The 144179-nt window shown below is 36.5% G+C and overlaps 1 pseudogene; it reads left to right on the top strand.

Moving 5' to 3' along the window:
- The first annotated feature begins 24492 nt into the window (after window positions 1–24492).
- On the top strand, window positions 24493–143452 carry LOC131918375 (large ribosomal subunit protein eL34-like; annotated as a pseudogene).
- Window positions 143453–144179: the final 727 nt, after the last annotated feature.

Genomic DNA, 144179 nt, shown 5'->3' with positions numbered 1-144179 from the left:
TTAAAATTAGTCTAGATTATATTTTGAAGTGATATGTACTATTTGAATTTTCTCTAAAACTTAAAGCAAAATTTTATTACACAAAAGTTGTTACATAATTAGATCCTTCTCTACTTTGAATGCAATTATTCTTACTCTCCAGAAAGCTGCTTCTGAACTTCTCATCTAGTGATTCAAGTGGTATAATTCTGACGATAACAGAATAGTAAGAATGCCTCAGTGATTTAAGTTGAAAGTAGGAAACTGGTATATGGCTCTTGCAATCTATATCAGGAATGTACACATGTCTTTATTCAAAAATATAAAATAAATTATCGTGGGCATGGACAGTGATTGTAGTAAACCATTATATATTGTTAATGGAAACCAGTAACTGATGGTTATAGTGATCCATCTGCCAATCTTCTCTTCAGTCATCTTCTTCAGGTAACTTCTCTGAAGTATAGAAACCTGCCTTGAGCTTCCTGTCACAGTTCATTGATAAGGGCTATGCGCTATTCTAGAAGTTAGAACATGCTTCCTCCTAGACCCCTTCCCCCTCCATCTCTCTAGTTCTTCTCTTGGGACCAGAGATTGCTATTCACTGTGCTTTTAGAATTTAAAATTGTTTACTGAGTTTGAAATTGGTGGCTTCTGCTAATTCCCTACATATGCACTCACATTTATAAGTCACTGTTGATTGATAAGGTATATGTCTTAGGTATAATATAGCTTTTCAAAAAAGTTTTTGCTGCTCTTTGCTGTGGGATGGTCTGTATGTCAAGTGTGTTGCTGATTGGTCAGTAAATAAATCACTGATTGGCCATTGGCTAGGCAGGAAGTATAGGCGGGACAAGGAGAAGAATTCTGGGAAGTGGAAGCCTGAGAGGGAGACACTGCCAGCCGCCACCATGACAAGCCGCATGTGAAGATGCTGGTAAGCCACGAGCCATGTGGCAAGGTATAGATTTATAGAAATGGATTAATTTAAGCTGTAAGAACAGTTAGCAAGAAGCCTGCCACGGCCATACAATTTGTGACCAATTTAAGTCTCTGTGTTTACTTGGTCGGGTCTGAGGCTGTGGGACTGGCAGGTGATAGAGATTTGTCCTGACTGTGGGCCAGGCAGGAAAACTCTAACTACAGCTCTTTGTTGTTGTTGTTTTTCTTTTTTAGGATCTCATGTAATCCTGGCTGCTGACCTCAGGCTTGTTATATACTAAGGATGACCTTAATATTCTGAGCCTCATTTTCCCATCTTCTGAGCTCTAGGCTAACAGTCATGTGCCAGCATGACTTACATGCTCAGGATGAAGCCCACAGATTTTTTTTATGTTAAATAAGCACTCTATCACTCTGAACTACATTCCCCATTCATTAACAGAAATTTGAAAATGAAAATAAGAAAGACAACCATAACACAATATTTTATTTACTCAAAACTCTAGTTCCAATCTTAGGCATCAGTATTAATGAGTTGTTCTGCATTCAAAATTTTAAAGAAGGAAAACAAAAGGAGGGGAAAAATGGAGGGAAAGAAAGGAAAGCAAGCTCCCCATCCTTTATCATTTTGCCCATGTACCTTGAGTCTGTGATTATTTTATTATAAGAAACAGTAAGATTCTGAGAAATGTAATAAAAGAAGAATAACTGCAAAAGCTCACCCCCACTGTGTGTATTGATCTTATTTTTAAAGGACATTAATTTGCAAAATGTAGGAAATGAGAGCATAGCATATGAATTAAGTTGTCAAAAGTTTTGTTATAGATATTCTCTTCTAAATCTAACAGCAACCCACTTCTCAATTCTTATCAAATTAAAAGTCTTAGTTTTAAAACACTTAAAGATGAATATTAATTGTCTCATGGTGCAGAAAAGACATAAGAGTAGTACATATGAGTGCTTGGCGACAGCAAGCCTGATAAAGTAATGCTACCTGAAACTTGTCCCAAATAAACACACTTGCCACCCAAAGCTCAAGGGAGCTGATGTACAGAGGACAAAAACAACAAAAATAAGTTTATGATTTTATTGGGCTAAATCCAAAATTCCATTAAGATCTGAACAACTTATGCTGGCACCCCATTTAATGATCTCGAAATCTATTCTAGGGAGATGGCAAGAGTGCCATGGAATAAGGAACATTTGATCTTCTCTGTTTAACTTGAACTCCTAAACTACCAGCTTTCTCCAATCTGAAACAGAGTATTGAACACCAGCCTTGGACGGGGAGCGTGAGGCAAGGTTGAAGAAAGGCTCAGAGGACAGACTGAAATGTTATATGGCCCTGGGTCTACATTCAAACGTTATCATGGGCCAGGATGTCAGCCTGCAGTCAGCTGCCAAATTAACAAAAAAAAACCGAGTGTCCAAGCATTACCACAGTTCCATAATTTTTTACAAGGAAGATATTCATAAAGAATCTCTCAATTAATAATATAAGTGCCTGATTTAAATCTGGTTTAAGCACCTTTGGCACAGTTTCAACATTTTTGAAAATTAGCCTTGATGTAAATAGAATCAGTTAAGTCCATGAGACTCAATGTCTTCACATCAAAATCATTATTGAATAATACATTTTTGTGGAAAAGAGATAGAAATATCTTTTGACCTAATTATGGGTATCTCAGAGTGTCTGCCCATCCCATATATTTATTGGAACATCTTCATTGACTCACACACTCTTTGCCCATTGAGAGGGAAAACACAGATGTTAATAAAGCCCTGGTCAGAATTTTGGAATTAGTTCCTTGATCCTTGGTCTCCTCACTCTACTGTCTGCTCAGAAAATGTTAAGTATGAACTCAGGATCTCTGGATTATTTTTCTATGGTGTCCCTGGGAACTTCTAAAGTATTCAAATATATAAAAAAGTTAATAAAAAACCATAATTTCCACTTTCAATCAACCTATAATCTATTTCCTTTGATTCTTTAATTTCTGTTCTATTATTTATTCAGGCAAGCTCACAATTTCAGAAACCCTGCCTTTGACATGGAGGAAGGGAGCTAAAAAGATAATATTTAAATGTTCTATTTTCTTAATCATATCAATTTAAAATTAAATTTTAAATTCCCCTTTCACTCTCACTATATTTTTTGAACCACATCAGAGAGGTTTACATGCAAACATGTATGAAGCTCATAGACATGATGTCACTTAAAGACTATACATGCTCAGATCCACTCTAGTTCCCAAATATTTATAGATCATACATTTCCAAGTTTAACTAAAGCATTTATGTAAACATTACAAATTAGCCATTGGTCCACAATGTTAGAAAATTAATGTAAATTCTAAATGCTACCTTTTCAAAGTTAAAAATCTCTACTAGAAGCTTAATCAGGAGAATGGTTCTAAGTACTAATGTTATTGATACTATGCTACATTGCTTAATTTTAGGCTGATGGAGAAACAGTACTGTTTATGAGAAATGGGTAACAAATGACAATGAGAAAACTATAATGCTTGATTTATAAATCCATTGCACAATATGTGTATATATTTTGTTCTGAGATTTTTAAATCTTTAAAAGCTATTGATTTTGTCATTTTTTTATTTATTTATGTCCTAACTCCAGTGACTAATATGTGATCATCTTTGGAAAGAGGGCCACTGTAGATTTAGAAAGTTAAGGTTAAGGTCAGCAAAAGAAACTATGTGCCTAGGTGAATATGATTTATGCTGTATGTAAAGGGTGAATCTGAATATAGACATGGACATAGTGGGACTGCCAAGTGATGGTGGAGGCAGAGATCGCATGATACTTCTCCATGCCAAGGAATGCTAGATTTCAAGAAACTGCCAAGATAAAATGAAGAGCATGAATATTTTCTACATATTCATGAAGATAAAAATCAATCCTAACAATGTAATATCAAAGGTCTAGCCTCTAGAACTGAGTCAGTTTACCACTGTTCTTAAAGACAATCCATTTCTGGCAGTTTGTTTAAAATCCTTAGCAAACTAATATTAACTATTTTCATTTATTTACTTATCTCTGTGTGCTAATCATATAGTGAATGTCAAATTAAAATATCAATTATCAATATTAATAATTGGGGGAAATGAAGCCAGGCAGTGGTGGCGCACACCTTTAATCCCAGCACTCGGGAGGCAGAGCCAGGCGGATCTCTGTGAGTTCGAGGCCAGCCTGGTCTCCAAAGCGAGTTCCAGGAAAGGCGCAAAGCTACACAAAGAAACCCTGTCTCAAAAACCAAAAATAAATAAATAAATAAATAAATAAATAAATAAATAAATAAATAAATAAATAAGAATTGGGGGAAATGACCAAAGAATTCTTGGGATATTTATTTTATTTCCTTAAACTGTGTAAGAATATACAACTAAATTATACCTAAAACTTCATGCTTGTTCTGTCACATATCTCTCTTTAAAATGATTCCATGATACTTTTGTACTTGTTATGACCTCATACAACAATTTATATTAATCATTACAGCCTGTCATACTATAGGCTTTAAAATCTATAACAATAATCTCTACCAAGTAAGGAGTAAACAAGAATAATCTAGGAAGCAAGTATTGCCATGTATGACATGCATGCTATGAACATTTCCTCTACTCTAAATGCATGAGCAATAAGGTAAGGTATTTAAATATTGCCTCCAGGGAAGAGGTCATGTTTTCTCTCCATGCAATGACCTCATTATATCCCACTTCAGGTAGAGTGTTGATGCTTGGCTTAATATTCTTTAGAGTAAAATTCCTGTGCAGGAGATCAGAAATTAGACATTAAGTGGTATTATCTCACTTTCTCACTCCTTTACTATGCAGGGATAGCAACAATACTTAGGATAACAGCAAATAGCTTGGGTATCTCGGTTGTTTGTTTGCTTGCTTGTCTTTTAATGTTATTTTCTTTTTTTTTCTTTTTTTTTTTTTTTTTTTTTTTTTTTTGGTTTTTCGAGACAGGGTTTCTCTGTGTAGCTTTGCGCCTTTCCTGGAACTCGCTTTGGAGACCAGGCTGGCCTCGAACTCACAGAGATCCGCCTGGCTCTGCCTCCCGAGTGCTGGGATTAAAGGCGTGCGCCACCACCGCCCGGCCTTAATGTTATTTTCTATCATGTATGCCATCCACTTTGGGAGACTCCTATCAAGAAAAAGACATTAAACTATTTCTTCTTGTTTTTCCCCTATTTATAATATTTACATACACACACCTACACATACGCACACACACACACACACACACACACACACACACACACACACACACACTGATTTGTAAAGTACAATTTTCTTAGGGGAAAGTCAGCTGAAAACCCCAAATGTCACTAAAAGAGATAATCCACTTGCTAAACCTATGGAGAAAGAGTCCCCTCTTGATTTTCTTGAACAGGTTAAAACCTTTTGCATAGAATTGAGTGATTCAAAGGATGATATTATTTTTTACAATGCCTACGAAGAATTTGGAAAGTATAGCTGGAGTTTTCTCCAGTCCCACCTGGTCCCGCAGCCACTTAGACCCAAATAAACACAGAGGCTTATATTAATTAAAAATGTATTGCCTAATGGCTCAGGCTTCTTGCTAGCTAGATCTTACATCTTAAATTAACCCATTTTTGTAGATCTATACCTTGCCACGTGGCTTGTGGCCTACCGAAACCTTTACATCTTGCTTCTCATGGCAGTGGCTGGCAGTGTCTGTTCTGGCTTTCTCCTTCCTCCTCTCTAGTTAGAATGTTCCACCTAACCCTATTCTGCCTCACCATTGGCCAAACAGCTTTATTTATCAACTAATCAGAGCAACATATTTTCACAGCATACAAAAAGACACTCCCATCAGGAAAGCACTAATACCAAACTGATACGCCAAACCAGTTTGGCCAAGGTGACTGGCTAGGAGACTTCTAAACTGACATCACAGATATGTGCCTCTTAGTTTTCCACTCCTTTTTCTACTATGTGCCAGTCACTTCTTGTATTCTGTCTTCTTTTTGCATGGCTATTGTTGTCAAAAGGCAAGCCAAGAGGTTCTCTGTTGATCACTGATATCAAGAGGCAAGTAGATCTGTTTTTCTGGCCTGGTGGTATATATCTAATCAATATGCCTTTATAAAAGTATATTACCTCCTTCAAACTTTCTTATTATATTTCCTTAGTGAAAACCACTTAGAAGAATGTGCATATTGCATTTCTTAGATTATTCCACCTTGCATTGTTTAATGAAATAAGTCCAACTTAACTCTGCTTCATCTCTGTAAACCTGAGGCTTCAAGGAGCTTTAATTTCCCAAAACCCCATTCAGTCCCATCTTGTTAATTTTATTTGTATGGTTTACTATGTTCTTTAAATAGTAAGTCTCCAAGTTAGAAGAGTGAGTCTATCACTGATAATCCTGCCTTAGGAGCTAATCAACCATCTGGGAATCAAGGACTTTATTTTAAATTCTCTTCTTTGACTAACTTATCAAGATTTGGGGATAACCTCTCATTTTAGGTATGTCAAATATTGTTCACATAAAACAGAGTCAATAATTTAATAAAGTTTGAGTAAAGATGATTGACAAATGTTAATATTATTGTTTTTCAATGGTGAAAAATACTATGTGAGAATATTTTGAGGCAGATCTATCATCGTGTTGGCTCAAAATGTTAGACATTATTTATAATATTTTATGTGTTACTTCTTAGTAGTGTGAGTATAGATAATGATAAAAGTACCATCAATTTTGAATACAAAACAAAATAATTTCAAATGATTTCACCATACAAAAATGATAAGCATCTTAGAAAAAAGATATGTTCAACCCAAGTTAAACTTATTTTTAAAAATATGTACATGGTTCACAACCTCATGTAGTACCCCATCAATACTCTCAGTTTTCTTTCTCTTATTTATTATTATATTAATAATAATAATTATTATGGAAAATAGAATCTTCTCTCTTACAATATACCCTGACCACATTTTACCCTCCTTCTGCCCCTCCCAACTTCCCTACATCTCTTCTCTCCCCCAGATCTACTCCCTCTGTTTCCCTTCAGAAAAGAGCAGGCCTCCAAGAGGCAACAGCCAAACACAACAAAAACTGTATCTTTACAGTAAGACAAGGCAAAAGTCCTCACATAAAGGCTGAGCAAAGCAGCCCAATAGGAGGAAAGAGTCCCAAGAGTAGGAAAAAGAGTCAGAGACACACCCACTCCCACTCTTAGGAGTCCCACAAGAACAACAAGCTAATAGCTAAAACATATGTACAGAGGACCTGGTGTAGACCCTTGCAGGTCCCATGCATCCTGCTTCAGCCTCTGAGCCCATATGATCCCTGCTTAGTTGATTCAGTAGGCCATGTTCTCCTGATATTTCCCCCACCCCCATTTTTATGGTTATATTTATCAGTTAAGAATAGTTGGATTTAGAATTGCAAAAGACACTGTTTGTGAACACCCAATCCTTATAAGTATGTGTATGCTGTTTCTGGATATGGTGATATTTTATTTGTGTTGAAATGTGATTTTATTTGTATGTTAATAAATAAAGTTGCCCGGGGATCAGAGCTAAAAACAAGCCATTTATCAGAAGTCTGGCGGTGGTGGCACATGCTCTTAATCCGATCACATGGCAGGCAGAATCTCTGTGTGGTCAAGGACACAGCCAAATGGTAACCCGAACCTTTAATCTCAGTACCAACCATAGAGACCTGGAGATCTGTATAGATAGGCAGTGACGAGGAAATCATGTGATTGGGTTTAGAGCCAATGAGAAGGTAGAACAGAAAGGCAATAAAAAGACAGGTCACACAGGAGAAGGTCTCTTTCTCTCAAGGGAAGAGAAGGTAGCAAGTGGTAAGCTAAAGGTAGTCTCGGGCTTCGCTAGTGCTCCATATTTGGCTCTGTGTTTCTTACATACTAAGACCGTTTAGAATTTCATCTATATCTGGATCTTGTTGACTTCATTTTTTTTTTTTATTTCTTCATGGATAAGATAAGAAAAAGTAAAACTAAATTGAAATTTCCATTGTTCATACTGAAAATACCTCTGAAGACTAAATAGCAAATGAGGCCTAAAATGAACAGTCAGTTTATACTCAGCAGGAGAGTTCCTCAGAGGGAAACAGATTTGGAAACCAACACTTTTCCATTTGCGTCGTCTCCACAGAGGTGTAAATTTCTAGGAAGTCCCACAAGCTGCTTAAATGGGATGCCCTGCAGAGTGAAGAAAATTCAGCTTTCCTAATGCTGCAAGCTAATCCTTCCAGTGCACCAGGGTCTATCTTATCAGCACACTATATGTGTCAGGATTTACTATCTCATTAGGGTACTCCTTCAAGAGTCCAACTGACCATTGTTCTATCACTTAGTTATACATAGTTTTTGTAAATGTGAAGATTTTACACATGAGTACACTCTATTTCATCCTTTCCTTTCTACTCCCTTTCTCCATTCCTCCAATTCCTGCTGTGTCTCCCAGACACTCCTCTTAAATTCATGATTTCTTATTTTGTATTTATTTCACATACACACACACACACACACACACACACACACGCACGCACACATACACACACACATACACACACATACACACAGAGTCCAATTAGTGTTACCCTTATTTGCATATGTCTAGGGCTGACCTTTGGAACTGAATTCTTATCTCTGAATATACAAAAGACATGAAGAGAAACCCAGTTCTCTCACCTTCAACAGGAATAGCTTTTCATCTAATGGGTGAGAACTAGTGAAATTTTTTCTCCCCACATGTTGAAATGTAGATGATTTGGGTCATTGCAAGTCTTGTTTAGGCAATTATATCTTTTGAGTTCATGGGAGGATTACCCTTGTTCTGTACACAAGACACTCCCAAACAACAGTTATCTAGTCCTCTTCCACAATGTTTCCTAAGCCTTAGGTGCAGTTTTGTGTTATAGATAGCCAGTTTCATGGTAAGCTTATTCTCTGTATATTTTGACAAGTTCTGGATACCTTTATTAACATGCAAGTACTTCAAAAAGATCCTTCTTTGATATAATATAAAAGTGCAAATTCCTGGAATATCAGGCAAATGAAGCTGGAAAGGGTAATGCCACCAACAGGAAACTGATGTACATGCTCTTTCGTTTCTGAAGGCTCTACACTAAAGTTTGTATGACTTCTAAGCATAAGCAAGTATCCTAAGGACGAATTACTGGCACTTTTTCCCTAACATTCATGCATTATCAATTCTGGCAACAATCACAATAACAATAGGCTGAGATGGGACTTGAGAATGTGGGAGAGGAGAGGGCAGTAGGTAGCTTGACCAAAACCAAGGGTATGTGTAAAAGTCCAAGAGAAACCCACTAATTAGTAAACTAGTTTGAAAACACAATTTTGAAAAGTTTGAATGCAATAAACCTGCATGGGTGGATAATTTCCCCTGGAAGACAGGTGCTACTAAATGAAAATTGCAGTGCAAAACATTGGGTTCATGCCTATGACTGATTGGCCAGGGCTTGCCCAGAGATCTCCAGAGCTTCACAAGTTATTGCCATTGCCCTTGATTACCTACCATAACTACATAATAAGAGCTTATAGCCAAAGAAGCCAGAAACTTTAGATGTAGGACATGGAGGCATCAGACTCAAACCAGCCAGAAAACTTCCTGCCTGCTGGTTGGCTTTTGTCATCGCAGAAGGTGACATGTAGGCTGCCAAAGAAGAAAAGGCAGCAATGATCTCACCCATGGTTGCATCCTGCAGGCTGCAATGCAGACAAACAAGACATGATAGAACTATAAGAACAACAGTGCCGTCACTATTGAGGAGTAACTCACTGCTTTATGAGTGGATTGAAAGTTTGTTTCACAAGAGCAAATTTCCTCCTTGCTACTATGATCATGGTCAAAAGACAGTGGTTGGGGCAGTCATAGATGCTATCGTGTATAAGCAAAACAGTGACACTGTCAAACTGCTTACTACCTGTTGCTGGAGAATTTCTCTCCAGCTCCCACCACCAAGTCCCGCCAGTCTCAGAGCCCACTTATAAAATAAACACACAGACTCTTACATTATTTAAACTGCTTGGCCATTAGCTCAGGCCTGTCATTGTCTAGCTCTTACTCTTATATTTAGCCCATTTCTATTAATCTTTACTTTGCCACATGGCTCATGGCTTACTGGTACCTTACATCTTCCTTGTCCTGATGGCGGCTGGCAGTGTCCCTCCCTCAGCCTTCCACTTCCCAGAATTCTTTTCCTTGTCCCGCCTATACTTCCTGCCTAGCCAATGGCCAATCAGTGATTTATTTACTGACCAATCAGCAACACACTTGATATACAGACCATCCCACAGCACTTCCCCTTTTCTTTTCTTAAAAAGGAAGGTTTTAACTTTAACATAGTAAAATTACATATAACAAAACAATTATCAAGCAAGAATTACAGTTACAATATTAAAGAAGAGATCCTATCTGCTGTGGAATGGTCTGTATGTCAAGTGTGTTGCTGATTGGTCAGTAAATAAATCACTGATTGGCCATTGGCTAGGCAGGAAGTATAGGCGGGACAAGGAAAAGAATTCTGGGAAGTGGAAGGCTGAGAGAGAGACACAGCCAGCCGCCATCAGGACAAGGAAGATGTAAGGTACCAGTAAGCCATGAGCCATGTGGCAAAGTAAAGATTAATAGAAATGGGCTAAATATAAGAGTAAGAGCTAGACAATAACAGGCCTGAGCTAATGGCCAAGCAGTTTAAATAATGTAAGAGTCTGTGTGTTTATTTTATAAGTGGGCTCTGAGACTGGCGGGACTTGGTGGCGGGAGCTGGAGAGAAATTCTCCAGCAACAAATGGCGCCCAACGTGGGGCAAGAGTCTCCACCTAAAAACGGAGAAAAAAGATTCTAAAACGGAGCTAAAAACAGCTCCTAGTTGTCTCTTTTAAGCTAGCGGCAGCCTACATGTTTGAGCTACTGGCGGGTTCCTAGCGTGCGCTCTCGACCTGCAGTATGGTGGGAATGAGGCCTCTGCAAGTAGCACATTAAACTGTGTGGTGAATTTAGCCTTTGCTAGTACAAAACAAAAAAAGAGGTTTCTGGGCTACACGCTATTTTGGTAAAAGTGTAGACCCACTATTTCTGAGAGTTATGGCTCCCAGAGCTGGCGGAAAGCGGACCGCCGCCATGTTGGGAAGCTGAAGTGGGCGGAGCCAGCAGCCATAGCGCCAGCACCGTTTCAGGCTTAGAAGGCTGCAGTTTAAAGCAATAGGCTCAAGGTAATATAAAAAAATAAGCCACGTAAAGATGGCTACCACACAGAGAATCTGGATTATGTTCTCTTTGATATTCATAACTGAAGAAAAACATTTGATTACAAAAGCTGTTGAGTTATGCCAAAATGTATATTTTAAAGGTACCTTGACTTCAAAATTTGGATATAAGGATATGTTGCTTTGGAAAAGAGTCTCTGCTCTTGTTTCCACAGAAAGCCAGAGACTATGGATTTGTTCCAGATTAAGATACATCAGGTTTGACCAGCCAAGACCCCCTGAAAGGTCTCCAATGACACCATGGCCCAGATGACTCAACATCCAGAATGGTTCCAAGGCAACTGGCTCAGACGATACAGCCTCATGGACTACTCCATGATCCTAAAATTTTCTTCGTGTCCCCATAAGATACAGCGCCCCCCTCCAGCAGGAAGTAGTAAGAGAAGCTACGCCCAAATTCCCAAATATACCAAGCTGGCTTTAGAGATGGAATTGGCTCACTCCCCCTCTAAACCCAGACATATTGCTCAAAAAAAAATTGTTAAGAGATTCTTGTGTCCCAAATCAGAAGAGCCCTCTGGTGTGGGACAGAGAAAAACCAATATTTTTATTTAAAGCAGGTTGATTATAAATACAATCTCTTTCTAAAGAAAAAAAGGGGATAGTTTAGATATGATAGGATGAAAGGGTAGATTAATGAACCTACTTTTAAAGAGTAACAACTTGTTTAAAATGTTTTACATTGCTACAGATTTTAGTTTATTGACACAAATTTAAACTTAATTTTGTTATACTGTATATATATTTCTATTCTTGTTTGAGGTATTATGTTTATGTAACTCATTTAAAATTGTAATGGATAATTAAAAAATAGATTAATAGTTAGTCATCTATGATAATATTTGTAGCCATGTTAGTTAAGTCTTCTAAGTATACATAGATATATTTCAGATAGATAGGTAGTCTTCAAACACTTCAAAGACCTACAGAATATGGCATTTAAAATGTTTTAAAAATTTAGACTTTTTGGACAGTGAGACATGTCTGCTCCTGACAGCACCGATTTACCTCAGAGAGGAGGATGGGCATCGAAGACACTCCATATGGAGTTTATCTTCACCTTGACAAAAATAGCCATTTGGGCAAGAAACTGTTCTTGCCTGGACTGTCTGATCAACTGGACATGCAGGACCCATACAAAGGTGACCACTGAACTTTGCTTGACAAAATGGTCCTTCAGGTTCCTGCTTTGCAGAGAAAACTGCCAGACATTCTACAGGACACAGAGAAAAGTGAATAAGAGACTCTAGGCCTGTGGGCTGAAGACAGATGCCCCAACTTTACAAGAGAACTTTAAATGACTGTCCAGGCTGCCAGCTGTCTCTGTCTACCCTACAAGACTCCTAAAAGTTGCTTACATCCTTCTCCATTTCTCAGGTAGTAATATATCCTTCTGAGGTCTTTGATGTGGTTAAAGACTGGATACTTACAATTTTCCTTAGTTATAATAAAAGATAAGTTAGATATAAAACCTTAAACTTACAAATATAAGATAGATAGGATCTCTTCTTTAATACTGTAACTGTAATTCTTGCTTGATAATTGTTTTGTTATATGTAATTTTACTATGTTAAAGTTAAAACCTTCCTTTTTAAGAAAAGAAAAGGGGAAGTGCTGTGGAATGGTCTGTATGTCAAGTGTGTTGCTGATTGGTCAGTAAATAAATCACTGATTGGCCATTGGCTAGGCAGGAAGTATAGGCGGGACAAGGAAAAGAATTCTGGGAAGTGGAAGGCTGAGAGAGAGACACAGCCAGCCGCCATCAGGACAAGGAAGATGTAAGGTACCAGTAAGCCATGAGCCATGTGGCAAAGTAAAGATTAATAGAAATGGGCTAAATATAAGAGTAAGAGCTAGACAATAACAGGCCTGAGCTAATGGCCAAGCAGTTTAAATAATGTAAGAGTCTGTGTGTTTATTTTATAAGTGGGCTCTGAGACTGGCGGGACTTGGTGGCGGGAGCTGGAGAGAAATTCTCCAGCAACACCTATCTATCTTATATTTGTAAGTTTAAGGTTTTATATCTAACTTATCTTTTATTATAACTAAGGAAAATTGTAAGTATCTAGTCTTTAACCACATCAAAGACCTCAGAAGGATATGCTACTACCTGAGAAATGGAGAAGGATATAAGCAACTTTTAGGAGTCTTGTAGGGTAGACAGAGACAGCTGAGCCTGGACAGTCATCCAAAGTTTTCTTGTAAAGTTGGGGCATCTGTCTTCAGCCCACAGGCCTAGAGTCTCTTATTTACTTTTCTCTGTGTCTTGTAGAATGTCTGGCAGATTTCTCTGCAAAGCAGGAACCTGAAGGACCATTTTGTCAAGCAAAGTTCAGTGGTCACCTTTCTATGGGTCCTGCATGTCCAGTTGATCAAGCAGTCCAGGCAAGAACAGTTTCTTGCCCAAATGGCTATTTTTGTCAAGGTGAAGATAAACTCCATATGGAGTGTCTTCGATGCCCATCCTCCTCTCTGAAGTAAACCGGTGCCGTCAGGAGCAGACATGTCTCACTGTCCAAAAAGTCTAAACTTTTAAAACATTTTAAATGCCATATTCTGTAGGTCTTTGAAGTGTTTGAAGACTACCTATCTATCTGAAATATATCTATGTATACCTAGAAGACTTAACTAACATGGCTACAAATATTATCATAGATGACTAACTATTAATCTATTTTTTAATTATCCATTACAATTTTAAATGAGTTACATAAACATAATACCTCAAACAAGAATAGAAATATATATACAGTATAACAAAATTAAGTTTAAATTTGTATCAATAAACTAAAATCTATAGCAATGTAAAACATTTTAAACAAGTTGTTATTCTTTAAAAGTAGGTTCATTAATCTACCCCTTTCATCCTATCATATCTAAACTATCCCCCTTTTTGTTTTAGAGAGAGATTGTATTTATAATCAACCTGATTTAAATAAAAATATTGTTTTTTCTCTGTCCCACAGCAGAGGGCTCTTCTGATTTTGGACACAAGAATCTCTTAACCATTTTTTTTTTTTTGAGCAATATGTCTGGGTTTAGAGGGGGAGTGAGCCAATTCCATCTCTAAAGCCAGCTTGGTATATTTGGGAATTTGGGCGTAGCTTCTCTTACTACTTCCTGCTGGAGGGGGGTGCTGTATCTTCTGGAGACAGAAAGAAAATTTTAGGATCATGGAGTAGTCCGTGAGGCTGTATATCTGAGCCAGTTGACTTGAAACCATTCTGGATGTTGAATCATCTGGGCCATGGTGTCATTGGAGACCTTTCAGGGGGTCTTGGCTGGTCAAACCTGATGTGTCTTAATCTGGAACAAATCCATAGTCTCTGGCTTTCTGTGGAAACAAGAGCAGAGACTCTCTTCCAAAGCAACATATCCTTATATCCAAATTTTGAAGTCAAGGTACCTTTAAAATATACATTTTGGCATAACTCAACAGCTTTTACAATCAAATGTTTTTCTGCAGTTACGAATATCAAAGAGAACATAATCCAGATTCTTTGTGTGGTAGCCATCTTTACGTGGCTTATTTTTTTATATTAGCGTGAGCCTATTGCTTTAAACTGTAGCCTTCTAAGCCTGAAACGGCACTGGCGCTGTGGCTGCTGGTTCCGCCCACTTCAGCTTCCCAACATGGCGGCGGTCCGCTTTCCGCCAGCTCTGGGAGCCATAACTCTCAGAAATAGTGGGTCTACACTTTTACCAAAGTAGCGTGTAGCCCAGAAACCTCTTTTTTTGTTTTGTACTAGCAAAGGCTAAATTCACCACACAGTTTAATGTGCTACTTGCAGAGGCCTCATTTCTACCATACTGCAGGTCGAGAGTGCACACTAGGAACCCGCCAGTAGCTCAAACCGGCAGCTGCCGCTTATTTGAGAGAGACAATTAGGAAGCTGTTTTTAGGTCCGTTTTAGAATCTTTTTTCTAAGTTTTTAGGTGGAAACTCTTGCCCCACGTTGGGCGCCATTTGTTGCTGGAGAATTTCTCTCCAGCTCCCACCACCAAGTCCCGCCAGTCTCAGAGCCCACTTATAAAATAAACACACAGACTCTTACATTATTTAAACTGCTTGGCCATTAGCTCAGGCCTGTCATTGTCTAGCTCTTACTCTTATATTTAGCCCATTTCTATTAATCTTTACTTTGCCACATGGCTCATGGCTTACTGGTACCTTACATCTTCCTTGTCCTGATGGCGGCTGGCAGTGTCCCTCCCTCAGCCTTCCACTTCCCAGAATTCTTTTCCTTGTCCCGCCTATACTTCCTGCCTAGCCAATGGCCAATCAGTGATTTATTTACTGACCAATCAGCAACACACTTGATATACAGACCATCCCACAGCAACTACCTATGTTTATGATCATGGGTCCCAGCTGTTCTCATATCTGGTCAAAGAAGCTCCATGGAAAAACTTCCTGGCGCGATACATCACTAATCAAATTGCTCAAATTAAAGACTTGGTGCTTAGCTCTTAAAAGGATGCCTATGTTAACCCTGCCACCAATGAAACTCGGGGAATAAGGTAGAAGAGAAGGCAGAACGAATATAAGATCCAGAGGATGGTGAAGAGTGCCATGAAATGGTGTCTTCAAGCCATGACATGGTCATTTCATTTATGAATTCATAACAACTGTGATCACTTGTACAATTTCTGCAGAATATCAAGCAAATCAAAACTTCAGCATATAGGAGTGGATGATGGACAGGTCATATCCCATGCTCCGATGACGGCCTCAAACTCATGGACATACACGAAGTGCTGACTACATTAATGGCTTATCAAAACCGTAATATACATGATATTTGGAGGAAGCCATGTCAGAGTGGATATGGTGGGAGTCAGGTAAATGGGAATAGTTATAATCCTATACTATTGCATACATGTTTGAAGTTCTCAAAAATAAACCAATTAAAAATTCGAGAGAAGTATTTACAATTCACTTACCAAATACTGCACATCTGACAGTGAAATAGATATTTAACACATAAAACTCATTTTTACTCTCATAAACACAATTTGGAGTTTCTTGAGGCATTTTGTATATGAAAATGATGAATTTTAGACAATGGAATACATTACTTAAAGTATTTCAGGCGATAATTAATTCTCAGACAATTTCTAAGAATCCAAAGTTCCTGGTCCCACTATCTTTTCCTTACTGTCTTGGACTACACTCTGTCGCTGGCATGCATTGGTCGTGCTTATATGTGGCTTTGCATAGATGACAGCCAGAGACAAAAAAATTCCAATTTTCCAGACAGTGGGTCTAACATTTCATAATTGAACTTTACATTAATTATATCATTAGGAAGCTCTTCAAAAAGACAAATGTTAGTTATGCACAGGTGAATGAGAATAAATGTCAGCTCACATTTCTCAAAAATATAAGAGCAAAAGGAGTGAATGTCTGGTCACTGGAAAAGAATACTTTATCAGATGGCCACATATTCTGATTGGGAGAAGGCACTCAGGTGTTCAGGTTTTCCATCCCCAGTGCTACCAATGAAGAATGATCTCCCAGTTCTCTGCTTTTCTTCAAGCTCCCACAGTCCCGCCTTCTTACTCCTTTAGCCTGCTGCTTTCCCACATACATCTTAAACATCGACAATACCCTCGATCCACATGCCATTTGCTTCCTTCCACATCTGTACTCACATACTTGACAGGAGAGTTCAACCTCACCAAACTACTTGATATGCAATAATCTGTTGTTGAATGCAAATTGTTCCAATAGTAATTTGAAATTTTATCCCCTTTGCTTTATTAGAGATAGAATCAGATGGGGCATATAGAATGTGACTGCTGGGCTTGGGGAAATGACTCAGCTAGAAGATAAGAATATTTATTCCCAAAACACAGGGATCTGAGTTCAAAACTCTAGAAACCACATAAAAAGCCAGGCATGACTATTCAGACCTGTAACCTCAGCATTGAATAGGCAGACAGAGGATGACACAGGATCCTGACAGATCACCTGCTACCCACCTACCCCCGCTAAATTGGGACAAGACAAGGTGGAACTTGCTAGACAAAGACACACAATACACTGCTATGGTCTCTGAATGTGCACACACAATCATACTTACCTGTACAAGGATATGTATGCACTGCACACACACACACACACACACACACACACACACACACACACACACTCACACACACACATTTGCATACTAATATACATACACACACCCTCATTAATCAATTAATATATCCATGTAACAAAGATACTAATACCCATTCAAAAACTTTAATAATTGTTATGATCATGACATCAATTCAAATATTAGAAATGGGCTAAGGCACAGAATAAGAAGTGAATATTAAAATAAAAGGAAAAATCTTTTGATTTGTTTAGGAGGAGATTTGCATGGGGTTTTAGTTTTGGTGGTACTAGATTAACCCATGGCTTTGTTCATGCTAGGCAAGCACACAGTCACTAAGCTACATCTCTAGCCCTGAAGCATCTCTGAAATATTTATGAAGTTTATTAAAAAAGAAAACAGAAGAGTAATTCAGTCTGAACACATTCAAAGAGTTTTGTATCATTTAGAGAAAATATTTCCACAATTTATAAATATGTTTTTCTTATTTTTCTATAGCTCTCCTCTATCTCCTAGGAATGACTACCTGGTGTTCTAATGTTTGTTTTGTTTTAAATAGCTACTTTTCAGTCAGATATGGCCTCTCATATCTATAATCCCAGCATACAGGTGGCTGAGCCAAGATGATCCCCATGAAATCAAACTAAAGATGATTTGCATGCACAGTTCTAGTTTAGCCTGGACTACAGCAAGAGACTTGGTCTCAAAAGGAAAATAAATAAATAAAGAGGCTATTAGAAAGTGGGCAGGGGACTTGGGAGGACAGGGAAAGGGGAAGTAACATAATTAATTAAAAATGAATTAAAAAGTAGAAATATAATTTAAACATTTAAAGCCCAATAATAGCACTGAGTAATTCTGAACTCTGTTGGAACCTCTCCTATGGGGCTGTAACCTCAGTGAAGGGGCCATATGGAGGGAAATTACAATGGCTTACAAAATCGGCCGAACAAGACCCTCTAGTCCTGGAAGTCACACTGCTAGGGAATTGTCCCAAGAGATGGCTGACCTGGGAAGGAGATGCTTTGTTGTGCCTAGAATAGTATTTATTTGTGAAGCATCCCCCAAAACTTAGTGGCTCGAGGGAGTCTTCCCCATGTCTCAGAAGTAAAATGTGCACACACTTCACTCCTGACAGTCATGAGCTAATCCCAGCCTGCAGTCCTGTCTCCTAACAAGGATGCAAGGAATCCCTGAGGGAAATCCCAGGAGACACACTTCTGCATTGTAGCTTCTATTGTCATAGAAACAAAGAAAACAGAAATAAAGATAAAGCGTCAGTACTCTATACATCCCATGTCCTAAAACTATCTGAGAAAATGGTGTGTCAGCCTTCAGCCTTTGAAAATACATTGTCTTTGATCTGGTTGATAATGAGAAAGACCGTGTAAAGACTCAAATCTCATGAAGAATAACATGTTTCCAATCTCCAATCGTCATATTTAATGTTGCGGCTAAATCTCTTGGTGTTCATCAGTAAATAGCATGTGATAAACTAGGAGACAGGGCTTAAATAGATTTTTAAATATAAGCAATCTATTAAAAAACGTAAAGTGAAAGGCAACCTATCAGCTGTTATGGGAAATCAGGTCCATATCTATTTGAATTGGTAGAAGTATTTATATAATTTTGCATGACAGAATTTTACTATGGAGTGGATTTTAAAATCCATCCATATATATACATTTAATATGAATCAAAGTAAACATAATAAACATAAACAAACACCCCTGTTATGTTAGTAAACTCTAAGCCTGTAGTCCTGAAACCATTTGTCAGTCATTTCCTGTGAAATTTTCACTGTTTAATTGAAACACAGACATAGGGATTCTACTTTTAAACTATTTTCCATTCAATATTAATTTTGATGATGGCATAACTTCAGGAATTTAGATTTTACATATAATCACAAACAAGAATTGCCAAAAGTAAGTCATGATGAGTCCCTAATTTTAAGATGTTGCTAAGTGTCCAATGTTTGTATTCCTCTCAGAGGTAGCTGTAGTTATATAAAAATAAAATCAAAATTTATGTTCCTTCAATCTATTATGGTTTTTAGAGCAAAATAATGTTTCTTAAGCTGTTTAAATCTACTATATAGTAAGTGCTTTGATATATTTGTGTACATATGTAATCATGTACATATGCATGTTTTATATATATTTATATATTTGTCTTATGACAGCATTTGAATGAGAAGAATTGAGGCACCAAGGGTGCTTTGTACTATGTTTAGAGATCCTCTCTTTGATCTTATAAGGCTATAAATATGTTCTCCAAAGACAAAAAAACACAAAAGTCCTTAGTTGAATACTGAGGCATTACTAAAAATATCAGACCCAAAGCAAATGGTAAGAATGCTGTTATCATTATGGTCATCACTATTGCCTACTTAATACACACACAACTATTGTGAGCAAAATGCTATGATTTTGCTAATTGTATGGCTGTACTTGGAAGCCTCAGAGCAATCTACAATTAGAGATGTGAATGGTGTTGATAAGGTTAAACCAGTAGGTTCAGCCAAACCAAAAGAGTAGGTGGCAGAACTCTTATTTCTACGAATCCAATCACCATTTCAAGTACTTGTTTGCCTATTTATGCTAAGCACACTTGGCAATAGGAATTCAAAAGAAATGCTCAACACATTTTAATTGTTTTTAATTTGGTGACCAAACTTCAAGATGGGAACAAATAAATAGGAAAAATCCTGGAGTTAGAGCAACAGGGACTTGAATACTAAATACATTAAAGAATTACAGGAGAATATAGGGTTGTTTCTTTCTGGGGAAAAACTGGGTTTTGTGGAAGCAAATCAATTTCCTAATATTTGAAAGATGATTGTCATAAAAAAACCTCATATTGACTGCATGTACTAGGGCAAGAAAAAATGACTCCAAGAGGGAAGACAGATAAACAAAGATTTACTGTCATGAGGAAACCTCAAAATAATGAATTTGAGAAGCCTTTAGGAAGTAATGGCATTTCTTTCTTGTAGAACAACAGAAACCTTCAGGTCATTGAAAAAAAAAAAAAAACAGGTCAATTTTGGAGATGATGGTTGAGTTAAGAAGCATTTGAACTAGAATATATCTAAATCATTTCCAAACTTGGTGACAAAAAATAAAATAAAATACCAGTCACTACAATGACTCTGTGACTCGGGTGAATTCAGTGCCTTCCTTCGAAAGCTAGTGATTTAATTTGCTTGAATTAATCCAGCAAGCAAATGTGTTAAGGATCGGAGAGAGTACAATTCAGAGGGAATCAAGTCTGAGAATGTAATGAGGAGAGCAAAGTGAAGAAAGAGAATATCAAAGCAGAGCAAGCCAAGAGCAAGGTGGGGCTTTGGAAGGTTTGACTTCAACTTTAGTGACAATGGTTTTGTCTACTTGAAATTAGATGAGCAAACACTGTTGGCCTAGTTAAAACATCACACACTGTGATTATAATTTTGTTAACAGAATGAGGTTAGTGGCCTTTCTGTTTTAATTGTCCCCCTGGCATCCAAGATTTTTATGTCTGAAAATCATGCAAGATTCTATTTCTGAATGTGGTTTCTTTCTTTTTTAATTGAAATGAGTATCACTTTACTAATCTAGTGACTTGCGTTGGAAACTATAGCAACAATCTTTGGATTGAATGAATCAAAAACAAATGCAAAAAAATAAGCTAGGCACTTGGTTATCTGGTTTAAGTATTTATTTTGGATAAGGAGTAAAATGAAGACCGATTTCTATTGAATAACAGAGTCAAGGATAAGAACTGTGAAATGGTGTGCCTTTCTGCCACACATCCAATGCCAGCTATAAATCTCCTGACAGATTCAGTAAGCTTTGAGCATTTTTCTTCCTCACAATAAAAGAGCCTCCAAATTCCTTTCACTGAGGGCTTCTTGAATAAAACAGCAGGGTATTTCCAACCATCTTGTAATAGACTTTCAGGGACAGAGATGTTTTGTAAAGAGGAATAAGAATAACCAACTGTAATCCATGTTGCTTTAGAACCAAAGTCCTTTTTAAATAATGAAGAGGTGTGAGGAGCAGCTGATGATGAGGAAGAAGCATGGCTTGATGTGAGAGAAGACAATGGGAGGACTCTAGGAAAATCTATCTTGAGCTAATGGCAGTTTGCCTTTTCATAAGTAACTTCTCTCTACAGAGAAGTACTGGAATGCAGAGAGCATGGTGTAAGAAAGGGATCTTCACCAGGCAGTGGTGGCTCACGCCTTTAATCCCAGCACTCAGGAGGCAGAGGCAGGCGGATCTCTGTGAGTTCAAGGCCAGCCTGGTCTACAGAGCAAGATCCAGGACAGGCACCAAAACTACACAGAGAAACCCTGTCTCGAAAAAACAAAAAACAAAAACAAACAAACAAACAAAAAGAACGGAATTTTCAACATTAATAGCACAAAGCAAGAAGAAGCCATCTAACAAGACTCTCGGCTTTATCTATCTGCTCAAAGTCCAATAGCATTATTTAAAAGGCTTTGACAGTGTGAAGAGCCAGCTCTACCAGAGAGGGATGCAGTGGTCACCAGGTCTACCCTGTGGCTAGCCATTAATAATTAACCATGGCATTTTCTAGAAGGGAATGTTGTCATTCATGTGCAGCTTCTCTCTGCTTGACAATCCCTCTAAAGAGCATCTGATTTTTCAAGTCAAGACAGCTGTATACATAAACCTCTTTTGTGTATAATGTGCAAAGTTAGATCACTAACACACCTCCCAGAAAAGGAGGCAGGAAAAAAAAACAAAAAAAAAAAAACAAAACCAAACCTACTCTTGGTAAACTCATTTATTTAAGATTTCCAGTCTCTGAGTACTGTCCTTTGAACACCCCAATTACCTCCTCTTGCCCTTACAAACAAGTGGAAGAAATTTTAATGAACTGGAATATAATCAAGCTCTGAAATAAACAGTGTTAAATCATTTTTTACAGAGAAAAGCAGCTCACATACCTGTACTCTGTGTATCTCTGGTTTTCACAAGGGTGGAATGCCCTTGCAATGGACTGAAACAAACAATGTTTTATTTTTGTTTCAACCTCTGTTGACTTTCCTTTGCATTCCTTTCCCCTAGTATGCCAGAGCCTCAGTTCTGAGAATAATTAGCATTGCCCACTGGTGATAACAGGGCCACAGCAACCTAACAGCGATATCTTCCTGGCGCCAGCTGTGCTTCAGTATTTATTTATTAAGATCACAATATTTACACAGTATGAACTCGTTGAGATGGTGGGGGGATTGAGCAATGCTTCAGCAGCTAAATTTCATCTGTATTTTCTAATAGAGCTTTAAAAAAATAAGAAGAACTTGTAGGCTGTGTTCTGTTTACTTCTCTGGATAGAAAATTCAAGTGTCTCATTCCAGTCTGGTTCTGTTTGCTAGCAGCTTGGAGTATACACCCTGGAGAAAGCTGTGCAGGCATAAACTGCAGCAGATGCCGAAATGAAACCTGCTTGTGTAACACAGAGATGAATCTTTGTGCTGCCACAGATGCATGGATTGACACAGCAAAGAAATGAGGCAGTGAGTTTCCAGCAGCTGATAATCACTCTCAGCCCAGGACTCTGACTAAATAATCTCCATTTCACTTGAATTCTTTCCATTTGCTTTTTTGTAAAAAAAAAAAAAAATGATCATCATGCTGGTAAGTGGCATGTGTTCTGATGTCCATCCGAGAAGTGGGTTACAGTGTACAGAGAGTGTACCAATAGGCCACTTTGGGATCTTTTAGTATTTTCATTGTCATAGTATTTGAAGTATTTCTTGGATGAGAAATAAGTAAAAAGAAGGGATGATGAACAGGGAAAGGTGTGGGTTGAAAGGGGAAAATAAGGAGGGAATAGCATATTTGTCAAAGGGCATAGAGAACTAATGCAGCAAGTTGACTATAATTAATATAGTTATAACAGAGTGTGATCATTTGAATAGGTATGGCCCCCATAGACTCATGTGTCTGAATGCATGGCCCATGGGGAGTGGCACTATTAGGGGGTGTGGCATCATTAGAGTAGGTATGGCCTTGTTGGAGGAAGTGTGTCACTGTGGGAAGTGGGCAGGCTTTTAAGTCTTACACGCTTAAGCTATGCCCAGTGTGGCACACAGTTTCCTCCTGCTGCATGTGGATAAAGATGTAAACTGTAAGCCAGCCCCAACTAAGTGTTTTCTTTATAAGAGTTGCTATGATCATGGTGTCTCTTCACAGCAATAAAAACCCGAAGATATACAACCTGCATCTGTGTGAGTTTTTACTGACAAATTGACACAACCCACAGTTCCCTAGGGTGAGGGGACATCAACTGAAGAATATCCCCCAGTCAAATGTACTGGGGGACAATATTTGTGGGGCATTTTAACAACTGCCAATCGATATGGAAGGGTCCAGAAAGCTGTGGGTTGTACATCTCTAGGCAAGCTAGCTGGACATGCACTGAAGTGGGAGATAGGAAACAGAGTTCTTTCATGGACTCTGCTTCCAGTTCCTACTTCAGGTCCTGCCCTGACTCCATTCCATGATGTACTCTAACCTGGGAATGTCAGTAACATCAAAACTTTGCTCCCCTAAAGGCTGTAGACGGTGGTGCTTTTTCTCAGCAACAGGAAAACAAAAGGAAACAGAAATGATACTGGAATAATATGGGGTTTCTGTGATGGACTTGGCCATTTTCCATTGCTTGGGGAAAAGATTGTGGAAGTATTTGGTACTTTGAGTTGAAAATACAGAGCATAATGAGTTGTTGAGGGAATTTGGAAGATGATGCTGAAGTAAAAACACAGACAATAGAAACCAGTTTTAGCAGCCCATCACTTTAATCACGTGACCACTTAATCTCATAAAGTTCCGGGAAGGAACAAGAACATAGGAAATAGGTTAGGGGTTATTTGTGTGATATTTTGAATTATGAATCTTGTGTGTTGATTATTTGGGGCTGAGGAATTAGCTGTGATTAGTAACAAATCCTCAACCCTATATTGAAAGCTTCTATACATTTCTGGTCCAATAGATGGTGATCATCTAAGTGTAGTGTTAACTGTGATTAAGAGATCAGCATCATTGAGGTAAAATCTGGGAACTAATTTCTCAGGGTCAATACACAAAAGTGGTGGTCCAGACAGTGGAGGACAAATCAAAATTACCCATGTGCAACAATCATCCACCTGGAACTGGTTTGGAAGGCATGAAATTTGCAAAATTGAAGGAGTCACGGAGAGTAGTAGAGCCTTGGCACAATTATAGAGTCCCTGAAGACAAGTACTGCAAGGCCATTGGTGAAGATGAAGATTCTGCTTCATTGGAAGCCCAGGTTTGAATGGGTAATAAAGAGAACTAGAGGATCAGATGATTCTGAAGAGAGGTCAGAAGAGTCCATTGGTAAAGGCACAAGCTCTGTTGCAAAGAAGACCTCAAGATATCAGAAATGCAAGGACCATGGACTTCCACTAAGGACAGTAGTGGGTGGGAACAGGGCCTAAGCCTACCACAGAAACTCCATGTGCTACAGTTGACAGACTTGGAGCTGCTGAAGCTGTTTGGAGCACAGAAGATCATGAGTGACTCTGAAATGTTGGACACTGAACTATAGAATTTGGATTTAATTTGTGGAACTTCGGTTTTGCTTTGATAAAATTGCTACTATTCTAATATTCTTTCATTTGGGAATGAGAAGTATTTAACTTGGTTTTGATTTTATAGAAACCTACACTTAAGAGACTTTGAACTCTTAAAGAAACATTTAACTTTTAAAGTGTTGGAATTTTCTAAAAGACTCTGGGACTTTTAAAAATTATACTTTGATTCATAGTTTGATATAACATAAAATATTTGAGACAGGAAAAAATATGGTTCAACAGTGGTGCGTTTATGTGTCAAAGGGACAAGCAGTGACCTGTGCAATCAACTTGGCACAAACTAGAGGCATGGGGAAAAGGAATATTCAAAGGAAGAACCTCCTATATCTGATTAGTCCATTCATATATCTGTGAAAAACTGTGTTGATTAAATAGCTCCATCCTTAGGCAAACAGCCCTGAGGTATACAAGAAAGTTTGGTGAGTAGAAGCCAGAATAAGTAACATTGCTCAATGATCTCTGGTTCAGTTTCTTCTTCTAAGTTTCTTCTTTGACCTCTGGTCCTCAGTTCCCTCAGTGATGGTCTGTTACTTGTAAGCAAAAAACTAAGTTAAACCTGTTCCTATTACAAGTTGCTTTTGACCTTGATGTTTTTTCACAGTAACAGGAAACCAAACTAGGAATACTATATTGAATAGAAGAAAATTTTGCAACTATAGATCTTTAAAATTAACACCATTTTAAATTTCAATTGAAACAAACTTGTCGAAATTGAATTTGTTTACTAAAACTAGCACCATTTTTTGCTATCACTTCTAAATAACTCACAAACTGTTGTTTTTGTATTTTTGCTTATATATAAACATATAGCAGTAGATATAACTGTTCAAACAAGCCAATGAAGTCATATGAATGAGTAGACCCTCATCCTATCTTAAAATGAAGCAAAGGTATATAACTTTTATTACCAAAGAAGTTATGAAAATGTAGGCCCAACAAAGGAATGGACACAATCACTGTCAAGTATGAAGCAATGACTTTATCTGTGGCTTTAAAAAAAAAATTCATCCGAAAGGCAAAATTGATACTGAAGTCTTCTCTCTGCTAACTTTTATAATTACCTATTAAGGAGTTTTATTTTGCTTTGCTGTTTTGGTTTTGGAAAATGGACCATGGACTTGCATATGTTAAACAAGGTGTTTATCATTGAGCTTCATCCTCAGTGTTTGGTTTTATGAGACATAGTCTTGCAATGTAATCCAGGTGTGCCTTGTAGTCACTCTGTAACCCTGGGTATACTTCAATTTATAATTCTCTCTATTCTACCTTTCAAGAACTATCAGGACAAACTTTTAACATCCTCTTTCAAATTCCTACAACAAAAGTAGGTTTTCATTGTAACACTTTATAAAATATATTCTATTATTCCATATTTCCTCAAAAAAATTAATAAAATAATAAGTAGTCCTCAAATGTCTTCACTATGAACAAAAACTGAATGATTTAGGACTGTATCATCAAAATAGCTTGTTGAATTTTAGAAGAAAATAATCACTTATAACCACTGGATATTGATTGTAACTAAAATGTATTAATGACTGTATGTCAGTGCAATTATGCCAAAGAAGACACACCCCAGGGAAAGCTTGTTCACAACATGTTGGACAATGAAGGAGACAACATCTGGGACCAAGAGTTTTGAGCCAACCAGCAGAGTCATTCTCCTTTATGTCAATTAGCCTCCAAAGGCTCCATAAGTTCCTTAACAAGTAGCATTGGTAAATGCAACAGGCACTCAAAACATGAGCCTAAGGTGGCTATTTACAACTCAAGCCATAACACTCTGCCCAAAGATACATGACTAGCTCACTATGAAAAGTGTATCCATTAAAATTTCAGAAGCCTCCGCACTCTTTGACGTGCCAATGTTGTTCAGAAACCTAAAGTCCAAAATTGTTAATCACAGTAGCATACTAGTGATGTTTGGAAGCTTATAGGCACATTTCATAAGGGAAATGGAAATGGGGATGCACACAATTTTAGAGTAAGGGTCAATTATTTCCAAGGGAGTGAAATCTCTGCAAAACAAACAAGTAAGACAATGTTGGTGTGTGCACCAGGTATGTTGTTAATTTGGTTCTCTGTGATTTTTCATCTTCTGTGTATATTGGGACTATAGGGGTTGCAGGCAAGACAATTGCATTCAGTGTGGAGGAATTTCCACAGCCAAATAGGAGAACTTGAGAGGAAACTGTATTTGTGTTTGAGGGAAAAATTAAGATAAACTTTCCAGAGACAGGGAGAAAGAGGCAAGATCAGAAAGATCATAACACTGAAGTTTTAGTTCACAGTATTAAGCACAGTAAATGTAATAATTTGTTATATTGTTTCTGATACTCAGCAAAACATTTACTTTGAATGATATATGTGTCTACAGAATAGACAAAATTATTCATCAATACACCTTCTTTACAATAGCTACAAATACTTCTACTTTAAGAAAGATTTATCAGATAGCAATGTTGCACAAGGTCATAAATTACAAAGCTATTTTCAAACACTGGTTTTTGTGATGCCAGCCTTGGCCTTTTTAAAAATTTAAATTGGGATAATGTAGCAGTTCAGTTGACATTTAATATTGTATTGTCCCATCATTTTATCTTTCATCGGTCTTATTGCTTTTATATTATTAAAATACCCTAGAATTCACCAACACGAATAGGGACTCTACAGTTTTATTCAAATCAAACTTTTGTTTTGAAATGTTGATGCAAAGGCACATGAAAACTGTTCTATCAACTTATTAGTAAAGTAAAATATACAAATGGCAAAGTGAAGAAGACTCAGAATGACGAATGCTCTTAACCTCATGAAATCTTTGATCCAGACTTTACAGATACCTAGAATAATTCTAGGAAAAGTTAAAAAGAAATTCACTAAATGTGAAAATCATATTTACTTGTGTTTTAAGATTAGTAATGTTCAAAATACTAGTGTGTACAATAAATGACACAGCTCTAAATCAAAAATCTGATTTTAAGAAGATCATATGTTCATCGGAATATAAATTATTGACGAGGAAAATTACTATTTCAGACAAAATATAATCTTGTTCTGACTTTACTTCACTACAGACAAATTATTATTGTAGCTTCAGACACCAATGGTGTGATCTAAATTCCCTTAATTTTATTTATTTCAAAAATTACTATAGAAAAATGTTCTTCTTTTCTAAATAAACAGAGAGAATGCATGAAAATCTAAATATTTACATAGCAAATGATGGGTAAATGCTATGTTTTTTAATTTTAATTGACTCAAGAATATTTTTTCTTTTTTATTTATTTAAATTTTTTCATTTTACATACCAACCACAGTTCCCACTCTCATCCCTCCTCCCATTCTCCTCTTTCTGCCTTCCCCTGACCCACCTGCCCACCCACTTCTCCAAAAGGTTCCTTAGAGCCTCCCATGGGGAGTCAACAAAGCCTGGTACATTCAGTTGAGGACCAAGCCCCTGCCCCCGCATCGAGGCTGAGCAAGGCATTGTACCATAGACAATGGGCTCCAAAAAGCCAGCTCATGCACCAGGGGTAGATCCTGATCTCACTACCAGGGACCCCTCAAATAGACCAAGCTACACAACTGTCTCCCACATGCAGAAGGCCTAGTTCAGTCCCATGTAGGCTCCACAGCTGTCAGCCTAGAGTTTCTGAGGCCCCAGGAGCTTGGATGTTATAGGAGTAACCAACCACTTTATGCCTCTATTTAAGGCTGGGTTCATCAGATGTAGTCCATACCTGACACAGTTACCAGGGTCCAATACCAGTGTCTAGCTTAGGTCATGAGCTACAGGGAAGAACCTAATCCTATTATTCTGTTAAATGGACAGGATAATAAACTACCCCCTAAGTTCTTGTCTTTAAGGCCACAGATAACATATTTCTCAACACTCTTCAGAGAATTTTTACTTTTTTGGGCAGTAGATGGAGATTAATACAAAGAATCACAACTTGTAAACATATATAGAACAAGAGTATGTGGAGTGCTCAGTTCCAAATGAGACCTCTGTATCACACCCCGCTCTACATTGCTCGGGGTTCATCATGGAAGAGGGGTTAGCTGTTGGTTGATGGAGTCATTTTTCTTCAAGGATGACGGCCTTGAGAGATTTACAATGGATTGTCCCATTTTCATGCAATACATGCAATACTAAATGCCCCCCAGTGAATGTTGAGAGAGAAAAGAGGAGAGAGAGAGAGAGAGAGAGAGAGAGAGAGAGAGAGAGAGAGAGAGAGAGAGAGAAGGAAGGGATGGCACAAGTGAATAAGAGAGCACATGAAGTTTAGTTGAGGGCATAGGAGAGGAATTAAAGTTTAGAGAATTTAAGTTGCTTTAATTAAAACATTATATGCATTTTGAATATTAAATAAAAGATTAAAACAAAAAATAAATGAGTAAATGAATTTAGGGAGCAATTTTCTATATGAAAAACTGTTCATATATGAAGATACATAAAATGTAACTTAAAGAGCCACATGATGCCATGTAATTAGGATAGCCACTTGAGTATGCAAGTATATGTTTTCCTGACTCTATCACTAACATTTTTATGCTTAATATCCTTGTACTTCTTCACAAATTAATCAGCATAGTAATAACAATTTCTAGTGAAATTCTAAAACTGTTTACATATATAAAAAGCAATCTATCAGCAGAGTCCAACTCAAAGATGAAGAATGTTGTCTTTTGTTTGTACAGAGAAGTTCTAGAGTAAAATCTTCCAATTGCATTTGTTTTTTTGGCAAGATGTAATTGTGTGATTCTGAAGACAAATGGATACTGACAGCCTTCAGGACAAATCTTAATATCCTGAATATTTTAAATACTTATTATCCCAATGTAGTATTCAACATTTATCTCATTTTTCAATTAGACTGTCACTTCAAATCCAGAAGACTCAGAATTACAGCAGCAAGCAGCAGGATAGATCTGGTTAATCATGACTGATTTTGTTTATTGCTCCTTTTTATTCGTTCAGCTTTAGGCAACTCTTCCTCATTTCCTTCATTATATCAATTGTTTATGTAAAATGAGTGATTATACTAAAACAAGTGATTATGCATACATGGCCACTAACCAAGCTTTACTACATTTGGATAGAATACTGGAAAGTTGAAAATTAATATTTTGAACAGGCAAAATAAAGTTTATGCTTTAGTTGTTGAATGGCATTGCTGTGGAAAAACTTAGCCAATGTAAGTTCATAATTATCTTAACTTGAAAGATTAAATGTTTTTTCAAATAAATTTATACTATAAAACAAATATTTAACATTTTATTATGTTGCCAAATAAGTTAGGTCTACTAATTTTTCACATACTAGCTCACTGAATTCACTTTGTTTACAAAGTGATTTATGTTCTGACACAATCTGATTGTGAGTTTTACATATCAACTTGATAGTCAGACAGCTGGTTAAATTATATTTGTGTTATTTCTGTGCAGGAGATCACAGAGATCATACTTTAAACCTCCAACTCAGTAAAGGTGATAGTTTTTGTCAGTGTATATGGTCATCATCTACTCGATTCATGGACAGCCTTGAAGAAATATGCAGAAGACATGCAAACACGCTCCACATTTTTAACTAGACCACTTCTGCACTTGACATAAGTATTCAAGGATCAGGAGCCTCAAACATAGATTTGTGGTATTGTTCTACTCCAATGACCAGTGATGATACCCAGAGCTGAAGATTTGAACTAACATTTACACTATGGGCTCCAGTTATTCTCATGTTCTTTGAGTAAGACCAAATTATAACACTAACCTTGCTAGATTGGCAATGTGTAGGTCAGCAGTTCTCAACCTGTGAGTTGCAACCCCTTTTGGGATTCAATGACCATTTCACAGGGGTCCCATATTAGATATTCTGCTTATCACATTTATATTATGATTTATAATAGTAGCACAATTATAGTTGTGAAATAGCAACAAAATTATTTTATTGTTGTGAGTCAATACAACATAAAGAACTATATTAAAAGGTCACAGCATTAAGAAAGTTGAGAACAACTGGTGTAGGTGAATGATTATGTGATCCAATTCCTAATAAACCTACACAAATATATGTGTGTGTGCATATATACACTTACATCTTTCCATTAATATATGTATGTGTGTGTTTACAATACATATTCATCTCTTCATTAACACATTAGTGTATGTGAAAATATATAAATATATATTTCCTACTATTTGTTCCTCCAGAGAGCACTGGCTAATACATGTGTATAATAATTGATGTTAATAACTATGAATTATATTTACAATATTGAAAACAAATGGTTAGTGTGTAAATTAGGCAGATGTCACTCTGGTTCCACATTAATTATATTTTATTATGTATTGAAAAGTATTTATGATATAAATTTATAATTAGACTAGAAGTCAATCATGGCAAACCAGTGAGTACCTACCTTAAAATACAAAATATGTTAGGGATGTAGTTTGGTGACAGAGTAATTACCTAACATGTATGATTCCAAAGGTTCTATCCCCAGTGAGAGAAAGATAGTTAGGAAATAAAGGCTCTGTTAATTGGTTTGATTATAAAATAACAGCAAATAAATACCTCTTAAAATAGAAAGACTGGCATCAATACATAGCTTTAGAACAATTGATTCTAGAACCACTAAAACTTCAAAATGCAAATTAAGAATACTTAGAGAATACTGAGAACAATAACTTGAGTCATTCCAAGCCCTTTACTCAGATTTCTTTGGGTCTGATAATCAAATGGCCATTTCAGTGTGCCCATGGCCTTTTAAAGTGTGCTCTTTCTAAATACAATGCCCATGTCCACTCTTATTCACCATCACCCTTCTTAGTCTGAAGCATCTCAGTCTTTGTCATGTTTTCTCAGTAAACTCACCCCCCTGACCCTTTGTGTGAAGAAAGCGAAGCTCTTTAGCAATTTGGGAGTCCTCATGGCAAACAACTTGTAGACAGAGCATCAGATTGTTTGAATTTTCATAAAAACACATGTTTTTTAAAGGAAGGGAAAATCTTTTACAGCTGTCAGTTTTCTCTACAGCTCTCAACCACTTTATCCTTTAGTTAACCTGTTCAGCCATATGTTTAGGAAGATGTGTTGACTGGTAATAGATAGACCATCTGCTCTTGATAACAATTAGGTTCTATTTTTACTCGATGCTGAAGACCATGTTTGTCTTTCTGAGTCTGGGATACCTCACTCAGGATGATTTTTTCTAGATCCATCCATTTGTCTGCAAACCTCATGATGTCATTGTTTTTCTCTGCTGAGTAGTATTCCAAAAAAAAAAAATTCCTTCTTAAATTGGATCACTTTAACAAGTCCAAGAATCAGATATTTTGCCTTTCATTGTAGTCAGGAAGATATAATAAATGTCTAGCTAATCTCTTTTCACTTAGTATTGCCGCATAATAGAGTTTTAATGCTGGGTCTAAGTAACTTAGTGTCTATAATTTCTAATGATGTGAACTCTTCTTTTGAGAACTTCTGGTTTTTATATTATTTGTGAATAATCACTAAATCTAAAAATATGAAGCCATGTACATTTTTTATTGCATAGACATTTTGTATCCTTGAATAAGTTTCTTAATCTCCTTAACTATGTTTAATATTTGACAATACACTATGCACTAGGATTCATTTTGCACAGTAATACTAAACTAGACACTATTTTTCTCCCATTCCATATTTCATTCTTTCATTCCTTGTAATTTTTACTCTATTGTTATAGATGTAGGCATCTCGTTTCTTGAGTAAAATTTAACTGAGACACAAAAGTCAAAAAAACCAATCAGGTTCTCTTTGTAATCTCTCACATGAAAGCACACAAAACCTAGAGAAGGTCTCAGATCTTGCTTCACAAATAGATTGCTGGGAGTTCTTTCTATCCAGGTATAAATCATAGCTAGAAAAGTGGCAGTCTCCTTAATATTGATGGCTCTGAGTCCTTCATGGGCTGAAGCTCCCTAATCCAGAGGCTTTCAGACCTAAGACTCAAGAATCAGAGGCTTAGGGCTCCAAGCTCGTAAAGCCACATACTTGTTGCGTCAGATGCTCAGGGAAGAAGCTGATCACTCATGATCAGAGCGCCAATGACCAGTGGCCAGAGTTAGGATTCCAGAGCGTTGAGTGTTGGCACTGTTAGGCTTATATTTCTAAGAGTCTCAGCTGCTACCTTCTGTTCTTCATTCTCTTGCTGTGTTCCATATTCTCAGCCTCTCTGTTTTCTTCCATCTTATTTACTCTTCCAATATCCTTAGTGGCTTCTTGTAGGTTCCATACTTGTTCATCTGGACTCCTCTGCCATCTCTTTGTAGTAGTACTTCATGTTTTCTGGTATTAGGACTCCTAGCCAATGATAACTTCTTTAACTCTTCTACTGAGTCCCTTTTGTTGCCAGCCTTACTTGCTTTTTGTGAAACTGGCATCAACTGCTGTACCTGTGAGAAAGACTACAAGTAAGAAACTGGCCATTTTATAGAAGCCTTTACTGATACCTGGTGATATAACACAGGTGTGTGTGTGTGTGTGTGTGTGTGTGTGTGTGTGTGTGTGTGTGGCATGTAAAGTCCACTAGTCCTTGTCTTGCCAGCAGTAGAGTCTTCCTAATCTGGTAGAATGTCCTGGAGCCATTTTGAATGAAGTAAGGCTCTCTGAAGCAGAACTCTGTGGTTTCAGCAACACTGTGGTTGTAGGGTTGCTACAACCTGACATGTTCTTTCTGAAAAACATCCCTGAAAGACTCAAAGTAGCAAGGTTGCCCCATTTTCAGTCTGCTGGTTGCCAATAGAAAAATCTTAGGTTTACAGTACCCTGCCAAAGCAATAGGATACAAGGAGGTATCTGGCATCTGTCAATAAAAAAAAGATCCAATTGACCAGATCCCCAACAGCTTTGCTTAATTAAAAGAAAACATAGTTTTAAAGTGAACTTGCCATAAAGACCTATAATTAGCATTAACATTCTCAACACAATTTAAAAGTTCTTAACTCACAGTCAAATATGCTTATGGAGAGTTGGGTCCTCCTTATTTATTTTATTCACAGAATTTTTATTCTATTACTAGATGATCATTTGGAGCTTTTTGATATTTACTACTTCTTTAATTTTAGTATATATCATCTAGGTGTTCTACAGGTTAACATAAATCTGCAACTAATCACTGGAAGTTAGAACAGACCCCACAGCTCAACATCTCTATCTCATCAGATTGCCCAATAACTCCTTCAGGTACCAGTTATTTATTGGGCCTCCAGATGATTCACAGATTATGTCTAATTTAGCTGTGAAGCAAAGGCTCCCTCCATCAAAACCTAGGGAAATGGTTGGTTCCAATTCTGGATACTTACTGTGGAACTTTTAAATATACAGCTGAACAACCACATATGGTCGTATTCTTAGTCACAAGTACGTGGATTTTTCTTCCTGTGCATATGGGTAAGTTACTTCATTCATTGTTCCTGTGTCTCTGGGACAGAATCCTTAACTAAAGCAATACAGCAGGGGTAGGGTGTACTTTGGCTTAAGTTAGAAGGAAAGGCCATGATGGCAGGAACCCATCACAGTAGGAGTATATGGCTTTAGGATGAGTTTTCTGACCTCAGATACTCCAATCAAGATAATCATTAATACCCAGAAGCTAGTCTGATAGGTGATCTGAGGTTCAAGACTAAGTCAATCACTGTACTGTGAGTTCCTACAAAAACAAAAAAAAAAAACAAACAAAAAACAAAAAAGTCACACCTTCCAATATACAATAGCACAGAATAAACTTTCTCATCCAAAAGTAAAAATTGAGACATAAGAAGGAATACTTGTGTCAAAGAAAGAATGAAACTGAGCAGGGAAAACAAAATTCCATAGCATTATGACCAGCCTCTGGGACCCATTTTGGAATTGTCTGGGGTTCAAAGGACCTGGGTAGTTTCACCCTTGCAGCTCAGGGACCAGCAGTATATCTCACTTCTCTTTGGGAAGCTGTATTCCATTCTTTAGCTTTCCTTGGTAGATGGATATCCTATATTTTGGGCATCTCCAAAATCCCAGATATTCCCTTGCAACCTAAATTTCTCCCTCAGAGCTTCATGAAACAACCTCTCAAAGGCCTCTTTTCGGGAACTCTGACCCTGCTTCACATTGCCTGAACTCAGAACCTCTCTGAAACTACCAATGAAGATGCCATGACTTTTAAATATTTTCTTTCTTTCATGTCTGTAAGCCTAATACTGTGTACATGACAATGTGTAGTGATACATTGTGTCCCCCAATATATTGTGTACCCTAGTAAAACTTATCTGGGGTCAGAGAACAGAACATCCACTAGAGTAGACATAGAGGCCAGACAATGGTGGCACACACCTTTAATCCTATCAAATGGGAGGCAGAGATCCATCCGGATCTCTGTGAGTTCAAGGCCACACTGGAAATAGCTAGGCAGGGATGGCACACACCTTTAATCGCAGCACTTGAGATCTCATGTCTTTGCTTGAGAAGGACAGATGCCTTTTATCCCAGGAAGTGATGGCAGGAAGCAGAAAGGTATATAAGGACCAGGAACTAGAGGCTTTTAAGTTGTTTTTTTAGCAGCAGTTCAGCTGAGTTCCATTCGGGTGAGGACTCAGAAGCTTTCAGTCTGAAGATTCGTGGAAACAGGATCAGATGAGGAGATGTCGAGGTGAGGTTGGCTGTTGCTTTTTCTGCTTCTCTGATCTTCCAGCATTCACCTCAATACCTGGCTCCCAGATTTATATTAATAAGACCATTTAGCAATTAATCTTACAACAATGTCAAAGCCTGATGGCAGTTCCAGATACAGCCTTACTCTCTCAGACCAGGTTACATTAGCTTGTTTGAGTCTGTAATGACAGCCATGGAGAAACCCTTTCTGAGGTGGTTGTTTTAAATTAGGATACTTCTTAGTTCATGCTCTCCCCTTTCAAACCAACCTGCATTTTCACAAGTCGGAGCCTTTAAGGGACAGAGTCTTGCCATCAGGACACCTTTCCTACTGTTCCACTGCAGAGTGAGGGGTTTCTCACTAAGAGTTCCAGCCATCCATCAGCACAAACCTTGGGTGCAACTTTAAACTTGCATTTGCTCTTTTCCTCATTAAACTGCATTTTTCAAAATTTGCTGTCTGTCTCAACTTTTGCTCATATTCACTGTATATCTGGATCTGTGCAGAAAGCAATAGCTAGCTGTAGCCTGAATATTCTCCTCTCTTGAAATTTTCTTCATCAAACAAATTCATCCACTACCTGTGAATTTAATTTTACTCCACCTATCAGTACATGGGCAGAATGCAGCCATATTCTGAGCCAGAATATTACATAAATGGGCCCCTAGTCCAGTTCTTGACAGAATCCTTATTCCCCTTTGAAAATTCTTGAACCAAGCCTCTATTATCTTTGTGTCTCTCAGCTTTCTGTATGCCTGTCTTCTACCAAGGTGGCCAGTTAAACAGGCTTACACTATTAAAGGGTGTTTTTATCCCAAACTTGCAAATTCTTTCATATTCCTCCTTCAAATCAGCTCCTAAATCCTAAGAATAGTATTGTCAGATTCATCATTTCTTGATACCATTTTTCAATCTTAGTTATAGGATGCACTGCTAGGACAAACTAATCTGAACGGGGCAATTAAGAGAAGGAAGGATATGTTTGGGCTTACAGTTTGAAAGGAAGTTCATCGTAACAGCAGGAATGAGAGTTTTCTGGTCAACTACTTCTGCAATTATCAAGTAGGAGGACAGAAATGCTAGTATTCATCTCATCTTCTCCTTAATGCAGACTAAGATTCCAACTGAGGGAAAGCTGCCGTTCATTTTGCCACCATCCAATTTTAGGGGCTGTCCTCCCATCTCTATAACCTTTTCTAGATAAACCCTCATGGACATGTACCCAGGCTGATCTAATCTACATAATACTTCATTAATATTTCAAGAAGCTTCCATAATATACTGTGAGATTAGCAACCAATATTACCAATCACAGCTACCTCCCAGCATTCTTACCAACCCACCCAGAAGCTCTCTAAAGCCTACTGTTTTGTATTTCCATGGAAGTTCACTTAATAGGCATTGTTGATTGACCAATTTGTGTTTGTGACTTTCAATTACGTCTCTTCTCTTTTGAGGTTCAGGATATTTGGATCAATATTTTGATCCTGTAATTGGGGCAACCAGCTCTCTTGGCTTTATCAAAGTCACCTTATTAATATTGCCTTTTGTAGTTGAAAAGGTATTGTCAAAACTAAAGACATTCATTCGCCTCAATATTCCTAAGCTCATTCAGGAACTTAGTGAGAAAATAATACCATTAAAAATTACATATTTTACGGCCTGCCCAGTGCCCCACGGTTTGGGTGGGCAGGCACCACTACTATGATCAGGTATGTGGTGTAAAAAATGGGAGATAAGAAGAGGAGTGGCTCCTTTTCTGTGGAGAGAAGTGGATCTGAAGATGCAGTGGTGGGGAGGAACAGGCTGTTATGGGTGGCATACTCTGTCACCTGGGGCCATGTGATGTCCAGGCCTGTGCTGCCACTGAGGGCCATGTGTGGGTCCGTTTTGCAGCTAAGGTCTCCACTAATGTCCATGGCCCATGCTACTGCCTAAGGCCATACAGATGCCAGTGATCTGTGTCACCACTTGGGGCCGCTTTGATGTCTTAAGGCCACACTGTCACTGGAGCCGTACCAATCTGACTGTTCTGTGCTGCCACCCAGGGCCATGGTGATATCTAAGTAAGGCTGAGGCCAAGGGCATTGTCTGGGTCTATGGTCCACTGCAGGCAGGGTCTACATTGATGTCTGTGGCCCACATCACCATCAGGGTCCATGGGAGGGCTGGCACTAGTGGTCTGGGCACCAGAAAGGTGGTCCTACCCCTTGCAGGCAGCCTCAGCAGGAGAACTGACTCCTAGACCAGGCAGGAGAACTGGCCCCAGTGGTGTATGCACAGACGAGCTCCCCCATTCCGTGTTGGCCCAGGGAGAACTGGCCTTTCTCTGCTATGGGCCACTGCAGTGGGAGAGCTGATCCCACCCCTCACCATGTGTGTAAGAGTGCCGGCCCTGACCCTCTCTTGAGGTCCCTGTGGAGGCCCAGACTGACCAACTCAACTACCACCCAGTCCCACATGTAGGGCTTTGAGTTGGCCCACCCCAACATCTACCCTATGTTAAACATGCTGAAGCAGGTAAAGGGACTGGTCCTGGGGAACCATAGCCCCAGGATCTCCATAACTATGAGTCTCAGTGAGGGTCCAATATTGATGTTGTACCAGAAGCCAGAGGCCTTGAACCAGACCAACAACTCATGACAATGAACATTTTCAAGTAAAGCTGTTTGAGCTAAAGGGTATACTGCGTGACATACTGCAGCTACCAAGGCCACTACACCAAACGAATATGTGATGGAGGGATGGGAAAGATGGAGGGGTGAAGTGCTTTAAAAAAATATTTTATTTTTATTCTTGTTTTCTTTTGAGTGGGAGAGGCTACAGGTATGGAATGAAAAGACAGAAGTGAGTGGGATCAGGGAGCATGATGTGAAATTCCCAAAGAATCAATAAAAATTACCTTAATAAAAATCCCATTCTCACTGCCTCTGTCATTTAGGAAGCTGTACAGGTTTTGAAGGGGCTCTATCAAGCACTGGGGAAGATCAAATATAGATTTCTTTTTTAGCCCTGAGGCTGAAAACTTTGTCCACTTCTGGTAGCACTACTGGGAAGTGGTGGAACCTTGAAGAACTGGGATGGAGTTGGAGAAAGTCACTGCAAGAGAGCACTTTTGAAGGGTTATTTTCTGTCTCTCTCTCTCTCTCTCTCTCTCTCTCTCTCTCTCTCTCTCTCTCTCTCTCTCTCTTATTTTAGTAGTTTTTGAGTATTCCTTGGAAGGGATTTTCAGGAGTTTACTTATAAAGCAAGTATTCAACACTCAACTAAGTGTCAGATAATATTTGCATTATAACACATTTCTTAAAAGGTTACCTGATTCAGCCAGAGAATGATTCCAAAATTAATCATAACACCTTAGAGTGTTATATAGGTAATGTGCACTCTTGTTCATAACAATTGAGATAAATTGTAAGCAGTTTAGTTTGCAACAGTTTTACATTGAGGGACTTATAGTTAAAGAAAGCAATATATTCAAACTGAGAAGTCACAAATTCCTTACAATAATGTATTCAATCTACTTTTAGTCCTTTGATTCCATACAACTTACTTGTTTTGCAATAGTCTGGTTGGGAGAAGTCATGCATGGGTTTCATTAACTATGAAGTACTCATAATGATCAAAGACTGATCAGTGGAAAATGTGAAAGACAGAAGACATTGGGTATTTGAGGAAGATGTGACCTTAACCAGATACAAGAGAAACAGCTGTAATCTGAAGGAATTCCTCTGTGGTTCATAGGGACTAATAAGAGACATAGAAACCACTGCCAATTGTTGGTAGAAAATTTCCCAATAATTTGATAATGATTTTCTCACATTCTTGGTAGAAAGATTAAAGGCAGAGAATAAAACCTGAGAGATAGTCCCTGGACAGTGAGATACAAAAAATTGTACTCACTTCCAATATCTTTTTAAATTGTTATTTGACTGTGGGGCTAGAGATGTAGCTGAGTTGCCGTGAAGCTTCCCTCTTGTGAATGAAAGTCTGGGTCGGGTTCATTGGGATTATGAAAAATGGGCAGGATAGCACATGTCTATAATCCTATGGTGATACAAGAAAATCAGAAATAAAAGATCATCCCTAGACAGAGAGAAGAGAAATGGAGAGAAACAGAGACAGACAGGAATACAGAAAGACAGACAGAAAGTGAGAGTGGGGTGATTGGAGGGGAGAATGAGAACAGTAAGATACAGAGTGGAGAGCAAGGAACAACCTGTCCCAAAACCCAGGCTTTGCAGCTTAGGGAAAGGTAAAAGAAACATTTTTGAAATGTTTTACATTTTAAAGATTTTAAAAATTATTTTTATTATCTGTGTGTGGGTTTTGCACAAGAATGCAGGGGTCCCTGGACCCAGGAGGCATTGGGTCACCGGAATCTGCTCTTATAGGCTTTTGAGGTGGATACTGAGAAATGAACTTGGGTTTTCTGCAAGAGCAGTATTCATTCTGAACCACTTAACCATCTTTCCAGACCCAAGAAGTTTTGAAAACGACAGAGGGAAAAGTGAACTGGCTGTGAGCCAAGATGTTATGAAACTAAGATATTGTCTTCTATGGCATTGGTAAACTGGTAATTTGTCTCTTATAGCCATCAAAACTACAAGCATCATGTGTTTGAACAGTTTGAACAGAGTTTCCCTGAGTGAGTGGATAACGATGCTCCCAAAAGCCATGGGTTATTAAATGAAAATCTCAATGCTAAGTGTAGGATACCTCCCTATGAGTTTGTTGCTATGGAAGCATAGGAGTACCCCCCCTCCGCCCCCACATCTCCAATCATAGACATGACTACTATTGCTCTTGGTTGTCCACCAGAACTGCAAGGTAAGGTCTTATTTTTTTAAGTCATCATACACCAGCACCAGGCATAGGTTATGCCTTTTCAAATTGTTAGTCCGTGGGGTCCCCTGGAATCACTTATCCTGGAACAATTCAAGCTATTGTTGTTGCTCATGGTTATCCTCCAGAATTTGATGCTGATAGGGTCCTGCTGCTGAAAACAACAAATTCTTGAAGCAAAAGATATGGAAAACTCAAGCTGGTTCTAACCTGTAGTCTTCATCCTTATGGGATAGCGTTTACAGTGCCAGAAGGTTCTGTGTATACTATTAGGGGAGAATAGTCATCCAAGTTTTACTCAGCTACATGTACTATGAGTTGCAATAATGAGTGCTCTGGAAAGTTATACACAACAATACAATGGTTTTAGGAACTTAAGCAAATTGTTAAATATTTTCTGATTGGATTTAAACCCACTCTATAGTCTAGCATCAGTAACTGGCCCAAAGTCCATAGCTGGCCAAGTAGTAGGGGAGAACCTAGTATGCTGCTAAGTAGACATAGTAATAAACCATTCCCTAATACCTTATCTTTATACACATGGGTTACTATGTCTCCCAATCCTCATGAGAGAAGCTTGTTTTTACAGTTGGAAGTTTATATATAAACTCACAATTGGTTAGTACATAGAGAATTAAACACTAGAGTGTTCAGCTCTAAAGGGGACATCTATATAACACCTTTTCCAATGCTCAGTGGTTATTTCAAAAGAAGAAAAAAATATTGTAAGCACAGGTAGTATAAGTCTGCAGCAAAATATTATTTGCAGAACATAACAGGGCCACTGAACACATGAATTCACAGCAGCTGTGACTGTATAGACAACACCTCCCCTAAGTGAGATAAAATAAGCTAAAATTCCAGCATGAACTGAGGCTAATAATGCCCCACGCATAGCTGATGAGATATTGGCAACTGATTCCTACTCTCAAAGCCAAAGTCTATTTTCAGCAGGGATGTGAATCAGGAGAGGCTACACATGCTCCCGTAGAGGATCCTATAATCATGCACATACAGGCAGTGGACTCAGTGGCTTTAAGAACAAAACACATTACTTTGGTAGGGAAAGGTACTCAGAGGCTAAGGAGGAATCAGAGAGGAGTGGTTGAGTGGGTCAGCTTTGATTAAAATTCGTTCTATCCATGTACAAAATACTAAAACAATAAAAATGTAATAAAACACCTAGTTCAGAATATGAATATCATGTTAACCATTTAAGTTTCTGTATTCCCTGCTGTGGATATCGCTCTGTATAAATAAAATGCTAATTGGCCAGTAGCCAGGCAGGAAGTATAGGCAGGACAAGCAGAGAAGAGAATTCTGGGAACAGGAAGGCTGAGTCAGAGAGAAGCTGCCAGCTGCTGCCATGAGAAGATGTTAAGATACCGGTAAGCCACGAGCCACGTGGCAACTTATAGATGAATAGAAACGAGTTAATTTAAGATATAAGAACAGCTAGCAAGAAGCCTGAGCCATTAGGCCAAACAGTTTAACTAATATAAGTCTCTGTGTGTTTACTTGGTTGGGTCTGAGCAGCTGCGGGACTGGCGGGTGAGAGAGATTTGTCCTGACAGTGGGCCAGGCAGGACTGAAAAACTCTAGCAACAATTCTCTAGACACACCAGATAATTACTGAAACTGGATGATAATGAGTTTAGATAAACTGAGTGAGATATCTTAATAATTAACTCAATGTATTTATCCAATGAAATATGAGTAAAGGGGTTTGCAATAAATAAATAAATAAACAAATAAATAAAAAAACCTAGTCTTTAGTTTGCATAATATATATTTACGCTATTAGTAGGAGGAATAAAATGGAAACAATGTACATGTTCACATTAGTACTTAGTTACTTGAAAATAAGCAATTCTCATATTATTGTGCATGGTAACTTAAATATTCCCTCTTTCAAATTCTAACTCAAGATTTGCATTATGTAAAACACTGAACAAAATTTATCTCAGGGTGCTACATTTTTAGAGAAAGGTAGAAGACTTCATACAGTATAACTATGAAAATGTGAAAATTGGTATAAACAAAATAGCCATTCAGATAGAAAGCCATATTTGAGTTGTAGATGAATTGGACATTTCCATTTCCCACATAATCTCCCATTATATCTCCATAATATCATGGATGTTCTTAACCACAATTACTTAATTGACTCTTCATAATAACAGCTTGTAATGTAGTTCTATTATTAAAAGACTTTTTCTGCTTGAAATATTTAATCCAAAATGTTATGTAAAATCCTGTTTGGTTTCTACTCTAATGGACATTTTGTCTGCATCCAGCATTTCTATATAGTAAGTCCTGACACCTTCTCTCATTTGAATGATGTTCTTAGCTGTTTTAAATGAAGTAAATGTTCTTCAAAGCATTATAAATTACACTTAAGTATCTGGTGATGTGTTTAAATGGGCAACATACCAACAATGTCTTGGGGAATCAATAATGAAGCTTAATTCAATCTACTCCAGCTCTGCTTGCTGGTACAGCTTTAAAAATTTAAGAGTATTGAAACTGTTGAGAAATTCCCTGGCATTTTTAATAGGTGCTTTTACAGCTATCCTTTCCCTTCAGATGTAAGCATTTCAAAGGTCATCATGCTTTTCACTCTTTGTTTTGTTTTTCTCTTTGAGAACACCTACGTTAGCCCATCATTTATTACTGAAGGTCCAGGCAGAAGAGAATTAGGTTCACTCATCAGAGATAACTTCAGGGAACACTTTAGGTAGAATCGAGGCTCAGCCTTTATGATTTGAGAAATCAATCATATAAAAGAAGAGAAAACATTGTGTTCCAGGGTGTAAATAAATGACTGGAAACCACACAGTCAAGTAGTGAGGATATTGGTCTTGACTTCTTTCCTACTGACTGACAGACGGTTTCAGTTGACGTTCTTTTCCCTTTTGCCACTACATCAAATTAGAGCTGAAAACAGCTAATTAGACTCCTAAAGTTCTATCACTTTACATTCATCCCTGCCATCGAGTTAACTACCAATTATACAAATGACAGCGTATAGGTTTTGTGAAAAATTGTAATAAAATAGGGTGCACTGATGTTTTCAAGTGCTCAGACCATTTGAATTTCAGAATTAAATTTAGTAGTGATTTTTGAGGGAAGAGAACATTTCCATATTGAAAAATCTTTTCATACATACATGATATCCATGTTTTTGTCTGCCAGCTTCCATCACCTATCAACTGTCTATTGCTGCCTATCACCTGCTTTTCATCTATCCTTCTTTCTAAAGTCTGTGGAGTTTCTTTTTTTTATTAATAATATATTTTTAATAGATTCTCAACTTCCCCACCTACCCAAATCCATACCCTTTGTCTCTCTGTCTCTCTCTATCTCTGTATCTCTCTCTCTCACATTAGAATACAAACAGATATCTGAAATAATAAGATAAAATAAAAATAAATATTTATGAATTGTTTAAATAAATCTAAATAGTACTATACTTACTGATAATTCCTGGAATGTTATTTTACTATCTTTCTAGTGTAAGTTTTGAGGTTGTCAATTTATCAGAAAATTCTCTGTGTAGAATTTACAGCAGCTACTTTCTTGCTGATTGTCACTAACAGAGGGAGGCCAGATTTCTGTCAGCTCAAGCATGTTTGACAGCATGAAGCTTGTGATTTTTCTTTTTTGTTATTTTTCTTATATATGAAAATCCAGGAAGTGATTTCAAATAAGTTAAAATAAAAAAGTATACCTGTTCATGTTCAATATATTGGGTATTTTACAATAAATTTTAGGAAGACTTGTAATTCAGTGAGAGACAGAGAGTCAGAATGTAGCCTAAAAATACATAATTATTAATTGGTAAATAAAAACTTAAAGCACTATCACTACAACCACCTTCTTCTAAGAGAAGATGTGTCAATCAGAAGAAATTACTACACAACATATAAAAATGTGTAATTTCATGAATAGTACAGATATGGAGTAACAGTGAGATTACTTCTTTATTTTTACTCCTGTTTCAGTTATTATTTTATTACTATGACAAAGTATCTTTTTTTTGTTTGTTTTTTTTTTGTTGTTGTTGTTGTTTGTTTGTTTTGAGACAGGGTTTCTCTGTGTAGCTTTGCGCCTTTCCTGGAACTCACTTGGTAGCCCAGGCTGGCCTCGAACTCACAGAGATCCGCCTGGCTCTGCCTCCCGAGTGCTGGGATTAAAGGCGTGCGCCGCCACCGCTGCCGCCACCGCCGCCGCCGCCGCCACCGCCACCGCCACCGCCACCGCCACCGCCACCGCCACCGCCACCACCACCACCACCACCACCACCACCGCCACCACCACCGCCACCGCCACCACCACCACCACCACCACCACCACCACCACCACCACCACCCGGCGACAAAGTATCTTGATCAAGGCAACACATGGAAGAAGGAAGAAAGAGTTTATTGGGGCCTATAGTTCTAAAGAGGGATTTTATGCCATCAGGACAGGAAGCATGGCAGCAGGCATGATGCTAAAGCAATAGCTGAGAGTTTAAATCTTGATCCACAAGCAGAAGGCAGAGAGGGAACTAAGGGAGAATGGCCTGGGCTTTTGAAACCTCAAAGTCCACCCTCAGTGACACACCTACTCCAACAAGGACACACCTCCTAATCCTTCCCAAACTCTTCCACCAACTGCAGACCAAGCATTCAAACATATGAACCTATGTGGGCCATTCTCATTCAAATCACCACATATTGTGTTTTCACTCCCAATTACTAATATGCTATCAATTATATAATTCCTGGTTTCCTGGGTATTACAAACATACTGAATTCAGTGGACAAAGACACACATACATGGTTATATGCATAGACAAATACATACGTGAAAGCAATAGTAAAATTACAGCATATAATAATTGTTTATTGCTTTGATTTTCCAGCTTAATAATATATTTTGTGGTCTGTTCACATTTTTACATTAGTTTTTTTTAGCCATTTAAAAAGCTGTACAAGATGGTGCTATATGGATTGAGTATAGTTTGTTAAATATTTATTATCCAGCATGTTTATACTTTATATATATATTATTTTATTTAAATTTTTTTCGTTTTACATATCTACCACATTTCCCCTGCCCTCCCCTCCTCCTGCTCCCTCCACCTCCTCCCCCATTCACTCTTACAAAAGGGTAAAGCCTCCCATGGGGAGTCAACAAGGTATGGCACATTAAGATGAAACAGGCCCAAACCCCTCTTCCTCTGCATCAAGGCTGAGCATAGAGAGTGGACTCCAAAAATCCAGTTCATGCACCAGGGATAAATCCAAATCCCACTGCCAGGAGCACCAGCAGACCAAGCCACATCATACAACTCTACATTCTGAGGGCCTGCTTCTGCCCCCTGCAGATTCTCCAGCTGTTCATTCCGTGTCCATGAGCTCCTCCCGCTAGGAGGAGTCAGCTGTCTCTTTTGGTTTCCCCATCAAGATCTTGACCCTGTTGCTCTTATGATTCCTCCTCTCTCTCTTCAACTGGACTCCAGGAGTTCAGCTCAGTGCTTGGCTGCAGGTCTCTGCATCTGCTTCCATCAGTTACTGGATGTAGGTTCTATGATGACAATTAGGGTAGTCAACAATCTGATTAGAGGGGAAGGCCAGTTCAGGCACCCCCCTCTCCACTATTGCTAGGAGTCTTAGCTGGAGTCATCTTTGTGGATTTCTGGGAATTTCCCTAGCACCATGTTTCTCCCTAACCCCATAATGGCTCCTTCTATCAATATATATCTTTTATTGCCCTCCCTCTCTGTCCCTCCCCCAACTCTATCATCCCCATTCCCTTATGTTCTCATCCCCTATCCCCTTCTCACTTCCCCTCCCCCTCCCAGGTGACCCAGGATATCTTATCTATTTCCCCCTCCCAGGGTGCGTTTCATGTTTGTCCTCCTTAGAGTCCTCCTTGTTACCTAGTTGCCCTGGGGTTGTGGAGTGTAGCCTGGTTATCCATTGATTACATCTAGTATCCACTTGTGAGTGAGTACATACCATGTTTGTCTTTCTGGGTCTGGGTTACCTCACTCAGGATGATTTTTTTCTAGGTCCACCCATTTGAAATTACCTATGTTATTCCCAGGTGTAATGGAAGAAAAATCTTGAGCTTGATTGATAGTATTCATTTGTCTTTCAAAAGACAAACTGTAGGAAGAATCATTAGTCACTACACTTCCACATTAGAAACCACTGTCCACTCTTAAAATTTGGCATATAATTTCAATATCTCACCAAATTTTTTACATCATGTATTTATGCCCCCAATACATTTAACTGGAAAACTTCTGTACATGAATAACACCCTTTGTAAAAACAGGAATATAATAATCAGCAATGTATGTCAGATATTTTCCTTCTAATAAAAGAAATGCTTAAACTATGTCCAAAAAATATACTTCTCAAACTTTTAGTAATTATTCCATAACTGCTTACAGTGATTTATAGATTCATGTATCATACACACTTTTCTGATGTAACTTCCTTACCAACACCTTAAATACATTTATTCTTTTGTGAAAACTTCATTAACATTTGTTTGTTGTCAAACCAGAAGCTTAATAGCTCTATACTCCTTCTTATAAAGAGCATCTCCTATAAATGTTCTAAATTTCATTTATTAACTTAGATTTTATTTTTAAAATATTTTTAGTTGAAATAGAATTGTATCACTTGATCCTTGGTGTCTCTCCCTTGTTCTTTCAACTCAACCCTTCTATATCTCCCCAACTCTCAAGTTGACAGCTGTTTTTCTTTGCTTACTATTCATATATATATATATATATATATATATATATATATATATAGTGTGTGTGTGTGTGTGTGTGTGTGTGTGTGTGTGTATGAGTATGCCCAAACATATTACTAAACACTGAACTGCTGAGTCCATTTTTGTTGTTGGTTTATATATGATTTTAGGCATGACCCCTCTAAATTGGATGACCAGTAAGGGGGCTCATCCCTTGGAGAGATTAATTAACCTTCTCCCAGCAATCATTAGTTGCCTGTAGTTCTTTGTCTAGGAGGGGGATCCCATTAAATTTTCACCCATTTCATATCCATTTCCTGCCATTGTTCCAGTCTTGTTTAAATAGCCATTTCTAGGAGAATTAGTATTATTCTAGAATAATTCCTAGTATTCTGTCCCTTAGAATCTATCTCTCTACCTACCTCTTCTGAGATGTTCCCTGAGCCATAGATGCAGTAACAGTAAGGGAGATGTTCCAGTTTTAGCTGAGTGGCCCAAGGTCTCAACATTGTGTCTCCTGTGATTTCTGGGACAGTCTCCATTTGTTGTAAAGAGAAGCTTCCTTCATGAGAGGTAGTAGGTATACTTATCTGGGGTATAAAAATAAATCTTAGGATATAGATAATCAGGATATACAGATAACTCAATAAACAAAGAATCAAGAGAACAACCCAATTAAAAATGGGCTAGGAGACAATTGTTGTGGAGAAAGATGAGCCCTCATTTACTGTTGATGAGAATTCAAATTGATGGATCCATGATGGATATCATTATGGAGAAACCTAAAACCAAAAACTAAAAATAAATATACATATGACTCAGCTATAGAGCTCCTTGGCATAAGCCCAAGGACTTAACATTCTACTTCACAGATACCTGCTCAGCAGTGTTAATAGCTGGCCTATTCACTGTTGCCAGAAAATGAAAACAACCTAAGCATCCTTCAACAGATAAATAATGAGTGTGTTTTACATATTCACAATGGAATACTATTCATATTTTGTTATTCATTTAAATACAAATGAAATCATGAACTTTACAGGTAAGTGGAAGGACCTAGAAAAGAATATATTGAGTGAGGTAACAATTGCCACATTTTTCTATTTTCTGTTTTTATCTGAAAGTGAGTATACAACATGGAGTTACCACAGAAATCAGAAAGTATAAAAGTTCCATAGGCAGGAGGTAGGGGTGGGATTTAAGAAGGTCATAAGAGTATACAGAATATCAAGCAGATATTGGAAAAAGGGAAAAGGTGTGCTGACTAAGGTGAAGGGAGAGACATCAGTACAGACTGATTAGGAGGGTCAAGGGACCCATAACACCAAGATTGTTTGATAAAGTCTCAAGGGATCATGTTATTTTATATTTACCCAAAGTTATACATAATAGATGTGAGTATGTTCATGCATGGGTTGAGTATGTTGGCATGTAACTTAAAGGTAATTAAATCACTTGGACAACCCATATTCCCCACCAAAAACAATCTAGCAAAAAACCCAGAACAATACAAGAGCAACCTCCTTCCAAATGGTTGGTAAGAGTAGTTCAGGTGACTCCCCAAACAAATTATTGATGTAGCCTTTGTTTGTATCTCAGGGGTTGAGACTTGGCTATATTGCTCAAAACTCATTTAGAACATAAATCTCAGATGATTAAACATGGATGTGACCTATAAACCTCTTTCCTGTGGTTTAGCTTTCATAATGAGAGAGAGAAAGATCATTCAAGATGCCAAAAGAAGGAAGAAGGTAGACAGTCCTAACCAGATGCAACACTTACAAACCATGGAAATTATTAACATGGCAAGATATGCATGAAAAAGTGCAATAAGTCGAACTCCCATGTCAGTGGCAGCTGTGTAATTAAACTTAAATCCCACTCAACAGGAGAGAAATCATACCTGGTACTGGAAACCTAGCCAGCTTTCTGGGACTAGTGAGTGCATGGACATTAGAAAAGAGTCTACTACCATTACTTTGCAAGATCAGAACAACTCATATCAATGTTTTAATGCATGGGACTCATATCTTTACTGATTTATAATATTTTTAGTCCTAGAAATTTAATTCCTTATAGTAAGCAAATGGTAAGGTTATGGCCAACTTCCCAGCAGGGTTTATTGAGGAAAAAATAGGCTTTTTTTTTTTTTTTAACAGAATGCGATTGGCAATTTGTGCTAGTCAGATTTCCATAACTGTAACAAATTACTCAAGAGAAATTAGTTGTGGAGAAAAGAATAATTTTGGTTTGTATTTCAGAGGCATTTGACCATAATTGACTGAATCCACTCTATTTAATATCTGTGACAAGGTAGAAATATCATCCTGAAGGATGTGGTAGAGGAGAAATATGCAACTCAGAACAACTAGGTAAGAGAGGGAGTTTAGGAAAAGATAATCCAGGTAAAAATGATATCCTTTATTACATAGCCACATTGACCCACATTCTCCAACTAGGCTCGATATGCCATTCAGCTCAAAACCATCAATGGACTAATCTGCAGATAAAGTGCACTCCTTCATTACCCTGTAGCCTATCACTATTACCACAGATGAAAACCAGGTCTTCAACACCTGCACCTTCTTAGGAGACAGTTCAGATCTAAACTTGCTTCCCATGATCTGGTTTCTTTATGTCTCTCTATCAATACTACCTTCTACCATTTTGATATTTAAAGGAATATGATTAGGCTCTTAGTCTTTTCAAAAATACTAACAGCTCTCTCTCTCTCTCTCTCTCTCTCTCTCTCTCTCTCTCTCTCTCTCTCTCAATCTAAATACATATATGTACATGTACATATATATTGCATTAAAACATAATTATACCATCCCACTTCCTTTTCCTCCCTCCAACCTTTCCCATGTATATCCCCTTCTCTTTTACATTTTTTTTTACATTTTTCTCATTGTAGTTCCCTTTATTACACCTTGTAACAGGAGATATTTTCAACAGTATAACACATGTCATAGTTGTATTGAAGAAATTTGATATTTCATATAATTGGCTTTTTTTTAAACTCATAGAATAGGTACTTTTGCTATATTCATTAAATTTTCTCTTAATTACCATATGCATTGGGTGTTGAGGAATTTTGTTTGTTTGTCTTTGGTATTACCTCCTTTTCTTTTTATGATGTAACTCTAATTGCCTTTATTTTGAGAATTTTGTGTATTGTACTTTGACTATTTATTTAGTACACCATCTAAATTTGCTGGTAATTTCAAACCATTTTCTTGTAAAATGCCTACTTTAAATAAGCATTATACATTAAGTTTAAAATTTCTCTCTGTGTCTAGAATATCTAGACCATTGCTGAAATCATTAACTTAGTAACGTCAAATTCTCCCTTTTTTTGTCGAAATGGAAATTTACTGTGAATTTTATTGTTTCATAAATTAATTACCCTCTAATATATTTTCTTCCTTTATTCTTAGTGTTTTCTCAATATATTTCTAATTCCTTACTGCTTTGAGAGTACCATGTTGCAGAGATACACAACTTAAGATTTGCTGATTTTTTCCAGACTCAGAAATTTTTCTGTTTTTATCCTTCCTTATGAAAATTGTATTTATATTTTTTTAAAAAGTAACAATTTAAACAATGCATATTATTTACTAGAAACACAAGGCTGTTTTTCTAAATTGTTGTTTTAGCCTCTAACTGGAATTTTTTTTTTAATCAGAACAATTAGAAAATATGAATTTAGTTGACAAAACACATTTTTTTAAATATTAGAAAAATTTTAAAGTAAATAAAACTTTGGGCACAGACATTTCCAAATGAAAGTAATCTGTAGCTGGCTCTCTCCAAAAGGCACCCTCTCCCCTGCCTCATATACCCTAAACCCTAATCAAGAGCCAAGAGAAAGTTTCAGTTAACAGGGAAAAAGAATCTATAAAGTTTTTGTTTTTGTTTTTCACAATTTTAAAGGAATATGATTAGGCTCTTAGTCTTTTCAAAAATACTAACAGCTCTCTCTCTCTCTCTCTCTCTCTCTCTCTCTCTCTCTCTCAATCTAAATACATATATGTACATGTACATATATATTTACACATAAGGCTAAACACATACACACACACAGACACACACAGACACACACACACACGAAGGAAAGAAAGAAAAAAAAGAAAGGAAGAAAGGAAGGAGTGAGGGAGGGAGTGAAGGAAGGAGGGAGGGAGGGAGGGAGGGAGGGAGGGAGGGAGGGAAAGATGGAGGGAAGGAAAGGGAAATATAATTATGGTGCCATAGCATGCAGGAATTGGAGGGAGTCAATGTGCTACTGAGAAAAAAAGTACAGAAAATCCACGAAAACAATGTCTGGTTTCCCCTGAGACACAGAATGAATACTCGGATCCCAAAGACAAGGATACTATGAACCTAGGCAGTCAGCTGCTGAAGGGTGGAGCTAGTCTTCCCACAGAGTCAGTGCTAAGGAGAACCCAACACTGGAGTACTAGACTTGACAAGGAGGTACAGTCTTCATTAGCATCTCAGGATTCTAGAGGGGATCTTTGAAGGGTTACACCAAAAGGCAGAATACGAAAAAGTAGACTGAGTCTCATCAAACTCTGATAAAGATTCAGGTCCTTAGCCCAGTACCTGTTGGAAACTATAGGGTTTTCAGGGATGGATGGATTCTTCAGGTAATAACAATATCATCCAAAGGCTTTTAGGTTGATTTTGTTATAATGTCAACTAAAAATAAGTGCATCCCAGAACTGATCTGTGTTTTACAAAAAAAGTTTAGTTATAAACCTTACAGTAACTGAAAAAATCAATAGCACCAATGCAACCATTAGAAAAGCAAGCAAATCCCATCTGAGAGATAAAACGTAAAATATCTGGCAAAGACTACTCAAGTATGCAAGTTCATCAGTAACAAAGATTTATGAGAAGTCATAAGGAAAAACAACTTAAGGAAAGAGACATGACAATCAAATATGATATGAATGGGACACTGGGACAGAAAAAAAAATAATCCTAAGAAAATCTCAAAAAAACCTAAAGGAACCAGGCAGTGGTGGCACACGCCTTTAATCCCAGCACTCGGGAATCAGGCAAGCAGATCTCTGTGAGTTCGAGGCCAGCCCAGTCTCCAAAGCGAGTTCCAGGAAAGGTGCAAAGCTACACAGAAAAACCCTGTCTCAAAAACAAACAAACAAACAAACAAACAAAAAACAAAAATCAAAACAAAACAAACAAACAAACAAAAAACTACATGTTCATCATCAGGAAATACAGTATATTGCAATTTTATATGTATCTCACTAAGAGGTCTTTATTAGAGAGAACATTTCCTATCTAAGTGTTAGAGAATATTTCTACCAATCAATAGTTTAAGTGGTGGAGTTGGGCTGAATCCAACACCAGAGTTCATGTTCTTCAAAGAGCAGATGCTTCTCTGAAAAGTCTGGAAGGTTTTGCAGAAACCAAAGAAAATTGTAGACAGTATTTTAAGCTGTTGGAAGTCAGCCTTGCAAACTGAGTATGAACTTTTACATTATGAAACAGTTTGCTGATAAAGAAAAACCACATATGTTTTATATTAGTGTTCATGAAGTAGAAGAGAGGGATACGACGTAGTGAAAAAGAAGAAAAAAATCAATAAAAGGAATAGTTGGAAGCATTTAATGCAAGAATTAGAGGGGACACAGCAAGTTCCCACAGAGGCCAAAGAAGATCCTCGTATGGTTAAGACATTGTTTGTAACCTGAGTTTTCCTGGTGGTTGGGTCTTCAATATGTCTGTTTGAGATGGTAGAACATTCAGAGGTCTAAGCTAGTGAGAGGAACTTGGGTCATGGAGGATACTTCCCCCATTGGAGAACCTTGATTGTGTTAGACTTCATTAAACCAATATTGTAAACTAGACAACCCTTGACTCCTCCCCAACTTTCTGCCTTATGATAGACCTCTTCCTTTCACACATTTTCCCATAAGTTTGATGCTGTCATGAGACATTGATCAGAGTCAAACTGAGACCAGTGCCATGCTCTTGAACTTTAGAACATTGAGATAAATAATCTATGTTTGATATATTATTTTCATAAATACTTTCAGAATTCCATGCACGGGTATCTTGTATTTTGATAATATCCACCCCTCATTCTTCCCCTAACTCCTTCCAGATATACTCTCACACCCAATCCACTCCTGCTTTTAATATCAATAAATAAAAGATAATTCATCTCTACTTGATAGTTACTAAAATAAATACAAGTGAGTTCTTCAGGAAGAAGGATGTTTTCATTGGCTAAAATCAGAAATGTATAAGGAATGAAAAACTCATAAATGGTGACCTTAGTCTGGAGAGTTGGAGAACATAAGAAAATGCATTCATGTTTAAGGGGTCAGACATCAAGGCAGGACATGACTGAGAATCAATTCAAGGTGAAACGATGTTGTCCATTGGATTTAAGATGAAGAATGCTATCACTGTCAGTTTTCTTTTATTTTCATTTTTCTTTATTAAGAAATTTTCCACTCACTCCACATACCACCCATAGATCCCACCTCCTCCCTCCTCTGACCCCCCAGCCCTCTCTCCTAAGCCACCCTGCATCCCCACATCCCCCAAATCGAGGTCTCCCATGGTGAGTCAGCAGAGCCCAGCACATGGAGCCTAGGCAGGTTCAAGCCCCTTTCCACTTCAACCAAGGCTGTGCAAGGTGTCACACCACAGGCACCAGATTCCCAGAAGCCTGCCCATGCACCAGGGATGAGTCCTGATCCCCTTGCCTGGGTGCTCCCCAAACAGTTCCAGCCAAACAACCATCTTCTGTATCCAGAGGGCCTAGTCCAGTCCCATGGGGGCTCCACAGCCACCAGTCCACAGTTCACGGGCTTCCACTAGTGTGGCCGGTCATCTCTGCACATCCTCCCATCATGATTTTGACGTTCCCCGCCTGCAGAATCCCTCCTCTCTCTCATCAGTTGGATTCCTGGAGCTCAGTCTGGTGCCTGGCCGTGGATCTCTGCATCTGCCTCCATCAGTCACTGGACAAAGGCTCTATGATGACAGCTAGGTTATTTGCTAGACCAGTCACAAGAGTAGACCAGTCCAGGCACCCTCTGGACCACTGCCAGCAGACCAAGGTAATGTTATCCTTGTGGATTCCTAAGAGCCTCCCCAGCACCCAGCCTTTTTCTATTCCAATGATGTCCTCATCTATCATGGTATCTCCCTCCTTGCCTTCCCATTGTCCCTGTTCCAGCTGGACCCTCCCATTTCCCTATGTTCTCATCCCTGACTCCTTGACACCTTGACCATAGCAACTCTTATAAAATAAGGCATTTACTTGAGATTACTTACAGTTTCAGAGTATTAATCCATTTTCATTATGGTGGGAAACATGGCAGCATTAGGCAGACATGGTGCTGGAGAAATGGCTGAGAGACTACAACAAGATCCACAGGCAGCAGGAAGAGACAGAGCCACTGCGCCTGTCTTGGGTTTCTGAAACCCTCAAGCTCACCTTCAGTGACACACTTCCCCCAACAAGTTCACAGCTATTCTAAAAAGGCCTTACCTCCTAATCCCTCTCAAGTAGTGCCACTCCCTGATGAAAAATTATTCAAGAATATGAGCCTGTAAGGGCCATTCTTATTAAACTACCACAAAAGCTTACAAGTTTGTTAACAACATGCGCCTTTCACATATTCCTTACCAAGTCTGGACACATGCAGTAATATGTTACAGTCTTTTGACTTGTTCTATTAGTAACTTGTCTTATTCTAATAAACAAACACCAAACAAAACAAGTTCAGGAAGGAAGGGTTCATTTTGGCTCCCAGTTTGAGGCTGCACTCTGTTGTGGTGATAAGGAAGGTAGTTGAATAGCAAGTAGAGGACAATTAACTTTGTCTTCCTTCTGAAGCCCAGGACCCCATCCCATGAATGGTGTCATCCAGTTACAGTCTTTTCACCTCAGTTAACTTAGTCTAGGTGCTTCCTCACAATTTTGCTCAGAGGCTTATCTTCTGGTGTCTAGAACCCGTCAAGTGGAAAATCAGTGTTAACACCCACACTCTAGGATGTTAAATTTCCTTAGTAACTGCTGTGTGTCTTATTTCCTACTGTCATTTCATTGTTACTCAGTGATGTAGCACAGTTTTGTAATTATACCTTGTGCATGTAACTCTATAGGTTTTTTACATTTGGAGCATTTATAAAATATTAGTAGACTTTGTCAAGACTTTCAGAACCATCTACAACATTTTTTGAGGAATAATTAATGACTGTCCCATGCTTTGAGATAAATAGATCAGATAAACCAGGGACATAATTTAAAAATATATTATAAGTCAGTTATGGACTTTCAAAGAGAGAATGCTTGGTGACATTTAAGAGTAAGAAGTACTAGATTAGCACTTGTTCTTCTGTAATCCCTAGAATAAAGAATTCAACAATATTATCAATGATCAGTGTTAACTAAAAAAAGGAATCCACAGAGATATACCACTCAGATGACTGGAGGTGATACGATTAATATCAGTACAAACCTCTTCATATTCCTGACATTGCTTTCTCTTATATCTTCCTCCTTCAGGTTCCTTAGAGACTGAATGTGATCCATGCTTATCTATGACTCTCATCTCATCATCCTTGTCAAATAGAATTTTCTTTATATAAAGTTCTTTTCTTTTCTTTTCTTTTTGATTTAAAGTATGGTCCAGGTGCCTTGTAATCAGTTGCCTTTTAATATTATAGTGATAACACAATGATATCTGAAACTGAAGACCAAATATTTACTTATTCTGGAGATTCAGAAGATAGGAAGCTAAACAAGGAGGATGCAGGCTTCCAGGGATCACTAAACTTCTACAGTTATATGCTTTCCTAGTGGCATCAGGTACTGTTCCTGGCTTCTTAGTGCCCCTGTACTATTCCTTAGTCACAGGAGAAAAAGGAGAGACATAAATTTTCAGACCAGAGGCTTCACATGAGAATATCAGAACTGTCACCAGTCTGGAAACTGCTGCAAAGACAATGCAAGATTCTAGTTTTCAGATTTTTGGCAAACATGGGGATGGAACTCAGGGCCTCATCCATGCTAGGAAAATGCTACCAACAGAGTTGCATCCCTACCCCTCAAATGTCCAGATGGAAATGATAAGAATAAGTCAGGAGCATTATATATGTAAAGCATGCACTCTATCATCCCTCCCACCCACTGTGAGGTACGGAAAAAATGTAATGAGTAGTTTTGCAAATTTCTACAGTGAAGTTATATTTCTGTAAATTGTAGAGTTAACCATAGAAGTATATGCTATATAAAATGTTCTATTTCTATTCTACTTTTGGCCCATTTTCTGAGTTCCTTATTTTGAAGTTACTATTCTTATTCTTTTTTCTTATTCAAATTTAGTGTTCTAACTTTTTAGTAATGACCTTAATTTAGATAGTTGACAAAAAGCTAAGGGTGCTGTATGAGAGACTAGTAATTCAAAATGCATTCCATCTGGTTAAACGTCAAACAAATGCTAGATACATAACTATGCCATGATGAATTTTCTGGTTTCTGTCTTTCCCATTAGTTCTTTAAGAGCTTTACATATTGTGCAACATGCTTTGACCATATAAACTCCCCAACTCTTACCAGATCCATCCCAACTTCTTTATCCACACTACTCTGTGAAAGCAAACAAATAAATACCCCAAACCTGAAGACCAATTTGTGCTGCCTTAAAGACTCTTGATATGTGGTCTTCCATTGGAGTGTGGTTCATTCCCTAGGGGCTACACTGTTGAGAAAACTGACCCTTCCTTTCTGAGCAACCATTGTCAATTACTTCATGGCTAGAGGTAGGATTCTGTGTCTGGTCTGGCTTGTTCCTGTACAAGTATTGTACATGCTGTCCCGACTACTGTGAATTCATATATGTAGCTGCCCTACTGTGACTAAAGTATGATTTTTTTTTATAGTCATCCTCTGGCTTGCTGAACCCCTTATTCTGCAATGATTATTGAGCTTTTTAGGATGGTAGTTTACATCCCTTAGGGCTAAGAATTCTTCAGTCTTTTATTCTCTGCAACCAGAGATGGATCTCTGTCTTAAGCACTATATACCACAATTAAAAGCATCTCAAATGAGAGTTAAGAGACATTGATCTACGGGTATAATGATTAGTCATTAAGAGTTGATTTAAGATTATGCCTATTTAGCCGCATAATAATCTTACGTTCTCTCTAAGGCCTATAACTTGTCTAGTCATAGGTTCTTGGCCTGATAATGGTGACATTTATGGGTTTAATCTTGAGGAACAATAATCACAAAGTGGTTGGTAACTTGCTTTGGTGTTCTTGCCATTATTGCACTGGTGGGCATCTTCCCTATATCTCATAAGAGTTCATAGCTGTATGAGTGATTACTTTTCTGCTCTGGTAGCATGCATAGCGCCATCCAGCACTATAAAAAGTAGCAAGTATGGAAGAAGTTAGCATTCCATGTTCTATATAACAATACATTTTCTCTTCAGTTATGTTCATAAACATTGTAATTATTGTACATGTAAGTTGTGGTTTATGATTAGTTTTTTGTTTGACACAGGGTGTTCCTATGTAACTTAAAGTAACCACGAACTCAGGATTGTCTTGTCTCAGATGCCAGAGGCTTGAATTACAGGCCATTTCTGTCTAATGCAAACTAACACAGTATTTCTCACACTTTCTCTGTGAACACAGAAAGCAGTGTCTTTCTTTTGCCTTTGATGATCACCTCATAACTCTTAGGCTGTCTGTTCAGTTTCATGTATTACATGTTACTCTTTTATAAGGAATGACACCAGTAGATTAGCTCACAATTACTTAACCATCCCAATGCTCAATTCCTGGTTTTGTTGATATACTGTTGTTTTACAACTATTTCATTTTGCTTTATTTTGCTTTATTTATGGTGCAGTGAACTGAGCTCATGATCTTGCACTTATTAGGCTAACACTCACTACTGAACTCGATTCCCAACCCCCTTTCAAGCTAATTTTGGAAATTATTCTGCCTTTCCACTTTTAATTTAGTTATCATAATATATATTTATTATATCATAAAAATAATTCATCACTTTTATTTAGATAAATTATATTTAATTAGACTTTATGTTAAATATATTCAATAATCATTTTTATATGAGCTGAGCTTTGATATTAAGGATCATCATGGCATAATAACCCTACAGGTGTGGTACTGGCACACATACATTGATGGTTACCAGAAACCTTTTAGTTGGAGAGATTTTTATCAAGTATTTTGTGTACCATATACATACACCATATATTCCATGAACTGCAATTTGATATATTGAAGAATTTTATTTTTCACAAACTGCGGTTTTGGGGATGTCCTATTTTAACAGAGATACTTCAGGCCCATTATCATTTCTCTTCAGTTCCAATGGAATTTCAAGTAGCATTCCAGAAATCTATAATAAAATTTCAGAGATGGGGAATTGTAGTCATACGAAATTTTTAAAAAGCTTTGTATAAGCTTTGCCTATGCCTAATCTAGGACATGAATAGAACCACTGTTTTCTTTTATTTCTTGTGTTCCTGTTCTCTCCCTGTATCTCTAAAGCTGATCCATTCTCTCTATCTCTGCACCCTGCTCTTCTCTGCATTCCAAATGCAGAAATGTACTCAAATAGATAACTGCTTTTATGTGAAAGAAAGAGATTAAAATGATATCTAATCCTCCTTAAATATTGAGCATGTGCCATATATTTCAAATGTAATTTTGAAAAAAAATAAAATTGTTTTATTCATTGCACAAGTATATTGTACAAAAATCAAATATCTAAGAACTAATATTTTGTGCTTATTATTGCATAGAACTTCCAGGAAAACTGTATTATGTGATATCATCCTTGCGAGATAAAATAAGTCACCCAAAGCACACTATTTCAAAATGAAAATAATAATAGAACAATCCAGAATTACTTTAATTTCCGGCTTATATGAATACAAGGATTTTGATAATGATATCTGAGCTGTTTTTCTCTACATTTGGCTCAGTTTTGTCTTTTCTGGGCTGTGATTTGGCTCAATTCTCAGAATACTTTTTATTTATGTGGCAAGATGACTTGCAGCCAACGAATCTCGAATGCCCTGAGGTTAAAGAGTAAAGTTAGAGAGTAACTCAATAATCACAGAAGTAATGCTCATACTTGTTATTTGGGGCTTGATCTCATGTCCATCTATTCACTTCCATGGAGATCAAGTAATAGAGTCTTCTAATAGAGTCTACTGTAGGCTAAGGCTTCACCCCTGAGGCTGGTACAAGCAGTTCTACCTAAATTACATTGAATAAGTATGTGGGACAGGGCTTGTTTCTCTTCAAAAATTGACTTGGCAACTGAAACCAGAAAAAAAAATGATGACTCCATTGAAACAGCAGGACCTGGTGGATAATTCCTGTGATTCCAAGTGCCTAGGTGTCTGAAGCAAGAGGATAACAGATATAGGATCAGTTTATGGAAAATCCTGTCCCAAAATAAAATAAAAAGGACTGGATAAGTAGTTCAATGACAGCATACTGGCCTAGTACACAGAGAATAATGGGTCTAGTACTCTACACTGCAGATAAAAATTCTTTTAGGGGGCATTTGTAAAAATGTGCTACATTTAAAGAATTACATATTTTTCACATAGAGGTTAAACACAAATGTCGTGTGATAATTATAGCTATTATTGTCAGGTCATCAATGTTTTTGCCAAAGCCAAAGAACTTACAGAGATGCTCTTCCATTTTCAGTTCCACTGATATTTCCTTTGAGCTTGAAGATGATGTCTGCATGAACAGTTACCACAGTTGCTCATTTCTACATTCAGAAAACAGTAGGAGCTTATCAGAGTATATTTGTTCAATTAATGAAAGAGCTCAAATATATAATGAACAGTCCATCAATGTATGAACTTTTGCAAATACCTCTCCATTCCTATTAGTGTATTTTCTATGGTCTCTGTTGAACCTAGTCAAACTTAGAAGTGGGTGAATGTAAAGCATGGATGGCCTTTGAAATCCAGTCACACTCCATTAAATATATATATATATATATATATATATATATATATATATATATATATATATATATATATAGTAAGTTATCGGTCCAAAGTAAACAGGTGAATCAAGAGAAAGTAGCAAGTGTTCTTCATACAAATATCTCACTCTCTTTACTATGAAAGATGGCCCAGAATGGTAGAAATGTATTCAGAAAGTCTATGCCTTTAAGGTCTGCTGAAATACCTGTAGAAGTCGGAACTATTGCTTTTGAAGCCTTTATCATGGGGCTTCACAGTATTTGTTAAATAGCAGACTGGATGTTGGCTTTCAACTCAGAATTTGCAGTGTTTTCTGGCATCCTTTGCTTTTTTGCTAGAATTGGCATATGTCCAACATAATAATACATAGCTTCATAAGTCACTGCTAAGTTTGCTGATAGCACAAACAAAGATAAAAATAACATTAAAAAATTGGTCTTCGGCCTTAATGTCAATGAAATGCATGTTTGTGTATAATTTTAAATTTACATCTATGCCATTTAATGTAATTTTAGGATTGGGTAAAACACTTTAGAGAAGGATACAAATTAAAATTCTATAGTGAAATTATAGCTTCTCATTCTTCAAGAGTGTAGATTAAAAACATTTTCCTAAATATCCACTAATGGTATAACTGAAGTAAATTTTAGAAAGATAGATGTCAATTGAAATCTTTAAGGGTTAACTTCAATCTGTTTCAGATTTTCCTTAAAAATTTTGTTCACGTCATTTGCCCAAACCACTGCTAGGAGTTTTGAAAAAGTGCTGAAGACAGAGAGTTAGTTGGGAACAAAAGAGCCATCAAGTATAAATAATGAGAAAAAAAGATCCTCAGGTAGGGAGACACTCGAGTACATACAGTGTGTTATAGGTTTGTTTGTTTGCTCAGGAAGAAGTTGGTTCAAATATTCACATGAGGGGGATAAGCAGGCAAGAAGTAAAACTGAGGGTGTTCACCTTGTCAATCTTTCTCTGGAAGTAAAAGGACTGCATAAAGGATTTCTGAGGGCCACTCTATAGTCACATAGGAACTTCTAGAGTTAGAATGGCAGTGGAGAATTGGCCTGAAACAAGGCAAGTAGTGTGTATATAGAGTATTGTGTTATTATCTCTCCAAAACCATATTTTATTATATAAAGGTCTTATGAGTTTAGTTGAAGTGACTTCCTTTAACTGAGCACCAACCTTCAAATAGGGGACTGAGATATAAAGATCTGCTTGCCAATATCCCCAGCACTTGGAGAAATGATCATTTTTCTCTCAGCAATTGTGTTGGTGGTAAGGGATAGAACCCTATGGCTGTTGTAAAAAAAAAAAAACAGACAAACAAACAAACAAACAACCTCTTCAGTGCTGGATTTAATCAGATTCAAACTTAATTACTATAGCAAACACTGATTATTTTTATAGCAGTGACAATTAAGAAATTAAAAATATTGTCTTGTATTTTTTCTTGTTTGTTTTGCATGTGTATGTGTGTTTGAGTACATATCAGTGCATATGTGTTTGCTTGAGTTCTTGTACATGTATGTGCATGTAAGTGGAGGCCAGAGATTGATGTCAGATTTCTTCCTTGTTCTTCGACAAATCTCTCACCTGACACTAGTTGGTGATTCTACTAGTATATCTGCTAGTTTTCCATGGGACCCCTGTCTCCACTTCCTGAACACTGGGATTAAAGGTGGAGGCCACACTCATTTGCTTTTAATTGTGTGTTTTGTTCAGATCCACTTTTCACACTTGCATGGTAAGCTCTTTACCAAGAAAGCCATCTCTCCATACACTAAATTAATAAGAATAATCAAGCCAAACACATTTCATACCACTGAATTTAACATTTTAAGCCACAGAAAATTCATTTACGATATTTGAGAAAAAATAAAGAAAATCCATTTATTCTCCATTTGAGTTCCAGCAGAGGGAAGATGATGTAGTTTCTGTACCTACTTTTCTGATCAGCACAATGTGGAGTCTTCTACTTCTGCTTCTCCAGCAAAAGCTCCTCAAGGCATACTTCTGTTAGCATGTTCGTTATGTGCTAATGGCCACAACAGGGAAGGGATGACAACCTATGAATATAACACACACACACACACACACACACACACACACACACACACACACACACACATTTAGCTGAAAATAGTCAAGACTTCCAGTAATCTAAAACAAATAACACAAAACTACACAAGGGATCATTTAAAGGTCAAGTTTCAGTAACATGTGCCGTTAAACCCAGAAATGTAAATATAATGTTCTTATACTTATTAAGCTAGAACAGTTTAAACATGAGGCATGAACCAATTAGATTGGCCTGTAGTACATTATCATTAAAAACAGCCATTTTCTTTACTGCTGAGTGAATTAGTAAATTGCTGCTGACCCACTTTCCCATCTAATCGTAAGGCAAACCAGACTGCTATTGTTTTTCTAAGGATTATATCCAGTTTGTTGGCCTGGGTTTAGTAAACCTGAACTCTGACTGAAATTATCCCAATCACTCATGAGACCGTCTTCATGGAGACTTGTCTTTGATGACAGGATGTGTCCATTTTTACAGTGTATAGATAGAATTTACACTGTCTGAGCAAATTTCCATAAAAAGCAATTTTACCTGAAAGCGAAAGACACATGAGGTTATTTTCGATTAAATAACATTTCCTAGATTCTCCTTGCCTGCCAAATTACTATCATGACTTTAAATTATTTGAAATTAACTTAAGTGATGCTTCTTGTTGAGGTGAAATTTCACTGCTGATATTCCCATGGCCGAAGGAGAAGGTCATAGTAAAAACTGGAGTGCACTGGTTTGCAATATTTATTTTCATTTTAATAGCAATGATTGAGAAATGGTCGAGATGCCGATTAAAAAGAATGCACAGCCTGCAAGACAATGGGGGGTAAAGGCTCTGTAAGCAGAAAGCTCCTTTGAGCAGCTGCAGAGGAAAACAGCTCAGTGGGGGTGGAAGGAGGAAGATTTGAGGCTGGAAGATGACATAAGACTTCCTCCACGTGCACATGTGCTCTCTTGTGGGGTGAGGTATGATTTTTAAGTTCACTCATATGACATGATGCAGTAGTAAGATGTTAGTCATGTGTGGAGAATGTTTATATTTTGAACTCTGTTATTATTAACACAATCATAATTTCGTGATCTATTTTAGTCTCATGAACCTGTAATCTTTTCCATTCAAAGAACTAAAATTCCTAAATCACTATTTTAGAAAATTAAACTGTAGTGGGCATTATCTGTCCACAAGATCCAAACTGAGAAGTGTATTTGACAATTACATTAGTTTTATTTCTTCTTTTTCTCTATTTACCCCTCTCCCTCTTCTCTCATTTTAGTAGGGTGAATGTTACTTGATGAATTTCATAATTATTTAGATTTCTTTAAATAAGTGTGCATTTATAATATATTTGTATATTTTATCATTTACTTGCCCATCAGACATTGATTTGTAATGCTTTATGTATTCTATATAAAGTATGTCATCAGACACACATACTGTATGTAATTTCTTCCTATCTTTAGCTTATCATTTCTTAATGATATTTTATTATCTATTATTATTTTCCTCTTTATTTTTCTGATAGTTCTCCTCATACAGCACAGGCAGGCCTTGATCTTGCTTTATAATTAAGGATGTCCTTTAATATCAGAACACATTCCAAGAATGGAGTCATATGAGAATTCTGAGTGCTTGTGAGAAAACTCCAAGACAACAAGACAAGAGTTTTGTGACCTCTCTTTCTTCAAAAACACAAAATTGTTCTTGGAATATGTTTTCATGGTCTTCCCAGGTATAGCAGATAGGAGTGTGTTTGCTTCAGATTATTTGTTACAACTGGCTATTGTTATTTGTTCATATGCCTTTATGGAAAAACCTGTTTTTGTTACGTGCTGCTTGTCTGACAACCATGTCTTACCCTTGTGATTGGACCCTTTACTCATGTGACTTCTCTTAGCCTTCATAGTATAAATTGTCTGATACTCTGAATAAAATTGGCTATTGAATGAGACTTTAATCTGCCTCATTATTGGCTGCACTCTCCCGAGTCCCATGATTTCTTGAGCAGTAATTATTTGAACTCCTCTGCCTCCATGTCGGGAGGAGGGAACATTTGACTCCAGACAGATCTCCCCACATCTTGTTTATGGAACACCAATGATTGAAAATTAGGCTTCTTGTATGAAAGGCAGCATCTATCAACTGATCTGCATCCCTAGCTCTATATTATCTTATTAAGACTTACATTTAATTATCTCAGATTGGAAACACATCATGGTGTTTACTTACAGAATCTGTAGGTAGATTTATAATCTATATATTTTTGTTCTTGTTTTGAGTTAAGAATTGAGACTGATGCTTTTCCATTCATTGTTTCAAAATCATTTGCGTATAAACTTCCTTTCTGATTTCATTTAGGTGGCTACAATGTGGATACTTTCCCACAGACTTCTTTTTCATCACTTATTCCCCTGACACCAATACCATGCTCTGTCACCATGATTGTTTAAGGAATTGGGTCACATGGTCTAATATCCCAAAATTACTCTTTTTTTTCCCCTAGATGTAAATGCTCTAAAGCAGTGATTCTCAACCTGTGGGTCAGGACCGTTTTGTGAGATTGAAGGACATTTTCACAGTGGTCACATATCAGATATCTTGCATATTATATATTCACATTATGTTCATAACAGTAGCAAAATTACATTTATGAAGTAGCAACAAAATAATTTGATGTTTGGGGGTCACCACAACATGAGGAACTGTTTTAAAGGGCCACTATTGGTGAAATTATTAAGACCACTCAATGTAGTTAAAAGGGAGGTTTATTTAGTGGTGTAACTTACAAGTGAAGGGACAGGTAGGTTGGAACTTCCAGATCAAGGTTGGAATGGCTACCCACTACAGGCCACAGTGTTAGGAAGGTGGAGAACTGCTGCTCTAATGCATTAGGCTTTCATATAAACTTTTATCCATATTTAATTTCTATACAAAATCTATAGAAATTGTAATTAATGTGTTTTGCAACTCATGAATGTGTCAGTTGTTCATATCTCATCATTGTTGACTCATCCAGTTCACAGTAGTGCTATTCTATTAAAAACTTTTGGTCTTTATTCTTGTAGCGTTGATTTTAGTTTACAGTATAAGAGTGTTGTGTGCATTTTTCTTACAATTATCCCAAGATATTTAATATTTATAATACCATAATAAATGTAATTATTTCCTTAATTGTAAATTTGTTTTCCTACTGTAAGTCTATAGGAAGATAATTGAATTTTGAAAACTTGATTTTGTATCCTTTGAACTCATTAACTTCCTTTATTAGTTCCAGTAATTTGTTCTGAGGCTTTGTACAAAAACGTTTCATTTGGGAATAGTCTTACTTTGTACATGCCAGTGTCCGGGCCTACCACTTGTTTTTCTTGTCTCACAGCACATGATGTTGGGATTTCAGTACAAATGTCTTTTCCTGACCCTTATTACACCATTTGTACTATTGCTGATGGAGGTAATTAGTATTTTTTCTGTATTAATTTAAAGATTTTTTTTTAGTTTGTGTTGATTTTTTAAAAATCAATGTGGAGATAATGTCAAATATATTTTCTAAATACTATGTGTTAATCACAGGATGTTTTTCTTATACTTAATATGATAAATAAAATCTACAGGGTTTTGAGCTGGGTAATCTTACTTGGCTAGAGTAAAACCCATTTAGTTATAAGGCATTACCTTTTCCATGTTCAAGCACATTTGTTTTGCTAATATCTAACCCATGCATACTGTATCAATATTTATCAGAAAATCCCTTGCATTTTTCTCAAAGAAAGATAAAGTCTTTCTTAAGTTTTACCATCAAATTCATTGTTGATTCATGAGATTGGCTGCAGATTTTAATCTTTCTCGGTTTTCTAGAGACTTTTATTATAGTTTGGTGGTTTCATTGATGTGTAGGTTTTGGCAGTGTTTAATGTGGCACTAGTATTCTCCTTACACAAACACTCCATGGGAATTATTAAGTTAATTTTAGTCAAAGAGATATTTGAATTTTCTATGGTTTGTCTAGTGAGTTTGGCAGAGTTTTTCAAAGTTACTAAATTTGTGGCTGTAAAAAAAATAAGGATTTTATGTTTATTTTGTATGGCTTTGCTATAATGCTCCTCAAATTTTTGATATTTTTATTTCAAGCTTTCTTTTTCTCATTTTCCTCTTAAAGACTCTCCTAAAGCCTTCTCACATTGGTAATTCTTTTAAAAAATCAACTTTTAACTTTGATATCAGGTTGGTGTGAAAGGAATTACAGTGTGGGACTATAAAATTTAAGACATTATAAATCGGCCCAACTCATCATTTTTAATGAAAATAGGAACCAATTTCAAGCAACACTTTTTTTTTCTAAAGAGAGATAAGTTTGTTTATTCTTGTCACATGAAAGTATTGGTTTTGAGTTTTAGTGAACTTTGGGTAGGCATTCTTGGCATCTGCTAGCTGTGGAAGCATTTTTCTTGAAAACAGTTGTTGAGAAGCTTGAGGAATTGGGATCAGTTGGTGAGAGGATGGGTAATAAGGTGAGTGAGGCAAACTTTATAGCCCAATCAGTTCAACTCTTTAAGCCTTAGTTGTGCCAAGAAAGCTCTGGTATTGGCATGGAGAATTGTTTCCTTCCCTTGCATCAGATGTCTCAGTCTCCTGGGTATCTGATGCCTTTGCTACCAATACTTCTCCTATGGTTTTTCATCATTCAGAAACCTATATTATGCCAGACTAGCAGCAGACCTCAAACAGGGACCATGATTTCTTTTAGGTCCAAGTTGGGAATGAGGAAGTGCAATGGAGCTTTTCTATTCAACCACTGAGCTGGGATGATCATTGATGACTACTGCATACAATACACCTATCATCACACTTGATAGTCTAATATAGAAATGATTTGGGTTTTTTTTTTGTTTGTTTGTTCAGCCCATGAGGCACCCTCCACACTGATCAAACTTTTTCTATTTTCTAACTCACCTTTAGTGTAAATGAACATTCAGAGTTCAATGATGAGGGCTTTGGTTTGTTCATTTTATTTTATTTTATTTTATAGTTTTTTTGTGTCTTGAAGAGGATATGCTTCAACCATTGTTTCAGGTTGGTCATTGTCAACTTCTGATGGCCACTGTCTTTGGTTCTCAGCTCCAAGGTCTTTTTCCTTTTGGAAAACATGGATCAATACTATCCTGTATATTGATTATCAGTTACTGGGCCAAATGTGTTGTTGATGCTGTGTATTTTGTCTCTATTACTTTTCAAACTATTTTGAATTGGAATAATAAAATTATTTGACTTTTCTTTTTAATACTATTTCCATAGTATAAAATAAATATATAAAGAGAAGAAACTAGTAAGACATCAGCAAAACAAAAGAACATAAAGGGTAATGTACATTTAAAACTGTTTAGAGCACAGCCTTTGATGATTCAATTAGTATAGACAGTTGGTGATAATGTTGGTATCTTATAATTGAGTTTATTACCAAGACCTACATGATAGTGAAGGGAAGTGACTCCTGTGGGTAGTTCAATGACATACATATATGTGACTTGATAGGAAGGCATGCACACCCATACATGTTGCAGTAAGTTTATAAAAGTAATTAATAAATTAAATAATCTATCATAAGCACATTTATTAAAAATGTATTACACTATCAAACAACAAATTTTAACAATACAAAACAGTGATTACTTTTGCAATGGTCTATTAAGTTAATTCCATACTTGATTTTTTACTTTGACTTTGTCATTTTAATGCTTTCTTCCTTTTATTTACTTTGAATTTAATGTCCTCATTTTTTTTAGAATTTCATAGAAACCTAAATAGTTAACAAATTTTCACTTTTCTTTTTAATAAAATTGTTCAGTCTACTCATTTCTCTATCATTTAGCACTTTATGGCCATCAACAAACCAGGGCATGTTCTATTCTCATTGTCAATCTAATCAAATAACGTACACTTTCCCCAGTCTTACATCTTGGCCCATAAGTTATTTAATAATCTAATAATGATTTTTCAAATGTTGAAATGTTCTATGTAGGTTCTTCTTTGTAAGAGAATTTGCTATTGAAATATTTTAATATTTTGAAATTCAACTTTGATTTATCTTATGATCCAGTATGTGATCCATCTGGGTCATTTTCTACATTGATGAGAAATTTATTTGTGTTGTTATTCTTCAGATCTTCTGAATTCTTCCTGGTTTTCCTAGTTTATTATCTACAAAGAACAGACTGTTAAAATACCCGCCACAGTATGTGCGTTTGCCTGTCTTTCTATTTCTGCTTGCCTTGTGTGTGGATTTGTCTATGTCTATTTCTGCCAGCTTTTTCTTCACATATTTTGACATCCTGTCATTAAGTACAAAAATATTATTATGTCTTGCTGATGAATTGACCCTCTCATCATTATAAAATGTCCTCATTTCTCTCTGGTAATAGTCCCAGTCTCAGAGACTGTTTCCAAGGGAATTGCACAGCTATGCAAGCTTCCCTTTACTTAAAGTTTTGATAATGTGTCATTTTCCACTTCCTGCTCTTGACATCTTTGTGCTTAGCATTTCCATGGCTTGTAGAAAGCACATAGTAATATGGTGCTGTCTTGTGTTTAACCTGTCTTACAATTTCTGCCTTTGGATTGCAGTTTTTAGTTTATTTATGTAAAATGTAACCATTAATATTACTGTGTCTAGTTCTATAATCTTTGTTCTCTAACTTTCCTCCTGGCTTCCCCACCCTTACTTCCACCTGCCTCTGTTTCTCTTTTCCTACTTCTTTCAGATTCTTTAAACTTTTTCTAATACTTGATTTAACCATTTTGTATTTTCATTTTTAACTTTATTTATTTCAATCACAGAAAGTGTTTTAATTTATTTTTTTCTTTATTTATGTGTGTTTGAGTGTCTATGTGTGCCTACATGGAGCTGAAGTTTAAGTTGCTTGTCAACCACCCAGTAGGAGTGCTGGGAACCAAACTCAGGTCCTCTGTAAGAACAGCAAGTGATGCTGAACCATCCCTAGCACTTACATTTGAATATTAACGTATCCCAAGTTATTTATCAGTTACAGAGTGTTGATTCTTGTCAAATGTAAAATATTGAATAGTAAAATAACATTTATTTTCACTTTGTTCTTTGCCATCAATGATGAAAAATAATTTACACATTCATATATATATATATATATATATATATATATATATAACAACTACTATAAAATATTACTTAGTGAACCTACATGTTTTTAGTGTCCTGCTCATATTTATTTCGAGGTACCTACTTGAATATTTTAGTGTTTACTCAGGATGATGGCCTTTAAATTTTAACTTTATTCTAAAATACATTTATTTGCCATTTTCATTATTTAATAGTTTTACATATTTACACAATGTGTATTGATATTATTCATCCATTACCAACTACCTCTAAATTTTCTTAGCACTTCTTACCTCATCTCTATTACAACTTCATGTCCTATTTTTTTTTTAATTTTGTCCTTTGTTTTTAATTACCTCCTAAGGACTTAGTGCTATGTGCATAGGGGTGGAATCAATCTCATGATTCAAGAGAAGTTCTTTGTCAATCACAAATCTTAAGTTTTCTCCTAAGCCAATATTTGCCATACTTTTTCATACATCAAACTTCTGGATAATGGAATAAAACCCCAATACATTTATTCTTTTTCTGTAATAAAAAGTAATAGGCACTGAAAATATAAGGAATGACACAAATGACAATACGGAAAATATACTGAAAAGTGAATATATGCAAATTCTGTTTTCCCCATTCTTTTTCTAGGAGCAATATGTGGATAATTGAGAATATAAATTTGATGTTTAAATATAAATTTGTTTCCTTTCTTGTGTTTTCTTTTCAAATATAAGACCCAAAGTAAACATACATTCAATATGTTGCTAGTTATCTAACATCCTTCATCTCTTTTCTTCAATTATTTACATAATCATATTTAGATATTTTAAATAATTTTATGCATAATTTACAATTAATGATTTTTAACAAGTCATATTTTAAATGCAGAGTTTCCCAAGTGAGTTATAATGTGTTAAATCTTTCAAGGTTTTCTAAAAATAAGAAATTAAACTAGCAGGAAATCTTATTACTGAAAATGAGCAATTCTACAAATAGGCTAATTTTTATTTAAGGTATCTTGCTCATTCATGAAATCTTTAGTGACATTATCAAATCTGTAAGTTCATGTTGAATAAGTACAAGAATATATACAGAGGGTAGCTGGCTAATTAGTTTTTCATGTTTACAACTGTCTTTTTTTCAGTGAAGCTATAGACCAAATCCCTTATCTCCATTCAATACACTAGTTGAGCAAGCAGAGCATTAAGAATGCAAAAGTCTCTCTAGAGATGGTGAAACATTTTAATAATTGACATTTTACAAACTACTAAGGAAGCAAAATCAGATTAATAGCAATGATAAATGATGAAAAGGAGCAAGAGATCTAAATAAAACCATATGCGTGTAGAAGAAAATACAACTGAGGTAAGTCATTCAGTAGATAAAAGAAAAACATATAAATAAGTATATATATTACAGTGGATGAAATATTTGCTTATTATTGCTTCATAGGTAATTAATTTTGAAATGTGTCATTATAGATGTTTACTTTTATGAGACTGCAACTGTACATTAGTGTTCTTTCTTGTCTAGAATCTTTTACTCAGCATACTCAGGCCTTATCTGTATTATTACCTACAGCTCACTCTTTTAAGTATTAGAATAGTCTACATTCTCATGTGGTCTTCATTTACCATGGTCTCCTATTCCTTGTTCTCCTTCTCTGTTGTTGATCCAGCTGGGATCTTCCACTCACCCAAGCTCTCTTTCCCTCGACCCTCGCCCTTCACTACCCCCACTCATGTCCAGGCTGTTCATGTAGATCTCATTCCATTTCTCTGTCGTTGGGCGATCCCTGTGTCTTTCTTGGGGTCCTGTTTTCCAGGTAGCCTGCCTGGTGATGTGAGTAGCAGTCCAGTCATCCTTGTTCCACATCTAGTATCCTGTTATGAGTGAGTACATACCATGTTTGTCTTTCTGAGTCTGGGATACCTCACTCAGGATGATTTTTTCTAGATCCATCCATTTGTCTGCAAACCTCATGATGTCATTGTTTTTCTCTGCTGAGTAGTATTCCATTGTGTATATGTACCACATTTTGTTTATCCATTCTTCAGTTGAAGGGCATCTAGGTTGTTTCCATGTTCTGGCCACATGAGAATAGGAAGAAACAAAGTGCTAGAGAGGCCCACAGAAATCCACAAAGATACCCTCACAACAGACTGCTGGCAATGGTCGAGAGACAGTCCGAACTGACCTACTCTGGTGATGGGATGGCCAAACACCCTAATTGTCGTGCTAGAAACCTCATCCAACTACTGAGGGATCTGGATGCAGAGATCCATGACTAGGCCCCAGGTGGATCTCTGGGAGTCCAATTAGCGAGAATGAGGAGGGTTTATATGAGCGAGAATTGTTGAGACCAAGGTCGGATAAAGCACAGAGACAAATAGCCAAACAAACGGAAACACATGAAATATGAACCAATGGCTGAGGGGTCACCAACTGGATCAGGCCCTCTGAGTGGGTGAGACAGTTGATTGGCCTGATCTGTTTGGGAGGCATCCAGGCAGTGGGACTGGGTCCTGTGCTCATTGCATGAGTTGGCTGTTTGAAACCTGGGGCCTATGCAGGGTCCCTTGGCTCGGCATGGGAGGAGGGGACTGGACCTACCTGGACTGAGTCCACCAGGTTGATCTCAGTCTGTGGGGAAGGCTTTGCCCTGGAGGAGATTGGAATGGGGGGCGGGCTGGGGGGAAGGTGAGGAGGGCGGGAGGGGGGAGAACAAGGGAATCTGTGGCTGATATGTAGAACTGAATTGTATTGCAAAATAAAAATTAAAAAAAAAAAGAATAGTCTACATTATAAACATTAACATTTGTTAATTTCTGTTCTGGTGGCATGCAGCTTATTTCATATTAATGTCATGTGAATCTTATTTAAAAATGTGCATATCTCTTGGTTCACATTGCATACATCTCACCTCTGCTTTGAAGTTAAGAAAGATGAACAAATTTGAAGGTTCCACTGTCCAAATCTGTTGCCTATTTTATTTATTTATTTATTTGTTTGTTTGCTTGTTTGTTATTTATTTATTTTTAATGTATTTTTTATTTTTATTACTTAAAAAATTTAATTTTAAATATATTTTGATCAGATTATTTACCTCCCCCAAGTCCATGCAGATTGTCTTCTCCTCCCTGCCAACCCACCTTTAAGTTCTTTCCCCAAAACCAAATGCAACAACAAAATTTCACCAAACCAAGAAAACAAAAATAAAATCATACTCAAAAATAAATTAAGAAAGGAGGAAGCAAGCTCTAACCAAATAAAAAACACACAGTATATTAAAAAAAAAAAACAAAAAACAAACAAACAAACAAAAAAACCTGTGGAGTCCAATTACATGGTGGTCAAGTACTTGAGTACTCGGCCTGTCCTGATATACCCAGTGTCACTCTACTGGAGAAAACTATTATTCCCTCTCTCAGGAGATAACTGTCATTTCCTTTCCCAATAGATATATGTGACAGTTACATTGTTAACTTTTATGCTAGTTGCTAGGTTTTCATTCATTTTACATTCATTTATTCATTTATTTAAAGCACACCACATTAATATAATAAGACAAAGCAAAAACTATCGTATTGAATTTGCCCAAGACAAACCACCATAAGGAAAAAGCCTAAGAGAAGGTACAAGAGTCAGAGACCCACTGCTTTGCACTCTCAGGAATCCCATTAAAACACTAAACTTGAAACCATAATATATACTCAAAGGACCTGGTGCAGACCTGTTCAGGCCCTTATGTGTGCTACTTCAGTCTCTGTGAGTTCATATGAGCATTGCTCATGTTGATTTAGAGGGACTTATTTTCTTGATGTCCTCCATTCCCTTTGGTTCTTACCCTTTTTCAGCCTCTTCTTCCATGGGGTTTCCTGAGCTCTCAGGGGAGGAATGTGATGGTGATATCCCATTTAGGGTTGACTATTCCCAGGTCTCTCACTCTCTTGCTGTGGGTCTCTATATTTGTTCCCATCTGCTGCAGGAGGAAGCTTCTCTGATTATGGCTAAACAAGGTCCTGATCTATGAGTCAAGCAGAATATTATTAGGAGTCCTTTTATCACTATATTTCTTTTTTTCTTTTCATTCTTTTGTTTCCTGTTTTCTTTTTTCTTTGTTTTTATTTTATATATATATATATATATATATTTTATCAGTAGTATTTGCTTTTGCCCTAGGTCCCTGAGCTATCTTCTTGGTCACCCAAGCAGAGTCAGGCATGGGTTTCATCTTGTAGAGTGAACTTTAAGACAAATCAGTTATTGGTTGGTTTCTCCCAAAAGCTTGGGGCCACCATTGCATAGCATATTTTGAAGGCAATACACCATTATAGATAAAGGGGTTTGTGGCTTTCTTGGTGTTTATGTTTCTCTTTTGAATGCTGCCCATTTTAAATGCTTGACTGTCATAATCTAATTGACTTTAAGAATCTCTACAGACTCTTATGACAGGACTTTTTGGCAGATGAATGTGAATATCTTCTCCAACTTTCCAAACAGTTTTGGTGTCTTTGACAGTCATACATCCCTTAATCACACGGTGATTAAACTGTCTATCATATCACTAATACACTCCTGCAAAATTCAATTTTCAGTATTTTCTACAGTTTTCTTAGTTGTTCCTGTCAGAGTTAGTCTAAAATATCTGTCTGAGTACTACAACTTTATGTATTCTTAAGTATAATTCCATAGTCCATATGTATTCTATGTCATCCTAGTATTTATTTTATTCCGTAGCATTGTATTTCTAGATTTTTCAACATGATTTCTGATTCATATTGGCCGTCAGATGATGGATTGCAACCTTTATGGAGAAAGGAGACATAAAAAGGGAAGCTGCATCAGTGAGATTAAGAGAAAGATTAATTAAATGAACAACAAAACATGAGGTCATTTTAGCTCAGCCATTTAATCATATGTTGAAGCATCATTTATTAACAAAAGGATAATTTTAAAATCTAACACTGAAGCACCTACAGCTCACTGCACCATGAAATACATCATAAATTGTTCTATGTATTTTATGGTTGTGTACACTTGACAAATCCATCTTCTTTCTTATATTGGGACTGCCTTTTTCTTTAAAGACACGTAGTGTTATGTGTTCCAATCTCTTTGCTGATTGTTTCCTTTTTTTTCCAACTCCTTCATAGGTGTGAAGAAGCACTACTTGAAAGTTCTGATAAATTCCTCTACTGTAAAAATCTCATGGCTAATGTTTCAGAAAAACCTCAATATTGGTTAAACAGTTTAAAAGACAACAGTTACAAAGCACAAGATGAAAGCTAACAAGGACTTATTGAAGTGGACTTTACTGCATCATCCTAATTGCTGGGATAGGTCAATAGAAGAGAAGAAGAGGATATTTGAAAGGAAGTCTGAGTGCAATTCAGACAAAACCTGAAATCATTTCATGAGTTAAGCCTCTGCCGCTTGGAGATTAAGATCAACATGGGAAAAAAAAAAAAGATCAACATGGATTTTAGAAAACTAAATCTTATCAAGATTTTGGCACATAGTTTCAAAGGAGTGTTAAATTGTTGAGGACACATAATTTATAAGTGATGGAAGCATCTCACAAGGTCATTCCTCAAGACAGCATGGTCACATCATCATCATCATCATTATCCTCATCATCATCATCACCACCATCATCCAATTATTCTTTAAATTGTTATGAATATTGTTTATCAAAGGAAAGACTGTGAGTACTCATTGATTCCTCCACAAATCAAGACTGACCAGAGGGAGTGAAGTCCTACTGGGTGTTGAGCAGGCCGTTAAGCATTGTTAAATTCACTCTTAGTTTACATGAGTTTTTAATCAGATCTCTCAACACCCCGATGATGTTTCTTATCCTACAAATAAGCAAAGATGTTGAGAGATGAGATGATTTGACTCCCAAACTGGAAATTTTTGAACTAACACTTTGTGGATCTGGAAACCTTCAGCAAGACAACTGTCAGTCAGAAGGCTTGGCAAACTGCAGTTGAAGGAAATAATATGTGCTGTTTTGAACCACTTATTGACATGGGGGAAGCTACATAATGATGATATGTTAGGAGAGCAAAAACTAAAAATACTACATCAAGATTAACACTTGAAACAAAATAGTATTGAGATGAAGACTGGAACCCTTTATTACCCTGGCATCATCTAAGGAGAGGGCATACATGAAATAAAGCCAAAAAACCCATGAAAGGGACTGTGGATAACAATTAAAGATCATATACTAACCCACTTTTATTCGTGAGAGTTTTCTTCTTTAGTAATAATCTGTTTATTTCTATCCCATGCCATAGTAAAAATCCATGACTTATTCTCCTTCTATACTCTTGGTGGCCTCCAGGATTACTCATAATCTGAATGGTATTTTCTCTTAAATACTAATAAAATGGTCATTGAGCTTCCTTTAGAATCAATTTCTAAATTGTTTTATTGAATGTTAGAAGCCACAAAGGAAATCCCATATTTTGAGATAACAATTGCTACTGCTTGCTCTGCCTCCTGAGGATGTTGTCTCAGGTAAGACTGAAGGGTCTTGTGCAGGACTCTTTCTGTAAACTATTTCAATGGGGCCAGAGCAGGGACATTTCCCTGTAAAAGGAATCATTCTGTAATTGGTACAAGACGACAATAAACATAGGAGGGGAGGAACTTACACTCAAGTGGCTGAGGCGGGAAGATAGGGAGTTTATGGCTGGACATTTTGAGTACCAATTATGTCAAGGTTACATAGTTAAGCTTTGTCTCAAAAGGCAGGCAAGAAAACAAACAAAACCCCCAGAAACCTGCTTTTATGAACATAATAAACCTATATTAATGAATTAATGAGTTTGCTGTGCTTATGGACAAACGCCTCTCTGCTGACTAGAAAATAGAATACTAGGATATAAAACAGATACTACACTAAATGTGTGTGTGTGTGTGTGTGTGTGTGTGTGTGTGTGTGTATGTGTGTGTGTGTGTGACAGAGAGAGAGAGAGAGAGAGAGAGAGAGAGAGAGAGAGAGAAAGAGAGAGAGACCCTATTGAGAGACACATATATTTCATTAGTAGACCCAATTACTGGCTTCTCTCTTGTGGGATTTATTTTCAGTAGAACAGGTGACGTTGGGCTCCCAAGCACTGGCAGCTATTACAGTAGCTACAGTATCAAAGGATAACTACATGGTTTACAGGCCTACCAGAATGGAAATAAGCAGTACTTGAAAGTAGAAGATGAGAGAACACCGAAAATTGAGGTTGAAGAAATCCGGAAAGCCTTAAAGAGTTAGAGAAGGTGTTCAGGACCTTCTTTGGGGTCGAGGTTTGAAGACATATTATTCTCAAGAGGAATAATATTAGCTACAGACGAGGACTGAAGGATTACACTTCCTAAACATACAAATGAGCTCTGACATTTACACATCTAAGGTACTAAGGACACTACTACCTGAAGTCTGCAGGAGAGCTGCCACACTACATGGTGGCATCTGTTGTTGCCTCCACTTGTCTGCCTGCTTGGATCTTTGGCATCAAACACCAAAGGAGGCAAAACCCACCAATGACCATCACTTGTAGAGGTTATCCTTGCCTAGCCATGATTTCCATCTGGGCAGAGCCAAAGGAACTCATTCTGCAAACAGATAACAGAATTATTATAGACAATAATTATCATTAAATATTGTAATAAAATTATCGGTCAAATGACTCATTTAATTTAACTTCACTGAAAAGTGTGTTTCATATGACACTTTCTGGACTGACCCTATCAGCCTTCCATCACACACATATACACAAAGACACAAGTTCAGTAACTCAGTTACTTAACATATATCTTGACAAATTCACAGGTTGAATAGCCCCCAAACATAAATAAACAGTTGTTTACAGAATGTCACAGAAAGAACTGCCCAAAGGTTTTGTTTGAGTTCAGGTATGATTTATGTACTCTCAGTGTGGAAATGTAGACCCTGAAAAGTGGTGAGCAGTCTAACTTTGGTTTTCATTACAGAGAAGAATTCCATCTAAATGTTATGACATTTTTATGATGTTATATTTTCAAGTACTTCTATTTTTAGATGTTTTCTTAACATAAAAGTTGATTTTGAAAGTAGAATCTAGCTGGAGACTAAGTGAAGAAAATGTTAAAGATCCAAAGTGCCAACAAGTCTAAAATATTTAGTTGTTTACTAGTTGTTTTGACCTAGCTTTTTGTGCTCTAATAGAATATTAAGGCTAAGAATGAGAAAAACAGTGGATTTAGCCCACATTTCCATGTATCCAGGGTCATGAACCTGACACTGTCTTCTGTCTAGACCCTCATAGTGGACATCATTACACAGCAGAATGCAAGATACCCAACAGGATCCAGGATCATTCTTTAGTAACCCTCTGTTGTTGATAGCATTATTGTGGTTCTCATGAGACCTAACACACTTCTTAGAGAACCATGTATCCGTTAATGAAGGTGGAACCCCATGTTCTAACATTTAGCCCATCTTTTTTTTTCTTCTCCTCTCTCAACACAGCACAAGGACCAGGGCTCTTGAGCCTAGTTCTTCAGAGACAAAATAGAATCCACAATAAAGATGTTAGAAACTAATTTTTCCCTTTAAAAAAATAGATTCTTTTCTCATACCGCATATTTTGATTACAGTTTCCCCTCTTTCTACTTCTCCCAGCTCTTCCTCACTTCCTGACCCATCCAGGTCCTTTCCCTTTCTGTTTCTTCTTAGAAAATAACAGACTTCAAATATATCAAAACAAACCATAACAAAATAAAACATAGTAAGATTAAATAAAAAGCATCACACCAAATTTGGGCAAGGAAAACTAGCAGAAGGAAAAGAGCCTAAGGGGAGACCTAAGAGTCAAGAGGCCCAGCATTCACAAACTTAGGAGTTTCATAATATATACAGAGGACCTGATGCAGGCCAGCGTAGGCTCTGTGCCTGCTGTTCCAGTCTCTGTGAGTTCATATGAGCTTAATCAAGTTGATTTAGAAAACCTTGATTTCCTGTTGTCCTCCATGCCCTCTGGCTCTCACACTGTTCCTGCCCTCCTCTTGTGCAGGGTTCCCTAAGCTCTGATAGAAGAGAGTTGATTGTAGCTGGAGAATTTCTCTCCAGCTCCTGCCACCAAGTCCCGCCAGTCCCAGAGCCCATTTATAAAATAAACATACAAACTCTTACATTATTTAAACTGCTTGGCCATTAGCTCAGGCCTGTCACTGTCTAGCTCTTACTCTTATATTTAGCCCATTTCTATTAATCTTTATTTTGCCACATGGCTCATGGCTTACTGGTACCTTACATCTTCCTTCTCCTGGCGGCGGCTCCAGGCAGTCTCTCTCTTCCCTTCCTGTTCCCTCCATTCTCTTTTCTGTTAGTCCCGCCTATACTTCCTGCCTGGCTATTGGCCAATCAGAGTTTATTTACATATAGCGATATCCATAGCAGTTGATGGAGACACCCCATTTAGAGATGTGTGCCCCAGATTCTCTCTCACTAAGTAATGTCTGACTGTAATTGTTCTCATCTGCTGCAGGAGGAAGCTTCTCTCATGATAAATAAAGCACTGATGTATAAGAATAGCAGAATATCATTAGGAGTCATTTCATGGCTACATATTTTAATGACCAATATTATTTGGTTTTGTCTTAGGTCTCTGGGTTATTTAGTTTCTGGTTCTGCTCACCCAAGCAGTGCTGGGTTTGAGTTCCATCTACTGGAGTGGGCCTTAAGTAAAGTCAGGCATTGATTGGATGCTCCCACAAGCTGTGTAGAAACTGATTTAATTTCAGCAATTTATGATACCATGCATTTCTTTTAGTGAGCATTAATAGTATATTCAAAATCATTATTAAGTAGAATTGTGAAAATTAGGCACTTTTGACAAAAAAAACTTGATTGATTTAAGAAACATTATAAAAACTTCTTTCTAAATCCACATTGAAGGAATAAAAGCAGTCCATTAAAATCCAAATACAATAAAATAAAGCTTGTGTAGAGTAAGTAAAATGTTAAGAAGAAGAGGAAGGGAGAATGCAGAAAACAAGGATGTTGATGGTGATGATTTACAGGAGATGAAGGATAAAAAGAAGGGAGGAGCAGTGGTAGAATTACAGAAGTCAAAAGAGGAGAATAATAACCTTCCAATGTATTATTTTTCATGTTTAAAAGTTTGAATCTGTTGCTTTTTTAAATGTCAGAGCATAGGCAAGTTGGTACTGGAAAATGCATTAATTAATTTAACATGTTTTAAATAAGTCACCAGGATAAAGACCTAGGTGAACCTTTTGTTAGTATTTCAGTAAGAAAACACAGTGCCAAGCTTTTTTGGAAGTGTGGTTTTGGGGCGGGATGTTTAGCTTCATCAGCTTGACACGGCACAAATCACCTGGGAAGAGATTCTCCTTGAAAGTTTGTATAACTATGATTGGCCAGTTGTCATGTCTGTTCTTATTAGATTAATTGATATTAGAAACTCAGCACGTTATGAACAGCATAATTCCCCATGCAGGAGGTCCTGTGAATATGAGTGGAGGAATCACTTGCACAGGCAAAGGAGAAAGTCAACATGTGTGTGTATTCGTTTTTGTCTTCTTCTAACTGTGGACCTAACTCGAGCAGTTGCTTGATGATCCTGATTCCTAGAGTTTCCTCTATGATAGATTATAACCTGGAATTGTGAGCAAAGATAAACTTTTTATTCCCCAAACTAGAATACTAGAATAACAGCACTTAATTATCACTTGCAATTTTCTGAATATTTCTTCTGTTTTGCCATTTATTGAATGAGGATTTGAATATATATATATGATGTTTAAACGGTATTGAAATAGAAGAGTGATTATGACCATCCCTAGAAAACTATGAATGGTGGCATATACTTATAATCTCAGGGGGCAGGAAGATTCCAAGTTGGAGGCCTTTATAAGCTACCCCAGTGAGGTTAAGGCAAGCCTGTGCTGTTAGCAAGACCCTAAATTAAAATAAATATGAGTGGGTGCAGGAGTAAGTCAATCACATAGCGTTCATCCAGCATAGGAAAGGCCATGGGTTTAGTCACAGTGCTGCATGTAAACACACACACACACACACACACACACACACACACACACACACACAGAGAGAGAGAGAGAGAGAGAGAGAGAGAGAGAGAGAGAGAGAGAGAGAATTAGTCACAGTGTTGCATGTAAACACACACACACACACACACACACACACACACGCACACACGCACACACACACACACACACACACACGCACACACGCACACACACACACACACACACACACACAAACATGAGATCATGAGAAAGAGGGAGGGGCAGGGGGAGAGGGAGAGAGAGAAAGAAGAGAAAGAGAAAGAAGAGAAAGAAAAAGGAAATTAACTTGTGTATTTTAAGAAAAAGTCATATGGATGTAGGTCAGAGGTCAATATCAGGCATATACACTAATTCCTTAGCCATATTACTTTTTGAAACATGGTCTCACACTGGACCCTGGAGTTCACTAATTACATAGATCAGATGGCCATTGAGCCCAGACACCTTCCTGTTCCTATCTTGTCATCACCAGTATGACAGAGTTGAGTAGCTACACCCAACTTTTTACCTGGGTATTAGGAGTCTGAATGGAGGTCTTTATGCTTGAGCAGCAAGACTTTTAGAGACTGGACCATCTTCTCAGCCCTGTTTGTTTTGTGAGATGTGGTCTTACTCTGCAGATCAACTGGCCCTGAATTCCCTGTAGGTTAGGATGACCTCCAGCTTGTGAGGATTCCCCTGCTTCAGCCTTCCTGGACACTATGCTAGGCTTAAATATTTCTAAAATCAATTTCATTGACTTCTTCTTTCTTTATTATAGTTCAGGCTGCACTCCAACTTCCATACTCCTCTGCTTCTATCTCTCAAGTGTTGGGATTACAGGCATGCACAACCACACCTTTTTAATTCATTGGTAGGATGGATGAACATTCAGACTTAACCTCTTCTTGGAAAACCCTCAGAAACAAAGTACAACAACAAAATGATCTAGTAAGCCGATGAGAATAAGGAGTATGATGGAATGAACTGGTCCTGAATCCACAAGGGTAGCACAATAGTCACTAATGTGATGAGATATGGGAGGGAAGAAAATGAAAGTGAAGACTGAGGCTATAGACTGTTTAGGGGCTGGGGTGTTGTGAGTAACCTTCACAAGGCCATGGGTTCAAATCCAAGTACCCAAAGAAAATCTTTAAGGCAGATACAGAAATTTGTTGGTTTGTTTGGTATATATTAAGAAGAAAAATTAATGAATGTTTATATAATAAGAGGAAAAAATCATAATTCACCATAGGATGGAATTTGAATAGATAATATGGAAAGTGATAGTTATTTTTTAAAGTGAAAATACAATATATTAGAATTGGCAAGAATATAACAAAAGTTAATGGAATTATCATCAAGTGATGATCTGTAACTAGAAGTGTATTAGTAAAGTACTTGAAAGTATTCATTGTGTATTTTAGGCAGGTGGTAATGGAAGCTTCTTTTTACTTCAGTTTTAAGATGTTTTCAAATCAATTGTGCTACAATGCAATTATTTATGCAGCAGAGGCTAATTAAACCTTACACTTGGCATGAGAAAAATCTGGAGACCCAGCAGGAAGTAAATAGATGAAATTGACAATGATGTTTGTAGCATTTGGATTAATTTTGTTAAATTCCAACAAGCCTAGGAAAATAAAAGGAAGGAAAAGGAGGGATGTTTTTATGAGATAGATTTGCTTTTGTTGGACAGAGATAGATTTGACTAGTAAAACTCCCAACAACTTCATGATAAAAGGTAGTCATTTAAAATTAACTACACTACTTAGATGAGACAAATATACAATATTTTTTACTTTTTTATAAAATTGTCCCTCACAAAAATATGTTACTAATATTATTGTTTTGTTTTCATTTGTTGCTGCTCACTCTGTCAACAGGCTAGATGATAACTTGCTACCTGTCTACTCATAGCACAATCCTAGCAACGACTGGAGTTTCTCAGGATGGCTTTATCAGAAGCACTTCTCTGTTCATACTTGTTGGTATTTGCTATGAGTCATCATGTTTATTTTTATTGGCAATCAATTCACCATTTCAAAGATTTAAAGTGCCGGAACTTAATGTACATTTTGAGGGAACACGATCTCTCTATGGCCTTAAATTTTAAAGTCCCAGTAGTACTAGAAAAGGAAAGGAATATATTTATAATTATTCTTTTGAATTCTACGTCCAGAAGTTCTTCCCGGTTGTTCTCATGGGGGCTATTTAATAGCAATATTAAGTTTTGGAGGAACTGTATTGTCTTGGATTTTTCAGTTCCTAGTACTGTGTGGGGATTTGTATATTTGTTATTAGTTGGTTGAGTGGACGTGTGTTCCGGGGGCTGATGGTCTGGGGATTGCTAACCTGTCAGTGGCAGGAGCTAGGGAATCTATATAAGGATATTCATGGAAGCTGGGTGGATGTGAAGTTTAAATTCATTGATTGGTACCTGGGAAGCTTTTACTTGTCTTTGCTATGTGCTAGGTAAAACAGGGAAATGGCCATCCCTAGATTAATATATAAGAAAAATGTGATAATATAACTCAGTTGTAACAAAAAAAAATGAAATTTGTAGGTAGGTTGAAATTGTGGACAATTGTGATTGTGCTAAGGTGACTCAGGCCCAGAAAGAGAAAAGCCATGTATTCTATCTAAGATTGAGATTGTTTTGGGGATTCAGCTTCAGGCTCAGATGGAAACCAGAGAGGAACGGTGTCTTGTGGGTGAGCAAAGTGAAGGAGACAGGACAGTTGATGGAAAGTAAAATCAAAGTAGTGAAGTAGAATGCTATAGGTTGAAAATCTTAACCAGGGTGTGGGGATATGGAGGAAATCAGGGGGTAAACAGAGATGCCAATGAAAGGGAAGAGTTCAGAAAGCCATATGAAAGTCTACTATCCTAGAACCGAAATGAAGGAAAATTAAGATGATAGATGAATGCATAGGAAAAGAGAGAAGAGGGAGGCTACTATAGGTTAAAAAATTATGCAATGATGGAAGTGGGGGGTGAGGTAGAGGAGAGTACTGGGTAGTGAAAAGATTAACCATAACTCACCATAACTTCATGGTAAGAACTTATTGTTGAAGATGTGGCACACTTTGGCTGCAGGGCATAGAGACGTCTATCTCAAAGGGACTCAGAATTATTATATCCACTCAATTATATATATATATATAGTACCTCTTACTCCATAAATTTTGGGACTGGTGTGTAAAGAGAAGAAAGAGTGTAAAACAAGCAAGGGGTGGAAAATTAGAATGAAACAGTGCCTTCTGGACACAGCAGGCAGCTACAAATATGAACTCAAAGACTTTTGATAGCATGAACAAGTCTCATGTGAGATAAACCATACAAAATCCAAGTATGGAGTGGAGAGTTGAGTACGTAGTTCCACCTCTAGCTGAGGAACTATTGGTAAGTTTCTGTTGTTTGGGAAAAGTGCCAATTTTCTCTAAAAGCTCAACATCTGACAACAAGACCATACTCCTGTGAAAGGCCACACACATCAAGAGTATTTGGGGATCAGAAACTGACCTTGATGTGGACAAGAAGAACACAAATTTGGGTGGGAAAGAGGGTGTCCCTAAGAACAGTGGGGAGAAACAGAGTATATATGATAAAAACTTATTGTACAGAATTCTCAAAGAGCTAAAACATTAAAAAGTGTAAGAATAGAAACAAACTGAAAGACAGAAAATACATAGTCATCTCATTAGTTGCAGAAATGGATTTTGAGAAAATTCCACACCTCTCCAAGATACATGGACATACCTTAGGGATACAAGGTACATACCTCAACATAATAAAGGCAGTTTTAAAGACTCCCATAGCCAATATTATCTTAATAAATGACTCCTCATGAAACTTAGAATCCTCTATACAGCAAAGGACACAGTCACTTAGAGAAAGCAGCAGCCTACAGAACAGGAAAAGAATTTTACTAACTACACATCCAACAGAGGGATGCTATCTAAAATACTTAATAACTCAATAAACTAGATATCAAGAAAACACATAACCCAATTGAAAATAAGGCATAGATCTAAATAGAGAATTCTCAGTAGAAGAAATTCAAATGTCTGAGAAGCACATAAAGAAATGTTCAGTGTCCTTAGTCACCAGGGAAATGCAAATCAAAACTACTTTGAGATTTCAATTTATACCCGTCAGAATGGCTAAGATTCATTATAGAAATTATGGTTCATGCTAGAAAGGATATGGATTAAAGGGAACACTCATTCATTGCTAGTGGGACTGCAAACTTGTACAGCCACTATGAAAATTAGTGTGGTATTTTCTCAAGAAGAAGGAAATTGATCTACTTCAAGATCCTCCTGTATCATTCTTGGGCGTATATCCAAAGGACAATTCATGCAACCACAGAGACACTTGTTCAACCAGGCTTATTGCTGCTGTATTCATAATTGCCAGAAATCAGAATTAACCCAGATGTCCTTTGACAAAAGAATAGGTAAAGAAAATATGATACATTTACACAATGGGATATCATTCAGCCATCAAAAAATGAAATTCACAGGTAAAATGGCAGAAATAAAAAACAACAAACAAACAAAAAACTTCCTTAGTAAGAAACACTCAGAAAGACAAATAGGTTTGTGTTTGCTCATATGTAAATGTCAGTTGTTTAGTACATGATAACCAAGCTACATTCCCTAGACTCAGAGAGGATAGGTATAGAGTCAGAAGCTGGGTGGTGGTGGTAGAGGAATCTACCGAGGAATGGGACGTGGAATAGGTAGCTGTGGGAGTGAGAGACTGGAATGGGAGGATCAAGAGGAGAGGGGGAGGAAAAGGGGGGAGAAAGATGAGAATTTGGGGAGAGACAACTAAAATTAGGGCCATTTGAAGGGTAGTACAGAGATCTAATACAGTAGAAGCTTCTTAAAATATATACATGTATGAAGGTAAAGTAAATTAAGTTGCCAAATAATGAAGGAGACAAAGTCCTGGAAATTCTCTTTGTCCCCAAACAGAGCATCTGGTATTGTGATTGGGTTATATTTAATTAAGTTGTTGTCCAAAGGGGTCCCATAGGAATTCCCAAACAACCCAAGTTGTTGCAAAGACAATAGATTGTTCTCCACAAACTGACAGAAAGAGCCTATTGCTAAGGACAACACGTATACAACTCAGTGAACATGGAAAAGTCTAGCTGGTGCCTACATTGAGCCTTTACCTCTGCATACTACTGTCTTTGCAAAAGGGAGGTACTTTACATGCTACCAAAAGAGAAAAGTGTCACAAACCCAGCACAAACCCTTTGATCTATAATTGTGTCTTGTCTGCAAGGTATGACAATGCAATGGTGGCATAAAGCATGTGTGAATAACCAACCAATATCTGATTTGACTTGAAGCCTTGAGATGGAACCCATAACTGACACTGCTTGGTTGGCCTGTAATCTGAGACTAGACAGTCCAGGGACTTGGAGAAGATCAAATATTACTGTTATGGACCAAAACAAAACAAAACAACATGTAGAAATAAAATGACTCCTAATTGACATTCTGCTATTCTCATGGATCAGGATCTTGTTCAGCCATCATCAGAGAAGCATCCTTCTGCAGAAGATGTGAACAAATACAAAAACTAACAGCCAGACATTATGCAGAGAGTAAGATACCTCAGAAAATTTAGCTCTTAATGGTTTGTTTCTAATAAATCCCTCCTGTAAGGTCTCAGGTAACCCCATTTCAAACATTATAACACTCAGAGGGAATGGAGGACACCAAGGAAACAAAAGCCTTTAAATTAACATGATTAACAAACATATGAACTCACAGAGACAGCAGAAGCATGCACAGGGCCTGAATAAGTCTGTCATATGAGACCCTAGAGTTGAAAGAAATGGACACTTGCCTCCTTCCCTAATCCAGAGGCTATCTCCTCTTGCAAATGAAAATTTTATTTTATTCGAGGGAGTTCCTCTGGGGGAAACAAACTACTCTTAAGGGTAGGCTGCATGCCCAGCAGTACATAGCATATATATGATATATATGATATATATGATATATATATATGATGGCTTCCAGTTTAATGTGATTCTGAGGATACAAACAAATTGATCCTTGAGTGTCTATATGTTTCTTATGCTTTTTCTTGGACTCTTTTCTGTCCGTTTGTGTTCTATTTTGATGTGTTAGCTTTTGATTTATCTTATAATGTATTTTATTGTTATCCCTTAGGAGATTATTTGTTTTCTAACAAAAGACAGAAAGGTCTGGATGAATCTGGATGGAAGAGGAATTGAGGAGGAACTGGTAGGCATAGAGGAAAGGGAAACTGTAATTAGGATATATTATATGAGAAGAACTATTTTTAATAAGAGAAAAAAAAATAAAATAAAATATAGTGATTATTCTATCTCTGACATAGCTTCATTGGTAACATTTCTAATTCCTTAACCAGAAATAAAAGTATTCCAATGTGCATATGTATCATGTAAAATGTTGTCACTCTCCTTGATAAAATTCTATTCATAATGCTTATATTTGGGAGGTTTGTAGTTCAATATCCTAAGCAAAAGCTAAATTAATAGAAATACACTCAGTATTTATTTATTTTAAAGTGATTTAAGTAGATATTTTATAATTCTGAGAACAAAGCAAAACATGTACATATCACTCAAACCATGAACAATCACAAATAGATGGAATTCAACTATATAATACAAATACATGATCCAAAGAAACAATTAAGAGTCCTTCTTCAAAGTGAACATCATGAAAAAAAATAGAAGTTCAAAATAACTCCTGGATGGTTTTCAAAACATGTCCCATGTTTACGTTTCCTTTGAAAGATGGAACTGAGTACTTTCTATCATAATTGTCAACTGAAGTCACTGTTTCACTTCCCAAAAAGGAAGAGAGATAGATGTGGCCCTGAGATGAGCAAATGAACGATTTGTGGATTAGATTTGTTGTTAGTAGTCTGCCATAATTACATGTTATATCATGAAGAACAAAAGCAGCTGAGGGCTTCTGCTCCTTCTGTTCCTAATATCCTTCTTGAAACTGCACCATCCTGTTGGAGGCACACCTTCATATCAAGATTGGCACAGGAAGCAGCTGATGGCAATCTCACATGAAAACCTAAGTCAGAACAAGCCAGCTAAACAATGTCATCCTCCAGACACTGAAAGATAATAATTGGATTATTAGTAGTTCTCTTTTTTTTTTTACTTAATTGGATTTAACAACATTTGTTAGAGTAACTGATATTGATGAAGGCAGCATCAGTATCATTAGAAAGAAGTAGGTATAATACGTGCTACATCTTGTGAGTGTTAACATGGTAAGTACTTAGAAAGAAAAGACAATTCCAACATTTAGAATAGCATAAGGAAAAACACATATGAGGGAATCAATGCACATTGGTAAGGAATTGCACAGTACTATGAATAAGCAAAGTGCATCAGAAAAGAATGCAGAAGAAAATTGGTTTACTGTTTTTTGTTTTTGTTGTTGTTTTTTTTTTTTAACATGAACCCTAAATTAGGTGACAACTATCCCTTCTGGGGTAATTTGGAATCAGTGCTTATTTTTTTCAGTGCCAGTAGGTGAGTTAGAGAAACAAAACATCAGATCAATAGTGCATTTAATAAATTTGAATCAACTGGTAGGAAGATGCTAGGATGTCAGCTGGATGGATATTTCAGTACTCTGCCACCAAGGTGATCAAAAGCAAGAACACTGTGCTCAGAAATGTCATGAATAGGAAAATGATGTTAAACTTGCTCAGATTTTAAAACTAGGCTTGAAATTATACTATTGGCCAATTGATAATAGCTGCCAATGTGAAGGGCAGAGAGATTATGGATCAAAGTATTATCACGATAGAGGCTGTAGAAATGTTCATAAGGAAGATGTGAAAGCAAAGTAGAGAATCTGGAACACCAAATACCTATTAACCAACGTAAAAGATAAACTTAGGAAAGGATAGCTAAGAAAAAATGCTATACATTTATTTTGGGAGTCACAAAGAAGAGGAGACTAATGTAAGCGCTTGTTTAAAAGCATGCCTCCATTCATGCGCATGTTATCCTTAGTAAAGAAAATACTTTTTGAAAGAAAACATAAAAGAAAGAAGTTGTCATTGTATCACTAAGGAAAAGTCTCACGATTCCTTCCCACATTCCTCCTGAAACTTTGCCTCTGTTTCTGTCTGTCCGTCTGTCTGTCTGTCTGTCTGTCTGTCACTTTCTTATCTATATAATAAACTAACTGAAAGTGATATAGTAAAATTGTGGCAAACTTTTTTTCTTTTTGATGACAGTTTACAGTACGATAAGGCATTCATTTGCAGCTTAGATTTCTGCATGTTGTGGCGAATTTTCATTCTACTTGTACAGTCCAGTTGCCAAAGATTAAAGTTTGAATATCCTTATTTTTACATTTAGTTTCATAAAGAAATGTTGTTAGCCATTTAACAGAAACAAAGATGGCACATGTGGAGGTCTGGATTTGAATACCTCCAACTGCTCGAGTATTTGAGTGCTGAGTCCTCAGTTAGCTGTTCTTTGGGAAGAATCAAAAGGTATATTTTGGAGAATGACATTCTTGGAGAAAGCATGTCACTTGGGTCAAGATTGAGGTTTCAAAAGGTCCCACCCACCGATCTTCTGCATCCCAGACAGATCTCTGTGCCTCTTGCTTGAAGTTCTATTTGTGAGCTTTCAGTTATTCCAGTAGTCATTCCTTACTCTGGCATCATACCCCCCAACTCTCTGGAACCATAAATCCAATCTGATTATAGTGTTTCATAATGGAAATAGATAAGGGATTAACACATCACACTGTTCAAAAAAAGGGACTCTTAGGGGGAAAATTGCATAAAATAGACAAACCACATTTAAGTATTTTATAATAATTACTTTTCTGAGAAATGTAAATCTGTATCTTCAATCTTGATTCACATCTGCATTTCATGCAGTTTCTGCCATGTCTGGCAGACAAGTATTTTAAATACATATGCACACATATTTACATATGTATATGCAAAGTTTATATATAATATTTTTGTTCATATCAATTTCATCTTCTGATTCTGATGCCTTAGAGCCTGAGTTCACTCATTTTTCTTGGCTTAGAAAAGCCCTATCTGTGTTTAAGATTTTTCTCTGATTCATTCAGCTAATATTTATTGGCACACGTTCGACCTTAGACAGGATCATAATTATGCACTGTTTTGACACAATCTTGAATTGTTTTCTTTTGTTTTCATTTTCTCCCGCCACATAGGGGATATATTAAAAATATAATTTATTTTTTATATCAGCTGCATAAGGCAAAAAGAGTTATTTTTATGACACTGGAACTGTGTTCAAAATATAGAGAGCTACGGACAAATGCTTACATTTTCAAGGAGTTTTTGTATAGAAGCATGCATAGGATGCAAGCTCATTCTATATATTTCATTTACCTAAAGAAATGAGGAAGGAGAAAAGAGTATCGGAGAAGACTCATTTTGCAAACACAGTTGTAAGATGTGTTTGACAAAGCCAGGAGTTACAGATGGATAGCTCTAATATTTCTGGCTTGGGTGACAAAAGAATTGCAGAGAAACACAAGAAAGGTGGAAATAGATTTCAAGCCGTCATAAAACATTTTCATCAGTGGAATTCTAGGATTTGCTTTGGGTGCAGCTGTAACAAGCAAAGACTTTTGAAGATGCTCCCTAACTGAGGAATCAAAGTGTAAGCCAAGGCTGTGAAAGCCAGCTCTGACTTGAGGCAGGTTTTCTAACACACGGTTATATTATGAGTCAGGAGAAGAATATAAGCCATGGCTTTATTCCTCTGGTATTTCAGGCCTGTAGCCATGGTAGAATTATAAAATTATGCAAAGAACAAAACTCAATAAAGGATGAACAAGTGCACCTCTATTCCAAATAAATCCTCCAACTTAGTTGTCAGGATAAATTAACTCTAGATTCTGGTCATCGCTCTTAATAAGGAATACCAAAGAAGAACACATGCACTCAGGTGCACACACACACACACACACACACACACACACACACACACACACACAGAGTGTTCTTTTTTTATTCAGAAAATCTTAAAGGATTGTTGTCATTTATGGCAAAATAAAATTTTCTTTTAGATGACTTGTATCTTTAAAATTAAATCACATGAGAAGTCAAATGACTAAAGAGCTATAAAAGTTCATTTTGTTTTAGAGGCTTGATGTGTTAGCCATAAAAGAACTATGATTTTATTACTACATAAGGAGGTGAGATAATGAATTTGCTCTTAGAAAACAGTGCATCAAATAAAGATTAATGTAGTATGTTGAATTCATGATTTAAAATATATGTAAGGAACATGGTCATTATTTTTAAAAGAGTGTGTGTATCTATATGAACTTAAACTATTATGAAAGTTGTCGCAATATGAAATTCTAAATATTTTAAGTAATTCCTGCTAGGTTTCTTTTCACTATAAATCATTTTTAAAACTCACTAGTTTACAAGCATGTTCAGTTTGTTTATTGGTATTTCAAGGTGGAAAAGGGCAGTTGGATGACTTCACTTGTAAATCTCTTACAAAATTGTGGGAGTTGGGTTTAGTGGCCAGTATCTCAGTGACTCAGGTAAATAGGACAGGTAGATGGTCTTACTTTTAAACTCCTGTTTTATTTTCTGTCATATTGAAAGTCTTCAAGTGTGTAAGACCCAATTGAGTTCTTTGCTTTGCCAACTTCTTCTGTTAAGATTTTTCAAGTTTTCCTTTTTATGAGAAGTAATAGGCCATGATTCACCTGGATGGTTTTTGATAGTGTATTACTAAAGTCAATATTAAATCTTATTTGAGCCCCATGGATGGTTGGTTCTATTTATCCACAAGTGCCACTTCAGAGTGGTTTGGATGCTAAATGAGTGGGTCATTTCTGCCTGCTAAACTTTCACAAGTCAGGGAACGCTCCATTAACTTCTTGGAACATATTACTCACTTTTCCTAGAACCTAAACTGAAGTAGTACAGAGTTGCTTTTCATTTGATTTATAATATTCATTTTGTTATGATTGTTGTGGTGTTTAATTGTTGAGAAAAATCTATTCATTTTTCTTTATCAAACACTATTATTGTTCATCCAATCTATTTAAGTCACCCATTTGTCCATTCTTTCTACTTTAGCCATAAATAAATTATAGTGTTGACTAATGTGAATTTTGAGATAAGTAAGACACATCAAATTCCATGCAATATACTAAATAGTGTTCTTTGAATTTTTTTATAACTATTATGTTTGACACATATATTTTCTCTATATAGAAAGATTTTAAAATCATTCTGTATAGATAGAAATCTATAAAGTAGATGGATAAATTGCAACTTCCATTTAATGAAAGGAAAGGTTTACAAATTATAATCTCACCATATCAGCTAAGTGAAGATAAGAATTTAGAATTTTCAATTAAGACCAATCTTCTCAAATTTATTTTTATACATCAGTCTTTGAAGAAGCAGCTTGTGCTATGGTCTATGGATATTTTTCTGGAAACTGTTATCTCATTCAATTATATTTGCCACATCTATAAATCATGCCATTGTTTATGGAGAGATTATAGCTTTGGAATTGAAAGTCCTCCAAGACTAAAGATATAACCTGGTTTTCTCATCGTAACAGAGAATGTTTTTTCTCCTCTTATTTTTGGTACAGTATAAACATGAAGTTAGGATAAAGATCATGTTTAAGTTAAGCATAGTGTTTCTAGAAAAAGCAACAACACACTTATATTTTTATCATACAAGGATTTTCAATATATGTTTCCATTGCAATGTTTACAAGTTGTGTGATTCAGCTCATCTTAATCAATAAGGAGTTGTGGTATTTAAAAGGAAACACTGAGGTTATTTATACTGAAACTAATACTGACACTAATGAGGTAATGAAAGATTCAGTTTTCTCTGTTTTCCCTCTGGCATCTTCATGTTTTTTATCTCAATCTTGAAAGATGGGTTCTGCAATACACATGGTTTCTTGAACAACATGAACTTCCATTTTTATTTCTCTATAAAAGAAAAAAAATATTTTCCATAACTGCCTTGCAAAATTTGCCTTAAGACTTGTTTCCTAGAAGATCAAGCGATGTAACCATTGAGAACTTCCCAATGTAAGGAAAAAATACGCTTAAAAGTATACCGGATTTACACATAAGCAGAAGAAAGCAAGAACAGCAAAAATAAAATTAGAGTCCAAATCTAAGAAAAAGGATTAGTGGTTAGCATATGAATAATGTTCTTTTAACCTTTATAGTTTCAAAAAAGTTTTTAGTCATCTATTTTTCTAGTATTCATGTTTAATTGTGAATTGCCTTTTAAACATTGACTAGGTTCTATTACTGCTAGCTTTTTTTTCCTACTTCTTCTTGTTGGTTTTTAGAGACAGGGTTTCTCTGTGTAGCTTTTGGAGCCTATCCTAGCACTTGCTCTGTGGGGCACACCTTTCATCACAGCACTTGGGATGCAGAGGCAAGTAGGTCTCTGTGAGTTGGAGGGTAGCCCTTGTTTCTTTCTTTCTTTTTATTTTTTAAATTAAGACATTTTTCTATTCATTTTACATATTAACCACAGATTCCCCTGTCCTCCCTCCTCCTACCTCCCAGTCTTCTCCCCCCAACCCACCCCCTACTCCCACCTCCTCCAAGGCAAGTTCTCCCATGGGGAGTCAGCAGAGCCCGGTATGTTCAGTTGAGGCAGGTCCAAGCCCCTCCTTCTTGCACCAAGATGACACAAAAGTGTCTCACCATAGGCACTAGTTTCCAAAAAGCCGGCTCATGCACTAGGTACAGGTTCTGGTCCCACTGCCTGGGGGCCCCCTAAACAGTTCAAGCTAAACAACTGTCTACTTATCCATAGGGCCTAATCCAGTACCATTGGGGCTCCTCAGCTATTGGTCCACAGTTCATATGTTTCCACTAGTTTGGCTAGTTGTCTCTTTACTTTTTCCAATCATAGTATTGATATCTCTTGCTCATAGAATCCCTCCTCTCTCATCTATTGGACTCCTGGAGCTCAAACTGGGACCTGGCAGTCACATATACACAATGGAGTACTACTCAGCAGAGAAAAACAATGACATCATGAGGTTTGCAGGCAAATGGATGGGACTAGAAAATATCATCCTGAGTGAGGTAACCTAGACTCAGAAAGACAAACATGATACATACTCACTCGTAAGTGGATATTAGATGTAAAGCAAAGGATAACTAGACTGTAAACCACAGCTCCAGGCTACCTAATAAAGGACCCTAAGAAAGACATAGGGATCGCCCAGCGACAGAGAAATGGATGAGATCTACATGAGCAAACTGGACATGAAGGAGGGTAATGGAGGGCAAGGGATGGGGAAATGTGAGTTCAGAGGAGGGGGAGGTTCTAACTGGATCAGGAACAGAGTGGGAGAACAAGGAAAGAGACACCATGATAAATGAACACACCATGGGGTAGGGAGAAGCAGAGTGCTAGGGAGGTCTCCAGGAATCCACAAAGGTGACTCCACCATAGACTACTGGCAATGGTTGAGAGAGTACTTGAGCTAACCTACTCTGGTGATCAGATGGCTGAATATCCTAACTGTCATCATAGAACCCTCATCCAGTGACTGATGGAAGCAGATGCAGAGATCCACAGGTAGCCCTTGTTTCTATATGATGTATCTCCCTAGAGTGACCTATGTTTAGCCTTCTTTTGAGAAGTCTATGAATTTCCCTCTTCTGGTTTCTGAGTCAGACTGCCAACATACACCAATCACAAGTTGAGAGATGTTGGCAAATGAATTACTTCTTCTTCATTTTTGTTGTTCTAATCGATGAAATTGAAAAAGAAAAAGTAATGAAATAGCTCATGGGATTCCATTTTAGTCTGTTTGTGCTGTTACAATGAAGTACAATAATCCAAGCAACATAAATAAAGCAAGTGGTTATATCGTTGTTCTTGTTTTTTGTGTTGCATTTTTTGAGGTTAGCAATCTGGCACATAGTGTCTAGTGAGAGTCAATTTGTTGGATTTCAGGTATCCATCTTATTTTGTATCTTTACACAAGAGAAAAGCAAAGAGAATCTGGACTATTCCCTTTTATAGTTAGTCACACCTCACCATAGGCCTCTGTTTCTATGATTTCATTACCTTGTAATGGACCAGCATCCTAAAATCTTCCTGGGAGTTAAGATTTCAACATACATATCATGGAGGGAACAAAACTTTGACGTTGTGGTACTCTATTCCTATTCCACTAAAATTCATGTCCATCTTGCCTTTACAATACATTTATTGCATCTCAACATCGTATAAAGATTTGACTTATTGGAATATCATCTAAGCCCAATATGTCTTTTAAATATTTAAACCACACATGGGTAAGAAATCATTTATGATTCATTCTATAGCAAATTTATTTTCAAACACTTTGCTTCTTCCTATTCTTCCTATTCTCATGTAGTCTTCATTTATCATGGTCTCTTATTTCTTGCTCTCCCTCTCTGTTCTTGATCCAGCTGGGATCTCCCACTCCCCTAAGCTCTCTTTCCCTCGAAACTTGCCCTTCATTACCCCCACTCACGTCCAGGTTGTTCATGTAGATCTCATCCATCTCTCTGTCATTGGGTAATCTCTGTGTCCCTCTTAGGGTCCAGTTTTTCAGGTAGCCTCCCTGGAGTTGTGAGTAGCAGTCCAGTCATCCCTGCTTTACATCTAGTATCCTCCTATGAGTGAGTACATACCATGTTTGTCTTTCTGAGTCTGGGTTATCTCACTCAGGATGATTTTTTTTCTACCAAATCTGATAGAAGAAAAAGTAGGAAGTAGTCTTGAACACGTTAACTTCCTAAATATAACACCAGTAGCACAGACACTGAGAGAAACAATCAATCAGTGGGACTTATTGAAAGTGAGAAGGTTTTGTAGAGCAAAGGATACAGTCAACAAGTCAAAGTGACAGCCTACAGAGAGGGAAACCAACCACACATCTGACAGAGGGCTGATATCCAGAATATATAAAGAACTTGAGAAATTAGACATCAAAACGTCCAACAATCCAGTTAAGAAATGGGCTACAGATCTAAACAGAATTCTCAACAGAGGAAGCTCAAATGGCTGAAAGACATTTAAGGAATTGCTCAACATTCCTAATCATCAGGGAAATGCAAATCAAAATGACTCTGAGATACCACCTTACACCTGTCAGAATGGCTAAGATCAAAAACACTAAAGATACCTTATGCTGGAGAGGATGTGGAGCTAGGGGAACCCTCCTCCACTGCTGCTGGGAATGCAAGCTTGTACAGCCACTTTGGAAATCAATATGGTGCTTTCTTAGAAAATTGGGAATCAATCTGCCCAAAGACCCAGCTATACCACTCTTGGGCATATACCCAAGGAGTGTTCAATCATACCACAAGAGCACTTGCTCAGCTATGTTCATATCAGCATTGTTTGTAGCAGCCAGAACCTGGAAACAATCTAGATGCCCTTCAACAGAAGAATGGATAAATAAAATGTGGTACATATACACAATGGAATACTACTCACAGAGAAAAACAATGACATCATGAGGTTTGCAGGCAAATAATAACTCCTATTTGTACATTCAAGTGTCATAAACTATGGCATGGAGTAGCTGGCTGTTTGGAACCTGGGGCTTATGCAGGGACACTTTGCTCAGCCTGGGAGGAGGGGACTGGACCTGCCTGGACTGAATCTACCAGGTTGAACTCAGTCCCTAGGGGAGTCTTTTCCCTGGAGGAGATGGGAATGGGGTGTGGGCTGGGGGGAAGGCGGGGTAGTGGGGGTGAGGTGCGGGAGGCAGGAGGACAAGGGAATCCGTGGCTGATATGTAAAATTAAATTAAATTATAAAATAAAAATATTAAAAATGAGTTATTTAAATCTCTATTATTAATATTTATATTATTAATAAAGACATTCTAAGACCATAATTATGAGATCCAAACTTATTTCTTCTCTGCCATTTTTTTCTGATTTATTTTTAGTCATAATGTATTATTTGCAATTTTGCTAATTAATCTCAAGAGAAGATACTCATAGTTTGTGATATTCAAATGTTTTATTATAAAATTCCAATCTAACTAAAATATTGATGGAAATAAGCAAAGAATAAATGATAGAGTTTATATGTAAACAAAAATGATAGACTTAAAGTATGTAAGAACAGATCATTTGTGTAAATATATCTGTGTGTGCAATTTAGTATTTTTAAATCTTTTCTTCAAATTCATTTTACAGTTTTGTTTGAAACAAACACACATTTAGCAGTAATAAGCAATCAATCATTTGCTAATGATGCAATTAAATAAATGTCTCTCTGGAAATACATAATCATGAAGGCCTTTGGTTTTCTCAAAATGTCCTAATTTTTCTTTAAGAATTTTTCATACAATATATTTTGCCCATATTTTCCTCTTCCCCATCTCCTCAAAGATCCTTCCAATTTTCCTACTCATACAACTTCATGCTCCTTCTTCCCCAATTTTTAAAATGTCTTGGTGCTATGTTGTTGTTCAACTGATAACAAACAGTTGAATATGATATTGTATTTTGTAATGACTTATGTGCATGCTGTACTGATCACTTTAAAAATTTTAAAGAAGCATAATTTTTAAGTATAAGATTAAAAAACATGATATTATAGCAGTGAAAAATATAAGTAAATGAAAACATAAAGATGTTTATAGAATAATGTGTCCCAAATGAGATTGCTTTGGGCACAAAAAGTAGTGTAAAATGAGATGTCATGTATTTCTTCAATTTTGTAGTCTCAGAAATGTGTACAAGTTGAGTTTTATAATCTAGTATTGGAATTAAAATTTTATTAGAAATTCTCAGAAATTTAGATAATCTGAAACATCAAATTTATGACAAATTCATGTAAATTCACAGAAAAATAAATTATTTATTTCATGTTAGTTTATTAATATAAATGGGGAAACTTGATTACCTCTGAAAGTAGAATATCATGTGTTTCTGTGTGTAAGTAAGTTTCCTATGTGAAATATGGCAATAACCTAGTGATGAGGGTACAGATTATAGACTCCACCCTCTGACAAAGTAAAATTTTCCCAAAACACAAGAAGAATAGAATTCATGAGGGTAAATCTGAGGGAAATGATTTAACTTATTGGAACGAATTAAGATAGTGGAAATAATAATTTTAATCCTGACCTTGGGAAGTCAAACATTTGTTGATATAAAAATGAATAACGTATCTCATAACATATCATTAAGCACTGTGTTTTTTAACCTAGATATTTATTAGGTATACATGATCATGAAGTTGAAATAAAATATTCATTCTGCTTGAATAATCCTTTAAAAAGGTAGATTACAATACAATACAATTAGGATCCTGGACATGGCAGGACTGCTATATACATTAATTTACAGCAGCTGTGGTTTCCTGCACAAGGGCAAACCAGTCAAAATTCCAGCATGGATTAGGAAGGGTTTCACGAGCCCTGCTCCTAACTGAAGAGCTACTTCTCATTGATGTCTTCTGGGAGAGAGAGTCCATTTCCGTTAAGGGTGTCAACCCTGAATGGTCAACCATGGTTCAATGAAATCCCTCTTACTTATTAGCATATGGGATGTCAATGGAGAAATGGAAACAGTGAATATCAAATTACATTGTATGAAGTTCTCAAAGAATTAATAAAAATATTATATCAAAAAAGAAATAAATTATATATGCTTGGTGTGATGATTGTATATTCATGCTATAGCATAAAAATGATACTTTATTTGAATCTCTAAAACTCAACAGTAAACTTTGTGCCATTAAATGACACAAAAAATCTTAATATATTTCTTTCATGAAGTGTTTTTGACTTTATACATGGACACTGAAGTGAAATGGGTGCAAATAACATTTAAATAGAATTACTATCATAAATAAGTCTCTGTGGTTCAAAAAATGAATTCAAACAGGCTATTTAAGAAATAATGGCCATAGAATAATTTTGTATCAAAACTAATCAAATAGAATTGAAAGTCTTTCTCAGGCAAGCTTTCAAAGCCCTAATTAATGTCTATTATTCAAAGAGAAAGAAGAGAAGTAAATGAATTAAATATTCATATGAAGACACCAAAAATTCTGTAATTAAATTATTCTAAAGAAGCAAGTGGAAAGAATTAATAAGATAAAGTACTTTGAAATGACTAATACCATGATAAGCTTCACATTATGAAGCAAGAACAAAAATAGATAAAAGAAAATGTATTAGAGATGTATAGAAATATTAAACAAGATCAAACATTAGTAAATATTACATTACCAAGTACATGGATTGGTTAAAGTGCTTTTTATTGGAAATGACAGGATGTAGAAACTTCCTTAAAAGCATTTATTGGCACACAAACTGTAACTACTGAACTGAGTAGTAGTTACTCAGTTTAGGCTGATAGTATCTGTATGGGCTTGGTCCTGTTGCTCCTCATTTTCTCATTTTGGCATCTGTACAATTTCTTCTCACTAGGGTTTTCTACTCACAGAATCAAATAAACTGCAGAAATCCAGCCTAATGCTTTCCCAGGTTTAAATTTTATTGAAAAACTTTTGCCACTCTTCTCTGTGTGCTCCAAGAAAGAATCTCATGATTTCTCACTGGGTGTGATTGAGAGAGGTGCATATCAAAGGGTACATGTTGCCGGGCGGTGGTGGTGCACGCCTTTAATCCCAGCACTTGGGAGGCAGTTGGAGGCCAGCCTGGACTACAAAACGAGTTCCAGGAAAGGTGCAAAGCCACACAGAGAAACCCTGTCTCAAAAAAAAAAAAAAAAAAAAGTTACAAAGGGTACATGTTCTGAATGTTTACATTTCAGTCATATGTGACAGCAGTGCAGCAGGGTTGGAAACAACCCTAAGTTCAGTTGAGCGCAAAGGGCAAGGCACTTCCTTAAAGACCAATCATGGAGAAGGTATTTGCCACTGGTAATAAGGAAAATGAGTTCAGAGTTCCAAAACCAAGTGTGTATTGTAACCATATATTTTATTTATTCAAAATATTGACTAAGTAGTTATTTTATACCAGTTATTGACTAGCTTTCAATAGTAAATAAAGAATAATAATCATGAGACTTACCTTCATAGACTGTCCTTTGCACTATACTTAATGGTATTTTATCTTTTTTCTTAACAGAAATCGTGTGAACTGCAAAAACAAAAAAACAAAAAAACAAAAAAACAAAACAAAACAAAACAAAAAACAAACCATAAATGTCCCATCTTGTGTTGTGGGATATTTGATCACTCTGTGTGAAGATGTGTCTCTGTTTTACCTCAGCTGCTTAAGGCACCGTCTGATTGGCTTAGTAAAGAGCTGAATGGTCAATAGCTAGGCAGAAGGGGATCGATGGGAAGAATCTGAGAGGTGGAGAATCTTCAGTGAGTTGTGGAGGAAGTCAAACATACAGTATGGAGGAGAGGTAATGAGCCAATTATAAATGGGTTAATGTAAGTTTTAGGAGCTTGGTGGGAACAGTCCGAAGTTAAGGCTAAACTTTCATACTTAATAAGAAGTCTCTGCATCATTATTTAGGAGCCAGCAGTTTAAAGAAAGTCTGACCACAATGTTGTCTTATCAGTAGTTTCCAATACTTTGAATATCTAAAAATGAACATACTTTTTGGTTTGACAATTACATATCTCTGAAGATACATTCACTCATCAGTGGTAAACATAACATAGATAATTAGATAGATAGATAAACAGATAGATAGATAGATAGATAGATAGATAGATAGATAGATAGTAATTTATTGCTTCTGTGTTTGAGATAAGAAAAGAAGAAAGTATGAATACTGTTCATCAACAGGGTCCACAAATTATATCTATATGTCACCATAAAAATAAGAGAATACTATCTTAATCATTGTTACAAGAATTTTCTGAGATATATTAAATTAGACATATAGTTTGCTAAAGAGAATAGAAATTGTATGTTACTGTGTTTTGAAAAATATGTGGTGTGATGTCTGGGGACACTATTCAGAGTATAAAGTCTTAATGTGCAAGCTTGAAGATCTGAGTTCCAATCCCCAGAACCTATGAAAAGCCAAGGGCAGTATCACTCCTCTCATTATGTCTACAGAGAGGTAGGAAGCAGGAGAGGGAAAAATCTCTGGAAGCTCAGAGGCCAGTTAGCCTGGCATAAGCAACAAGCAATGATAGAATACCATGAAAAAGCTAATAGAACATAAGAACCTTCACCTAAGGTTGTCTTGTGACCTAGACAGAAATGCCACAGCACACTCACATCTATTCTCATACACACAGGAACATGCACTTGTGTGTGTGTGTGTGTGTGTGTGTGTGTGCACATGTGTGCATGTGTGTGCATGCTCAGGCACACATGTATTTGTGTATGTGTGTACCTGTATGTATATAGAGTAAATATCAGTTGGGAATGCATAATTAACAGGCAATTTTGTCTGCCTTAGAGTCGTGTCCTAGATGCATTAAGACCAGATCTCAGAAAGTTTTCATGCTTTTTGGTCTTTAAAGATAACTTCTTGATTTTTGAATAATGTAAACATAAACATCACTGTAACAGGAATCTTAGAGAGTCTTATTAATAAAATCAAACCTGAGCCAGGTAATGGGGTGAACACTGGAAGATCAGAGAGACAGAACAAGCCACAGCTAACTTCACCTGGCCAACTTCTCAGCTGGTCTTGTTTCCTCAGACTGGGAGCTTCTGTGTCCTCATCCCAATGGCTCTCAGATGAACCGCTGCTCGAAATCCTGAATGCTTAACCAGCCAAATGCTTAACCAGCCAAATGCTTAACCAGCCAAATGCTTTTAGTTTCTGGTCCTCACACCTTATAAACCTTTCTGCTTTCTACCATTACTCCCTGGGATTAAAGGCTGCTTTCTGGGATTAAAGGCGTGAGTCACCATGCCTGGCTGTTTCCAATGCAGCCTTGAATTCACAGAGATCCAGAGGGATTTCTGTCTCTGGAATGCTAGGATTAAAGGCGTATGCTAACATTTTCTAGCCTAAGTATCTTGTGGCTTTTCTGTTCTCTGACCCCAGATAAGTTTATTAAGGTACACAATATTTTGGGGAACACAATACCACCACCACACATCACACCATAGAATGTTGAGAAAACACAAGAAGACTTTACCTCACAAAAACCTCAATAAAGAGCAAAATGGGGCACAATTTCATGGAAAGTCTATTCTCCTAGAATGGAGAAATAAAAACTAAAGAGTGTGACAATCAATCCAGGAAACATGCCAGTACATTTACGAGTTGTGATATCAGCTAAGGAGAAGCTTTGGAAAATGGTACAGAATAATGAATTGAAACGAGTGATCAAGAAAAAAATGTGAATGACAATATGCTCAAATTGAACAAAAAGCAACTCTTCAAATGTCAAATTCACATGAAATATTGAAGAAATAATATGCAAAAAAACTACCGTAACCAAATTCCAGAATTTTCAAGAAAACACCACATTATAAAATTAAAGAAATAAAATAACCCAAATCCTATAAAAAGTACACATCAATACTATATGATCAGAATTATAAACATTAAATATGCTAAGGTGTGGATCTTTAACACTCCAACAAACAAACTTTAAAATAAATGGAGCACAATTATTTTTTTTTCAGTATTAGGAAACAGAATTCTTTGGTGGATTTCAATGGACAAATTAATTATAAAATTTACAGAAAATAGATGTATGTTTCTTATCTATTGTGATGTTCTATACTTCTATTTATATGTCTGCATTAGTTTCCTTTCTCTTCAGTGAGACAAAATTTTTGGTATGTGTTGAATGGAGGAAAGTCTTACCCTGCATATGGTTTTCCAGAGTTTAGTCCACCATTGCATAGTACATGAGGTGGAACAATGTAGTTTGTTTTATGGCAGCCAGGAGGCAGAGCAGGAAGGCATAACTAAGGGCCAGATACTTTTTCCTTTGTTTGTTTGTTTGTTTTTTCAAGACAGGGTTTCTCTGTGTAGTTTTGGTGCCTGTCCTGGCTCTCACTCTGTAGACCAGGCTGGCCTCAAACTCACAGAGATCCATGTGGCTCTGCCATTCTCATGCTGGGATTAAGGGATTGTGCAACCACTGCCCAGCCAGATATAATCTTAAAAGGCATGTCAACTGTTAATACACTTCCTTCATTTAGAGACAACATCCTAATGTTTCATTATCATCATCAGCCAAGAACCAAGTGTTCCATACATGAGTCTATTAGGGTTATCTTATACAAAAAATAAGATGTTGTTGGCCCTTAACCATGACCCTCCAGCGGTCTTTAAACTCTTAAAAAGGTTGGTATTATTTAAAAATTGAAGCCTCAAATTTTTAAGGATTTTTTTTTATTAATTTTACATACCCATCACAGATCCCCCTCTCCTCCCTTCCTGCTTCCCCCTGCACCAATTCACCCCCTCATTCCTTCCTCCAACAAGGCAAGGTCTCCCGTGGTGGATTCAATGTAATGTCTTAGCTGGAAGCTACTATATAATCAAAGAGAAAATTATGTATTTCAATATATAGTTTTAAATGGGAGAAATGCAACAGAGAAAGTAGTAAATAGGACCAAACTATATCTAAAGTCTGGGGGGGGGGGCAGGCTTTAAATATGAAGAGTACTTATGTAAATGAAACCTTATGTTATTCAAACAAGTGTTACCAAGCTATCAATGACCTCATTGCAATCCCAATTACAACTAGAGAATGTTTTCATCACCCACACTGATCACACTGATTCTCACCTTTTGTGGAAGAAAGGAAAGCATCTCATAGCTGACAAAGACAAAAATAATGATGGTAGGAGAGACTGCCAGAGAATAGAAAATTGTATGTTATGGCATGGTAAACTCAAAGAATTAACTTCTATATGCAAATGAGAGCTAATGTAAACTAGAAAGGGGTTTTGTTATTGTTGTTTTGTTTCGTTTTGTCTTTAATCAAATACCTGAGGAAGTATAAGCTATTCAAAAATTGTTTGTTGAAATGATTTATTTGAGTTCAGAATTTCACTGTGTTGTGTAGAATGGCCTTGAAAGCATTGTGTAAGATAGTCTGACCTTGAATTTACAAAGATCTTTTTTTCATCAGTCTCAGAAGTTCTGAGACTTCAGGTGTGTCCCGTTATATGTGGCTAAAAATTACTATTAACCAAATGATGAAATTCTTCTTCATTTTAAAGTTGTGACTGCATGAACATACTTTGAATACAGTAGAAAAATATATATCCAAGCAGCCAAGGACAAATTCAGGGTGAGAGGTTCTATCAAAATCAGAAAGGTTTTCTCTATGAATATATGTATTGTTCATTTCCTTTATAAATTTTATTTAGAATATATATATTCTCAAACAGGATTTTGTTGTGACATTCCCATGTGCGTATATAATTTATTCAATAATATTCACCATCTTCGTTTTCTTGTGTTCCTACCACCTCCCACGGGATTCCCCCCCCCCCCCTTGAATGGTCCTTCTAGCCCATGTCTTTATTGACCCTAGAATTCACATTTGCAGAGACAACTGTGATACTTTTCTTTATGATTCTAGAAGGGTGATCCTAATAAAAGTAAGAGTATTTTCAATTCTACACAAAGTAGCAACAACAAAATACTTGTAAGCAAAAGAGTTGTTGGAAACCCAATTTTGTGGAAAGCATTACAGACACAATTGCATTTAGTCTGAGATTTGTATTTACATCCCATTACCATGGGCAAGTAAGAATCAAAACTTCACTACAAATCCTGTTGACTGGGTAGATGAAAAAGTAGCCATGCTAAGAGCAACATGGCTTAATATTTCAGTGTGTCCCTTTGTAATCTTTAATTGCTGAGTTTACATAATAGTCTATTTTTTAAATTATGAACTCTGTGAGACCACAGAAAATAAAATGCTACTTTTAGATTCAAGAATATATATTTTATACAACTAATGAAGTATATCATTATTTTGTAATAATGACAATCAACCCATAAAACAATTATTCCAGGCTAAACTGACATGTATCTTTGAAAAATAGGAAAAATGGGAAAATTAGTATATGGGTTAGTAATATATTCTATTGGACCAATGTAGCAACATATATAATTATAGTTTTATTCCCTTTCTTGGCTAATATGATTCTACTCCAACATTTATTCATATATAATATACATAACTAAACATAAATATATAAAATTATAACATAAATACTTATGTAATATAAATATAATATTCTATATATTGAAGCAAATTCTGATATTTGGACATGTTCTCAAGGTAATGTACTATATTTAGATAACTCAATGTAAGTACCTAAGGAGTAAATCACTAACAATTAATACTATATTTTACTGATCTGATATAGATTAGTGGATGCAGATTGCCCAGATTTAACCTGCATATATTACACTGATAAACATTTAACTACTAGAATTCAAGTCATTTGTCAATTAAAAGACATTTGAACTATGGCATTACTCTCTTGTTCTCATATTTATTGAAAAATGGAGAAATGGAACATTGAATAAGCCATATAGAAAGAAATAAGTGATTAATACTTTTTATACAAAGACTAATTTTAGTGACTAACAGGCCTCTCAAAATTGCTTTCTTCAGAAAAGACAGATGCTTGCAGGTGACAGGCAGTGATTAAGATGGAAAATGAAGTGTGATTTTTGTATCCTGGAAAACTAAAATGTTATTTGAAACACTAATGAAATACTAAGCTGATTATTTTTATGATGACACTTATTCCTAGTTTTGTTTGTTCAAAATTATGCATTTCATATTTTAATATGTTGCTACTTAAATATATGTCTCAGTTGAACCCCCTATGGTTATGTAGCAAAACATAAGAATCCTATTTTCTTTTAAAGATTCTGTGATGCATTTAAAAAATAAGTATATGCATACATTTTTAACGTGTAGACAATTTGCATTCATTTGCACTTTGAAATCCTCTTATCTATTCACATTCTCTCTACTTTTGTTACTTTCAGTATAATTTACATAAAGCATGAAAGTTACCCAGCTGTTCAGTGGAATATATTATTTTCTGCTTTCAAAGACAGTGCAAGTGACATTTTCTGTCCTCAATTTAATACTTGTTTTATTAAATTTCAAGTTAAAGAAACATAAATACCACACAGACCTATGTATGGTGATAATGAGGAAAGATAAGAAATCAGACTCCACAGAGAGTTTGCAACATGAAGAATTTCTCCCACATAATTGCACGGTAAATGCATTCCTCTAATAGTATCACGCTGTCCCAAATATGTCATAAAAGTCATTAAATGTGATAGGAAAAAGGTTTGCAAACAAATGAAAATGATCAGAGTACAGTAGCTATGCATTTCAACAGATTTTTTTTTCCTTACAAGTAGATATAAAAAGGCTTCTCACTAGCAGATAACATGAAATAGGAGGCAAACAAACTAAATGTGGTTAATCAAATGAGACAAATTACAGTCCCTTTTATTAGCAGCAAGTAACTGTATAGACACCTGTCATGTTGCTCTTGACTAGTGAAACACCTGCATGCTTTCACCCTTATCTTACTGGTATGGTGTCAGCATCAGAAGAAAAAAAAAAACCAAAAACTATTGCCATGTAATTACCCCTATATCCTACTAAGCAGAAATATTTCTAGAGAAGAAGTATACTTTCAGGTCGCTTCCTTCTGAATTGTTTTTGTAAATCAATTTTTGTTCTATAATATTTTGTGGAAAAGTCTCTGGTTCATGGAACCTGAAATTCTTGCCAGCTAAGTAGTATTCATTTTTTTTTTGCCAGAAATTTTGTGTGTTTTTGGTTACTCCCTAAAGCCATAGTGAATGGGAACACTACAACTGTGATTGACAGATGTTCGCATAAAGATTTTCCTATATGAAATAGGAAAAATGGTTTCAGGAGTAGAAATCCATTAGCTACTGTCTTCTGGAAGCAGAGCACAGAAAGAAAATGACTTGAATTCAAGAGCTGGAAAGGATACTTCCTCCATGATGAATAATTTAAGATTTTTTTTTTTTTTTTTTGTTTTTTTTTTTTTTTTTTTTTTTGTTTTTCAAGACAGGGTTTCTCTGTGTAGCTTTGCGCCTTACCTGGAACTCACCCTGTAGCCCAGGCTGGCCTCGAACTCACAGAGATCCACCTGCCTCTGCCTCCCGAGTTTTTAAATGACAGACAAGAATAAAAATCTTAAGGAGAGCCCACCAGTGCTGATTAAAAATGGCATATACTCACTCATAAATGGATACTAGATGTAAAGGAAAGGTAAACCAGACTACAATCCACAGCTCCAGAGAAGCTAGCTAACACAGAGGACCCTAAGAGGGACACATAGATCGCCCAGAGAAGAAATAGAAGAGTTCTACATGAGCAAACTGGGAGGGGGGGGCAATGGAGGGCAAGGAATGAAGGATGAGAACATTAGGAAATGGGAGGTTCAAGCTGGAACAGGGACAGAGTGGGAGAGCAAAGAAAAAGATACCATGATAAATGAAGACATCATGGCAATAGGAAGAAACAGGGTGCTGGGGAAGTTCCCAGGAATCACAAGGATGACCCCATCTTAGACTAGTTGCAATAGTCGAGAGGGTGCCTGAACTGCTCTATACCCTAACTGTCATCATAGAGCCTTCATCTAATTACTGATGGAAGCAGATACAGAGATCCACACCTGGGTGCCAGACCCAGCTCCAGGAATCCAATTGATGAGAGACAGGAGGAACTCTATAAGCAAGGGACATCGAGACCAAGATGGGAAAACTTACAAAGACGACCAGCCACACTAGTGGAAACCCATGAACTGTGGACTAATAGCTGTGGAGCACCCATGAGACTGGACTGGGCCCTGTGGATATGCAAGAGAGTTGTTTAGCTTGAACTGTTTGGGGGGCCTCCAGGCAGGGGGATCAAGATCTGTCTCTGATGAATGAGTGTCTTTTTGGAGCCCAGTGACTATGATGGAATACCTTGAGCAGCCTTGGTGCAGGGGGAGGGGCTTATACTTGACCTCAACTGAATGTACCAGGCTCTGCTGACTCCCCATGGGAGACCTTGCTTGGAGCAGGTGGGAATGGGGGTGAGTTAGGGGGAAAGGCTAGGGGGCGGGCAGAGGGAGAAGGGGCAATCTGTGGTTGATATATAAAATGAATAGAAAATTTCTTAATAAAAAATAAATAAATAAATAAATAAATAAATAAATAAATAAATAAACACAATAAGCCTGGCTGGGCAGAGCAGCAGCAATGGACACAATAAAAACTGTGACTGTTATGAACTCTGTTCACAGGGTATAAAAATAAGCTCTCATATTTAGAAATCCTGTCCCATATACTCACTTCAGAGAGGCATTTCCTTTTTTAATGGAAACTGATGGATTGACTTATTCACTAATAAGCCTATTCAGTAAGAAAAAAAATCAGAAAATGATTAACCCTTAAGGGTCCCCATGGCAGTAGGATCAGGATCCATCCCTGGTGCATGAGCTGGCTTTTTGGAGCCCACTACCTATGGTGGAACAGCTTGCACAGCCTTGATACAGGGGGAGGAGCTTGGACCTGCCTCAACTGAATGTACCAGGCTCTGCTGACTCCCCATGGGAGGCCTTAACTTGTTGGAGGGGGAATGGGGAGTGAGTTGGTGGGGAAAGACTGGAGGGGTGGGAGGAAGGAAGTGAGGGGAGATCTGTGGTTGCTATATAAAATGAATAAAGAATTCCTTAATAAAAAAAAGCAAATAACAAATCAAAACTAGAAACAAAAAAGAGGAAAAATGACAGATTTATGACAGTCTTATACTTCCCTTTTTTCTCCAACAATCTAAATAATCTAGCAAATATTTCTAATATATCTGAAATATTAATATATTAAACTCATTAATATTATTTAAAAGTTATAAAATATGTCCAATATAAAGGTTCAATAGTGCATTACAATAGAGATGGCAATGTGAGAATTCATGCTTTGTTGGTACGTTGCATTATTTTATAATCTTTCCATTGGAGTAATTACAAAATGCCTTGAATAGCTGTTGATATGCCAAGTAAAGTTCTCTAAGAAAATGACATTGTGTATGTTTAAATTTATGAAATATTGTCATAGATATCTAAGTATTAAATATAATAACTACCTAATATTTGAGCTAACATTTCAGAAATCATATAACTATAATAATGATGCAACTATAATAAGCAAGACTTAAAAGAGTTAGACATTGAAGGCTTGATATATATAAACCAAGTATCTACATTCATATCACACATATCATATAATAATCTAAATTTAAAATATAACCCATGTATATAAGTAAATATCAAATATATCTAACTATTCCTTTGTTGATAGACATACAGTGAAAAAGAAATAAAGTTGTTGGTCCATGATAACTTTTAGTTATCAGTTTTTGATAGAAGTGTGACAAGGGTAAAGCTTTCTCTAGTGCCATCATGAAACACATTAAGCCAATGTGTCATAGTACCATTTATTTCAGACTAAATTACTTGGGACACAGATTCATCACTGCAAAATAAAATTAAAATATTCTTATTTTCAATTGAATGCGAATTAATAAACATAGAGCAAAGTTAAAGTGTAAAATCATCAATGGATGGAATAAAATAGTAATTGAAAGTGTTGAAGAATGTAATCTCAAAGCATAGTCACATAAAGTATTAATGACATTGCCCAAAGCAATGAATTCTGTTCAATAGTTAGGAATAAAGACAGATATGATGAAACACACCTTAATCCTAGTACTTGGGAGGCACAGGCAGGCAGGCAGATCTTTGAGTTGGAGGCCAGGGTACACAACATAGTTCCAGGACAGCCATGATTACCCAGAGAGACCCTGTCTAGAAGGAGGAGGAGAAGGAGGACAAGGAAAAGAATCTCTTCTCATCAATTAAAATTATTCAAAAAATTCTAGCCATTGAAATAAGGCAATGAATAAATAGACAGTTCTTGAATTCTTGATTAGTAAGTTTGCCATGTAAGTAGAAGATTGAATTCAGATCCCCAGAAACGATGGGAAGGACAGTCAGTATGTGTTCATAATCTCAATGATTTTATGACAACATAGGAGGTGGAGGCAGGAAGATCCTTGGAAATGGATTTGCAGTATTGAAAAGGAGACCTTGTAAACACAAGGTAGAATGCATAGGACTGACACCCAAGGTTGATCTCCAAGGTTGATCTCCGAACTCTACATTTGCCATAGCATTTGCACATCTATATACAAACACATTAGCGTGTGCGTGCGCGCGCGCGCACACACACACACACACACACACACAAATTTAAATTTGTAATAGTCATAAAAGATAAAAAAAAGTCAATTTCTAACATTAAAAACTATTTGGAGCCAGGCAGTGGTGCTGTACCCCTTTAACCCAAGCACTCAGGAGGCAGGAGGCAGAAGCAAGCAGATCTCTGTGAATCTGAGGTCACCCTGGTCTGCAAAGCCAGTTCCCAGACAGCTAGGGCTGTTACACAGAGAAACCCTGTCTCAGAAAACACACAAACAAACAAACAAAAGTAAATAAAACAAAAGCAAAACAAAAACTGTAGAAACTATTAGGAAAAATCTTTTAAAAAAGTAATAAAATTTATTTAGAACCTGTTCTTTGAAAAGTTTAAAGCAGAAGTTCTCAACTTTGTGAATTATATATTCATCTATTGATTTTATATATCATGTTTTGATCCCTTCCTAAAAGATATTTACTTACAACTCACTCAAGATAAAAAAGAAATAACAATAATTAATTTTTATTTAAAAATTTAAAAATCTATACAGAATAACCACTGAATATAGTAATGCTAACATCTCTGAGGCCTTTGCAAAAAACCTTTATTTGCAGAGAGGAAGCAGAAGCCACACGAAATATGAACATTTGATAACAAAAGGAGGAGAAGGGTTATAAGGACACCACACATAGGTTTCCTTTTAACTGGTTGTAATTAAACAGATACATTATCTAATAGATAGAAGATCATGAGAGCCATTTGCTCATGACAGGAAAGTGTTATACATCCATTTCATAAGAATAGAACATTCTGTCCTACAGATGAGAGAGAAGCTCTTGTAGTTCATCCATGTCAAGGAGCTCAGAAAATGACAAGATTCATGGGGCATTTTACAGTGCCACATAGACACTGACAGTTATTAAAGAGAGGAGATGCTCCCTCCTCCCAAGTCGCCTGAAATCGTATTTTCAGGGAAGCTGCTTTAGAGAGTCACCACACACCATGCTGCAGAGGGGTTTCTGGTGATGCAAGTATATTTGAGTCATTCTTGCTTCTATAAGTAACCTAAACATATTGGTTCATCAAAAAGTAACCTAAATTTATTGATTCACCAAATGAGAATTGGCTGAAATAATTTATTTGATCAGTAGTTAGTTGTCCTGTGAAGGGTGCATAGATATTACTTCATGTTTTCTCAAGGTAAATCACACAGAATGGACTCTAATTAAAAGTCTTTAAAATCTATTAAATTTTATTAAATTTAATATTTTCAGTTTAAAATTTTTTAAAATCTATTAAAAGTTGGAATTAAGATAGAGGTGTTATGAAGGAAATCAAACATATGAGAATCTAGAACACGGATGGAGACAGTTACCTTGCTGAGTAAAATAAGTGTAGAGTGGAAACAAGGCAGAAAAATGTAGATTAAGCCTTCCCTACCCCATCACTTCCATCTCCTGTCGATTCCACAGCTCTTCCTCTTCTAACCTCCTACCCACTTCTTTCTTTTTCCCAGCCCTCAACTCCATCATGTTAGCCCACAGGCGATGCCTGCCATAAAACCAGGTAGGCTGCCATCAGACCTCTTCTCTCTGTTCCCTCAGATCCGGTTCTCCAGTCTCATCCTCGACTCTGTACCAGAGCACCCATTGCAGCCTTCCCTGCCCTCTTGTTCGCATCTCCTGTGGATCCCTTCCTTTTTCAACTCCCCCGCCAACTCTTTGCTTTGTAGCAGACCCCAACCCAAGCAGGCAACCCCTGCTAACCCAAGGGCTTCTCTTTTCAGGCCACATTAGTGTGAAGGTGGACCTATACCTCTTCTGCAGCTCCTGAGATCCAACCCTCACCCCAGCCTTATAGCCAGCTCTAAAGCAGGAAACATGCTGTTGTCTCACGTTCCTCTCGGATGTCATCCCCAATGGATTAAAAAGATCCAAACTCATGGGACACAGTGGACGTGCTTCTAGAGGGCAAATTCACAATACTAAGTGCCTACATACAAATATCAGAAAGCTCTCATACTAGAAACTTAAAACAGCACACCTGAAAGCTCTGGAATGAAAGGAAGGAAGCACACACAAGAAGAGTAAGCAGCAAGAAAGAGTCAAACTCAGGGCTGAAACCAACAAAATAGAAACAATGAGGACAGTACAAAGAATAAATGAAACAAAGAGTTGGTTATTTGAGAAAATCAGGAAGAGAGATAAACCATACCACCACCACCACCGTAAAAAAGCCCAGGGCCACAAGGTTTAATTAATAATTCTTCAAGAATTTCATAGGAGAGCTAGTGCCAAAACTCTTCAAACTATAACACAAAATAGAAACAGAAGGAATGTTGCCCAATTTACTTTATGAGGCCACAGAAAACCTGATACCCAAATACATAAAGACACAACAAAGAAGAAAATTGCAGACCAATTTCCAATATAAATATAGATGTAAAAATATTCAATAAAATATTTACAGATCAGTTCCAAGTACACATCAAAAAAAAATCATAGACCATGGTTGTAGTTGAAACTTTTTCTGTGTTCTGCTCAGACCCTAGTAAGCACACACAGGCTTATATTAATTAAAACAGTATGGTCATTAGCTCAGACTAACTACTGACTACCTCTTACACTTGAACTCAGTCCATTTCTGTTAATCTATATGTTGTCACGTGTTCCATGGCTTTACCTGTGTGCCATTACATGCTGCTCCCTGGACAGCAGTCTGGCATCTCCTGACTCAGCCTTCCTCTTCCCAGAATTCTCCTCTTTTGCTGGCCCTGCCTATACTTCCTGTCTGGCTACTAGCCAATCAGTGTTTTATTAAACCAGTGTACAAGGGCATTTTCTCACAGCACATGGTCAAATAGGCTTCAATCCAGAGATAGAGAGATAGTTCAAAACACGAAAATTAATAAATGTAGCACAAAATATAAAAAAATAAGATAATTATTAAATGAGGAAAGGGCTTTTAACAAAATCCAACATACAATCCAAACTTCAAATAAAATGGAGAGAAACTCAAGACAATTCCACTAAAATCAGGAATAAAACTAGGTTGTTAATTATGTTCATGTCTATTAGATTTAGTACTTGAAGTCTTAGCTAGATTGATGAGACAATTGAAGGTGATAGAGGGGATACAAATTGGAATAGAAGATATCAAATATTGTCATTTGCAGACAATATGCTAATGTATGTAGTTGCCCCTAAAATTCTACCAGGGAACTGTTGCAGCTGATAAACATCATCAGTAAAGTAGCTGGCATCAAAATTAACTCACAAAAAGTGTTAGACTTCATATATACAAATGAAAAAAAGACTGAGAAAAAAAATCAGGAAAACAAGATTTTCACAGTAACCCCAAATGATATAAAATATCTTGTGGTAACTCAAACCAAGCAAGTGAAAGACTTTTATAACAAATCTTTGTCACTGTAGGAAGAAATTGAAGACGATATCAGAAGATGGAAAGATCTCCCATGCTCATGGATCACTTGGATTGCCATAATAGAAATGGCCAAGCTACCAGAAGGAATCTATAGATTCAATGCAATCCACATCAAAAGTCTGGCACTATTCTTTATAGACCTTTAAAGAAAAAAATCTCAGTTTCATATGGAAACACACACACACACACACACACACACACACACACACACACACGATAGCTAAAACAATCCTGAACAATAAAAGAACTCTTGGAGTTATTGTTATTCCCAATTTCAAGTTGTACTACAGAGCTACAGGACTAAAAATTGCATGGCACTGGCAATAAAACAGATATATTGTTCAATGGAATTGAAGACCCACACAAAAATCTACACCAATATGGAAACCTAATTTTTTATAAAGAAGACAGAAATATACACTGGAGAAAAGACGGCATCTATAACAAGTTGTGCTTGTCAAACTGGATGGCTGCACGTAGAAGAATGCAATTAGATCTATACTCATCACCACACAAAACTCAGGTCCAAGTGGATCAAAGACCTCAACGTAACACCAGATACACTGAACCTGATAGAAGAGAAAGTGGGGAACAGCCTTGAATGCATTGGCATGGGGCATGACTTCCTGAACTGAGCGCCAATAGTGTAAGCACTAAGATCAATAACAAATAAATGGGACCTCATGAAACTTCAAAGTTTCTGTAAGACAAAAGACACAATTAAAAGGACAAAACACTAGCCTACAGAATGGGAAAAGATTTTTTACCAATTCCATGTCTCACAAAGGGCTAATACCCAAAACATATAAAGAACACAAGAAACTAGACATCAGAAAACCAAATAATCCAATTAAAAAGTGGAGTACAGATCTAAACAGAGTTCTCAACGGAGGAATCTCAAATGGCCAATAACACTTAAAGAAATGTTCTTCATCTTTAGCCATTGGATAAATGCAAATCAAAACTACTTTGAAATTTCATCTTGTACCTGTCAGAATGGCTAAGATCAATAACACTAGGGACAGCTCATATTGGAGAGGATGTGGAGAAAGGGGGCACTCCTCTGTTTCTGGTGGGCATGAAAACGTGTGCAGACATTATGGAAAACAGTATGGTTGTTCCTCAGAAGACTGGGAATTGATCTACCTCAAGACCCAGCTATATCACTCTTGGACATATACCGAAAGGATTCTTCATCCTACCACAAGGACACTTGTGCAATCATGTTAATTGCAGCTTTTATTAATAATAGAAACAAGAAATTGTTTTGATGTCTCTCAGCAGAAAATGGATAAAGTCTGGTGCATTTAAACAATGGAGTATTACTCAAATGTTAAAAAAATGAAATCATAATATTTGCAGGATGAAACTGGAAAAAAAATCATCCTGAGTGAGGTAACCCAAAGAGTGGATACTAGCTATTAAGTAAATGATAACCAAGCTACAATCCATTGACTCAGAGAGCTTAAGGAAAGAGTAAGAGTCTGGGGAAGATGAATGGATTTCACTGGAAGAGTAAAATAAAATTATTTTCTGTGCGTGGGGTGGGGCATTTGGAGATTGGAGTGGCGTGATTAGATGTTGATGAAGTGGAAGGATTGAGTGCAGAAATAGATGGCTGGAATTAGGGCCCTTTTGGAGTGTGTGTGTAAGCCTAGTATGGAGGAAACTTTCTGGAGTCTATGAAGGTGATCCTGATAAGGACTTTTAGTAATGTGTGATACAGAGTCTTAACAGGCCCTCTATCATAACAAGGCTAAGCTTCTAGTGGCTGGACTGTGTTGCATTCAGTTGAGTTGTTGGCTAAGGGTGGGGAGGAGCTCTCATGAAAATCTCCAAACAACCCAGGCTGTTGAGACAAATGATTGCTCTCTGAAACATGATAGCATGGCCCCATTTCCAAAGACAACTTCCACACCACTCATTGAACATGGAGAAGTCGAGTTGGTGCCTACATGGAACCTTTACCCCTATGTTCTAGTCTTTTCTCTGTGGGATGGTATTCTTCAGGGTACTGAAAAAGAAACATGTACACCAAACCAGCCACAAAACCTTTGACCTACAATCTGTCCTGTCTACAAAATATACTAGGTCAATGGCAGCACAGAACTAGTGGGCATAGCTAACCAATGTATGATTTGACTGAAGATCCAGTTCACAAGTAGGGACTCATACATGATACTGCTTTGGTAACCAAGAACCAGGGATTAGATAGCCCAGAGATCTAGGGTAAAAACAAATACAATTGTTTTTTTTTTTAAATGTTTTTCAATGATATTAGGAAATTATATTCTGCTATACTCATAGATCAGTACCTTATTCAGTAATCATCAGAAAGGTTTACTCTTGCAGCAGATAGAAACAGATGCAGAGACTCACAGCCAGATACTACATGGAGAGAGAGTCTAAACGGGATGTCTCCATCAAATTCCTGCACTCAGAGCTTAGCAAATCCTGTGGAAGAGAAGGCTAAAAATTGTAAGAGCCAGAGAGGATGGAGAACACCATGAGAACAAGGTACTCTGAAACAGCTACGCAAGGTGCATATGAGCTCACAGAGACTGAAGCAGAAAGCACAGGGCCTACATTGATTTGCATCATGTATATATTATATTCTCTGGGTATACAGGAAAGCATTTAGCTTAGTATTTTTATGGGACTCATGACTGTGAGAATGAGTGGGTCTCTGACTCTGCATCTGCTCTTAGGACACTTTTTCTCCTTTTGGATTGCTGTGTCTAACCTAGATATGATAGTTTTTGCTTCATCTTATATTTTATTTTGTCATATTTGGTTGTCTGTTGGAAGCTGTTCTTATCCAATGAGAGACATAAAATGAGTGGATGCAGAGAGGAGAAGAGTTGGGTAGGGAGTTGGAGAAATGGAGTGAGGGAAAACTATAATCAGGATATACTATATGAGAAAAGAATTTACTTTCAATAAGAGAAAAAACTTATGCAGCAAAATAAATACTGAAAATTTAACTTCTTGCTTGCTTTTAAATAATTTATTTTCACATTGCATTTAATAGTGCTAAAATTTGAACTGAAATGGCAAAATAGGTGGTTATTCTTATTCTGTAGCTAGTTTTTTCCACATTGGGATATGTGATTTTAGGTAATATATTATATATATCCTGTATCAGATTGATAATGTTTCAGTCTGTTCTTAGTTCACTGAAAGTGTCAATTTGAATGACAGTTGAATTTGCCATGGATAGTGAACTACAATGAAACTAGAAGAATGTAAGTAGAAAAGTGACATAATGCAGTAGTTAATTAGTTTTGGGAAAATCATTACATTGACGAAACTTTTTGGTTCCTGCTTGAATGAGCCATTGGTTGTAATAAGAGGTTAGAAAACCTGTACAAATGACAAGATAATAATTTAGGATTACATAAAAATTTCACTGCATACTCTTCTTGCCTTTTTAAATCTTTGCTTGCTAGCTTCTATTTGTGCAAATCGTTAAAATATAAAGTATAAAAGAGCTCATATTTCTTAGGACTTCTGGAACCAAACTCAGGCCTGACACCTCGAAGCCTGAGTTTGGTGCACTATGCTCTTGAGATAGACAATTAAAATCCTCTCTGAGGCTATTAATTATCAATGGGATGCATAGTATAGAAGCCAGAGGGTCTCAACAGAAGCATATTCCTGTTAATACTGTGGTGTTACAAATTTCTGGAAAACTTAGCATTCCATGCCAAACACTCTGTTATGCCAGATGCTCTTGGGTGTTCAGTCCAGAAAAGTTATGTCCAGAATGGCTTTGATCTCATCCAAAATATCTGTGCAACTTAAACCACTTGGAGAAATACAGTGCTTAGGTCCAGCTTCACACGCATGTGTCTTCACTAATGTCTCTTACCTGAGAATCGTTGAAATAAAAGTGGCTTATTTTGAAATACTGAGTAGCTGTAAGAGATGGGAACAATTCCTGTTGATTGGGATTCCTCACTATGTTGTGCTCTGACAGTAATCACATTTCTCAAACTGTGTCTTGGGATGCCAAAAGAGGTTTTTTCAGCTTATGCAACAGAAGCTGCAATTTGTTATATAGCCTGAATTCCAAACAACGCATTCAATTTCATCATAATTTACTGGCTGGAGTTAGTACAAGATCATTCAGCTTCAAAGATACATGATAAAGATCCTACCTGTATGAATCTGCAAAGAAGCTGCAAACACATTGTTTCAACTATCAGAATCAAAATCTTGCCTAGCAAATCATTTTTTCCATCCATATGCAGAAAGCACATTGCCTTCAGAAATCTCCAGGGTCATATTTCATTTTGACTTTAAGTTCATCCTGACAGGGTAAGTTATTACCAACGCACTAGTTCTATAAACAGATAAGGCACATTTAATACAGTGTAAAGTTGTGACAAAATCTATCTGAAAATCTGTGCACTGGAGTGACAAGGGTCCCCCAGGTGCACCTGTATGCTATGTTAGAACAGTCCAGCCATGACTGCAACTATGTTACCTACTTGGGCAAAGTAAAGATGAGAGGTCAGAATCACCTCTAGTCCATGGCAACTGTGAAAATAAATAAGGCACTTATTGCTGCTGGTACTTTTTTTTTCTTCAGGAATAAGTTGTTTTCTCTAAAATCAGTTTTGTTTCAGAGCTGTTGGTTTTGCTGTTTGAGATTTTGGTTATTTCATTTTAATAATCCTTTGCATTTTAAGTACAATTCCCCCTTTTTTGGGGGGTTTTTTGAGACAGGGTTTCTCGGTGTAGCTTTGGAACTCACAATTCCTTTGATAATAATGCAAATGCGTATAATTTATGGCATCTGGAAACCTACTTTCTTTTAAAAATAAACTTTATTACAAAAATTACAAATAAACAAAATAAAATCACACATCAAAATTAACCAGACCCAAGTCTATAGCTCTCAATGAACTTCTATAGAGTAAGAATAGACACTCATAATAGGAGCCATGGAGCTTCATATTAAATTTTACACTCAAGTATAAATACATTTTATGTAATTATCTACCACCAAAGCTAAAAAAAATCCATTAAAAATTAGAACTAGGATAAATCATTAGCTTTATACCTCTTTCATAACTCCCGTACTATTTTCTTTTTATTTGAGGCCAGTCTCTTTCAGTCCAATCAGATATTCAGTCATGAGACACACAGTAGCACGTTGGTCATCAGTGGTCTATACACATATATATGAATAATGATGATGCCATGGGAGAATTTTCCCTGGTTTCTGGTGCTGGCAGGGCACTGTGTGGTATTTCTATAGTGTTTAAATCATCTCCTGACACTTTTCTCAGAATGCACCCTCATCATTAAGTAATGCGTGGCTGCAGTGCTTTTGTGAGCTCTTTCTGTTTCCTATAATCAATTTATAATCTACTCCATTAGACAAAAGCCACAAGGACTAACCTCCTCAGGATGAGCTCTTGTCTATTTTTGGCTCCTGTAATGATGCTGAGTGACAACATCCTTAGCACTCTCAAGAGTTCCATTGTAATAGAGTTTTAATAGACATGCCAGTTGGAGCACTGTCAGTATACATTTGTATTTTTCTGTGTCATAAAACATGTCTAAGTCTATTACCTTTTATTTTTCTGAAAATCCTGAAGTCTCATTTTCATTCTTGCTCTCTCTATTTTTTTGTCTAACTGTATTTCTTCATTTGGAAATTTTGTTATTATTGCTGAGTAGAATGTCGGAAATATATGCTCATTTTAAATTTTATTTTCAAACACAATAGAGTTTTGTTTTTAGCCCACATTATTATAACTACTTCTTATCATATGATGCAAAATCAAAACTGTTGTCAATTCTAACATTTTATGTAGAAATACTCTCTTTGATATCCATGGATACCAGTCACACACATGGTTCACAGATGTAAAATATCCAAATGTAAAATAGTTTTTTTTTTTTTTATTGAAAAGCACTTAAAGAAGTATTCCACAATCTTAGTCATCAGGGAAATTCAAATAGAAACTACATTGAGATTTCATCTGACATGAGTCAGAATGGCCAAGATCAATAAAACAAATGACAGCTCATGTTAGTGAGGATGTGAAGTAAGGGGTACTCATCCATGGCTGATGGGAGTGAAAAATTGTATAACCACTATGGAAATCAGAGTGATGGTTCCTCAGAAAACTGGAAATAGATCTACCTCAAGACTCAGCTGTATCAATCTTGGGCATATACCTAAAGGATGCTACAGAGACACTTGCTCAAAGATGTTTTTGCTGCTTTATTCATAATAGCCAGAAATTGCAAACAATTTAGATGTCCATCATTGGATAAGTGGATAAAGAAAATGTACATTTACACAATAGAATATCATTCAGCCATTAAAAAAATGAAATCACTGAATTCACAAATAAATGAATTAAGCTAGACAATACCCTCAGTGAGGTAACCCACACAGAAAGACTGTGGTTGGTTGTTTTTGCATTTTGGGGGGCCTGCCACCCAGCTCCCAAATACATCACACATGGAGGGTTATTTTTAATTATACATGTCTGGCCTTAGCTTGGCTTGTTTCTTGCCATATTTTCTTAAATCGTCCCTTGCACCTTTTGCCTTCGGGTTTTCTCCTTTTTTTACATCTGTATATCTTACTTTCCCTCTTATTCCATGGCTGGTTGGGTGGCTGGGTAGCTGGCCCCTGGCATCCTCCTCTCCTTGTTTTCTTGCTCTTTCTTGTCTTTTCTCCCAGATATCTCCTTCTATTTATTCTCTCTGCTTGCCAGCCCTGCCTATCCTGTCTCCTGCCTCACTGTTGGCCATTCAGCTCTTTATTAGACCATCAGGTGTTTCAGACAGGCAAAGTCACACAGCTTCACAGAGTTAAACAAATGCAACATGAAAGAATGCAACACATCTTTGCATCATTAAATTAATGTTCCACACCATAAACAAATGTAACACATCTTAAAAAAATATTCCACAGCATAAAGACAAATGTGGTAGTTATAATGTAGATGTTAGCTGTTAAGTCATTGATAAGCAAGCTATGATATGTCTAACCACAGAGGTTAGGTATATGGTAGGGAACTGGGGGGTGGATTTAGTCACCCTAGGAAGAGGAAGTAGGTAGTTATAAATGAAAGAAGAGAAGCTGATTGAAATAGAAGGACCAAATAAGGAGGGGAGGTGAAGAGGAAGGGGAAGGAGGGAATACAGCTAACACTAACAGCTATTTGAAGAGGTGTATGAATATCTAATACAGTAGAGACTTCCTAAAATATATGCATACTTGAAGATGATCTAGATGAAAATTCCAAACAACTGGGGAGGCAGAAACCACTGAACATCTCTCATTTAAAGTTTAATAAAGAAGAAAATTAAAAAAAAATAGAGAGGACATCATGTTGGGAAGAAAACATGGTATGGGATAAGGGAGGAATTGAAACAGAGTATGACAGTCAATTATGTGTCTGTCTGTATATATGAATTCATGTATTCATGCATGTATGAAATTTTCAAACAATGAAATAAAACACCTAAAAAATCATGAATTTGATCACATAGTTAATTTATAAGAATGATAAGATTGTCATGTAACTATTCAAATTCTGAATATGGAATATATTACAGAGTTAATTGCTCAATTAACTATGTGTGAAACATCTATACTCATATATCTATGAAAATACACAAAAGACTTCTTATAGGATATTTTGGTATAATAATAAATGCAGCATATTGTTATGGGGGTTCCATGATTTGACCAAACCATCTTTAAGTATAACCTTTGATATGGAGAATTTTTAATATTCATTTTATATTAGATGATATTAATGAATTATCATCAATTTATTTTAGTGTGGCAATGATACATTTTTATTTCAAAATAAATGTCTGCAATTATTGGAAAAATGTAAGACCAGCTTATTTTATGTACTTTCAACAAAACAAGTGTAGCTAAAAGGTGTGCATCAGTAAGGTATTTCTTTTAAGCAAGTATCCATGTAGTCCTTTGGTAACATGCTTGTCTTTCTCCACATGTATGTGTTTAACAACCTCTGCTGGGTATGATTGCCCGAGTCTGTAATCCCATTGATAAGAAGGAGGAGGTAAGAAGATCAGAAGAACTTCAATATTACTCTTACTACTGACTGTGTAGCATATGAGGTCAAGGCAAACTACAATCATAAAATCTGTCTAAGCAAAAACAAAACAAAATAGAAAGACAAAGCCAACAAAATATATCAACTCAAAAAATTGAAAAAAAAAAACAGGACTTGTCAAATTTGTAGACTGACATATAATGTATTTTCTGTCTGTAAATTGTGTGTGTGTGTGTGTGTGTGTGTGTGTGTGTGTGTGTGTGTGTGTTGATAAAGTGAGAGGACAACTTTGAGAACTCTGTCCTCTCATTCCACTATTGAGGTTTGGGGAATCTGATTCATGTCTTTATGCTGGTGCAGTGAATGCTTTTACACTCAAAGTCATCTTACTGTCTCAGATTAATTTGTTAATAAACTTTTGAAGATATTAGAACAGGCTCTATGTTGTATATACAGGGCACTGAAAATTTGCTATTTGTTAACATTAAAAAGTAGTTAAGTGTCTAACTCAAAAATGTACAGAAAAAATCACAAAATATCTACCTCAAAACCGCACATAAATTTGCATATATAATAAGATATGTTTATATATGTATATATATATATTCTTGAAGTTGCTGTCTAATGGCAAAGAATATATTAGCATTACTATCTTCTCAAATGGAAAACCTCCTTTACAGTATTCATACACATGAGTTTTGAATTGCATGACTCTTTAGTGTCCTATCTAAGTGTCCCTCAGTTCAATCTTTCACTCACCTTTAAGGTTTGGGTTTTTAAAGAAATTAACTAGATGGTCTATCTGCCTTGCTATCTACTCTCTTCACTTTCACCCTGAGTTTTCACATATCCGTGTCTCCTTACCCTCCATCAGCAAATCCTATAAATAAGTGTCAGCAGAAACTGCAGGAGTCGTTTCTCAACATCCCTGCTGATTAGGCAGAAATCAGCCTGATTTTTAAATTGTTCTTATCAAAAAGAGAAAGGTCATGAAAATCACACTCTGTTTAAATCTCAAGTCAGAAACTGGAAATGTAGGGCACGCTTGTGGGAATGTGTAAAGTCAATTCCTAATAGTTCTGTAGATTTAAATTGTGTTGGGGTTATTTCCAACAAACTATTCAATGATATTTGAAAATTTTGCTCTTCTTTACGACTATACTGCTCCAAATCTTCTGCAGACATGAAGGCTGACCCTGTGCCTCTCCAAAAATGGTCCCCCTCAGTCTTTAACTGAGGCACACAGGAAATCAAATTTCTAAGTTTTTCCATCTGTTTGCTCAGTCAATGATTTAAGGGTACTGGAGCTCAGCACACACTTTTAAAAACGCCTTTTGCAGTGTTTTGCCTGTTTTCTTTTGCATGACCCAATAGAATTTACTTTTGCCATGAAACTGAATTATGGTATGTAAGTGACAGCATTGCTTAAGCCTGTGACCTCATTCACTATCATTCCCATGTCCTGGCTATCCCAGTATTCCTCTCAGCCAAAGGAAAGTGCACAGATGTGTACTAATGAAAAGGCAGAGTACTCTGTCAGGTTTGCTTAAGGGATGATTATTGCTTTGATACATGACTCCTTTGTTATATTTGGATAAACAAAACAAAATTAGTGTTGGGTATAAAGTATGTTTTGATTGAAGTGGACCTTACTTGTCATAGTTATTGAGGGTAAAGGGAAAAACAAAATGTATGTAGAACCTTGGTTAATGCAAGGCAATCTGCAGAGTGTCCCTAGGAAATGAGTGGTGAGAAAATGTAGTTCTTTATCTTATTTAGGTCTTTAAATATCTATAACCTGGGAAAAGAAGACCATATTGCCAGAGTGCAAAGCATATTTTAGGTCTCTCAGAATAACTGAGTATATCTCCTATGTCTTCAAGTATTACTTTTCTTTTTCTTTGTAATGTCAGGTTAATTCTACCAAAATAATTTCAACTTAGAAGAATATTATGGGATCAGAAAAAAACACTTTTCAATTAACACTGAATATCATGTGAGAATGCAGACTACAAAATGGTAGAGTTGAATTTATAAATCTTCAGAATACATATGCATGAAATTGTGAATGCACAGTCATGGCTAGAGTATGGAATTATATGATAAGGTTACATTATGATGATGTAAAAACAATAACTAGAGAGAAGAGGAGATTGGAAAAAATCTAACATGTCACATTAACTTCTGAGGAATAATTTGTCTGCACTATTAAGTACCAATAGAGGTAAATTCCAGGGACAGTGAATGTTCAATTAATTTTCTTCGTAATGTCTTTGCAAAGCCTCTGGGCTTATTCAGATCATTAGAATTGCTTTCCCAGCCTGGAACAAGAAACATGATTTGCATTTAGCCTCATAGAAGGCTTGTAGTTGGGAATCTATAATGAAATATTGCAGCAAAAATTGGAGGGAATTGATGATTTTTCTCCAAATTAGGAAACACCTCAAACATACAAGAAAATATATCCAACAGATTTGTTTTTCACTTTCTTTTTCTTCAAATGTGCCAGCAAAATCTAACCTCTTGGTTTTAAAAACGCCATTATTTTCACCTCTTTTTTAATTATCAAAGGGAAAAGCTGCACTTGACTGAAATATGTATTGATTATTAAAAATAATACATATTATAAATATATAGAGAATAGACTAGTAAGAAAGCTGCCAGCTAAGATCATCGGATAGAATACTGAATAAGTTCATTTTCATATTCTTACTCTCACAGAAACTTCATACCTCAACCTCCCTTTCTTTTCTTCTACTGTGTTGTCTCTGAACTACAGTTTCATTGACAAGGCTGAAGATCCCCTCAGAATTGCTCAATTATCATCAGTATAATTCATTCTGCATTTTGAGATGTTATTATTGTTTCATAAATTGATTACTTGATCACTTTTAAAAATAATTTTAATCGATTAAAAGAAATTATGTGTGCATATGTGAGTGTCTCTGTGTGTATATGTTCACGTATGTGCAGATGGCAAGCAGGCCTGAGTCATCAAATTCCCCTGGTCCAGAAGTTATATTTAGTTGTGAGGATTCTGGTGTGGGTGCTGGGAACTGACTCCACGTCTTTTGCAAGAGTGCTACTTGTTCCTAACTGTGGAGCCAAGATCCCCATAGCAGGCTTTTTTTTTTTTTTTTTTTAGTATTTCTCTTAATATCTCCATGTTCCCTGAAGCTTGCTTATGTCTTATCTTAACAATTAATCCTTCCTATTTTGATATATAAATTTTCATCTAATAATTCTATCCCTATCATTCCACAATTAGGAACAGGAGCCTCGATTTTGTCTCATCAGATTCAACATGACATTCTACTCTTCAGTGCTCTGAAACCTGGTCATGTACTTGACAGTGCTGATTACCATAATGAAATATTTATGTTTTGCCCTTGGATTTATATCAAGGTATTACTAAAATAAATAGATTCCCATGTATTACTTTATTTGAAAACACGATTCTGTGGAAGTTACTTGAGTATTGATAATAACTCCCTGTGAGTTTTTTTTCCAAATCCATGTTCATCCATGACAATTTTTGTTGTTATGATTTATTTCTAATTTTATCTTGAGGTTTCTATTAAGTATAGCCTTGGCTGAGAGATCCGTTCTCTTGGAGAACCATCTTCTAAAAGAATGTGTTACATCCTGTCTATCAGCTACCTGTGAAGACAATTTATACATCTGTACCTAAAAAACAGATAATCAAATAATATATAGTGAAAGTCATAAGAGAGTCATACAGAAAATTTCCAAATGGTTTTTGTAGTTTCCCTTTACTTAACTAGGAAATGGAGCTAAATTTTTCCCAACTCAACTGGGGCTATTCATAGTGACTTTCCTCTGAAGAATACATAGAAAGGAGGAAGATAAGATTCGTTCAGCAAAAGTCTTAAGAATTATCTCAACCAGGTGATTAAAGTTACCTACAACAGTGATAGGTCTGTTGATCGTATATTCAATTATCTCAATATTATGATGTGCATAGAATATGTCTTTATCTCCAGATCTTTCCCTCAGTACACAATACCCCAGGCTAATCTTTTCCAACAGAACATCATTGCTTCTATCAGTATTGTTCAAGCAACTATCATTTTGTACAAAGTGTAATTTTATAATTGATCTTAGCCAAGTGGATGTATACACATTTCTGGAAGACAGACAAACCTCTTTAGCTTCAATACCCTCTTTCCACAACATAATATCCTTTACATAGAAATTACCTTCAAACAGCTTGGATTTCACACCTGTCTCAAAGGAGAGGTATCTTGTTTTATTTATCAGTCTACTTCTGTTCCTGTCAATGACAAACAGCTTTCTGGAAGTGTGATGACCCTTGCACACAGGCCAGAAAGGGAAAAAATGCTCATTGACTTTGGCTTCCTTCATTTGACCCTCATGTCTAAGCCTGGCTAATGCTATCTCCTCCAGCAACACTTATTTTACAGTCTGGTCCAATATTTTAGTTTTCTCAGTCAATAAAGGCATTGACTATGTTTTGTTCAAATAGATATAGTATCTTGTTTGCCTATTTCCTCTCACATATATTAATGTTGTAAATACTATTAATAAGCTTTGGTATATTAGTCCAGAGTTAGGTAACATAGTATTTTGTTCTTCTCCAAATTTTAATAATAAACAAATATGAGGACCTCTAAAAGAGGTCAGTATTTTAAGCCCAGTGGGAAATTTGTAATAGTATTTTACTAATTTTTCTGGAAAAAGTAAGTTTTACTGAAAAATATAAAGTGTTCATAGTTACAATAAGCTACTGAGGTTTGTCAGGGTCTTAAACATTATCACTTTTATTTGTTAGCACTGTAGGTAAAATTCAAGACTTGATATAATTTATATTCAAGATTATGTACATACATTTCCACTGCATCAGAAATATATAGGAGGTTCAATTTTATAGGAAAAAAGCTAAAAGAAGTATGCTTAGAGGCAGACTAACATCTCCTTAATTTCATTTTGGGGTCCAACTTAAGAAAATATTAAAATCATATGTGTAAAATTTAACACATATAAAAATAAGCTTTTAGAAATATGATTCATTTGTGGAAAATATGTATAAAAATAATTACACTGAGACATATAATTTTTCTGGAAATCCGAATGAAAAATACTTCTATAGTTTCCATATTTTGGAATTTGTGAACTATAAAGAGAATTATATTAAAAGATGTTATACAATATTAAATCACCAAAACTGGAAAATTGAGTTTATGGAGACAAAATACTGAAGAATTGTTCCTGAGTCAGGCCTTATGTAACTAGAAAGATTCTGGTGTTTGTCTCTGAGATGAGGGATTCTGAAAGAAGGATAAGTAGAGTGAAAACTGGTGAAGAGAAAAAAGTTGGATAAGAGGTGTGTCATGTCTGTGAAACATGAATCTGGGAGATATTAAGAAGATGAAAGAACCCAAACCAAGTAGTATGAAAATGTATAAACGAAAAATATAGTTATCATCATAATGAATAATAACAAGAAAAATTCAACTGAAATATCTTCTTTGGTGGTCTGTTATAACACCCTTGTTATACATTAAAATCGACAGAGACAAGACTGGCCTGCTCACCCAACAATCTTGTCACACAGCCAGAATTAGATCCCAGGTCATCCGACACTCAGCCCATTCATATTTTTTAACAGGAAGAATATAAGCAATTTACATAAATGACTCAGGCATATCCAGACAGCTTGCAATACAGGAGGAGCAAGGTCCAGAGTGGAACCTACTGATTTCATTGTGGAAAAGAAGAGCCATCATCAAAAATAAGAAATGATGAAGGGGAATTGGAAGCTTAGAGGACAGTTGAAGCCATTTTAAAGTCACATTGTAGCTGGAAGTTTTCCTAGGTCACACCAGGTCCATCCTGCATCTGCTCAAACCCAATTAAACACACAGAGGCTTATATTACTTGCAAACTGTATGGTCTATGGCAGGCCTCTTGCTAGCTAGCTCTTATATCTTAAATTAACCCATTTCTATAAATCTATACTTTGCCACATGGCTTGTGGCTTAACCAATACCTTTACATTTTGCTTCTCCTGGTGGCAGGTTACAGCATCTGCCTTGCCTCTCCTTTCTCTTCCTGTCTCTCTCTTTGGATTTCCCACTAACCTCTAAGCTGCCTTGCCATAGGCCAAATGGCTTTATTTATCAACCAATCGGAGTAACACATATTCACAGCATACAGAAAGACATCCACAGCATCACATTCTTTAAGAGAGTACAGTAGATTAAAAGGATTGAGAGATAATTAGGTTGATGAAGAGGGAGATGTTGAATTTATGGTGATTGACATGTGCACTTGCACACTTCTTTGAGCCAGGCCTGGAAGTTCAGAAGCATGGGCATATGAGCATATTATGACAATGAAGTCTCCACTAGGCAACGATTGAATAGGTAATACATTTTAAAATCATATTAATTAACTCCACTGATACTTCATCTTCAAATGGAACAAGTAAAATGCATTATATACCAACACTAGAATTTGTTGTTTTAAAGAATTTTTAAAAAAATAATAATAACTCCTTATGGACATACCTCCATTTCAACAATTTTATGGCACCAAATTGAAAAAAGTTATCTCTTGTGCTCATAGAGGTTCACAGAGACTGAATTGCCAACCATAGAACTTACATGGAATTGGCCTAGGACCTTTGCGCATTTGTTACAGTTGTGTGGCTTGGTCTTCTTGTGGGACTCCAAACAGTGAGAACAGGGGCTGTCTCCGACTCTGTTGCCTGCCTTTGGAATCCTTTCCTCATGCTGTGTTGCCTCATCCAGCCTTGGTAGCAGAGAAGGTGCCTTATCTCACTGCAGCTACATGCTATTTCTGGCTAGTATACATGGGGTCCTGCCCATTTCTGGTGGGAGGTTAGGAGGAGTGAATTGGGGGAGGGGGTTGGGGAAAGGGACTGGTGGAAGAGAATGGAGGGAGGGAAAACTATGATCTGTGACTGGCCTGGATAAAGTTAAATAATTAATTAATTAAAAAGCATTGAGGGTATAAACAATGCAGATATAATTAGATTTCCCTAAGGTAATTCATTTGTATTGAAAAAAGAAGAATCATGCATTCAAAAATCTAACTTAAAACATTATTTTACACTAGAAAAATTTACTGTGATTATTCCTGTTTGGTAAGATTTTTTTTGTAATTTTCCTAAAGTTTGAATATAATAAATACTTATCAGAAATGTATAGTGAGTGTTATAGTAACAATGAAATTTCTTTCTGCTCTGTGATATTTAATCCAATTATCTTAAATTTAGCATTAATAATTAGATACCTTCTTTTCTTCTTATGCAGTGATTAACAAATAAAATAACATCATATACTGAACTTTCCAAAAAAGATAAATTAGTTCTGGAGCTAAATGGCTTGGTGGTAAAAAACACATACTTCTCTTTAAGGGAACTCAAGTTCAGTTTCTAGCACCCACTTCAAGTGGCTCACAGCATCCTCAAACTCCAACTGGAGGTGATCCGATGCCCCTTTTGAATTCCACAGATGGCTGCGGTCAAACTTGTATAAACACATTTAGAGACACATGAATATGCACAGAATCTAAAAAAAAAATTCTTAAAAGAAAATAGTCTGAATTCTAGGAACATACATTTCACAAGTAGCAAGTTTACAAAATGTTGGCTGCTACTTTGATCTGTGGACTATTATATCCGATTCATAGTTAAGTTTCACAGCTTCACAACAGAAGAAAGTTAAAATACTGTCAGATACATGCTAGAGTTTTGGCCAAGGGAGAACAAGATTATAACAATTTGGCTGACTGATAGTCTGAAATTAAAAATAAAATGGAAAGGAAATGAAATGTAATAAATGAGATCAGAGATGTCATGGATTAAATGAGATTTGCTTTGAGGTGCTGACTCACATAGTCAAAGCTTTATATGAAATCTTAGAATAAAATAGACCATAATTTTACTGATGAAGAAAAGTCTTATTTTCATTTCTAATGCCACTTAGATAATTGTGAAAAGGACTGAGTAATGTTTCTTTGAATTATAAGACTTTGATACTGAAAAAAAAAAGGTTTGGTTTTAGAGATAAATCATCCATTTTGAATTTTTTATTGTATAGTGGAAGAAAAGGCAATGGGTTAAAGAGAAAATCAGATACATACAAAAAAGAAGTTGATTTACAATCTCTTACATATATCAAGTACTATGCACTCCTTTTCGCTGAATAAGAATGTTTAATTTGAACTAGTTTGTTCTTTCAGGAGAAAGTAGATGAACCAACTTAAATGGAGGTCCTGATGCCACCGAGACTCCTTTCTCAAAGAAAGTGAAGGAGTTCTTCATTTTATCTTACCTTATTCTTTTTATCATTTTTCTCTGAACTCTCAACATGCACATATCTATACTTTTGGAGGTGTGTGTAAACAGAATGTACACAGGCTCCTAAGGGAAGGTCATTACAAGCAAAGAAGTAAATGAACGCTCCTGGCTTCCTTTGTAGAAGGTAGTTGGAATGCTGAGTTTGCTCTTAGAAGCTCATGCTTCCCTTACCAAATCTCTGGCTAAGGGACCTGCTTGCTACATAAATATTAGATTCCTCATTTGTGTAGTATACACAGTTTGCTTGAAACCACTTACCCAACGATTGTAGCATGAATCTTAAAAGTTCTTATTAATAAAATCAAACCCGAGGCCAGTTATTGGTGTCAATGCTGGTAGATCAGAGAGACAGAATAAGCCACAGCCACCTCACCTCGCCGGATCCTCAGCTGGTCTTGTCTCCTCAGACTGGAGGCCTCTGTGTCCTCATCCAGAATGAGTCTCAGCTGAATTGCTGCTCAAAAGCCTGAATGCTTAACCAGCCAAATGCTTAACCAGCCAAATGCCTCTAGTTTCTGGTCCTCACGCCTTATATACCTTTCTGGTTTCTACCACCACTCCCTGGGATTAAAGGCTTGCTTTCTGGGATAAAGGAGTGATGAGTCACCATGCCTGTCTGTATCCTTGAACACATGGATTTCTGCCTCTGGAATGCTAGGATTAAAGGCGTGTGCTACCACTGCCTATCCTTTATGTTTAATATTATGGCTGCTCTGTCTCTGAACCCAGATAAGTTTATTAGCATGCACAATATTTGGGGGAATGCAATACCACAAACGATTAGAAAAACTAATTTGCTAATGAAATACTGTCTTAGTCAGGGGTTCTATTGTTGCAATGAAACACTATGACCAAAAGCAAGCTGGGAAGGAAAGGGTTTATCTGGCTTATACTTCCACATTGTAGTCCATCATGGAAGGAAGCCAGAAACGGAACTCACACAGGGCTATAACCTGGAAGCAGGAGCTGATGCAGAGACCATGGAAGCTTGTTGAGGATTTGGTACAAAATCATGTAGGCTGTGCTTGCTGCTTCAGTCTCTATGAGATCATATGCACCAGGGCATTGTTCTGGTGTCCACCATGCCCTTTGGCTCTGACAGTCTTTCAGCATCCTCTTCCATGAGATTTCCTGATCACTGAAGGGAGAGATTTGATGGAGACATCCCATTTAGATACTCTGTCCACATAATGTCTGGGTCTCTGCATCGGTTCCATCTACTGCCTGAGGAAGTTTCTCTGATGATGACTGGATAAAGTCTCTGGGATGTCTAGTCTCTGGTTCTTAGTTACTCCACCAGTGTTGGGTCTTGGTTCCTTCTCATGGAGTGGGCATTAAGTCAAATCATACATTGCTTTGCCACTCCCACAAGTTCTGTGTCAACATTGCCATAACATATTTTGTAGGCATGACAGATTGTAGGTCAAAAGTTTATGGCTCAGTTGGTGTCCAGGCTTTTCATTTCTGTAGACTGCGGAGTAGCTTCCTTCAACAAAGAGACTAAAACATAGGAGTGAAGGCACCAGCTCAAATTCTCTGCATTCAATGAGTTGCATGGGTGTTGTCCTCCTCAGTAGGGCCCAACTGGAAGTTTGCAAAGAGCAACCCTTTTTTTTAGCAACAGCCTACATTGTTTGGGGATTTCTGTAGGAGCCCCTTGGCTGCCAACAACTCAATTGAATACAATCCAGTCCAGACACTGGAAGCCTCATCTGGTGACAAGAAATGGCTAGCTGATACTCTCTATTCCCAACACTAGAAGTCCTCATAAGAATCACCTACATGCATTCCTGGAAGTTTCCACTGAACTAGGTTTCCCCACAGCCTCCAATTACCTCCCAATTCTAACCATCTCTTCCCATACTCTCTCTCTCTCTCTCTCTCTCTCTCTCTCTCTCTCTCTCTCTCTCTCTCTCTCTCTCTCTTGGTTTTTCGAGACAGGGTTTCTTTGTGTAGCTTTGTGCCTTTCCTGGAACTAGCTTTGGAGACCAGGCTGGCCTCGAACTCACAGAGATCCGCCTGGCTCTGCCTCCTGAGTGCTGGGATTAAAGGCGTGTGCCACCACTGCCCGGCTCTCTCTCTCTCTTGACCCAATCACCCCATATAGCTTTTCTCCCTGCTCCCACTTCCATCCCTACCTGCCTCTAGTCTGCCCATATATCTATTTTATTTTCCTCTTCCAGGTAGATTCATTCATTTCCCCTACATCCCTCCTCTTTGCCTAACCTCTCTGGATCTATGAATTGTGGCTTGATTGTAACTTACTTAACAGCTAATATACACTTATAAGCAAATGTATAACATATTTATTTTTCTGTGTCTGGGTTACTTCACTCGGGATGTTTTTTTTTTTCTTGTACTAGCCATTTGCTTGCAATTTTTATAATGTAATTTTTTTTTAGATCAGTAATACTCTGTAGTGTAAACGTAGCACATTTTCTTTATCCATTCTTCTGTTGGGGGGCATTTACATTGTTTCCAGTTTCTATCTATTATGAATAAAAGTTACAATGAACATGGTTGAGCAAGTGTCCCTTTGGTAGAATGGAGCTTCCTTTTGGTATATGCCCAAGAGTGGTATTGCTGTGTCTTGAAGTAGAATGACTCCCCACATTCTGAGGACTCATCATATTGATTTCCATAATGTCTGTACAAGTTTGCACTCTCAACAGCAATGGAAAAGTGTTCCCCTTGCTCTACATCTTTAACAGCATGAGCTGTAACTTGTGTGCTTGAGCTTAGTCGTTCTGATAGGTGTAAGATGGAATCTCAAAATAGTTTTGATTTTCATTTACCTAATGGTTAATGCTGTTGAAGATTCCTTTAAGTGTTTCTCAGCCATTTGAGTTTCCTCTATTGAGAATTCTCTGTTTAGATCTGTACCCTGGTTTTTAATTGGGTTATCTGGGTTTTTTATATCTATTTTCTTGGGTTCTTTATATGTTATAGATGTTAGTCCTCTATTGGATGTGGAGTTGGTAAAACTCTTTTCTCGTTCTGCCACAGTGTCTGATTGATGGTTGCTTTTGTCTCACAGAAACATTTCAGTTCCATGAGGTTCCCCTTATTAACTTTTTTATCTTAGGGTCTGTACTAACAGTGTTCTGTTCAGAAACTCATCTCCTATGCCAATTAATTCAGGGCTATTCTTCAACTTCTCTTCCACCAGGTTCTATCTGGTTTTAGTGTGGTCTTTGATCAACTTGGACTTGAGTTTTGTGTATGGTGATAAGTATGGATCTATGGATCTATTTGCATTCTTCTACATGGAGATATCCAGTTTGACCAGAATCATTTGTTGAAGAGGCTGTCTTTTTTTCTCAGTGTGTATTTCTGGCTTCTTTACAAAAAATCAGGTCTTGTAATTTTCAGAATTTTTAGATGTGATTGTACTCACAAAAAAATTTGAATAGTGCCACTAAATAAAATAAAATTAAAATTAATAAAAATTTTAATTGGTCAGAAAATGACAAGTCAATGACATTATATTTTACATGACATTGACAATAAAATATTTCACTTTAAAATTTTGCTTTACATCAATGTCTATAGACATGAAATAACTAGGTCATAGATCAATTAAACAAAATATACATCAGACCTAAAAGCTGAAAACAGGTTTGAGAAAAATTTCAAATTAATTACAAAGATAGAAATATATGATATTCATGGCTTGAGAATATCCATGACTTACAAAATCACTTGGCCTACAGCTTTAGCAATATATCACAGACAATGAATTTTTAGACTTTTATATATAAAACAAACTGATTCTAAGATTACCAGCAAAAACAAATTACTCAGTTTAGCAAAAAAAATTATATAAACATTAACTGAAAATGGGTTCAGTATTTAATTATACAATCTAAAAGGTGTGTTGTGGCCATAAAATGAATGTACAGGACAGTAAGAACTATGCAGGGACCAGAATCAGGCTTATGCACACAATCACTTAGAAAGTAGTATCAAGGTAAATCATTGAAAAAATGGGCTTCAAAGTGCATTCAGTTTCTAGAAAGGCAGATAGACTAAAGGAAAGAAGAGCCATACCTTATTCCAAAGTATGGTCACATTGAGAAAACACATTGTAGTTATTTTGAGATCTTTGTATGTTCTGAACACTGACATTATCAAATGTACATCTAGTTAAGGTTTTTTCCACTATATAGGTCCTCTCCTCTGTCAATGGGCTCACACATATTTCTTCCTTTATCCACAGTCATATCAGGGTATCCAGTATTATGCTGAGGCCTTTGATCCATTTGGAGTTGAGTGTTGTGATGAATGAGAGATAAGGATTGACTCTCATTCTTCTACATGTAGCAATACAGCTTTACCAGAATGAAATGTTGAAGATAATGTGTTTTCTCCATTGTGCATTGTTGGCCTCTTTGTCAAAAATCAAAAGGCTATAGATGAATAAGGTTGTATGTAGATACTAATTATATTCCTTGACTATTGAGCCTGTTTTACATTCACACCATGTTGTTTTTAGTACTAAAGCTCTATAATATAACTTTAAATTGGGATAGTTATACTTCCAACAGTATTTTTATCTTGGGGATTATTTGAGCTATCCTGGGTCTTTTGTATTTTTATATGAATTTTGATTTTTTTTTCAGTTTCTGTGAAGAATTGCATTGGAATTTTGATAGTGATTGTGTTGATAAGATTGTGTTGATAAGGATGTCCATTTTCAAGACATTAATCCTACCAATCTATGAGCATGATAGGGATTTCCGTGCTTCTTCTTCAGTTTCTTTTTCCAGTCTTTTTAAATTATCGTAGTAAAAGTCTTTCAGTTCCTATGTTGTATTTATTCCAAGATATTATTCTATGATATGTTTAGGCTATTGTGAATTATGTTGCTCCACTGATCTCTTTACCTATATGTTTGTCATTTGTTTATGAGAAGGCTACTATGTTTTTATAGAAAAAAACCATGAACACACTAAATATAAACATCCTAACTAAAAAAATGAGGATTGTAACTAAACATAGAATTCTCAAAGGATGATTTTTTTCAGTATTGAGAAACATTTTTATTAAAAATTTCCACATCTTAGTGATTAGGCTAATGAAAATTAAAACTATCCCAGTCAGAATGGCCATGATTAATTAAAAAAAAATGACAGCAAATGTTGGTGAGAATTTGGGGGAAGGAAGCACATTTTTGCTGTTGGTATGAGGGCAAACAGGTACAGACATTATGGGAATCAGTGTGAAGATTCCTCAAAAAGCTGAAAGCCAATCTACCATAACATCCAACCATACCACTCTTGGAAATACATACAAAGGACTCTGACAGTGAGGATATTGAAATGGCTTAGATGTCCACCAGCTGATGAATGGATAAGGAAGAGGTGACAGACTTACACATTGGAATATTTTTCAGTTATTAAGAAAAATAATTATAAAAATTTAAGTCAAATAGGTAGAACTGGAAACAGTTATTCTGAGAGACATAAACCAAACATCATCATTATCTCTCATTTGCAGATGGTAGCAAATTTAAGTTTAAATTAAATTAAAATTCACATCATCATATGTGTTACTTTCATTTGGAATACCCATAAAGTACTCATAAAGATCAGGAAATCAAAAAGGGGATTTGGGGAGGCACCAAAGTAGGGGAGATAGGGGGATAGAATGTAGGGATACAAAGGGTTAAAACAGAATAATGTACTAGAAAGGGCTAAATTGAGGTGGGGGAAGGCAAAGCAGATGGAGGAAAGAATAAGGTGAGGGATAACCTAATTATATAATAAAATGGAATTACTCTACTGAATACCAAAGAAAAACAAATAAAAACCCTATTCCAGGAATGGATCTTTGGAGCTCTTGGTCCACTGAAGTTTCATAAATCACAAAATTCTATAGGCTATTGCCCATAACTCTGGTTACCCTCCAGAACTTGATGTTAAGAGTCTATTACTGAGGACACCACATACTTAATCAGAGGACACAAAAAAAAAATCAAACTGGTACCAACACCAACTTAGAACCTTCATGGTTACCAGATAGCTTACATAGAACCAGAGCTGCTATTCACCATACCATAGGAGAAAAGGAATCACTGGTCTTATCCAGGGTTGAGCCTATGAACTATAATAATGGCTGACCTGAAAAGACATATACACTGTTTCAATAGTGGCAAAAACATCATGGGAAAAATCAACTACTTTATGGTTGGAATTAAGTCCTGTTCAATAAGAGAACACCCATACCTGGCATCATTACTGGGCAAAGGATTGTAGCTAGACAGGTCCCAAGCCCAAGGTGCTGAATGGGGATACTTTGAAATTAATAACTAATGACTTACCATGATATCTATTACTAATGCTTCTCTCAATACCTACAAAAGAAGCTTTTGTTTGCAGTAGATGGTGATTAACACTGAGAACCACAACTAGATAAGATGCAGAGAATAAAAGATTGGGTAATTCCTAGTCCTAAATGGAACATCTGTATCATATTCCCTCCTCTCAAGGCTCAGGGACCAGTGGAGAAGAGACATGGAAAAAGTCTCTTGTGTAAAGGCAAGAGGTAGCAGATGACTACCTCTGAATCTTTTCAACATAACAAGGCAGCTGTGTGTATGAACTCAGAGCAGTTATGACAGCATGCACAAGATCTGTGCAATCTCAAGCCAGTCCAAACCCAACCGTGGGGAGAGAAGTGGGCATGAATTCCTTCTACCTCTAGCTAAGGATCTACTTGCAATTGGTAGTTTCTGGGAGAGAAAGAGACCATTTTCTTTAAAAGTTTGCCACTTGTGGGTGGACCACACTCCAGTGGAAGTCCCTGCATCTAACAGTACATTTGCAGCGTATTTAAACTTGATGCATTTAAAATCAAACACACAGAGAAAGAGGTGTAAGCCAAAGAGTTTGCAGAGGAGCTGAATATGACAAGAACACATTGTACAAAATTCTCAAAGAACTGACTTTAAAAAAGAAAACAATTTGTCTACAGTGGAGGTATCTGAGGCTACCAGGCTGGGCTGACTCCCCAGGGGAGACCTTGCTTTGGAGTTGGTGGGAATGGGGGGGTGGTTTGGGGGGGAGGGCTGGGGGGTGGGAGGAGGGAGGACGGGGGAATTCGTGGCTGATATGTGAAATCAAGTTAATTATAAAATAAAAATATGTATATCAAAAAAATAATACACACGAATGTGGGAAGAAGATTGCAGGGAAAAGGAGGAGGGTACAGAAGAGGGAAGAGCACTAGAGAGGATATTATAATATTATAGACATATAAAATTGTCAAAGAAAAATTTCTGTTATAAAGTTATATATGCTGTTTTTGGGAAATTGTGATGAGAAATTGGCTATGAATGAAAATTTAAAAAACAACCCTACTTCAAAAGAAAAAAAAGAAAACAATTTGGATATACTAATGTTAAAGTAAAAAGAAAAATCACTAAGAAAAGATAAAGAAGAAATGTCTTTGATTTCAAGGCAGCCAACAAAATATTAAAATGGTTAGTGAAAAGGAATAAATTAGAGTATTAAAACCAAAACAACAGGACAAAAGTAAAACAAACATTTATTTGTTAAATTAAAATAAAAACAAATCAAAGATTACATGAAAGAATACTACCAGCAAAAAATTTTATGTTGTATTTGTCCTGAATACATGAATACATTTCACAATAATACAGTTGATGTTTTATAGCACAATGTAGCAGGTCATAAGCATTAATGTAGAGCTCACATGTGAATGACTATACATGAATACTATCTTTTTTTTTTTGCTAGGGAAGTGAATACAATTATTCTAATCAGATACTAATAATCAGTCCTAGAATTGAAAAATTAAAAGGTCAACATTATGGCCAGTTGAGGCAGGCAGAATTGCTGCACATTTCAGATAAGCTAGAGCCTGTGCTATACTGCTCCTGAAAAGGCGGGGGGGTGGGTAGGGTGGGCTTGAGGCCAGCAATGGTCAGCAGATTCCAGAGCCTAGCAGAAAACACCAACTTAGCAATAAGCACCAAGGCAGACCTATCCTCAGGATGAGGTGGAGGGTATATAAGACTTACCCTTTCCTAAACATAAAGGACAGCTAGCTTGTAACCTCTCAGAGTCTGTGTCTTGCCTCCGCATCTCCTCACCCCCAGGCCCAGGGCCTAAAGACTTCACCAGGCTAACAGCCAGTGTGTGCATCAACAGTGTCAACTGTTTTACTGAATGTGATATAACAAAACCTAGGGATGGCTTTACAAAAATGTAGTCTGTGCAGTTATATTGGGCTCTCTAGCCAAAGCAATCTGTTTGGTTCATAACTGCTTCCTCCACTTTGAAATTATGAGAAACATAAAGGCAAGAAATTCCCAGTATTTATTGTATACAGGCTCTCAATATTATGGAACACTTTTAGCATTTTATTAAACTACTTGACATTTTTGTCTGTTGCTCAAACACACCACTATAATGAGATATTTTTTGCTGCATAGGATTTTTCCAAAAGAAATTAAATATATGTGTTCATAAATGTTTGTTTATAAATACTCATAATCACCTTTTCACAATAATTTAAGACAGAAGTAATGTGTATTCCAAATGCTTGGATATTATTTAATCAAAAGATAGTATTGATCTTGTAGCAAGGAAAGACCTTACAGAAAATTATAGTCACTATACCCTTCTTTCACCTTTAAGTAGGTTGAGAATTTAAAAAGAAAATTTTCAGTAGATGCAATAATAAATAGCATGAGAAATGTTATCAGTTACATGTAATGAATATTTTAGATACATTATTACAAAACTACATGTACTATATACAAGTAATTATTGAAAAATATATATTCCATAAACCAAATATCTACTCTAATAACAATAAATTAGATCTAAGTGACAGAATGTATCGATGAAATGTCTGCATTATAAGGAAAATAAAACCCACAAGCACATGCAATTTTATTTCAAAGGAGATGGAGTAATATAATGAATAACTCAATTTTATGATAGCTAAGCATAAATATTACATTCAGTGGAGAGTGGTTTTTCTAAATCACTACAATTAAAAGTATAGCAAGTGATTTTAAAAGAAGCATATAAATCAAAAAAGGAAAACAGAATAATAAAGGAAGCTAGAAAGAAAGCATTCATTATAACAACAGCAAAAATAGCTTACGGTAGTTTGAGTATGAGTGCATTATACTTCTCTGTTGAATTTATATGTCTTTCAATCAATCAGTCAGTCATCTATCTTTATACAATTCTATGATAAAATAAATCATGCAGAGCCTTTAACTGAAATAAAAAAAGACTTGAGAATATAGCAGAACGTTCACAAAGGGGAATGGCGGCTAGCAGTGACAGGTGGAGCCAATATTGCTTCTCTTCCACTTTTCTGAAGAGAATGTTTGAGTAGTTTAGCACTCTAGAATGAAATAAAAAGAGTACAATTTCTTGAAAGCAGCTTGAATGTTATATCAAGTATGTTTTCAAGAGGTATAAAAATTGTATAACTTTTCATCAAGAAATTGCTCTTTTCAAAGTACAATAAAAAGAAATAACATGTTCTATGCAATGTAGGAATGTAGGAACTATTTATCACAGAAACACTTACTAAAAATAAAATAAGAAGATATGGTACTTGTCTCATAATGTGAGTTTAAATGGTTCAAGAGAGAATGAAGCGTCTTACAAATTAATATGAACTAGTTTTAATTTATTAAGGAACAAATTCCTACATAATGTGTAGCCCCATATGTCAACAATTCTCATCTCCGACACACTAAGAGCTCTAGAAGGTTATATGTACATATTTTACTTAATGTATACATTATAAAATATTCCATATAGAGGTGCATGTAAAATAGTAAAATGTTCAAGACTTGTGCTTCACAATTTATATGTGATGCTCATTGTTTTCTTTTTATTTTTGTATCCTAACTATTCTCTGTTAGAGTGAAACGTTAATGTTAAAAGTTGAAAGTGAGAAGTACATTATCTACAACAATATATTGGGGGGGCTGGAGGCATGGCTCAGTAATTAGTGGACCCTGCCGTTCATTTATGAAAATCTGAGCTTAGATTCCAAGACTCACATCACGCAGCTCAAAAATATCTGTATCCCTAGCTCTAGGTGATCCCAAAACCTCTTCTCCCCTTTTCAGGTACGAATACACATGTACCTGTACACACATACACACAGGCACACACACACACACACACACACACACACACACACACACACACACACGACTACAAACATGAACATAAAAATAAACAAAATAAAACCTAAAAGGGAGAGAAAGGAACACAAATTAGTACACTAAGAAAGTTGATATGATATGAATTACTTTTACACGCAGTAAATTTCCCACAAACTATAAACAAATGACAGTGATTAACATAATATTCAATTTGTAAGGTTTATCTATATAATGATAAAGGATCCATTCTTAATATCTGAATGTATAGGAAAAATAGGGGGAAAATCATGTCAAATTCTATAGATTTTGCTAAATCTTCAAGTTTGTCCATATATTTAAAAAGTTAAATGAGATTTTAGGAAAATAAGAGGAGAAATTTGTCTCCAGTGTTAGGTTTACAGGTACTCACTGCCTTTAGGGGATTTTCATATATTTCCTGGAAATCTCAAATCAGGTCCCCATTGTATACCGAATGCTTTAATTAGTCTTCTCCAAAGTCCAATTTTTTTTCTAACTTTGGCAAAGACATTTGCAAAAGAAATTATATATATATAATATATATATAGATATAGATATAGATAGATAGATAGATAGATAGAAAGATAGATAGATAGATGATAGATAGATATGACAGTCATCAGTATCCTGCCAAGCTTCAAGTCTTGATTATAAATGGGAAATAAGTAACTCACATGGTCATCATCGTGGAGCCTTAGCTCAACCTGCGGACCAGCAGTAGTTGGCAACAGGGCCCTAGGCTTTGGATTATGTCCAACCAGACTTCAAGTGGTGATTCACACTCCTCAGAGCAGTGTAAACTGAAGAATAACTTTCTGTGTCTTGTGTGAAATGGGCCTGAGTCTCCCAGGGCCCTGGCCATGGTGGTCAAAACTGGATCTAAAATACTTAGCTATTTTTACCACGATCCCACGCTTGGTGCTTTTGACCATGCAGGCTGCACAATTCTGGTGTCTGTTGTGATGGGAAATGATCATCAATGGCAGCCTAAGATGAGAAATTCGTTGAGCAGTGAGATATGACAGAAAATTTACTCTCAACTGTCTCAAAGTTATTTGAATGGAATTCAGTTCTGTTCAGTTCCACCCAATCCAAAAGAGGCTTGCTCTGCCCTGTTCTGTTCCTGCTCCTATTACGGTGGAATTTGATCCTCCAAAGTAATTCAGAGTCTTTCTGAGAAGAGACAGTGAGGAATTACCAGGTCAAAAGAAAAAGTCAGAGCCTTGATGATGGATGTAAGCAGAAACAAACTGAAGTGTGGCCAACAGACATGTTCTTTTAAGAGCAGCATGACAACATAGACTTGAGAAAAGCCTCCTGAGAGTGGAATCATGTGAATGTGCATGAAAGAACCTATGCCGACCTCAGGGACTTAATAATAATTCCTTTCTCTTGCTAAAGCAATTTGGTTTTCATAAAGGGTTTTTGATATATGATAAATACCTTATTTAGGGTTCCTATTGCTGTGATAAAACACCATGACCAAAAGCTACTTGAGAAGAAAGGGTTTCATCTTACACTTCCAGGTAATCGTCCATCATCTAGGAAGACAAGGCAGCATCTTGAAGGAGGCACTGATGCAAGAGTCATGAAGGAGTGCAGTTTCCTGGGCTTACCGGCTCATGCAAGTGGTTTGCTCGGCATGTTTTCAAGAGCACCCAGGGCCACCAGCCCAGATGTGGTGATACTCACAGTGAGCTGGGTCCACTCATATTAATAATCCATCTTGAAAATGCACCCCAGGCTTACCTAAAATCCAGTTCTGTGTGGTGGCCTTATCGGTTGTTTTTCCCTCTATCCAGATGACTACCTGGAGTCAAGCTGACCTAAGAGTAGCTAGCACACTAAGGAAAACATGATTTTTCCTTCAAGGTTGGATTCTGACCTCCAAGAAGAAAGCAACCTCTAAATATGGTGACAACTTTTTAATCACTTTTTATTTTGACAACAACTACTGTATTTTTCAAATATTTGTGACCTTCAGTTTCTTTAGTTATTGTTTGCTTTGTTTCATGAGGTATTTTTTCTTCTTCTTTTATCATTTTCCCAACTGATAGTGAAATACAGAATGCTGGATTTTTTTTTCAAATGGTATTGAAATTTTTTCTTTGATGTTTTTAGTAGAGATTTCAGAAAAGAACACAAAACATATAATTAATTGAAGAGAATTTCTCACTTTGTTTTATGCTGAAAAATCCATGTTTATCTCAATTTATTCATTTAAAAAACATGTATTTCTTTATCTCTCACTGTCTGACTTTATCTAATTCTTTCAATACTCTCCTTTGCTTTGTAATTCTTCAACTTACCTCATATCCTCTTCTTATATTTATGGAAATATACTGATATTATTCCCTTTGGGTTAAACTAGTTCACTTTTTTTCATGAAACTGATGAATGTTTCATCATCAGTGATGGGACAAAATCAGAAATAATGCTATAAAGTAAAATAGTGAAGATGCATATGAAAGACTAAAAGATGTCCATTTTTGAGATATTTATTTTTAAGTCTTCCTCTGAGTAACACAACTTAATTTCCCTAATATTTCAAAGTTTAATTATATTTCATTATTTGGTCAAGCATGTTTAATAAAAAGTTTAAGTTTAATAAAATACTCTTTAAGATACCAAATGTGTTCAGTAACACACCTGACCATATAAACATCTGAAATAACAGGTGCATTAAAGTGTACTGTCCTCACGTACCTTACAGCATTATCCATTATTGGAAGCCCCTTCAGCACTCATAATTACAATATGCAATCAAGCTTTCTATTTCCTTATTGCAGCTAAAAGATAATGTATAACATAGCATATAGATATCTTAGGAGAATTTTTTGTTAATATTTTAAGTAGTAGTAATGCTGTAATTTATTCAGGAGATAATTATGATCTCACTACAATAATCAAATAAAAATCAGATATGCTGTGTCTAAGAAATATGAATAAGTATCATCTTCCCTGTATGCCCCTTCCTTGATTCCATGAAAAAAAAATAGGATTTTTCTCCTATGATGACAAGATGTGAGTCATAATCACGATGATCACCAAGGGCTTTGAAGAAATGAGATAGTTTCACCTTCATTTGCCTGACTTCCCTTTCATTTCATACAAATTATTTCCTTCTTCTTTTCACACCCTCCTCTTTCTCTGAGATCTGGAGTCTGCCAGGAGAATCTGTAATATTTTCAACCTAAAGCATCATGATGACTTGGAATTGCTAAAGTACTGGATTATTTTTTAAGGCACTCAGAATAGTCCAGCATTTGACATACCATAGTACACTTTCCTACAAATACAGTCTCTAACAAAACTAGGCTGTCTTGAACCCCTGGCTACAGAATTGTTTACCTAAATCCTCATGCCATGTGTGCCCAGGCATACTTTGAAGGGTTCTTGTTGTGAGATCTAAAGTCCTTATGAGATTCTCTAAGACAAAGAGGCGCATCAGTAGGGCATATGTTGGTTCCATGTGTGCCAAGTGTGTCTGTGACAGGATGATGTGGGCGTTCCTTATAGAGAGACAGAAAATTGTTGTGAAAGTGTTGAAGGCACAAGCACCCAGTCAGATAGCAAAATAAATACACAGCTTTTTTTTTTAATAATACAAGTCAAGACTTGGTCAAAAAATTTTTTAAATAGGATTACCAGTACTAATACTTTTCTTCTAAGACCATCCTTCAGGAAGGTCTTCTGCAGCATGTAATGTTTATTTATAGTATACTGAAGTGCAAAATAACTGTGATTTATGGTGATCTTTACTTGCTAGGAGACCCTGTTATCTGTCCTTCAGATGCTGGTCTACTCACAGAAATATGAAGATCTTCATATCGATGCTAGTAATTTTAAGTTTTACTAGTCTGTATTTATAAATCAATTGCAGAGACAATGTTTTCTGCTCCCAACAACTACGGGCACAATATAAATCATTTTGTAAAACTCTTTTAATTTACTGCCTTCATTTATTTAATCAAACACTTGCAGTATGAAAGCTAAAAATCAGAAGGCAATTATTCTAAATCAGAGTCCCATTTACTATTTGACCTCTCCTCCAATTTTTCTTTTGATGTGTTTTATTTTTGTACCTCAATTACTTCTAAGAGTATTATTTTTAAATTTCAATATACTTCCTATTTTATAGTAGTTTACAAACTTTTAAAGATTAAGAACATCCTAACTTTCTGGGTGCTTTATGTAAACCAAACATAGAGAATAAATTATCGAGGCAACTGTGTATGTATACTATTTTTATATAAAGATAGGAGCTAAGGCAATATAAAATAAACCAGGATAATGTTTTCTTCAATG

Source organism: Peromyscus eremicus, chromosome 8b (assembly GCF_949786415.1).
Source record: "Peromyscus eremicus chromosome 8b, PerEre_H2_v1, whole genome shotgun sequence".
Taxonomy (NCBI): Eukaryota; Metazoa; Chordata; class Mammalia; order Rodentia; family Cricetidae; genus Peromyscus; species Peromyscus eremicus.
This window is presented reverse-complemented; position numbering and strand designations above follow the sequence as displayed.